This window comes from Podarcis liolepis, assembly GCF_965112155.1.
Source record: "Podarcis liolepis genome assembly, chromosome: 7".
NCBI lineage: Eukaryota > Metazoa > Chordata > Lepidosauria > Squamata > Lacertidae > Podarcis > Podarcis liolepis.
In genome coordinates this window covers 68,522,747-68,666,925 of record NC_139561.1, presented here as the reverse complement: position 1 = coordinate 68,666,925, position 144,179 = coordinate 68,522,747, and the positions used below count along the sequence as shown (strand labels likewise).

General features: G+C 44.6%; 1 protein-coding gene and 3 long non-coding RNA genes across 4 annotated transcripts; 2 read left to right on the top strand and 2 right to left on the bottom strand.

The window, feature by feature from the left end:
* Positions 1-21,301: 21,301 nt before the first annotated feature.
* On the top strand, positions 21,302-24,022 carry LOC310710919. Its single transcript, XR_014528302.1, has 2 exons — positions 21,302-21,597; positions 23,607-24,022. It is a non-coding gene; the product is annotated as an uncharacterized lncRNA (long non-coding RNA).
* A 2,178-nt stretch (positions 24,023-26,200) lies between these two features.
* Positions 26,201-28,863, bottom strand: LOC310711810. Its single transcript, XR_014528643.1, has 3 exons — positions 28,785-28,863; positions 27,770-27,851; positions 26,201-26,259 (listed from the first exon to the last, which is right to left on the bottom strand). It is a non-coding gene; the product is annotated as an uncharacterized lncRNA (long non-coding RNA).
* A 33,442-nt stretch (positions 28,864-62,305) lies between these two features.
* Positions 62,306-94,632, bottom strand: LOC310710925. The gene is made up of 3 exons (XR_014528309.1): positions 94,552-94,632; positions 73,736-73,832; positions 62,306-63,078 (listed from the first exon to the last, which is right to left on the bottom strand). It is a non-coding gene; the product is annotated as an uncharacterized lncRNA (long non-coding RNA).
* OPRD1 (opioid receptor delta 1) lies at positions 94,152-138,025 on the top strand. Its single transcript, XM_083512213.1, has 3 exons — positions 94,152-94,719; positions 132,786-133,135; positions 134,944-138,025. Exons 1-3 carry the CDS (start codon positions 94,493-94,495, stop codon positions 135,474-135,476), a joined length of 1,110 nt encoding a protein of 369 aa, XP_083368339.1. The 5' UTR covers positions 94,152-94,492; the 3' UTR covers positions 135,477-138,025.
* Positions 138,026-144,179: the final 6,154 nt, after the last annotated feature.

The window sequence follows — 144,179 nt, the reverse complement described above, 5'->3', positions numbered from 1 at the left end:
TGTTGGAAGCCGCCCAGAGTGGCTGGGGAAGCCCATCCAGATGGGCGGGGTATAAAAATATATTATTATTATTATTATTATTATTATTATTATTATTATTATTATTATTATTATTATTATTTACAGGGTTGTAGGTTTGAGCCCCACATTGGGTAAAAGTCCTGCATGAGTAGATGACCCTTGTGATCCCCTTCAACTCTACAATTCTAGGTTTCTATGTAACTAAGCTCTGACAGATGGGGGAGGGATTCTTCTTGGGCACTGAGAGATGTTTGTTGGCTTACATCTTAGCATAATTCTATACATTAATCCAGGTGTAGGGAACCTTTGGCCCTCCAGATGTTGCTGAAGCCTGACCACTTGTAGTCCATGCACTGGTAATCTTGACGCTGGATTACTGCAATGCACTGTATGTGGGGCTACCCTTGAATTTGGTTTGCAAGCTCCAGCTGGTACAGAACAACATGTGACACCATTGTTAAAAAGCTGCCCTGGCTGCCCATCTACCACCAAGCCAAGTTCAAGGTTATCATAGAATTGTAGAGTTGGATGGGACCTCATGGGTTATCTAGTCCATTGCAGGAATCTCAGCTAAAGCATCCATGACAGATGGTCTTCCAACCTCTGCTTAAAAACCTCCAAGGAAGTAGGGAGACTGTTCCACTGTTAAACAGCTCTTACGACTAGAATTCCTCCCCCCAACCCGATGTTTCGTTGGTATCTCCTTTCTTGTAACTTGAAGGCATTGGTTCAAGTCCTACACTCCAGAGCAGGAGAAAACAAGCTCGTTCCCTCTTCCATGTGGCAAATACCTTGAGATATTTGAAGGTGGCTATCATATCTCCTCTCACTCTCCTCTTTTCCAGGCTAATCAGGTTCTTGTCTTAATTTGCAGAGCCCTGAATACCTCTGGTCCAGGGCACCCCAGGAACCACCTGAACTTTTACAATCACAGCTTGACCATCTGCAGGAGCATCAGTGATCGTTTCCCAAGTTGGTGAGACTCTTTTAACAACAACAAGAAACCAAGCCTTGAGAGTTATCAGTCTGGTGGAACACTCTGCCAGTAGAGATTCAGCAGGTACCTTCTGTGCCAGCTTTTAGCACCTGCTGAAAACCCATTTTCTATTCTGCCAGGCCTATGCAGGTAAATAAGAATATATCCTTCCACAATGGTTAATTGGCGTCTGTTTTAATTTTTAAAAATATGGTTTTTATTTTATGTTTTATGTATTATTGCCGTAAACTGCTTTGCTATTTTCTTCTTTTTATGATATAGTGGTATATAAATATTTTAGTAAATAAACTTCAGTTCCCATCATCCCTAGCCATTGGTCATGCTTGCTGGGGCTGATGGGAGTTGTAGTTCAGGAACACCTGGCAGGTCAAAGGTTCCCCACACCTGCATTAAGTGATTATACTAAGCAAATAGGGAACCAGCATTAAATAAGGGACATACAAAATTACACTGTGCTGTGATAGTTTCGAAAAAAGGTTCAGTTGGTGCATTTCTGCTTGAAAATGGGAGACAGCTCCTCCATTGCATTCAATATTCATATTGATTTTCAGTTGTATCTTTATTGCGTCTATCATTTCTTAGATTGTATTTTATTGTATTGCACTCTAGATTTTATGGAATTCCGATTGCCATGCAATAAAATACAACCTAGCACAGTGCTCTGCAATAGCTACCGCATTGCCGTGGTCTGCAGCAATTTTCAACTAGCTCATGGGAAACATAGTCTGGGAATTACTGGTTTAGAATACAAGGACATTCATTTACTTGCGACTAGGGGTGGAAGAAGAATCTATCAATTTCAGATTTCTCAGTTTCTCGTTTTTCCAATCTTAAATTCCATTCTCTACGTTTTGCAGCAATTTTCCATTTTGTTCTCTTAAAAAATTCTCATGAAAATCCCTCAGCATCTTAGTGGAAATTTCTCTCAATTAACACATGTTTATATGTAGTTTGACTAATGTACACATTCCCGCTTCAATGTACAATCAAACAATGGTACTTAAGAAGTCCTGCAGGTGTTATTTATTTATTACCTATTCATGTTTCCTCCAAGGAGTGCAAGGTGGTGTATCTGAGTCTCTTAGTCTCAGTTTTATCCTCACAACAATCCTGCGAGGAAGGTTCAGCTGAGAAACTGTGACTTGACCGCAGTCACCCAATGAGTTTTGTGACTGAGGAGGAATTTGAACCTTGCTCTTCCAGGCACTAACCCACCCCTCTAACCACTGCACCACACTATCTCTCTCTGGCTTTTAACTGCTTTCAGCCAAGTTTTGTGCATTGCAGAATTGACAAACACCCAGAGGCATCTTGGACAACTTGGCCACAGCTGCCATTTAAACAACAGCAGCCAAAGATCCAGCGTCCTGCAGCCTGGAGGCAGCAATGGGTATCTTTCCAGTAAAAAGCTGATTACTGGCTCCGCTCCTTGATTTTGACATTTAGAAACAAAATGGTATGTAGTCTTGCGGCACGACTGCTTGGGAAAGCTTATGACTAAGCAGGATTGTGCTGATGATGTTTGGTACTGATGTGGAAGCGAATGTATCATTAGCCCCATGTGAGAGCTGTCGCTGATGCTCTTAAGCAACACTGCTTGGCAATGGAAGGTGGTCCATGATGGCAGGGGTTTCCAGATCTTTGTCCACAGACCACCAGTGGTCCACAAGCTTCTTTCAGGTCGTCTGCAGGAAGGTGGCACAGGTGAGGTGCAGGCTTTCCCACCCAATCTCTCTTTCTTCCCACCTGATGCCCTCACCCCTCAAGCTGAACCGTGCAGGATGGAGTCTTCTGCTTACCTGCGTGGTGCAGGTTGCTGCTGCTTTGCAAGCACCGTGCAGGATCAAACCCTCCTGCTCTTGGTCAAGTGTCTCCTTCTTCCTCCTTCCCAATCCTAAATGTAATCAGGGTTTAATAACCCCAATTAAATATGATGCCCAGCCCCCCTGAATTGATCCAGGGCTGGATCTGGGGCAGGTAGCCCCCATGGCAGTATGGGGTGGGGCAGCCCAATCTGGGGGCCTCAGATTGGGGTCCTGGGGAAGAGCTAAAACATATAGAGACAATGGATAGGGAAAAGTTTCCCTTTCTCTCTCATGACAGAATTGCAGGTCCCACAGTGAATGGGGATCAGGACAGACAGAAGGAAGTACTTTCCCCACACAGGGCACCGGTTAACTGTGGAACTCATTGCCACAAGATAGTGTTGGCCACCCATTTGGGGTTAGAGCCAGAGGTGAGGAACCTGTGGCTCTCTGCTCTTAGACACCAACTCTCATCTACTCCAAGTAGCACGGCTAATATATAGTTCAACAGCATCCAGAGGGTCAAAACATCTTGGCTTTTTCTTTAAAGCAGGCTCTTCCTGGTGCCAGTCGTTTTATGGAGTATTAATGGTACAACTGTAGAAAAGGTTTTACTGCATTCAATACTGTGATCTTTGGGGTTATATTTTATCTTATTGGATTCTACTTCAGTTGTTTTTGGTTGTGAAGGGATTTATAAACCTACAGACAAACAAACAATTTTAAATACCCTTTTGGCACAAGGCTAAAACTGCCCTGCGCTCTCATGCCTGCGATGGCAAATGCTAGGGAATGGCTTATTTATTTTCTAACTGCTGTGACTGCTGCTGCTTTGCATATTTGAGGTTTTCAGGCTGCATATCATCTCCATTCCTCCCATTTATTAAAATGTATCCCTGGCCACTCTCCAATCACATTGTCAGCATGGCTTGCAATAAAATATTTAAAGTGCAATAAAAGAACCGAGAGGTAAAAAATAAGCTGAGAAACAGAGAATCTACCAAAGTGGCTGGGGAAAACAGCACGTGAACTAGAATACGTATAACAGATCAACAAAAGTCTATGAGAACAAGAAGGCATTTAGCTGTATCCTGTCAAAACCCCCCTTTAAAGCAATTAAAGTGAGTGACCATCACTACATCAGAGTGGACACCCAGGTGATCCAATTGAGTCAGAGTGCTCCAGAGCTGGGGCCCTTTCCTTGAAAAGGTGCTTTGTCTGGCGGGCATCTGTCATATCTCAGATGGTGCAGACAGCCAGAGAACATCACCTAGTGTTGATCTTAGAAGCTGAGCCCTTCAAGTATATTTTCCCCAAGCTATCAAGTTTTTCAAAGAGGGATAGGGAACCCGTAGCTCATCAGCTGTTGTTGGGATACGGTACCCACCACCCCTGATCACTGGTTAGATCCACAGGGGAACTGAAGGTGCTGATCTGATCAGCTACCAAATACATATGATCAGATAAAATAAAAAAATTCCTTCCAGTAGCACCTTAAAGGCCAACTAAGTTAGTTCTTGGTATGAGCTTTCGTGTGCATGCATACTTCTTCAGATAGTTAGGTGCTACTGGAAGGAATTTTTTTATTTTGACTATGGCAGACCAACATGGCTACCTATCTGTAATATGATCAGATAAGTGCAGGTGTTGCTCATATTTGTCCCTCCATAAGAACATACAAAAAGCTTGCTGCATCAGGTCAATGGCCCATCAAGTCCACATCCTGTTCTCACAGTAGCCAAACAGAAGCCTGTGGGAAACCCACAAGCAGAGCCGGTGCACAAGACCACCCTTGTGGTTTGCAGCAGTTGGTATTCAGAAGCATTACTGCCTCTATGTGAAAGCATAGTAGCCATAGATAGCCCCTTCCTTCTTGAATGTGGCTGAACTACAACTCCCAGCATTCCTGGCCATTGCTGCTGGGGCAGATGGGAGTTGTAGTTCAGCAACCAATCAAATGGCTTCAGTTATGGCTATTGGGTAATCTAGCCCTATTTCATTGTTGAATCTGCCTAACTGTACTGGTTGGGGCTGATGGACTCTCCAGCAACTGCATTGAAGGGGGTTGGACTTGATGACCCTCTATGATTCTATGAACTTCTGGAGGGCATTAGCTTCCCCCACCCCTGCTTTAAATACCAAGACTAGCACTTTCAGTTGGACCTGGAAGCAGGTCAGGCTACATTGGCAAAGCACCAACATAATATAGCCATAATCCCCAGTCCCAGTTAGCAATTTAGCAGCTGAATTCGGAACTAATTGCTGTTTCTGAGCACCCTTCAGAGGCAGCCTCCCACACGGCACATTACATTGCATTGTTTACGACGAAGAGTAAGCCATCTGGAAAGCAATGTTTGCTCATCTGCTTGTTTAATTAATACATAGCAATAATCCTTAAGTCTCCCGTTCCATCCAGAAGGAGACACGCCCCCCTCACCCCCTGCAGGGTTAGTCAATGTGGTGCCCTCCAAACGGACCCCCAACTCTCCTCAGCCCCAGACAGGCCCAGGATGGTCAATGGGCTGGGCTAGAACCTTTCCCCCTGCTTAGGGGTGGAGGAGAGATTCAATTCAGTTTAAATCTACCTAATTCCTGCTTCCTGAAGCAATATGCAGACAAAAATGCAGCCACCTTCTAAGCATGCTTATCTGGGGAGAATCTCACTTCGTAATAAGTGCTCAGTGGAGGGTGTGTTGCATTCTATCTGTACAGTGGTACCTCGGGTTATGTTACCTTTGGGTGATGTAATTTTGGGTTGTGTATACTTCCGGGTTTCGCCACATGTGCATGTGCAGAAGCGCTCTATTGCGCCACGCACATGCGCAGAAGCAGCACCTCTGGTTACGGACTTTTGGGGGTAAGTACGGACCCCTGGGACGAATTAAGTTCGTATCCGGAGGGCCCAATGTAATATATATTGCACCCTGTTAGGATTCCTGCTCCGTGTTTGCAGTCATGAGATGGTTCCTATCACATGATGGTGTTTGTTTTCATTCCACAGTGTGGGAAGTGACGGAGACAGGATGTTTTGTACTACTGTGTTCTAGAATGTGGGACTATTGTCCTTTGTTCTTTCTCTCTTTGCTGTCTAATGAGAAAGAGGAAGGAGCTAAGTCAGAATGCTCCGAGTGTATTATATGTAAGTAAAGAAGATTAGCCAAGATGCCGAGCTATTGAGTCTGTTACGCGAACCACCAATACTCTGCAGGTTCCTAAGTGTGCTGATGCTTTTTGGTATCAGTCGCTGTGATGTTCAGGCAGAAGAAAGCTTTTGAAGCTCCCGAACAACCGACCAGGAGGAAGAGAACATGCCAGTCGGGCATGTGTCTCTACCAGGGTCCAACATGAGAGTAGCATGATCCTAACACACCCAACCTCAATCTTTGAGTAGCAAAAGACATGTGCTTACCCAGTATCAGGAGTGGGTATCAGGAGCAGGTTAGCAGTAGATCATACAGTGTCCGTGAAGTTAACTCTTTACTCAAGGAAACAAGGTTGACTCAGAAGGCCATGCCTAGTGAGCACAGCAACTCGTCCCGGTAGATCTCGCCCCTATGCGGCAGTTGTGGGGATTGAAGTTCCCCGCCTTGCCACAGTTGCCTATGTCTCCTCCTCCCCAGATTCCCCAAGGAATCTGAGACTCTGTTGTTGTGCCTATATTTGCTCCTCCCTCTTCATACCTCTCCTGGTTCTGGGAGAATAGGGAGGAGGAGAGCTGGTTGCAGCAGGATAGGGACAGTGGCGTCGCAAGGGGGATGGGGGGCAGTGTGCCTCAGGTGCCATGTCTGGGGGGGTGACAAGTGGGCACCCTGCGGGTGAACACTGCCCCCAGGCGCAGTGTTGTAAACAGTCATTGCACCACCGCAGCTGCATGTGGAGGATCCTTCGTTCACGGCTGCAGACGCAAGCAGAGGATCCCACCACTGTCCATATGGTGTTCGAGCAGCGCCGGCGGGAAACCGCTACGTACAACGCATGTGCAGTGTCGCACGCATGTGCTGTACGTAGTGACGTCATGCATGCGTCATACGTAGTGATGCCATGCATGTGTCGTACGTAGCCATGCAATGTGTGTGCAGCCAGCGGTTTGCCCTGCCCTGGGTGTCGGTTAGCCTTTATTTGTCCCTGGATAGGGAGACCCACTGGCTTCTTCACCAGCCTGGCTCATCTCTGCTTCTTGGCCCCCCTCCTCTCCAGCCTCTGCCTCTGTTTCCAGACTGCTGTCTGCCACAGACTCTTCCTGCTCACTAAACCCTGTTATCTCTTCAGCTTCTAACACCTCCCCCCACCCAGTCTTCTTGATCTCTCTTCTCCCTCTGACCATTCATTGTCGCCCCATTGCCAATCCCCTGGGCTCTGAGCCTTCTTCCCTTGGGGGTTCCCCAGCTGGTGCCTCCCACCATTCCTCTGCATCTAGCCAGTCCATGACACCCATGGTTTGGTTACTTTGGAATGAAGGCCAGTGGAGACTGCAGTGTCTTTAGGATAGATGGCTTTTGTTGACACATTTATAGTAGGATGAAGGGGCTCAAAGCATTAACATCCCATTGCCAGGGCAGCCCCAAATCCCAGTGCTGTGCAGGGCTAAATGTGCCTCTGCCCCAGCCTCTCTCAGCTTTTTCTCCAGCTTCCATCTCATTCACCAGCAACTCCACAGGCCCTCCGCTCATGGCCCCTTTTTGTTATTCGTCACTTGGATGAAGCTAATTGCAACTCATCTCATCCCTTTGAAGTGAAGCAGAGCGTGTATTTATATTCAGTTGTATTGATCCTCGCCTGGTAGAGAAAAATCAACATTTCTCTCCTAACAATGACATATTTGCATCATATGTGGGGAAATTGCTCTGCAAAAATGTGTGTATTGCTCCAAATGGCATACAAATTATATATAAGGTGCAAAGGTCCTGTCCCAAATGGTGTCTCAACATACCTCAGAAGGCCAGCACACACAAAGAAAGTCTTAAAAGGAAGATATTAAATACCAGGATTTTTTTTCAGCTGGAACTCACTGGAACTCAGTTCTGGCACCTCCCAGGTGGGTGCCATTGCTATTATAAGAGAACTAGGATGGTGTTCATGGTGAGATCTGGCACCTCTTTTTCTAAAAAAGCAGCATTGTGAGATACTAATCTCCTGGTTCACTCTATTGCAGAGATAGAAACCTTGGGCCTTCCAGATGTTGTGGTTCAACACCAATTCCCACTGTCCCTCACTCTTGGCCACAATGGCTCGGGCTGATGGGAATTGTAGTCCAACACAAACTTCACGTCTGTACTCTTTTGATAACTACAGGTACATTTCCAGGAATTCACCATAAATTAAAGAGCCAGTTAAGACTGCTGGACTATGTTTAAAAGTACCTTCCCCAAAAACCAGAGTCCTTTTCGTTGGGGAAAATTCAGACAGAAATTCCCAGGTGTCAAAAAAGGTTATTTATGTATGCCACCACTGCGGCCTGTGTTTTGTTAGCCCCAAAAAGGAAAACGAGTGAGGTCCCAACAACAGAAGAATGGCAACTTAAGCTGATGGAATATGCACAGCTTGCAGACTTAACATACAGAATAAGAGAACAAGAAGAACATACATACATTTAAAGAAGATTGGAAAAATGTTTACTGAATATATGGAGGGAAATTGTGTACACTTGAAAATGCTGGCAGCATTAAGATAAATTCAACAGTGTAAATAAGTTTTGATGGATGTAATAATGGAATACTGAATGGTTTAGTTTATGTAAAATATGCAGAGATCTATGGTATGCAAGGGACTTGCCGATCAGAAGGTCAGCAGTTCGAATCCCCATGACGGGGTGAGCTCCTGTTGCTCGTTCCCTGCTCCTGCCAACCTAGCAATTCAAAAGCACGTCAAAGTGCAGGTAGATGAATAGGTACCGCTCCGGTGGGAAGGTAAACGGTGTTTCCGTGCACTGCTCTGGTTCGCCAGAAGCGGCTTAGTCATGCTGGCCAAATGACCTGGAAGCTGTACGCCAGCTCCCTCGGCCAATAAAGCGAGATGAGCGCTGCAACCCCAGAGTAGGCCACGACTGGACCTAATAGTCAGGGGTCCCTTTACCTTTCTATGGTATGCAAAAAGAACCATGGAAAGAGAAGAAGGGAAGTCACTGGTATTGTAAGGATGTTTAAATGAGTATTTAAAATTGTAAAACAGAAAATCAAATAAAAATTATATACAGTGGTAGCTCGAGTTACAAACGCTTCAGGTTACAAACTCCGCTAACCTCAAAGAGTTACTTCGAGTTGAGAACTTTGCCCTAGGATGAGAACGGAAATCATGTGCCGGCAGCAAGAGGCCCCGTTAGCGAAAGCATGCCTCTAATTAAGAACAGTTTCAGGTTAAGAATGGACCTCCGGAACGAATAATAGTAATAGTAATAGTAGTAGTAGTAGTAGTAGTAGTAGTAATAATAATAATAATAATAATAATAATAATATATTTGTACCCCTCCCATCTGGCTGGGTTTCCCCAGCTACTCTGGGCGGCTTCCAACAAAGATTAAAAATACACAATTGAGTTCGTAACTGGAGGTACCACTGAATATAATAAAAGACTGTTGGACTATGACCTGGGAGACCAGGGTTCCAACCCCCCCTCAGCCACTAAGTTCACCTTGGGCCACTCACAGTCTCTCAGCGTCACCAACCTCTCTTCTACCCCAGATAAAATGGGGAGGGGAGAACCATGTACACTACCTTAAGCTCCTTGGGGGTGGGGAGGTAGTATATAAACTGTAATAAATAAATAAAATTTCCTTCCCCTCCACTTTAAATGTTTATTCTGTTCAATTAATTTCATTTTTTAAAATGTTAGTTAAAAATATTTTTAAAACTTTTTTTTAAAAATCAGCAAGTATGACTTCTTATGTTTCACCCTTGTTTCAAACTTGAATAACTCAGGCAGTCTTGGTTTACAGCAGATTTATAGGTCTTTAATGGTCTGTTTTCCCTCTTATTCAAGGCAATGGTCAATTTCCATTTACACAGGATGCAGTCTCAGCTTCCAAGGGAGAAGATAATTAGATCTGATAGTGCTGAAAACCATCTTCAAATGGTTTTTCTGATCCTTGCTTGGTAGAAGGGGGGGCGGGGGGGGGGCGAGGAACGCTCCAACATTTATATCTCTTCTGAAGCAAAATTGCCACACTGACTTGAGGATCTGGGTTAAGAACAATGCAACTTGCACACTTAATACTTTTTGGTTACTCTGCAAGCTCAGTCACTTGAGTCTCACAGCATCAAAGTGGATTTATTAAATTGGCTCAAAGTCAGGAGTTAGTTCTCCTTTTTTGCTACTGGGTTTTCTTTTCCTTCATTTCTCCCTCTCTCTTTTTTGCAAAGCTGGGCATTTAAGCCAAGCCCGCCGGGTTAAAGTTGCTGTGGGCACAAAACCTTTAAACCTCTGATGCATTAAATTAGTAGAGTTTGCAATTAACTGGATGTAATTAGATTGGGGTGTGGGTGGGGGGAATTCCTAGGAGAACAAAAAGACGAAACAAAACTGATGTAGCCACCACAGCTGAATTTCAAGACTTATATACACCCCAACCTGCATAAGGCTTACACCAGGGGTCAGCAAACTTTTTCAGCAGGGGGCTGGTCCACTGTCCCTCAGACCCTGTGGGAGGCCGGACTATTTTTTTGGGGGGGGAGAATGAACGAAATCCTATGCCCCACAAATAACCCAGAGATGCATTTTAAATAAAAGCAGACATTCTACTTATTTAAAGACACCAGGCAGGCCCCACAAATAACCCAGAGATGCATTTTAAATAAAAGGACACATTCTACTCATGTAAAAACACGCTGATTCCCGGTCTGTCCGCAGGCCAGATTGAGAAGGCGATTGGGCTGCATCCGGCCCACGGACCTTAGGTTTCCTACCCCTGGCTTGCACCCTCTTGCTTTGAGGCATGGGAAACTTGGTAGCAGGTCCAGAAAGGAATTTCCTCTTTCTGGATGGAAGAAGGAAGGGAATGCCTGGTTTGCATTATTATCATGCTCATTCTTTTCTCACGCAACACAACGCCTTCATTGCTTGTTGGGAGCTGCTGGATTTATGTGAAGCTCTCCCATCTGGAGGGACGCGGGTGGCGCTGTGGGTTAAACCACAGAGCCTCTTGGGCTTGTTGATCAGAAGGTCGGCGGTTCGAATCCCCACGATGGGGTGAGCTCCCGTTGCTCGGTCCCTGCTTCTGCCAACCTAGCAGTTCGAAAGCACGTCAAAGTGCAAGTAGATAAATAGGTACCGCTCCGGCGGGAAGGTAAATGGCGTTTCCATGCGCTGCTCTGGTTCGCCAGAAGTGGCTTAGTCATGCTGGCCACATGACCTGGAAGCTGTACGTTGGCTCCCTCGGCCAATAAAGCGAGATGAGCGCCGCAACCCCAGAGTCAGCCATGACTGGACCTAATGGTCAGGGGTCCCTTTACCTTTACCTCCCATCTGGTGAACCACTGAACTGTAGGTAGCAGTGTTTGGATGAAGCCCTTCCAGGTCCTGGACCAAATGTCCACCCAGAACTGGCCATTGGACTATGTGAAGAACCAGGGCTGGCCCTGCCATGAGACAGAGTGTGGCTGCTGCCTCAGGCGGTAGATTCTGAGGGACGGGGAGCGCTTTTCATCTGGTAAACAGAGTCTTTCAACCTGCAGGTTGCTGTTCCTTTACAGAGAAGCCTCACAATGGAGCAGCACCCCACCGGATAATAATAATAATAATAATAATAATAATAATAATAATAATAATTTATTCATTCATGCCCCACCCATCTGTCTGCTCTCAGGGGGCAGGGAAAGGAGATAATCTTTCTCATTAGGGATTAAAAACCCTAATTAAACATTATCCCCATCCCTTGTATTGTTCTGGGGCCAGATCTGGGACAGAGGAGTTGATTCCTGGGTTGGCCTACTCTGCCCCCCACTCGCCTGGATTGAGGCCCTGACACAGGGGGTCTGTACACCAGGGCTCGTCTTACCTGTGCTTTGAACTGGGGCTGAGGCAAACAAGCTTGCATGCCAACATTCCTCAACCCGGAGCCTTTCAGTTGTTTTGGACTCAAAATTCAGCATGGCTCAACATTCAGGAATGGATGATGAGAGGTTGCAGTCCAATGGTGGGGGGCAGCGGATTGGGAGAGGCTATTTTTGATTCTAAAACACAGATACTGCATCTCCCAAGGGGGCTGAGTTTATGGGCTCTGCTCCTCTTGAGCTTTGATTGCCTGTCTCCACATTGGTCCGGTTCCCATTTGCTTGGAGATTAGGCGAAACGGTAGCAGCATTTAATAGAGTCTTGTTTCTGTGTCCTATTCCAGCACTCCTGATTCCCACTAATGAGCGTTAATAAGCATGCAAAGGCCCTTTGCGTTTGCGGAATGACTAATACGTCTTCTTTGAAGAGCTCATTAGAGCCCAGATGAACATTTGGGCTGAGGTCAGACACAATGCCTGATGGCGGTGTTGAGCTGAACAAATTGGAACACTTTGTAGGATGGGAGTCTGTCTTTGTCTCAAGTGAGCTGTGTCCTTTCACTGAAGATTCACCGAGGGTTCATTGAAGGTTTATGGGGGAGATGAACACGGGAGCCAGTTTGCAATTGCAGCACACACATCATCTGGGGAACCAGATTTCTGGGCTAATGCCCCATCTCACAACCCAAAACCCCGTATTGTGTGATGGAAATGCAAATCAGGTGTATTTGCATTCAGAATTTGCATCATTCATTTGTCACAATTGGTTGAGGAATTTTATTTTATTTTATATATAAAAAAAATCCAGATGAGTCATCTGTGGGATAAGCAGCTTCAGATTACCAACATGCAAAAGTTTAATTAATGCATGAAGGGGTTAATATCATAGAGTAAGATGTCCTGCCTGGCTTAGCTATGTCGGGGGCCTACATTTGTCCTCCCTACTTTACCTTCCTTGGTCAGGGCAGATCTTGCTTTCATAAAACACAGCTGCATAGGCACATTGTTGGATCAGTGCCATGGATTCTGATAGGGGCCTTCCCATTATTTACATACTTCTGTAAATAACCTTGGCTATCCTGGCTTAGGCTGATGAGACTCCAGCGACATCTGGAGGGCTGGAAGGTAATTCCCCTTTTTACAGAGGGAAGCAGCTTCACAGTGAGGTTTTTGCTCTGATATTATTCTTTGCAGGGTACACTGACAAATATTCCAAAATTCCAAGGTCTCTTCTACTTCTTGGCCTTCAAGTTCTGAATGAATTATGTGGGATATATATATACATTTGTACTTTGGATGTCAAGTGTTTAACTCTCCTCCCTCCCCCAGAGTGCTTTATGCTTTTGACATCTTTGCAAACTTGTTGGCAGGCTTCAAAAAGAAATCTCATAAGCTGTCAGCCATCAAATACTAATTTGTTTTTGCATTTTATTTGTCAAATTCTGCCAGATCCTCCCCCCACCCCCCAGTAACAGCTCTTGCAGTGTGCATTCATAGAAGGAAGCTGAGAGTCTGTTGCAGGGTGCTGTTTGGGGACCATGTCACACACCTTTTTTTTGCATGTCACACACCAGTTTTTTCAAAAAAAGGTCCAACCTCCTCTCCAGCCTCTGCTTCAGCGTCAGAGTTTGGACTGCTCTCTGTCACAGACTCTCCCTGCTCACGAAAACCTGTCACCTCCTCTGCTTCTGACACCTCCTCCCCCCAATCTGCTCCTTCTTTTCCCTCTGACCACTCATCTTCATCCCACCACCAGTTCCCTGGCTCTGAGCGTTCTTCCCCTGGGGGTTCTCCAGCTGCTGCCCCCCCCTGCATCCAGCCAGTCCATGACAGCTGGGAATTCCCCCCACTCCATGAAAAATTCTATACACCCCTATTATGCCCCCCTTATTCACCTTTCCCAGTTTCATAAAGAAGCCTCAAATATTGCCAATGTTGGGGACATAGGTATCTGCCTTGCCCCAAGTCTAGAGTGCAAATTTGTGAAAATAACATACCAAATGCAGCACATTAGGGGAAATTGCTTTGCAAAAATGTGGATATCAGGCAAAACTGCATTCAAAAATGTGTATGTTTGGAGAAATCCATACTAAAATGCTGCTGGATTTTATTTATTTGTTTGTTTGTTGTTGTTGTTGTTGTTGTTGTTGTTGTTGTTGCTGTTGTTGCTGTTGCTGCTGCTGCTGCTTTATAATTACATCATCACCATTATCACAAACTGGTGTGGAAATGTGGAGAATTGAACTTAAGAATACAAGAAAAACAAAAGCTAATGCATTCACCCATTTCTTGCTCCAGCCCCTTGATATATTTGGTTGCCTTTTACTCGGTTGCTCTCTTCCTTCCTGCCTCCTGCTTTTTGCTTGAGGGAGTCTTATAACACACCTGAATTATAGCAGCTTTAGAACCCAGAATAGGAATTGCCTGTTCATTATTAATCTTTTGGCTTGCTCTGCATGAGAGAATGATGTAGGGTTTGTATCATCCTCATCTATGCTAAGGTGTACTCAGCTGCTCGGATCAATTGCCAGAAGCAGGGACCACCAATCACTATTATTTTTGTTTTCAGTGATAGTGATTGGTGGTTCCTGTGTGTGTGTGTGTGTGTGTGTGTGTGTGTGTGTGTGAGAGAGAGAGAGAGAGAGAGAGAGAGAGAGAGAGAGAGTGAGTATTGTAGTGACAAAATGCAGCATCCTAACCAACCATCTCTAACCTTTACAATGCAATTTTCACTACAGTCAGACTTAATTAAAAAAACCTGTGGAACGCTTCCTTGTGGGTCCTTCCTTGTTCGTACTAGCAGCTGTTTAGGAGGCTCCCTATCAGCCTGGGAGCAAAATGAGGCAACTGCAAAATGAGATAGTATTACTGAAATTTCAGGGAGCTCCCCTAGAGATACAGAAGGATATAAGTTTGTAAATCTGAAGACATTAAAGCAAAACAAAACACAAGCACATCAGCCTGACAAAGACCTGTGAGCTTCCAGGATGTACAGAATGTTAAGGGGTCAGTTGGGGGGGAGAGGAAATAGGACAGTTGGGGTGGGGGGTGGGGACATACAATGATGCTAAATGTGGGAAGGTTCAGAAACAGTATAAGAAAGTCAGCACATTGTTAAACAACAGAACTCACCTGCAGTGATGGCCACCAACTTGGATGGCTTTAAAAGAGGAGTGACAAATTCACAGAGGAGAAGGCGATCAATTAGCCATATGGGCTATGCTCTGCCTCCACAGTCGGAGGCACTAATGCTTTTGAACACCATTTGCTGGAAACTGCAGGAGGAGAGATGGTTCTGGTGCCTGAGTTCTGCTTGTGGGTTTCTCACTGTAAGAACAAGATGCTGAACTCGATGGGCCATTGTCCTGATTCAGCAGGATCTGTTAGAATTCCCGCTCCTTGATTGCAGTCATGAGATTGTTGTCTATCACATGATGGTATATGTTTTGACTCCACAGAGTGGGAAGTGACGGAGACAGGATGTTTGTGTTACTTTGTTCTGTGAAGTGGGACTATTGTCCTTTGTTCTTTTTCTCTTTGCTGTCTGATGCTAGAGAGAGAGGGAGCCATGTTGTAGTGCTCCGTGTGTGTTTATATGTAAATAAAATAGATTAGCCAATATGCTGAGTTGCTGAGGTCTGTCACGCAAGTTGCACAAACTCTGCGGATCCCTAAGTGTGCTGGTGTCAGTTGGCATTGGTCCCTGTGATGTTCGGGCTGAGGAAAGCTTGTGAAGCTCCTGAACGATCAACCAGGAGGGAGGGAACATGCCAGTTGGGCATGTATCTCTGCCAGGGTCCTTCTCGAGTGTAGAACTCCTGACAGGTTCTTCTTATGTTCTTAATAGGGAATTGGCCTCCTCAAGTGCCGAGTAATTTAGAGCAGTGATGGGGAATCTGTAACCCTCCAGAGGTTGCTGGACTACAACACCCACACCCATGAGCATTGGCCATGCTGGCTAGCTTGATGGGAGTTTTAGTCTGAAGGGACACAGGCTCCCCATCCCTGACACAAGCCTTTGGTTTGATTCCACAGAGTTTAATTCTTTTAAGTCCTCTCTGTATTTTGGAAAGTTGTGTTCTTGGCTGGACAGTTCTTGAGATTGAGGAGCAGAGTGTTTTTTGTTTGGGGCCTATGTTTGAATACCATTGGACACCATTTTAAATCAAGATGGTGGATGAAAGCTTTCGAAACTGCACTGGTGTCGACAGCTCCTAAGGGAGTGTAACCCAATTTATCATGATGGCTCTTGAAATCAAGGAGCAGGTTTGTATTGTTGTTTTGGCATGATGGGATACCACCTTGAATCAAGATGGAGGATGGCACTGGTCTCTCCTCCCCCCCCCCCAACTTAGAATTCTCAAGTGATGCTGGGTATGAGGCTGCTGGTATACAGTCAAAAGGGCATCTGGGGCCACAAGGCATTTTGTCTGTAGATGTGACTGTAGTGGAAAGCTCAAATACCTCCTCCCCACACATTTGGGACTGGTAGGGCAGAAGGCAGGAAGCCTAACAGCAGGTGGCACTAGAGGCAATGACAGGCAGGGTCAAATAATTCTAGTTTCCCCCCATCCTTCTCCCCTGAGGGAGATAATGAGGCAACAATTAGCCTAAGGAGGAAGAAACTGCGAGGCAATCCCCCCCCCACTGGTTATAAGTAAAAGGGAGGGCAGGTGGGGGCTCACTGAGAACAGACTGAAGTTGGTGAGGGAGTGCCCCATTTTGCCCTAATGGACCAGCCACCAATGCTTTCCTGCCCCACCCCGCAAAAGGAAAAAGGCAATTGAATTGATATTTATGCAGAACCCAGAGAACATCAAGAGCTGATGGCAAAGATTGAACGACGAAGATGATCTGTATCGCGGAAACATCAAGGGATGAACTTGCTCTGTTCTATGGATACTTTTTTTAAATGAAGCAGAACATAGAGGTAAACGCAGCGCACAAAGTTCTTAAAAATGATGATTGCGAACTGATAGCAGTGCAGAGATGATGCAGAAGAAAGTGGGGGGGGGGAGAGGGGGAGAAGACAAAGCTGTTTATGGAAACTCATTCACCCAGGCAATGGATTGGAGAGACCACGTCTCTCCCTTTAAAATAATAGCAATCTATCCTCCGGCAAAGATTTTGCAAATAGAAGATCTTGATAAAACATGAAAGTGGCTAATAGTTCCAGATGTGACTGGAAATTTAAATTATTCTTTGGAGGGGTGGGGATGAGTCACTGTGGAGCTGTTTGAAAGAATAAATCGGCAAGGGTTGCTTATTCTGAAGCAAGCAAGGGAGTTGCCATTAAATATCAGGGACCTGTTTGATCGCTGAGCAGAGCATCTAATTGCAGACATGTTACAACTGAAGGCTACCTCTTAATTTCCTTTTAAATTTTCAGGATTGCTGTTGCAGGTGCCTGGTGGAGAAATATTGCAAATGATTGTATTCTCAGTTTGGTTCTCGCTTCCTTTTGCTTTGCGCTTTCAGTTAAATATAGCAGCCCTTTCCCATCTCTGTAGCTACATTTCTTCATGCAGACAAGGAGGGCTGAGAAGGTCATGCACTGACTTTGGACCTAGTCATATGGGCCTACTGAAATTTTGTTCCAATAATAGTCCCATGTCTGCTTTGATTTGGGAAGTGCTGCTACTAAACTATCCTTAGGTAACATAGGAATCTGCCTCATACCAAGTTGGGCCATTGGTTCATTTATCTCAGTACATGTATTAGGTACACTGACTGGCAGTGGATCTCCAAGGCTTCAGATAGAGGACATTCCCAGTCCTACCTGGAGATGTTCTGCCACTGAGCTGTGGCCCTGCACCACATAATTGCTCATGAGGTCCAGCGCCGAGGGCCTTCTGGCGGTTCCCTCATTGCGAGAAGCAAAGCTACAGGGAACCAGGCAGAGGGCCTTCTTGGTAGTGGCGCCCGCCCTGTGGAACGCCCTTCCAGCAGATGTCAAAGCGATAAACAACTACCTGACATTCAGAAGACATCTTAAGGCAGCCCTGTTCAGGGAAGTTTTTAACGTGTGATGTTTTACTGTATTTTTGGTTTCTATGGAAGCCGCCCAGAGTGGCTGGGGAGGCCCAGCCAGATGGGCGGGGTATAAATAATAAATTATTATTATTATTATTATTATTATTATTATTATTATTATTATTATGTTTTTCCCCATGTAGAGTATGGGATGAACTTAGGGAAGCGTCATCAGGTTGGGAAAAGCTGGTTAGAGCAGGACTGAGAAGTTTTAGGACAGAGAAAAGAAAGTATTTCCCAAGAGAAACTTTTGTCCAAACTGTATAATTTGTTATTAAAGTGGGAAACAAAAGATGAGCTTGTTAAAGCCTCAATGACACACTGGGCAATAGATATTAGTCACAATATACATTTTAACCTCTGGAAAAAGTGATTTGAAGTTCACAGCATGTTATCCTTTGAAGGAGAACCACTTGAAAATTATTTACAGATGGTATTTAACTCCAAGTAGGCTTGCTAAGATGTATAAGACTGAATCAGATAAGTGCTGGAGGTGCAAAGAGGTTGAGGGAACGTTCTTTCATATGTGGTAGACTTGTAAAAGGGTAAAAGAGTATTGGGAAATGATCCATAACGAATTGAAAAAAAGTATTCAAAAGTACTTTCCCCCCAAATCCAGAGTTTTTTCTGTTGGGGATACCAGTAATTCAGACTGAAATTCCCAGGTATCAAAAAAGGTTATTTATGTATGCCACTACTGCAGCCCATGTTTTTTTGGCCCCAAAATGGAAAACGAGCGAGGTACCAACTAAAGAAGAATGACAACTTAAGTTGACAGAATATGCACAGCTTAGAATCATAGAATCATAGAATCATAGAATCATAGAATCATAGAATCATAGAATCATAGAATCATAGAGTTGGAAGAGACCACAAGGGCCATCGAGTCCAACCCCCTGCCAAGCAGGAAAAGCTTGCAGACTTAACATATAGAATAAGAGAACAAGAAGGGCATACATTTAGAGATTATTTGAAAATGTTTATTGAATACATAGGATATAACTGTGTACAGCTGAAAACGCTGGCAGCATCAAGATAAATTCAACAATGTAAATAAGTTTTGGTGGATGTAATAATGGAATGCTAAATGGTATAGTTTTTGTAAAATATGCAGGGATTTACGATATGCAAAATGAACCACGGAAAGAGAAGAAGGGAAGCCATTGATATCTTAAGGATGTAAAAATGAGTACTTTAAATGGTAAAACAGAAGATTTAATACAAATTACATATAAATAAAGAAAAGAAAAGAAAGCATTTCTTCACGCAGCACACAGGTAAAACTATGGAATTCATTCACACCAGAGGTAGGGATGACCCGTGATGTTTTGAAAGACGACTAGAAAAAATCATGGAGGGTAAGGCTATTACTAATGGCAACTGGAAACTAGGACTATGGGAAATGCAAATGGGGCTTGCTGGCTTCCCTGGGCATCTGGTTGGCTACTATGAGATCAGGGGGCTGGGCTACAGTAGATGGGTCTTTGGCCCCATCCAGCAGGGCTGATCTTGTGTTGGGATGACAAGTCCCATCAGGCTCAGCCAGAATGGGCAGTGGTCAAGGATGATGGGAGTTGTAGTCCAACACCATCAAGGACCACACGCTCGCCACTAGAGTAATTTGTGTCCAGGCACAGATAGCTATGGGATGAAAGCTGCTAGGCAAGGGGCAGGAGCACAGCATGGATCTGAGAAACTGCTCAACACCTACATCTCTAAGGATCCCTCCTTGGAGGATATATATGCATATATCTGTAGTGAGCAGCTGAGGTTTTCCGCCCACCAGCAGTTTCAGCGGAGCAGAGGTGATGCGTGCAGCGCTGACTTGCATTGATTACTGGAGGGGAAAAGGAAGGGAGCAGATTGTGTGTTCTGAGTGTTGCGAGACCTGCTTCGGAGAGCCGCTGAGGCATGCCTCATTTGCTGAGATTGTACAAAAACACCAGAATGCAATCACAGCTAAGATCTCCCCCGGCACAGGTACTGATCGCAGGAGGGATATTAAACGGAGAGCATGATTGCAAGTCACCTCACACAGGCAACCTGTTTCGACTGTCAGCAATGCTGCTGAGTATCCTTGGACCAAGTTTGAGATGGCTTGTTTGAGTTCCCTCTCTGCTGCTGCAGTTGAAGCCCGGGCCTCCCTCGCCACACCAGAAACAGAGATAGACCAGTGGGGAACCTGTAATAGAAAGGTCGCATCGCCTCCTCACCTCCTCTCAGGGGTGTTCCTCATCAATGTACCTGCTGGCCATGGCTTCCTCCAGGATATTAATTACACAAATTCACTCGTTTTCTTTTTGGTGCTTTTTAAATTAACATCAAAACAAAAATGCAATTAAAGTTACAAAACATAGGAGCGGTACAGAGGTTGGATCGTGCAGATAAATAGAGAACAGATCACATAGAAAAAGCAAAGCAGAAAAATACACCATGAAAGCCAAATTTTGCAATGTGGTGGAGGAAGAGAGCTTTGTACAGTACAGTGGTACCTCGGGTTAAGAACTTAATTCGTTCTGGAGGTCCGTTCTTAACCTGAAACTGTTCTTAACCTGAAGCACCACTTTAGCTAATGGGGCATCCTGCTGCCGCTGCACCGCCGCTGCACGATTTCTGTTCTCATCCTGAAGCAAAGTTCTTAACCTGAAGCACTATTTCTTGGTTAGCAGAGTCTGTAACCTGAAGTGTATGTAACCTGAGGTACTACTGCATACCTGAATTTGACACATAAGAAATGAAATCCAACCAAAAGGCACAGGAGTGTTCCGTGTCTTTCTTACATTTAGAAATGCAAAGTTTGCAAGTCCCCCCCCCCCCGCCCAAAATAGCCAGAGTCCTCATATTTCTTGTCTGCAACAAGAAGTTTAAGTCCTGTAGTGTCTTGCATTTTGGGGCCAATGCAGCCAGCATAAGAAGTTCCTTAAAGTGGAAAGTTGCTATTTGCTCACCCCACAAGTTCAAAAGGTCTCAAGTTTTCATTTACAGCAGACACTCAACATTCCACTGGTGACCCCTAAGCATGCCCAGTCCTTCTTCATCTTTGGATTTATTTATTTTTAAGTGTCTGTATTTCTGCAAAAGGGACGCGGGTGGCGCTGTGGGTCACAGAGCCTAGGACTTGCCGATCAGAAGGTCGGCAGTTTGAATCCCCATGATGGGGTGAGTTCCTGTTGCTCGGTCCCTGCTCCTTCCAACATAGCAGTTCGAAAGCATGTCAGAGTGCAAGTAGATAAATAGGTACCGCTCCGGCGAGAAGGTAAACGGTTGGCCAGAAGCAGCTTAGTCATGCTGGCCACATGACCCGGAAGCTGTACGCCGGCTCCCTCGGCCAATAAAGCGAGATGAGCGCTGCAACCCCAGAGTCGGCCATGACTGGACCTAATGGTCAGGGGTCCCTTTACTTTCACCTTTATTTCTGCAAAGCTGAGTCCTCTCCCCCCAGCATTCTGATACCATCTGCTTTGGTGCCATATCTTTTGACGCAGAGGTACTGTGGCATCTTCCCTGACAGTACAGCCCTTTGACTATCAAAGAGAATCACAGAAATGCAAGAAGAGAGTTGCTGGAGGAGGAGGATTTTCCTTATTAAATCAAGTGCTGTTCACAACTGTTGTAATAAATGGTAGCTGCTGCCAAGTGCTAGGTCGGTCAAAGGGCAGTGTAGACATTGTTAGAAATGGAAATTAGCCTTATACTGCACCCAGCATTCCTGTACAGAAGCTGACTAGACTGGCAGCTGAATCTTATTTCAATACAGGTAACGGCATAACGTTCTCCTCAGCACCTGATGGCGGCAGGCAAGTTATGAGGGATGCGGGTGGCACTGTGGTGTAAACAACTGAGCCTCTTGGGCTTGACAATCAGAAGGTCGGTGGTTCAAATTCCAGTGACGAGGTGAGCTCCCGTTGCTCTGTCCCAGCTCCTGCCAACCTAGCAGTTTGAAAGCATGCCAGTGCAAGTAGATAAATAGGTACCACTGCGACGGGAAGGTAAACGGCATTTCTGTGTGCTCTGGTTTCCGTCACGCACCAGAAGCAGTTTAGTAATGCTGGCCACATGACCCAGAAAACTGTCTGTGGACAAACGTCAGCTCCCATGTCCTAAAAGCAAGATGAGCGCTGCAACCCCATAGTTGCCTTTGACTGGACTTAACCCTCCAGGGGTCCTTTACCTTTTTTTACGAGGATGTGGGACAGGTAACATAAAACTAGGGATCGCATGTCATATTGTGCTGTGCCACTCTGAAGACCCTGAGATCCAATGTGGTGTAATGGTTAGAGAGGTGGACTAGGACCAGAGAGACCAGGGTTCAAATCTCCACTCAGACTTGAAGCTCCCTGGGTGATTTTGCGAAGTCACTGGCACTCTGCCTGATGATGGTTGTTGCGAGGATAAAACATGGGGGGAAAGAACCAAGAATGCCACCTTGAAGGAAAGGGATATAAATTGTTGCTGGCATCAGTCTGTCTCAAGAGAAAATGGAAGAGTGTGCCATTGCAGGTGAAGTCAAACTGTTGGAATGGCTGTGGAGAATGATACAGGAGAGACATGTTTTAAGACAGCCGGGGCAGATGAAGGCATCTGGTGGTACTGATGCAGCTGTACGATGGCGTTTCTTCTCTCTGTGCTCCTCCTGATGGTCATTCCTCCTCTGGTCACTGCTGTAGTCTGTCTCCCTCTAGATATAAATTAATAATAAAAGGGCAAACACAGAGGGGCATGTGCTGCTTTGGGCAATGTAAACCCCTTCTTTTAAATCACAAATATGCTGCCTAATACATTTAAGGGAAGAGGTAGCCCCTTCTCCTCTTATAAGGGCTGAGTCCTCTCAGCCCCCTAGGGCTGCATGGAGCCCAGGAACTTGGTTTGCTTGTCCAACCCCCAGTGGTACTCATTTGTATGCCTCCTAGACATCAGGCAAGTGCTGAATAGTTTTAGGCACCCATTGAAGACTTATTTCTTTCCTCAGGCATTTGCTGCCATTATTCCCTTGCTTTGAATATTGACATTATCCGCTGTGGACATTGTGCATTTTCTGGTTTGATTGTACTGATTCTTAGGTACATTACTTGACATTGCCTTGGGATTTCTAATGCACAATGGGATACAAATGTTCAAACATTGTTCTTTGGTTTGGGAACCTGAGAAAAATAGAAAAGCTGGTTGCAAAGTCCTTTGATAAATGTTCCCATCTCCACCCACACTTGACTCAGAAATAAATGTCATGGCTCTCTCCCTTGGAGTAGCTGGCAAAAGCCAAAACTCTGAGGGCACGGAGTGTGAGTTTTCTTTTCTACTGTGGGCTTCCCATGGGCATCCCATTCACTGATGTGAGAATAGGACACTGGGCTTTGGTCAAATCCAGCAGGGCTCTCGTTATGTTCTTAATTAGGCTGTGCTAACTTCCTTTCTCAAGGATGAAGAATTGTTCTCTCTGCTGTGTGTCATGTTTTCCATCAAGAGTTTGGGACACACTTCTCATTTTTTTCCATTCTGCAGGTGTCAGCGGTTCAGGTTTCTCCTGGTCAGAGAGCAGAATTCATTTCCAAAGAGTCACAGTTGATGGTTTCTGCTGCTCTTAGAGGTCTTATCACTGATCCAAAAAAGTCTAGATTCATATATGAAGCACATCCATTATCCTTTTAAGAGACTTTCCTGGTCCAGAAGCCACTGTGACTCAAATTCTATTTACTCATATTCACCAGTTACCTGAATGTTATCAAAGGATGAATATGCCAGTTTTGTTTTTTTCTTCATTTCTCACAGAATCAGAGAATTGGAAGGAATTGAAGGGGCCATCTAGTCCAACCCCCTGCGATGCAGGAATCATGGAGGAAGAAGAAGAAGAAGAAGAAGAAGAAGAAGAAGAAGAAGAAGAAGAAGAAGAAGATGATTTTGGACTTGATATCCCACCTTTCACTCCCCTTAAGGAGTCTCAAAGTGGCTAACAATTGCCTTTCCCTTCCTCCCCCACAACAAACACTCTCATAACACCTCTGCTGTCTTGCCTATGAGAGTAGCCTGCTTTACTCTCTCTTGTGAATAAGGCAGAATCTTTGCCTCTGAGTTGCTCGTATAGAAGAGAACATTAAACTCTTGGACTCAAGTATTAATGAGTACCTAATAAAGTGTGCATTAACCCCAGGATTTACCTTGTGCCTGTATCTTTGCTTATTTATTTTTTTAAAAAATGAATCTTGTTTTTGAGTCACCCTGTGCTTTGATCTGTAATTAGTGATCTGCATAAAATGGAACCTTAAAAAGAATGGTTGTAACTATTTTTAAGCTTTTGGCAGAAGCAGATAAAATTTGCAGGCACAGGAGCAGTGATGTCAACTTGCTTAATCAATCATAAGGCATGGCACACACCATTTGAATGGCAATGTCCATCACTTTTTGGGGAGGCAATCCTCTCAAATATTTTATTGGGAGGGGCAAAGGGACCTTGGCCCCTCAGAGTTGGCTCCTATGCACCAGAGTGGATTAATTGGAGATCCAGGGTTTTTTGGGGGGGTGGGGAGTGAAATGGATTCACATTCCTCCATAATCTGCATTAGGGCAATACATTTATTAGGCTAACTAAAATGCCAAAATCCATAATAGTTGCATATTTTCAAGTGGGAGTTGTTGTTTTCTTGGTCTTTCTGACTTCAAAATAATTAACAAGCGGCCTTGGAAAGTGGCCTGGATGGATGGATGGATGGATGGATGGATGGATGGATACCTACTTGGCAGGACTGTCTTTTTGTTGTTGTTATTGTACTGTTAGGGAATGCAGGTGGTGGTGAAGACACAGTGAGTTGTTTGTCCTCCAAACAAAAAGCATACATATTAAATGAAACGTTTCCTAAAAAGCTTGTATTAGCAAAAATCATGTTCAAATGTATTATTAAATAATTGCTTCTTTTATTATTTAGATTGATTAACAATGCATTATAATAGATGCAATTCCTTGCAACATTGTGTGTGTTAGGCAAAAATGCCTTCAAATGTGTACGAAATTTCACATGGATTTTTTAAAATCACAATGGCAATGGGGAAAACTGAACTTATTAGTGGGAAAGAACAAGACCCTGAGAGAAATCAGTCGAGGCATCTCTATTTGAAAAGCAGGACTGGAAACAAAACAAAACAATACCACAATATCCAGGAGGTCACACTGGCAGAAAGAATCAATTTGCTTTCTGGAGTTAAAACCTGGTCCCTCAACAGTTCAGCCCAATCCAGTATGCGCAACCCGTATCCTCTCTGCCTCCTTGAGTAATAGCTGCTGTTGAGTGCAAAATGACCCAGAGCAGCCAATTATGCCAAGTTTCTGCCGGGTAAGCAATTATCCAGGAAACAAACACTAATTAATTAAACACTCTCCATAACAGACTTGTCTTCCATCAGGCAAATAATTAACAGGCATGGATCATTTGGTGAGCGGGCTGAACGGCGAGGCCATCCTTGAAAGGCATGCGTGACAAACATACCTCTTGGCTCGACAAGGATGCCAGTTGCTGCCTTCCTTCCCTTTCCTCTTCATTGATGGTGGTGTGTGTGGAACCGCAGCTGACATATATTGACTCCACTCATCACCCACCTTTCTGGTAGCAAACCTTTATGTTATCATGGAAGGCAAAGATGTGGAGTGATGTGAAATGAGGGAAGGAGAAGACAAGCTCTCCTCTCTTGTGATGTTGTTCCACCACCCTAGAGAGACGCACGCTGGCCCCAGCTACTGAGATGTACCCACCTGACTGTGGAACCATGAGCGATGATTGATGCATTGATTTACTTTATACGTCACCCTTAGCAGTGCTTAAAGCAGCTTACAATGAACAGTCACATAGCAAAATCCAAGGCACAGGGTGGGGGAAGTCGGTTGACCAAACACCAGTCAATTCAAATAGGACAAAGACAAACCATTTAGCAAACATACAATGAACTCACTATCGAGACTTCAATGCATACATTCAGTTGTCCATGCAGGGCAATCTTGGGGATGGTTTGGAAGCTGGAGTGTGTCCTTGCACTCTGATAATTGTCACTTGCTTGCCTGGGTGGGGAACAGAGAGGGATATGTGGATGAGAATAGAAGGAGATCAACTGTACAAAGGAAAGATTTACCTTCATTGCTACACCCACTTTTGCCTCTGACCTTGCCTGCCACTGGGTGGACCAGGGTCAGTGTAAGGTCAGTGTAAGCCCTGCCCCCATTACTCCAGTAGGGGGGGTATTGCTGAGTTCCAAGAACCCCCTGGACTGCCTGGATTGGATGGGGTGGCGTGGGGCAGTTCACAGCCCTGATATGTACAGCTACAATCGCATCATCTGGAGAAGGTGGCTGTAAGACATGGCTACTATGCTTAGATTTGCAAGAACAGCTCTGAGCACAGCTTGCCGTTGTCACAGCTCCCATCTCAGAAGCTCTTACCTGCAGATAAGTAAGAGATCATTATTCAGGAAAACCACAGTACAGGCAGCAGTCACAAGGCTCAGAAGTCATGGTTCAGAAGTTCAAGAGCAAGGTAAGATATTCAGGCCTGGGTGGAAGCAATGAAGATGTCCCAACAAGTGGTTCTGCCCCCTCACCAAAAGGGGAGGTATGGCGTGCTCACTAACGAGACTCACTCACCTTGCAGGAACATTGCTGTTACAAACATGGGCTCCTTTGGGCTGGGTAAGGAGTGCTCCCATTTGTGAAAGTGGTACCTGATTCGCAGAACCTTCCTGTTTAGGCTCCTATTCAGTCTCTGCTGCTTCCAGCTCTACCTTACCCCCATAGCTGCTCCAAACCCTCCTCCAAGCCAGCAAAGGGGGGGAGCCGACAAACCTGCTCCCCCTTCCAAAGTGGCTGAAGTTGCCGCAGAAAGGAGCCACCCCACATCTTCTACCCAGGTTCTCACCATTCACCATCACCCAATAATTTCTACCTCCTGTGTTGGTGCCTGCCAATGCAAAGATGATCCTAACAGCACTGTGGGGCTCGAGACATCCCCTTTCCTTAATTTTATGCAGCTCTTGAAAAGCCCTACAAGATAACCCACTAGTTCCAATCAGGAGCAAACAAGGCAAGGCTAAAGAGAACCCTGGTCCCTAATGGGCTTTAATGCTTTGATTTCAAGCAAGGGGGCTTTGCAGCCATTAAAATGATTTCTTTGCTTTGGAGAAAGGGTGCAATTACCTTTTGCTGGCAGCTTGCTTGTTTGCATTTCATCTGGCTTCCTGGAGAACCCAGGAGCAAAGCAAAGCGCTTTACTTGGAACCGGTCACAGATTCCCCTCTGTTTAATGTCCCCTCCATTCTCTGCAGAGCGGCATCAATGGGATTGTTTCCTGATCAAACCCAATGAATCGTCGGAATTAACCCTGGAGATGTCACACCATGTTAACTGCACCAGAGATGTCATGGGCCCAATGATCAGGCCCAGACTGGTGCAACGGATCCTATGCTGCTGCAACTAACAAATACAGTGAATGAATAGCTGGATAACAATAAGGGCAAATCTGTCAAATTCATGCTTTCCAAAACAAAATGCGAACTGAACTACAGCTACCTTGAAACTTCACACATACCCAAATTTTGCGATGCAGTTCTCCAATCAAACCATGTTTTTTTTAATGCACATAATAGGGGAAAGCATTCATAAAAATGAATGTGTTTGTAAAAGCAACACAGAAAATGCATTATTAGGGAAAATTGCTTGCAAAAATGTGTACACTGGAACCACCAGCATAAAACATGTGTTAAATAGCAGTTACGCACACCAAAACACAGATCGATTTTCATGATTTTTTTTAAAATCACAAACTGATGCAGAAATTTGAAGAACTGAATTTAAGGCTAGAAATAATGAGAAACTGAGAGAAGTGAAATTGACAGATTCTTCCACCCCTAGGCTCAAGTGAAGCCTGTAGCTGAGCTGACTGGCATAGCATTCTCACCTGACTTCTGTTTCCACTTTGCTGATTTATTTCACAGGCTTTGAATGGTGTCAGCAGTTCCAGCCTTTGCCTCCCCTCTGCTCTGGACCTCATTAGAGAAGGAGACATTAAAAATACATGCTCTGCTTAAGACCAGGAGCAACAAGAAGAGTGTCAGGCGGGGAGGGGAAGGGAGGCAAGAGAGGGCCTTTGGTGGAAAGGCTGAGCACATCATTCCACGTGACTGTGCTGTTAAGCTATTGTTTGTCTAGGCTCAGGCATATAAAGTGAGCAAGAGGATCCCCCGTCTTGCTCTGCTGCTTGTAAGGTTGCTTCGCTTCTCGTTTAGCTTGCTGCAGGTGTGCATGAGCATAGCTCAGAGCCCGATAGATGAATTTCCTTTTGTACTTCTTGGGAATCCAGCTGATCAACACAAAACAAAAAAAGGCCTTTGAGCAGAGCAGAGCAGAGATGGAAATGGCAGAGAAGAGGGAGCCGAAGCACGGAGCACCTTCGCAAACAGCCAAAAAGAGAATAATTTATTATTGCGTGGCCAGCCCTTCTTTGAGATCAAACTATATGCGAAGCCCTGTGCAAACGGATCGCGGCTGATGTTGCTGGCACTTGATGTTGCTTTTCTTTCTGGCTCCGCCCATTCTAACACTTCAGGTGGTAAGCTAAACCCCTGCTGCATTAGTTTAAATTGTAAGCTCCATGGGGCAGAGACTTTTGCTTTGGTATGCAACGTTTCATGTATTGGGGACATAGTGAGTTTCCTTATACTGAGTCAGAGCTGTAGGGATGCGCCAGGAGAAGATATATGCATTGGATCTTATCCTTCCTTCCTCATGTTTGTGAGTTCAGCAGAGTGCCATTCCTTTGCAGCTTAAAAGGGAAGCTTAGATAGGCTAGTTTTAGCCTTTTAGTTTAAGTAATCCAAGGTGCTTTAAGGCAGACTGGATTTTCCTTTTCTCCCCCTTTAGAACAACAATCACACAAACAGTCATTGTAAAAGGTGAAAATAACATTGACTCACCCAGAGTTTCTGTTGCAGAAGGACAGATGCAGCATCTTTCTTCAGGTAGGTTAAAATGGTAATTTGGTTACACAGACATATTTTAAAATAAAAAAATTCCTTCCAGTAGCACCTTAAAGACCAACTAAATTAGTTCTTGGTATGAGACTGTAAGACCTATTACAGTCGAGTCGTCAACAGGCTCATCTCAGCTATCTGCCAATCTCCTATTCCCACCACCCTTCTGAGTAATACCCCTCCCCACCTTCTCACTATATAGAAGGATCTGGCAACTTCTGTTTCAGTGTATCTGAAGAAGTGTGCATGCACACGAAAGCTCATACCAAGAACTAACTTAGTTGGTCTTTAAGGTGCTACTGGAAGGAATTTTTTTATTTTGACTATGGCAGACCAACACGGCTACCTATCTGTAACTGGAGACATATTTTAGTCTAACTTGAAATGGAGTCTGAGCTTGGCAGTTGTTCTCACCTTTCTGGCTTGGTGATGAGATGAAGAGGTAACAGTGAAGAGAGGCAAAACAGGATGTACTTGGGCAGGTAAGAAGACTTTATATGACTAGACCCTCCCTTAGTCAGAGCACAGTGGGAGTGTCTCACAGAGGTCTCTCTAGCAAGCTTACAGGAAAACTCTGTGAGCTCCAGCTCCTATCATGTGCTTATCTAGCAAGGCAATGAATTGTTGGTTTGACTGCCCTTTGACTATCCCCCACAAGCATTGGCCTCTCTAGCCCTGTATTGTCTACACTGACTGTCAGCTGCTCCCCAGGGCTCCAGACTGAAGACATTCCCAACCCTGCCTGGAGATACGAAGGACTGAACCTGAGACCGTCTACACAGAAAGCAGGTGCTCCATCCCTGAGCTATGGCCCTTCCTCTAATTCCAGATAAACAAGGGTTGGTTTTGGTTGGTTTAAGCACAATTCTATGGATTCTGTTCATGCTCCTCATTGCTATTCACATATTCCAGGTGACTGGGTGTCTTCCAAGGCCATTACCCTGGTCACCACGGGACACAGCACTGAAAGAGGGAGAGAAACCACAGCAGGAACAGTTTGCTCTGCCTTCCTGTTTCACTCTCATTTAACCCACCACACAGACACACACTCACCCCTCCATTTTGTGCCAGACCCCTGGATTTTGAAGAGACAGGCATGTCATTCTCTGGCCACAGGAGTGCATCACCTTCCAAGCTTAGGACACTCGAGAGAGACCTCCAGCCATTTCCCAGCCATTAGTTGCCATTAAGGAAACTGCCTACCCCCTTTTCTGAGTCATTAACATGCCGTCTGCCTGGCAAAAGGAATAGACAGTCATTTGTAGGGAAAGAGGAGGAATTTGGAGTTCAGCTTTGAAAGCAGACTCTGCTGATTTATGCGTTCTGGGCTAATGTGTAGGTTGGATGTGGGTCTGCATGGAAGAAGAGGAAGAAGAGTTTGGATTTGATATCTCGCTTTATCACTACCCGAAGGAGTCTCAAAGCGGCTAACATTCTCCTTTCCCTTCCCCCCCCCCCCACAACAAACACTCTGTGAGGTGAGTGGGGCTGAGAGACTTCAAAGAAGTGTGGCTGGCCCAAGGTCACCCAGCAGCTGCATGTGGAGGAGCGGGGACGCAAACCACTACACCACACTGGCATGGAATCCACACTGCAGGGAGAGTCCAAAACAAGGTAGCCCAAGGGCTTGCCCTTCCTTCCTTCCTTCCTTCCTTCCTTCCTTCCTTCCTTCCTTCCTTCCTTCCTTCCTTCCGAAGTAGCTGCCTCGGATGGCTAGCATGCAAAACTCCTGCCATGCAGGTTGAAAATTGCAGGGAGACTGGGGAAGAGAGAAGGTGACTGTTCCCAGGGGTCCGTATTCCCTTCCATACAACCCTCCAGAGAGTGGAAGGACATCATTGTGTCCCTATGGTCCCGGGGGGAATTGGAGATGGGCTTCCAACTCAATGCAGCAGGAACCATCTGTGCCAGCCACTGTGGTCATCTAATACCAGTAACAAGAAGGAATCAGTGCTGAGACCACCTTGTAAGCATTTCAATTAAAAACGACAACCACTTCACTTTCCTTTCAAAAAAATCCTCCTGGAAATGAGATGCAATAGACATCGGGTGGCTCCAGATATTGTGCTTGAGTAATGATTTGTGCTCATGATGCTATCAGGGCATCCATACACCATACGCCAATTGCCCCCGTTTCCTTGGATGCATGCCAACACCATCCTGCTTTTAATATTGTTTATGCATGCAAAAAGTTTGGGGTGGTTGCATTGCTTTGTTTCCAATCAGTACAAAGCCCATAGCCTTCTGCTGAAATCCCATAACTTCCTACATCACAAATGTTCCAAGTTATTTTTGTCCTGCTTTTGTTGTGCTATGTGACTCCTCTGGAAAGCAGTAACATGGTCGCATTGAGGAAGCATCACATAACAACTAATAATGCAGAATTCACCACTAATACACTGCTATTGGATAAGTTGCTCTATCCAGGGCTTTTGTGTGGTGGTAGATAACTCGGTTTTGGGATCTAACTGCCTCTCCCAAATCACTAATCAGACTGTTCTCAAATCTCCTTCTTTAGCCTTACTCTCACTTTTCACTGGTCCCAAATTGCTCCATAAAGACCTCGTTATTCTTTTATTAGCAGCTGTCAGAATGGCAGTGGTGGGAGGATAGAAAACGTCATCTGAATTTTCTGCAACTGGTATGATTTGCATTTGAAGATCAGCCTCCTTGGAAAATCCAACCCACAATTTGAAAATTGGCTAAGGGTCTGGCTAAACCTGAAGCATTTACAAATGTATGGTTTCTATTTATCAGTTCCTTGTCTGTAGGTCCCCAAACCACCAGCCTTACATATTGATTTCTGGAGAGAGTCAACAAACTAGTAATGTGATTCCATCTTTCTTTGCGTTCCTTGTTTCTGTCTTCCCTGTGTATGCATGTATCAGTTTATGGAACATATTGCAAGAGACCTGTATTTATTTGGTTGTTACTGTTGCTCCATAGGTGCTTGGGAGCCCCAGGTGGGTTATGAGGACATCCCAGGTGGGTCAAGGCAAAGCTGCTGCTGTCATGTTGGACTCCACCTAAGGCTGACCAAACTAAAGGTTGTTTTTTTACCTGTTGCTATCAGCGCAGCAATAACAATGTTCACCTCCCTGTATGCTAGACAGCCATTCACAGGGGCAAAATAACACAAGAGTGCATTTGCAGTTCCTGAATAAAATGGGCATTGTTTAGACCAGAGTTGGAGAACCTAAGGCCCTGTAAAAATTGCTGGATTACAACTCCCGTCACTCCTAAGATCATTGGCCAAATTCCAGAGGGCCTGTGAGTCTGTTAATAGCAAAAACTTTAAAACCCCAGCAGTGTCTTGCAGCACCTCAAAGACTCATAATTGTGTTTATGTATGGCATAAGTTTTAATGAGACGGAGCTGACCAAGCAGTCTCTGGGCCACAAAGAGGCATGCAGCAATACATTTGTCATTGCTCCAGGAGACTATTTTGATTAGCACAGTGCAAACACTGCAAAAATTAAAATAAAAAAATATATCCTCAAGCATCCAGAGGCAGGAAGGAAAAAAAATACCCAGTCCATTTCACATGGGATAAAGTTTATGTACAAATCTGACTGTAGGGTTTGGCACAGCACTATGAAACACACACACACACACACACACACACACACACACACACACACAGACCCTCATGCCCCCAAAGTCCTCTGCAGGGATGAATTTTCCACTGCAACAGTTTTTCCAGGGTCCAGCTTTTGAAAAAGGTTGCTGTCGATTTCTGGTCCAATGCTGGAAACCCAGGGAAAGTAGCAAGGCTGAAGGACCAGGGACAGCTCCAGGTGAGCAACTTGTTCCAGCCAAAGGTTGGGAGCAGACTGAGGCAGACAACTTCCTTCAGTCTCTCTTTTTTTTTTTTTTTAATAAAATTTTTATTGGTTTTACAACATTTTTAAGAAAAACAAACAAACATTAAAAAAGACAAACATACACGTATAATTTCAAACATATTTTCATAAACCTCTTTTCTTGGACTTCCCCATACCCCCCCTCTCTGCATCCCAATGTCCATAATTCAACTAGCAACTCCCAATTGTTGCTTTCCAATCTCTATCATCTTAATCCTCTTTTATAGTCTAACCTTATGTCCCTGTACCCTTTTGCTTCTGGGAACCACAACATTTTAGCATTCATTAAGTTTATAGTAGTCCTTAAGGTAGCTTTTAAATTTTTTCCACTCCTCTTCCACCGTCTCTTTTCGTTGGTCACGGATTCTGCCTGTCATCTCGGCCAATGTCATATAGTCCATCACTTTCATCTGCCATTCTTCCACAGTGGGTAAATCTTGTGTCTTCCAATACTTTGCGATGAGTATTCTTGCTGCTGTTGTGGCATACATAAAAAAAGTTCTATCTTTCTTTGTCACCAATTGGCCGACCATGCCCAAGAGAAAGGCCTCTGGTTTTTTAGGAAAGGTACATTTAAGTACCTTTTTCATTTCATTGTAGATCATTTCCCAGAAGGCCTTAATCTTCGGGCATGTCCACCAAAGGTGATAAAAGGTACCTTCAGTCTCTTTACACTTCCAACATTTATTATCGGGCAAATGATAGATTTTTGCCAGCTTGACTGGGGTCATGTACCACCTGTATACCATTTTCATAATGTTTTCCTTTAAGGCATTACATGCCGTAAATTTAATACCGGTGTTCCATAACCATTCCCAGTCAGCTGACATAATGTTGTGTCCAACATCCTGAGCCCACTTGATCATAGCCGATTTAACTGTTTCATCCTGTGTGTTCCATTTCAACAGCAAGTTGTACATTCTAGATAAATTCTTAGTATTGGGTTCTAACAGTTCGGTTTCTAATTTTGATTTTTCCACCTGAAAACCGATTTTCCTGTCCTGTTTAAAAAATTCCATTATTTGACGATATTGGAACCAATTTTCTACTTTATGCTTCAATTTCTCCTGACTTTGTAGTTTGAACTTATCTCCATCCTGTTCTAAAATTTCCCAATACTTCGGCCATCCGACCTCCATATTGAGTTTCTTCACTGCTTTAGCCTCCACTGGTGAGACCCATCTAGGGGTTTTGTTTTCCAATAGATCTTTATATCTTATCCAAACATTAATCAATGCTTTTCTAACAATGTGATTTTTAAAGGCACTATTAACTTTATCATACCAAAGATATGCATGCCAACCAAAAGCATTATTAAAACCTTCCAGATCCAAGATGTCCGTATTCTCGAGGAGCATCCATTCTTTCAGCCAGCAAAAAGCTGCTGCCTCATAGTACAATTTTAGGTCCGGCAGGGCAAAACCCCCTCTTTCTTTAGCATCTGTCAATATCTTAAATTTAATTCGGGGCTTTTTGCCCTGCCAGACAAATTTCGAAATGTCTTTGTGCCACCTCTTAAAACATTCCATCTTGTCAAGAATCTGCAAGGTCTGAAACAAAAATAACATTCTAGGCAATACATTCATTTTGATTACTGCAATTCGGCCTAACATTGACAATTTCAAATTTGACCATATTTCTAGATCTTTTTTAATTTCTGACCAACATTTTTCATAGTTGTCCTTATACAAATTCACATTCTTAGATGTTAAGTATACCCCTAGATATTTCACCTTCTTTACCACAGTCAAACCTGTTTCCTCTTGAAATTTCTCCTTTTCCATATCTGTTAAGTTTTTCCCTAAAACTTTGGTTTTTTGCTTGTTCAACTTAAATCCAGCTACCTGGCCAAACTGTTGTATTATTTCTAAAACCTTTTTCGTACTAGTGTTTGGCTCTTGCAAAGTCAATACTAGGTCATCTGCAAACGCTCTTAACTTATAATGTTTAGCTCCGACCTGCACACCTTTGACCTGCTGGTCATTTCTTATCATGTTCAGCAACACCTCCAGAACTGAAATAAAGAGTAATGGGGAAATCGGGCACCCCTGTCGTGTTCCTTTTTCTATCTTAAGTTCCTCAGTCACAACATTGTTTACAATCAGTTTAGCTTTTTGTTCAGAATATATTGCAGCCATACCATTCTCAAAACCCTGGCCTACCCCCATCCCATGAAGATTCTTCCTCATAAAACTCCAAGAAATATTGTCAAAGGCTTTCTCCGCGTCCACAAAAATCAATACTGCTTTAGTGTTTATATTCACCTCTAGCTTTTCCAGAATGTCTATTACATTCCTTACATTGTCTGCCAGGTGTCTTTTAGGGAGAAAACCTGCTTGGTCCTTATGAATCTTCTCCATCAAGACTCTTTTAAATCTTTTTGCCAAAATATCTGCAAAAATTTTGTAATCCACATTAAGGAGTGATATTGGGCGGTAGTTCTTGAGTTGGGTCTTTTCAGTCTCTGACTTTGGTATGAGTGAAATATATGCCTCTTTCCACGATTCAGGTGCCCTTTTTCCCTCAAGGATCTCATTACAAACTTCTCTTAGTGGTTGAGTCAGCCATTCCTTCAGCGATTTGTAGTATCTGGAAGTCAGTCCATCTGGTCCCGGAGATTTGCCCAGTTGCATATTCTGAATGGCAGCCTCTATCTCTTGTTCTGAGATTCTCTGGTTCAAGTCCATCTTACTTTGATGAGAGATGTTTTGTAATCCATATTTTCCAAGGAATTTGTCTATATCTTCTTCATTTTGCGGGCCTTGAGTGTAGAGTTTTTTAAAATAACTTAAAAAGCAATTTCTAATTTCATTAGGTTTGGATATATTCTTTCCATCCACCTCTAGGCTTGTAACTGTATTTAGTTTCTGCCTTTTCTTCAGTTGCCATGCCAAAAGTTTGCCACATTTATTTGCTGATTCAAAAGTCTTTTGCTTCATTTGCTTTATCTTCCATTCAATCTCTTGGTTCATCAATTCCATATATTGTGTTTGATATAACTTGATCTCTCTTAAAATGTCCTGAGATTTTGGTTTTGTTCTTAATTTTCTCTCTCCTTCCTTTATCATTTCCAAAATCCTCTCTTTTTTCTCATTTTGTTTTTTCCTCTTTATTGAATTTTGTTGAATCAGGAATCCTCTCATAACCGCTTTACTTGCGTCCCAGATCACTCTTTTCTCCACGTCGGTCCTCAAATTTATTTCAAAATAGTCTTTAAGGGTCTTTTGGGCCTTCGTGAGAATCTCCTTATCTCGAAAGAGGGTGTCATTCATTTTCCATCTAAATTGACCAGGTATTGTGAGTTTCATCTCCATCTTCACGGCATTATGGTCGGAGCAAGTTTTTGGGCAGATTTCCACTTTCTTGATCTTTGGAGCCATTCCACTAGTAACCCAGATTTGATCGATTCTGGTCCAGGTCATCATTGCTTGGGAGAAGAAAGTTCCCTCTCTCTCCAGAGGGTTCCTTGTTCTCCATATGTCTATCAAGTCCATATTTTCTGTCATTTCGAAAAAAGTCTTAGGGAGTCTCCCTTCCTTGCTAACTGTTAGTCTTTGTGCCTTGTCCATGTTAGTGGAGACCACGCCATTCATGTCTCCCATGATTATCATATTGTAGTCCAGATAGTCAGTGAGGGTTTCATGGAGTCTCTTAAAGAAGTCAGATTTGCCTTCATTTGGTGCGTAAATTCCAACCACTAGAAGTTTTTCTCCTTGTATTTGTATCTCCACTGCCAGATATCTCCCTTGTTCGTCCTTGAATATCATTTTTGGAGCCCATTTCTCCTTCACATATATTACAACTCCTCTCTTCTTAACTTTGTCTGATGAAATAAATTCTTGTCCTAACCTTTTATTTATAAGTAATCTCCTGTGGGCTCTGGTTATGTGGGTTTCTTGTAAGCATATCAAGTCCAGTTGTTCTCTATTCAATATATGAAATACTTGTCTTCTCTTCAAAGGCCCATTGAGCCCATTACAATTCCAACTAAGGAATTGCAGAGCCATCTTGCTATTTTTCTGAGGCTCCTCCAACAGCTCCCAGTTGTTGCTCTTCTTCTGATGGTGGTGGTTTTTGTCCAATCGAGAGATTCAGGAGATCCAGTGCTCTCCTCTGTTCTGCAAGTACGTCCACAGTCCCCTTCTGTAGGTCCTCCTGGTATCTTGCCAAAAATTTGTCTTTATCTTGAATTGTCTTTATTTTCACCTTGTTTGCCTTGTAGTCAAATGACAGTCCTTGTGGGAATTCCCACCTGAAGCGGATAGAATTTTTCTTTAGTAAAAGGGCTAAATCCTTGTAGAAGTTTCTTAAGTCCAGAATGTATTTTGGGATGTCTTTGAAGATCTGTACAGCTGAATTTCCGATTTGCAAGGCCTTTTCAAAGTGTAGTCCTAGTATTTTGTCTCTTTCCTCCTTGGATCTGAGTGTGATCAAACAGTCTCTCGGGGTCTTTCTGTGTTGCTTTTTACCCAATCTAAAGGCAGTCGTAATTTTGAATTCGTCTTCCTCAAGGTCCCAGCAATCCACAAACTCCCGTGTCAAATATTCCACAAGGTTGTCTCTTTCATTCTCCGGAATCAGTCTTATTTTTAAATTTCTCTCTTTCCTCTGTAACTCCCACAAGGCCAAGGTTACATCATGCTCATAGACCTTCTTGGCAATCGGCTCTAATTTCTCCTGTGTCTCCCCCGCAGTAGCTTTGGCATCTTCCGCAATTTGGCGCGTAGTAGCGTTTTCCTCCACCAATTTATTTATAGATTCTGTATTCTGGTTTAATCTTGCTGAAATTTCTGTTAATTTTAGTGTATTCTCTGAAGTCTGTTTTGTCAAAGACTCCAGAATTTGGTTTATCTTGAGCAGGGCGTCTGTCACAGCTTCCATAGAAACGGCTGCTCCTTTGTCTTGTCCTGTTGTTCCTGCTGATCCGGCTGTTGCGCCTGAGATTGAGCCTCTTTTCTTTACCTGTTGCTGCTGCAGCTGTTGTTGTTGTTGTTTGGTCTTGGCTCTTGTAACTATCTCTTCTTGTGCGCCACTCATGTCAAGGTCAATTCCCACGGGATTTATTCTCCCTTGGAAAATTCCACTGTCTTAGGCCGTGCCGGACTTTACTTTGTCCTCTAGAGGGAGCAAATCAAAATGGCCATAGGGCAAAATTTCCAAGTACAAAAACAAAGGAGACTGTCCAAAATGTAAAAAAGGAGATTAACACAGTCAAAGTCAATGTTACTAAGAACTTGTAACTTCAAATTGCCACAGTTGCCCAATTTATGCTATTTCTTCTTATATTATACAGTAGCCAGGCACTGTGGAAACTTTGTATCAAAGTATCACTTCACAGGGAAAAGTCAGTTCAGTGTGCTAAGAAGGCAGACCGTTTCATGCTTTCAGATGGGTGAGACAGCAGAGGTTTTTTACTTCCAATAGATCATGCAGTTATTGATCAAATTCACCTCCCCTCTGCCCTGCTAGCTAGAGGGGAGATCAAAGGTCTAAATGTCCGGTTTAGCTGATCAAAGAGCGGGTTTAAACGGATGCAGGTTAGAGCTCCGTTGCTTTCGCTTTCATGCAGTCGGGGGGAGGCAGACTTCCTTTGTTTAAGTCTCCCCCGTTTTTAGCCCAATTTTTAGAATTTAAAGGGTCCCGATTATTTTTTCAGCTCTTACTCACGGGGATTCGGTCCAAATTTTCTTTTCAGGAAGGAATCGGCGCTCTCCGCTTATGGCGACGCGGCTTCACTTCGCAGGCTGGGTAGCGACTCTCAGCACCGCGCTCACTCCCGATGTCGATCCGTAGCCTTTAAAAAGGCTCTTTCACGGTACCGGGGGGCGCAAAGGTGCCCACCGAGTCTCCTTGTTCTCAGGCTTCAGCGCCTGGGATTTTAGGGGTCCCCCGCTTGCCGTAGCGGGAAAGACCCGAACTTGCGAAGCAGTCCTTCTCCGGAGCTCGGAGCTAGGACCGCCATTAAGCGCTGGCACCGACCGGAAGTCCCCAACTTCCTTCAGTCTCCACTCACTTGAGAGAACTTCCGAGCCCTAAAGGGCCAGCCTCCTCCTCCTCCTCCTCCTTTCCACGGCCTTCCCCCTGGTGTGCTCCTGGTGCTGCCAGACTGGTGATGTGCATTGGGAAGCATCTGTTTCTGCTGGCTCAGGGGAAGTTGTCTGTGAGGGTCCAGGCTCTGGCCCCAGAAGCCCTGATAACCTGGGAGGTTCCCCTGAGAGTTCTTGCCAACTTTGTCAGGTGCAATGGTCTCTATCTGCAGCAGTCAGCTCTGACCCAGACCCAGTTCCCCGTTTGATGCCCCTGTAGCCTCCGACTCTGGGTCCCAAGCTTTGATGGATACTGGTCATACCAACTGCTTTCTAACATTTCCTGGAAAGAATGAGAAAATTCATGTTGGTTCAGAAAACAGCTGAGCTACTTCTCAGTGTTTGGGGGAAATAGCTCAGCTCATTTCCAAGCCAATCTGATGTGAGCTGTGGTGGGAAATTCTCTCCTGCTATGTGGGAATGTCCCTAGAGCCCCTGATGCAGATTGCAGCAGAAGAGTGGATGAATAATAATAATAATAATAATTTATTATTTATACCCCGCCCATCTGGCTGAGTTTCCCCAGCCACTCTGGGCGGCTCCCAATCAGTGTTAAAAACAGTGCAGCGTTACATATTAAAAACTTCCCTGAACAGGGCTGCCTTAAGATGTCTTCTGAATGTCAGGTAATTATTTATCTCTTTGACATCTGATGGGAGGGCATTCCACAGGGCGGGCACCACTACCGAGAAGGCCCTCTGCCTGGTTCCCTGTAGCCTCGCTTCTCGCAATGAGGGAACCGCCAGAAGGCCCTCGGCGCTGGATCTCAGTGTGCGGGCTGAACGATGGGGGTGGAGGCGCTCCTTCAGGTATACAGGACCGAGGCCGTTTAGGGCTTTAAAGGTCAGCACCAACACTTTGAATCGTGCTCGGAAACGTACTGGGAGCCAATGCAGATCTCTCAGAACCGGTGTTATGTGGTCCCGGCGGCCACTCCCAGTCACCAGTCTAGCTGCCGCATTCTGGATTAATTGCAGTTTCCGGGTCACCTTCAAAGGTAGCCCCACGTAGAGCGTGTTGCAGTATTCCAAGCGTGAGATAACTAGAGCATGCACCACTCTGGCGAGACAGTTTGCGGGCAGGTAGGGTCTTAGCCTGCGTACCAGGTGGAGCTGGTAGACAGCTGCCCTGGACACAGAGTTAACCTGTGCCTCCATGGACAGCTGTGAGTCCGAAATGACTCCCAGGCTGGTCCTTCAGGGGCACAGTTACCCCATTCAAGACCAGGGAATCCCCCACACCAACCCACTCCCTGTCCCCCAAAAACAGTACTTCTGTCTTGTCAGGATTCAACTTCAATCTGTTAGCCGCCATCCATCCTCCAACCACCTCCAGGCACTCACACAGGACCTTCACCGCCTTCACTGGTTCTGATTTAAAGGAGAGGTAGAGCTGGGTGTCATCTGCATACTGATGAACACCCAGTCCAAACCCCCTGATGATCTCTCCCAGTGGCTTCATATAGATATTAAAAAGCATGGGGGAGAGGACAGAACCCTGAGGCACCCCACAAGTGAGAGCCCAGGGGTCTGAACACTCATCCCCCATCACCACTTTCTGGACACTGCCCAGGAGGAAGGAGCGGAACCACTGTATGACAGTGCCCCCAGCTCCCAGCCCCTCTAGACGGTCCAGAAGGATGTTATGGTCGATGGTGTCAAAGGCCGCTGAGAGATCCAGCATAACTAGGAAACAGCTCTCACCTTTGTCCCTAGCCCGCCGCAGATCATCAACCAGCGCAACCAAGGCAGTTTCAGTCCCATGGTGAGGACCTTCACAAGCAGGCATCTGCAATCTATGCTTTGCAGTTCCAAAATGTGCAGTGAATTCATTTGGGGTACCATCCTGGTACTCCTCCCTAGGTGGCAGACGTGGTCATCTGAAAAATCACTAGGTATTGGAAAATGTTGGTTTCTCACGGTTCCTCATTTTTCCAATCTTAATTCAGTTCTCTATTTTGCCACATCCTCATGTAAATTCATCCATGAATTTTTCCTGATAGACCCATGTTGGCATGCAATTTTGCCCAGTATACACATTTTTGCAAAGCAATTTCTCTTAGTGCTATTTTCACCAACAGAAGCAGTTTGATGCACTCTTTATACCCTAGTATTTGCATTTCTATGAATGTGACTTGGCTTGGGAACAACATCGCAAATCCACGGAAGTGCACATTTTGAAGGGTGGCTGGCTGGGCCTTGTTTCAGAAAGTGCGAATCAGGTAGGTTTGCCTTTAAATGCAAACTGAAATGAATCCCCCCTTCAAATCATGGCCATATAATGTCACCTGACTAAAAGGGCACTTAATCAGCTGCAAAATTAATGGAAGTTGACGCTGGAGCACTACAATGTACTTTTGCCGCCGGTGAATATGTCATCTGAGAGCAATGAGAGCTAAGCTTAGACTGATGAGCCATCCGTCTTGCTGTTTTAATACAATTAGATCCCATGCCTTCTTTCAGATAAAACCCTTGTCAGTTACGCAAAGCTACCTTATGTGGATTTCCTGTTTTCCTAAGGGCACTTTCACATCAGGGCTTCATTGCAGCCAAGGCACAGCCTTGAACCCATGCCAGAAACAATGACTCTGTCAAGCAGCAAACTCAGCTGCTGTGGGCCAATGGTTTTGGAGCGAAAATGGGACACAGAGAAACAAAAGAAAGGTATCGGCATGCAACGAACAGTCTTTGGAGGTGGGGGGGGTGAACAAAAGGGGAACACCCTTTGTAATGAGGACTGAGCATGTTCACGGGTAACAGAATGCTAAGTGTCTGTAGGGTGGGGGAGGATGGAAAACTGGAGTAGGGGAGGAAAACTGGAGCAGAGTATTTGGAAGAGGACATGTGCTGGCTGGCTGGTTAGTGGGAACATACATGCATCTCACTTGTGTTAAGAAACAGTACTGCCAAGAGTCCATTGCCCTAATTCAACATTTCCCAAACTTGGGTCTCCAGCTGTTTTTGGACTACAACTCCCATCATCCCTAGCTAGTAGGACCCGTGGTCAGGGATTATGGGAATTGTAGTAAAAAAATGGCTGGAGACCCAAGTTCAGGGAAACCCTGCCCGGATCCATTGTGTGTAACCACAGTATATTTTCCTCCAAAGGCTGTCAGAACCCTGAACAGAAAGACTCAACACAGCAATGTTCTTAGTCATTGGCTCCGGTTCCATTTGTCACTGGTCTCTCCGCCTTCCACCTTAGCAGCCCAATGGACACCACCAATTATGATGACCAAGTAGACAAAATAACACTATGGCAACACAAGAGGAAGGAATCAGCATGCCCGGGGTTTGCAGAAGTAGGAAGCGTCTTTGCGGTGGAGTGGGGGAAACCAAAAAGCAAACACCAAACAGTCCAGTGAAGACTGAGCATGCTCAGTAGCCACAGAATGCACCAAGTGTCTCTTGGTGGTTGTGCTAGGAATGGAAAAAGGCAGGGAAGGGAAATAGAATGGAGTATGCTGAAAGAAAGCTAAGCAGGGTCCAGTATGGTTCCAGATTGGATGGGGTGTCGAGATTCCTGCCTTGCAGGGAGTTGGACTAATTAACCCTTGGGGTCCCTTCCAACCCTGCAATTTGACGATTATGTGAAGGCATAGCTGGCTCACTGGAATACTGAACAGGAGAGTTCCATACTGCAACATTTTGTTGCAGGCCTCATCCACAGTGCTGTTCATCTACACACACACACACACACACACACACACACACACACACACACACACACCAGGTCCCACTACCCATGAGGTGCACAGTATTGTTGTTGTTGTGTGTGTAAACAGGCACCCACCCAAATGTCCATCCTTTATTTTTAAAGTCACCTGTGCAAGCACAGCCCTTTTGTAGCAAAACTTCCACAACTTAGTTCCCCTCCCCTCACTGATTTCTGCAAAATCACCACAGGAAAACATAATTTTGCGCACTCCTGGATTTTCCAGCAAGTTTCATACACCTGCACAGCACACAGCCCCAGGAGAGGATGCTTCCACAACTGCCTTCCCCCTGGATTTGTTCTGTGTGGCAACAACAGTCTTTCACTCTGTATACAGGGAACAGTTACTCATCCCCATGACTGAATCTGGCATTGGGCTCTGAGCCCCTTTGCCATCTGCCAAATCTCTACCTGCAGCTGTTGCTTTACACAGCGGCTACTGGTATCGGTGCAAGAAGTGTTTACAAATAGCAGTGGAGAAGGCGTTTTCGGCTTGCCATCTCTATCAGCTGCCTCTGTGCCTTCACCAGGACACCTCTGCAATCTGTTGGAGAAGTCATGCCTGGGTTCTGCACATAAACCCACGGTCGCAACGGAGGATGTCATGCTAGTGATGGTGGTCTCGGCTAGTGATGACTAGAGGCAGAGGCCCCTGCTCCAGATCTGGGATGATCTAAATTGGACCCAGGACTCCTGCATGAGCCAAGTCATGCTTCTTGAGGTTGTAGAGCAGTGGTGGGAAAACTTTTATTTTTAATGTCAAGGGCTGCAACAGCCTAATAACATAAGAAAAGCTTGCTGGAACAGACCAATGGCCCATCTAGCTCAGTATCCTGTTTTTACAGTGACCAACTAAATCCCTGTCCAATAGATTTTTTGGGTGTTCCCCTCCCCAGATCCATTTTGGAATCCTCACAAAAGCTTCAAATTCTAGAATGAGGATAAGGGGTCCAAAAAGGACCTCTGCAACCACAATGCTGTGTGAATCAAGGGTAAGGAATCAGTCCATTTCAGTTTCTTTCTATTTCTCATTTTTTCCCCAATCTCAAATGCAGCTCTCCACATTTCCACATCAGTTTGCATTTTTTACAAGTTCTTATGAACCTTAAGTAGAATTGTAGTGCTAATATACACATGTTTATATGCAAATTTGCCTACCATAGGCATTTTTGCAAAGCAGCTTTCCCTAATATAATGAATGCATTCTGCATGTTCTTTTCACTAATACATGCCTTTACACTTTATCCCAGGATATGCGTTTTTGCATCCACATCTTGATGGGAGAACTGAATTGCAAAACTCAGAAAAGTGCAAATTTCAAACAGTGGCTACGTTTCAGCTTGCATATTGTTTCAAAAAGTGCAGCTCTGCTGAGTTCCCCATTAAAGGTTAATTGAGTTGAATTTCTCCTCTATGCCTACCTGCAGGCGGGACCTGGGTGCAGCATTCCTGGGACTGAGCTCCAAGAAAAAATCCCCTTTAGCTTTGCATCAGTATCAGTGACCTATACGCCGCCACTGCATCTGAGGGCTGCTGAAGCAAGGATAATTCCCAGCTGCCTGGAAGAATTTGAAGTCAAGCTTCACCTCCTCGTCCATGTTCAAAAAAGCAGGGTGAGTCATTGTGCCTCGGGGCTCAATGCAAGCTTGGCAAGATCAAGCCAAAAGGAGTCAGAAATATGACATGTGGGATGATATACCTTGTCATATTGATGTGCTCACGGGTATTGCAGAAAGTGAGGCAGAAGCACAGAAGAGATCTAAGGAGTTCAGGGAGGTGGCACTGCCTGTCTCCTTCCCCCTCCTTAGTTTCGGTTTTGCAGTTGGAAAAGTTAGCACAGAGAGGATAGAGAGAAAACTAGACAGGCTCTGCCTGTCATTGGCTCTGGCGCCACCTACTGTAGGGTTCCTTGCCCTCCACCCTACCACCAGCCACCACTGGGAAAGGCTGGAAGCTCAGGAGCTAGTATGGGGAAGCTAGAGAGGTCTTGGGACACAGCAGTTCCCATCTATAGAAATTGTAGGTTGTTTCCCCCTAAAACTGAGCCCCAGGTCTTTGGAGTGCGTTGGTGGGGAAGCTGGAGAAAAGAAGAAGTCAGAGGGATGGGGAGCTTTACCTGAAAATCAGCATCGGTGGCAGACCAGGCATCATTCCAGGTTATGGTGGTCACCCCACGTGCATGATGGGTAATAGCCTAAGCAAATCCTGCCAAGTGATCTTATTTTCTTAAAAAAAAAAAAATCTAGAAAGGTGAGCAATAGGGGGGAAAAAATCTTTTTCAGGAGAAAATGCCTTCTGATTCATTTCAGCTGAGAAATGATTTGAAGCTGGTTCTCCCCTGTCCTAGTCCAAGAACCGACCCACCACATCCGTCTCGCAATTTGACCTGTTTGCTCCACAGTGGTAGTGCTTATTTCAGTCTGGACCAGCCTGTCTTGGTAGGAAAAGTATCTGAGGTTCTGTTCTCTTTACTATGATTGATGAGAAACGGTCAGATTTCCACCATTGAAATGAGGTCACCTGCCAGAGGCAACTACGACTTTGGAGAACCTCGTCATCTTTCAGTCATCCGAAGACGATGAAGCTGCTGTCACTTCTCATGGGACTCAGCACAGCCGAATCCATGCTTGATGGAACTGCACTCTTTGTGAAATTGATGAGCTGGGTCAGAGTAGGGCAAGACACAGCAAATCGTAAGTGTTCCACTACAGCTGGCAAGAGTGCTGAACCTGGAATAATTCCATTTGGCACCTCTTCAAGAGAAATGCATACACAGGTAATCTTCCCAACTGATGGCAATTGCTTGTCATTATCCTCTTCCAGTATTAATGATGTGTGCACTCACAGCTATGATAGTCAATCCATCTGCAGAGGCAGAGCTTTATAACTGGGTTATAAATACTGTAACATTAAGAACACATGCTCGAGCTTGCTTTTCCCTTCTCCCTCCCTTTCCTTTTTCCTTGTGTGTCATTTCTCTTTAGATTGAGAGCAGAAGCGGATCACCGGGTGGGACAGAGCTGCTAGGCTAGCTACCCAAGCAAGTGCGTTGCTGTTGCTTACCTGAAGGCTGGGTGGCTGGGAGGTTGGCACAGTGCAAACACACTGGTGGAGCCAATCTGGCACCCCTGATGCTGTATTTGCACTGTACTGACCTTCTCACCCGTCCCAGTAAACAACAGCGACCCAAATGCCAGGTGGCTATGTCCCACCTGGCAAGCTGATTCTGATTATGGACCTGAGGACAGGTGTGAAGGATGCCCAGTGTCCATTTGTACCTGAAGGAGCATCTCCACCCCCATTGTTCAACCCAGATGCTGAGGTCCAGCGCCGAGGGCCTTCTGGAGGTTCCCTCACTGCGAGAAATGAAGTTACAGGGAACCTCTCCCTCTCCCATTATTTCCCAACTTTCCCCCCTCACCTGCCTCTGTGCTGTAGCCTCCTGCAAACCACTGTTGTAAATCTATACTGTCTTCCTCTTCCTCCTCCCTGAAAGGTCAGGATTGGGGCGGGGAGGGCAGTCTAAAGCACTCCACCTCCTCTACCCAGTCCCTGACAGGAACACTCTTCCAGCACCTTCTCGGATTTTTACTTTCCCCTTAAGGAATCAAACCATATTGCCCTGCCTAGCTAACCCCTAATCCCATCATAACAGATTCCTTTCCCCGCAGGTCCCAGAGAATCCCCTAGCTAACCATTTAACTGTCAGGTTCTGAAATTTTGACTCACCAGTCCCTCCTGCTGGGCTGATATTCTAGTTGCTGGGTCACCAGGAGGCTAGCCCAGGCTCTGTCCATGAAAACTGGCATTCCACAATAGAGTGTCTCGTGATTCTTGGCATACTCAGATCTGGACAGTCGTTCTGGCAGAGAAAACGACATGCCAAGTCCAAGCAGCCAGGGATAGAACGAACCCTTTGTCTTTTGATGTCACTTGGCAGCCATTTATTTCACTTATGCATCATGAAGACCATACAATACAACCAGACCAGACTCATGGCAAATCTGTGGAGACCTAAGGATTTCAAGGGTGCCAAGTTGCATAATTTTTTTGCGGGGGGGGTAAGCCCCGCACTGCGTAACCGATTACAAGATGTGGCACATGCACACTATTTCAACGGCAATGTGTATCAACTTTGGGGGGTCCCTGGCCTCCTCAAATATTTTACTGGGGTGGGGAGAAGGGACCTGGGCCTCTAGGAGTTGGCTCCTATGAAGGATTTTGACTGATTGTCATGTACCTTTTTATATTCCTGCATAGCTTTTAGCTGCTTTGGCTCTCTCTTTATAGAGGAACAATTATTAGCTTCTTTTCTTTTTCATATTTTGCTGTTCAGTTTTGAAAATATATTTACAAAAAGAATCTGAGATATTGGAGTCAGGGTCTGGAACGAAAAATGCTGGGGGTGAGCCTGTACCTCCTATGGCAGCCCTTCTCCACCACATTGGCAGCACTATTTTCATGTCACACAATTCAAAGTTTTGGTGCTGACCTTTAAGGCCCTAAACGGCCTCGGCCCAGTATACCTGAAGGAGCGTCTCCACCCCCATCGCTCTGCCCAGACACTGAGGTCCAGCGCCGAGGGCCTTCTGGCAGTTAGTTCCCTCACTGCGAGAAGCCTCGTTACAGGGAACCAGGCAGAGGGCCTTCTCAGTAGTGGTGCCCTCCCTGTGGAATGGCCTCTCACCAGATGTCAAAGAGAAAAACAACTACCAGACTTTTAGAAGACATCTGAAGGCAGCCCTGTTTAGGGAAGCTTTTAATGTTTGACGCATTACTGTATTTTAATATTTTGTTGTAAGCCGCTCAGAGTGGCTGGGGAAACCCAGCCAGATGGATGGGGTATAAATAAATAAATAAATAAATAAATAAATAAATAAATAAATAATCCCACAGCATAAGAACATAAGATGTGTCCCATCTAGTCCAGCATCCTGTCAGAGGCCTGTGGAAAAACCTGCAAGCTGGATTTGAGTGCAAGAGCACTCTCCCCATCCTGTGGCTTCCAGCCACTGATATCCAGAAGAGCACAACCATAATGGTTAGTAGCCACTGACAGCCCTCTCCTCCACATAATCAAATAATTTATCTGCCCTCCAACCCAGCTGTTAAATATCTTGGTTCTGGCAACATGGAGACAGGAAACTTGAGGAGACAATTGTATTTCCTCCTTGCAAATTCCTTTCAAAACACCCACACACACAAGCCAGGGAAAATATATGAGCGGTTGGTGTGCTGCTGCAAACAAAACAAGAAAAAAATTAATAAGCAATGCTCTGTTACAGGGTCTATGGAAGGAATTCAAAGGGAGGATTAAACACTCCAAGCTCTGGATTTATCTTTTTTTGCAAAATCCGGGGGACGGATGCATGTTTCTTTTCATCTAGTGTGTTCCTTCTGATCTTTCTCAATTATTGCTTTTACAGAAGAGGAGCTAAAGAAAAGGGAGTGGGTGCCTCTTATGTGCAAAGTTGCTGAAATCGTGAGCCACAGGATGTGACACGACCACCCCTAAGGAGACACAAGTAATGGGCACAACTCCTTTGCCTCTTTCCCCAGAACATTTTTGTATGTTCCTTCTGTGGGATGTGAAACACAGGAGCAGTCAAGTACAACATTCCTAGAGTGAACATGTTTACACATGGGGAGGAATGTTTGTCCAGCCAGCAGGTAAACTTCCTGTTTCCTTCTGGGCTGGGACAGACTTCCTCTGCATGTGACTAGGGGTAGGTGTGGCCTCACCTGTGTAGGTAACGACAAAAGCACAGGGCAGGGCAGCCATCTCTCTCTCTTTGACTACATGCATCGAAGAAGCAACATCTGCTTAGCCAAAGATGCTCTCTTGGCCTCCAGCCAAGAGAGGACAAAGGGACTGTCTTCTTATGAGATAGTTTCTAGGTATATGTTACTTTTCTAAGCTAAGTCTGCCTTCTGGGATTCTATTGTGAACAGAATGATATGTGAGTAAACTCTTTTTATACTTTTATAGAAGACTGTGTCATGTCTCATCTTTTATGAGGGAATAAGGGGGAAATACCAGGACAGTTATTATAGAGGCTTTAGCGAGCCTGAGCAAACGCATCCACTGCAAGTTTAAAAAGGGGAATGTTACTCTGCTAAATTGTGAACTTGTTAACACAAGTTGGAAAGGCTATAATCAGACAACATATCCTCTCCTGCATCCCTGAACATTCCCACACCTTCCTTGGGCTGGGCGATGGAGAGTGCCAGGCCTGAGTGGCTGGTAGGTGTCAGGGATACACAGGCAAACGAGTCAGGGTTTTAGAACTGAGAACCACAAAGCGTTTCATGGGTTGGACTAGATGACCCTTGGAGTCCCTTCCAACTCGACGATTCTATGATTCTACAAAACACATCAGAAGAAAGCCTTGTTTTCACTTGTGTGTGTCCCCATCGTTTTGATTTTTGGTCATCATGAGATGATCAGTGATGACGGAAGCTGTAGTCCAACAAAATGTGGAAGGCACCACATCGGCTACAATTGTTTTAAAGTGTCAACCCAGGAGCCTGCTGTCGGGCCTTTGAACCAGGGAGGAAAATGACTTGTCCAGCAGTTGTTTAATCACTGACAGAGGAGAATGAGTACTAATGGAGAGTTGGATGCTCCAAGCACTTGGAATGCAAATTGCAAATGCCTGCCAAAGGCAAGGGCTGAAACCAATTTTCCTGAGCTGTATGAAAGAACAGTTGTGGATTCTGGCCACTAAAGAGGCAGCCTGAGTGTGTGGCAGCAGAGCCGCAATCGCTTTGGGACCAGCACTTCTGGTGCGCATGATTCAGTATCCTCGTAAATGCTTGTTCATCCTCTACATTTACATTACACATACACACCGCAAGTCTCCCGGGCGTTTGGCTTCCAGGGAAGCTGCCATGGAAGACTGCCCTGAGCTTCCTGGTCTTCAGAGATGTGGAAAAGTGAATATGCGATTGAAAATGCTGCTGGCTTTCTTGCAGCGCCCAACGAAAGTGTCCTAGATTGTGATAAAAGTCAAGAGGGGTGGAGAAGGGCTTGATGTTTTCTTTTTCTTCTCAGAGTATTAAGCTTGAGCTCCCCTGTCATCTTCTGCAAAACTGCTTCTGTGAAACTACGGTGTTCAAAACAGGACTGAGCTGAAGTTTTCAGGAGGTATTTTCCCAGCATGCTTCATGGGTAGGGCATATTTATGTGTGTGCACACGTGTGAGGCTGCTGTATTAGGGCAAATGGGGCATTGCCTCACAAACTTTAGTCTCCTGTCAGACAGCCCCCATCTGCCTGCTTTCTTACTTATCAGTCTAGAGGATGGTGCTGGTTATATGCTTCCTCCTCCTTAGTTTCAGTGTTACACTTGTAGAACTCTAATAATAATAATAATAATAATAATAATAATAATAATAATAAAAATAATAAAAATAACAATAATTTATTTATACCCGCTCATCTGGCTGGGTTTCCCCAGCCACTCTGGGCAGCTTCCAGCAGAATATTAAAATACAATGATTCACCAAATGTTAAAAGCTTCCCTAAACAGGGCTGCCTTCAGATGTCTTCTAAAAGTCAGATAGTTTATTTCTTTGACATCTGATGGGAGGGCGTTCCACAGGGCGGGCACCACTACCGAGAAGGCCCTCTGCCTGGTTCCCTATAACTTCGCTTCTCACAGTGAGGGTACCACCAGAAGGCCCTCAGTGCTGGACCTCAGTGTCCTCAGCTGAACGATGGGGGTGGAGATGCTCCTTCAGGTATACTAGGCTGAGGCTGTTTAGGGCTTTAATGGTCAGCACCAACACTTTGAATTGTGCTGGGAAACGTACTGGGAGCCAATGTAGGTCTTTCAGGACCGGTGTTATGTGGTCTCATCGGGAGAATGATGAGGACAAAGCTAGAATTAGTTGGTTTTGCCTATCACTGGCTCTGGCGCCACCTACTGTTCAGCTCCCTGCCTTCCACCCTACCAGTCCCAACGGGCACCAGCTCTACCTGTGTGCGAGCAGGGTGGCGGCAGGGGGGATGATTTTGAGGGGGGAGGAGCAAAAATCAGTATTCTTATTTTATTTTGGAGAATGGTAGCCCCTTGTTTAGACAACTTTTCCATGGTCTGGAGTTGCTGGGAGACAGTGGCCAACTGTATCGTGATAGCACCCATCTCATCAGCCCATTGTGTAGGAATTGCAGCTCTGATACTGTGCTGAAGCAGTGTGTCAGCTTTTTGTCGAAGGAGGAAAAAGGTGTGTATGTGTGGGAGAGACCTACTCTTACCTTAGTAAGGTCCCCTGAATTGTATTTGATTTTGGCCTAAAATAAAAATTGCAGCCTGCGAAAGGGACCACAAAAGAGATGCCACATTTGAAGCTCTTTGCCAGTTTCCGGTTCCCCTCCTGTCCAACCTTATGATTACAGCCAAATGTGTGAGTCTCCTTCTTCCTAATTCTGCTATATACACAGTGTCCTTTGAACTGGAACTCGGAGCATTTCCAGAGTTAGAACAGCTGGCTTTTTTAACGACCTCTGGAGGCAAAAGTGGTCAGTTTCCTGTTCTGCTGTAATGAGGTATAAAGAATATGATCATACGGGACGTTCTCTGAATCCGCAGCAAATTAACATCTTCTCCTTTGTTGCACAGGCTGTCCCTTAATGGCTGAGGTTAGGCACTCATATCTCATTGAATGTGCAGACAAGCCCCAAACCATTTGACTACAGCAGGTTAGAAAGTAGAGAGAGAGAGAGAGAGAGAGAGAGAGAGAGAGAGAGAGAGTAAAAGTCATTGGGAGGACTATATGGCCTCTTGTATTTTAATGGCCTCCCTTGGGGATTACATAAGTGCCCACAATGGATTCCTGAGAGCCACTTTTTTTCCTAAGTAAAAGCAACTTGGGGATGTAGCAGTTTTGCAGTGCAAAAGTAATCCTTTCCCCACCCACTACTTTTCCACTCTAAGTTGCTGCTTCATGAAGCTAGAAATTGTGTTCAGCAAAATGCAGTATTAAACTCTCCTTTCATTTTGTCAGCCCATGAAAACACATCGGTTTCACAATCATTGTTGATACCCTCCTCTTCATCATCCTCTTCCTGCAGCAGCCAAGGTGATTTCAGTGGCCACTTCTGGTAGACCCCTTTTAATTTTCCCACAATGCCTCAGGCCAAAGGGCACCAACACGGCATTCACTAGTGCCCATTTGTAGCATACTACTACTACTGCTACTGCTACTGCTACTGCTACTGCTACTACTACTACTACTACTAATTTTATTATTTATACCCTGCCCATCTAGCTGGGTTTCCCCAGCTACTCTGGGCAGCTCCCAACAGAATATTAACAATATGATAAACATCTGTATTGTTTTAACACTCAACTGGGAGCTGCCCAGAGTGGCTGAGGAAACTCAGCCAGATGGGCAGGGTAGAAATAATAAATTATTATTATTATTATTATTATTATTATTATTATTATTATTATTATTATTATCAAACATTAAAAACTTCCCTAAACAGGGTTGCCGTCAGATGTCTTCTAAAAGTCAGATAGTTGTATATTTCCTTGACGTCTGATGGGAGGGCGTTACACAGGGCAGGCGCCACTACCGAGAAGGCCCTCCTTTGGAATGAATGGAAATCGAATCTGAATGCTTGAATGGGCCTCATTTGGTTTAAGTTTTCATCCATGCCAATATGACTGCATACCCATACTGAAAATAGTAGCTGTCAGGATTTTCTTCACATAAGCTTGTGCAGAACAAGGAGTCAGGTTCTTATGACATGCCATCATAAATGTGGAGAGGCTGAGATTCTATGGCTTTCCAGACTGAAGAAATCTAAGGACACCCACATACCCACACCCCTCTCCATTAGCTGTAGAGAACACCCAAATTACCCAGCTCTAACTTTTCCATGTTAGCCTTACCAACATTGCAGCTCTTAATTCGTTACTCAGCCAACCCCATTTTCCCCAGCAGTTTTCAAGATCAGACAATGGCGGCACGATGCAGCTTTGTCTGCTGGAGCCTTTTATTAAATCCCTCAATTTATCCACTCTTTTTTCTCTGCATGATTTAATAAAGTGCCATCTAGGCTACATTTCAAGCACTTTATTAAAGGCAGAAGGAGCTGAGAGAGCAGGCGGCAGCCTCCTTGTGCGGAGAAGCTCTTGCAGCATATGTAATTCTGAATTAGGCCTAATGGAACCGCATCCTGAATACCAGGGACCAATCAAGGTGAAACGCTTGCAAGTTCAGCGGCTCCTGCAGCAGACCAGCCATTAATCCTGGGATAAGATACTCTCAGGTACGCCTCAGCTGCCGTAATACACAGGCTCATTTCTCTCTGAGGCTCCTTGTACTGAAGCAACATTGCCTGTGGTGCTGCCCGGGGCAAGATTTTGGTGCAAAAGTAGTACTTGCTCTTCTGTAGGGGAGGACACTAAGATGTTGCTTCAGCAGCCCTTGCTCTCAGACTAGGGCTTATATAGAAGCTCTGTTGCACTCGCAAGCTCCAACTTCACTGAGAGGTGCCTCTTCATTTAAAGGGCTCCAACCTTACTCTTTACTCTGGCAAAGGGAATGGGTGGGGTTCAACCAAGCTGTCGCGTGCGTAAAACAAGGACTGCCCATGCAATGGGACTTTCCCCCCTTCTTCTTGCCCCCTTGATTTGCTCTGCAGGGTTGGAAGGGGGAACGCAGGACATGTTTAGGGGGTGTACCAGGGGGAGGAGAGAGAGAGGAGAAGTCCTGTTGCACAAATGAGCCTTGCTCCAACTCGCATACCCCACCTAACGCTAATTTGAATTCCATCTACTGGGCCCAGGATAGTCATTCTCAGTGTCTTTTTTTCTGGGGGAACGCAGGGGTACGCATACCCCTAGACATTTTGTGAATCTAAGTTTGGCCTCATTGAGGGGCATTATTTCAATATGAGTAGGAAAATGAGAGTACCCCTAAACATTTTTTTAAATAGAAATGCTTATTAATTTTAGTGGGTGACCACTTGAGTAAAGACTGGCATTGGATAGAACCTCCCATCTCTTAATCCTAATGCTAGAGTTCTAGTCCACTGAGGCAGCTGTATCATAGACTAAACCTTAAAGGTTTTGTAGGATTATGATCATTCTGTCTTGACCTCCACAAATTAGATTGCATGTAGAAGGAAGAACATTTTTTTACTTTCTTTCCAGTATTTCTGCTCTATCCAGGAAATAATACAAACAGCTCAAGGCAGATTAGTCAGCAAGCGGCTTTCCGTCTGTTAGATAGACTTGGATCTGTTGTTGAGTTCATGGAGTGAACCCTTTAGAAGATATGGAAGCCTTGTCAGCTGCTTTGATATTGATATTGCTCTGGCTGTTCATGTGGCTGGTATTATGTGGGGGTGTTGTGTATCACAGCTTTTCCTAGGGATTCACAATTGCAAATGTGCATTTAGAGAAAAATGTTCCTAATGTTCAGTCTTGGGCAGTCAAACTGCTTCATTTACGATCAGTGCATATCCTACAACTTCTCCCTGAAATCCCATAACTTTTCATACAATAGTTGTTGTTGTTTCCAGTGGCGTAGCGTGGGGGGTGCAGGGGGGGGGCTGGCCGCACTGGGCGCAACATCTGGGGGTTAGGGTTAGGGGGCGCAAATCCACGGGTATGGGGGCACAAATCCACGGGTTAGGAGGCGCAAATTACTTGCCTTGCCCCGGGTGCTGACAACCCACGCTACGCCACTGGTTGTTTCTGCTCAATTTTTTTTTGCACAAATGTTTTTGTTGGTTTGTAGCCCCGCTGGATAGCAAGAATGTGGCAGCGCTGGAGAAGCAAGGCAAAACAACCAACAGAACAAGGTACACCCAATGCTAATATGCTACTATTGTGTCAAGAACAAGTTACAGAATACTTTTTGCAATAAAACACCAGTCTGGAGGGACCCCTTTCTGATTTCATGCTGTAATTTTTGTATACCGCTTGGAGATTTTAAAATATGAAACAGATTGGACATGCTTTTAAATCAACCCAGCGATAAAAACAATTGTGATTTTTTAAAAAAAGAACAGGGGAAACAAATGGAGACTTTAATAGTGAAAATGCAGGAGATGTATTTGTGTGTGGAGGAATCTTGCACACCCCTATGAATCACGACAGCGCGTGTCAAAAAAGACGGCGCCCTGACAGGTCAGGAAACGAAGGAGAGCGCAGGAGGTGTTGCGGCTTCCTGGCCCTCTTGGTTGCCATGCCATCCCGGGGATGGAGAATCACGGTCTTGGCTCCAAGCTTGTCGCCCTCAGAGATAAAAGTCCTCGCACTGGAAAGCAGATGGTTGCAGCAGGAAGCATAGCAGTGATGGCAGATTTGAGAGCTGAGCAGCGAGCAGGATGCTTATTGGGGAATATGTCACAACTGCTTCCAAGTGAGAGCGGATGAGCTGGACCGGGCAACGGAAGCATCAAATCACATCAAGCCAGGCTGTTCGGAGAACCAGAGTGTGCCAGCAGGGGCCATGCTGAGCTGCATCCTGTTGCCTGGGCATCCAGGAACCAGAATGCTTAGAGCTGGCAGCTACTTGCAGAAAGGAGACTGGCTGTTGCTTTGCATCCTCGTCGCTGCCATTCACGGTCGCCCTGGTGAGCTCACTGAGCAGGACCAAGCTGCTCCTTGGGGAGTTGCTATCAGCATGGAGTAATTGGTTGGTGCCCCCCAGACACTGCAGAACTAAGAAGAAGAAGAGTTTGGATTTGATATCCTGCTTTATCACTACCCTAAGGAGTCTCAAAGCGGCTAAGAATCTCCTTTCCCTTCCTTCCCCACAACAAACACTCTGTGAGGTGAGTGGGGCTGAGAGACTTCAGAGAAGTGTGACTAGCCCAAGGTCACCCAGCAGCTGCATGTGGAGGAGCGGGGAAGCGAAGCCGGTTCACCAGATTACGAGTCCGCCACTCTTAACCACTACACCGCATATATGCCCATCCTGAGACTAGGGGCAGAGGAGAAATTACATTTTCTTTGTGTTTGAATGAGAAACTACACAACTCACACTTCTTGAGCTGGTGTGTCAACTGAAACACACTGATTGTCAGCTAGTTACTGGGCTAAGTTCAAGCTGCTGGTTTTGGTGTATAAACCTCTATACAGTTTGGGACCAGGACACATGTAAGATCATCTCACCCCTTTCATACCCAGTTTATCAGTGTGCTTCCTGCAGATACCAACTTCTCAGGAGAATGTTGGAACTGGGCATTTAGTGCTGTGCCCCTTACCCTTTGGAATCCCCTCCTCTTGAATATTAGACAGGTGTTGTCTCTTTTGTCTTTGTCTACTGGAGACCTTCCACTTTCAACAAGCCCTTCCATCTGAGACCATCCCGAGTTTGCATCTTTGTTGGGATCATTTTAAAGATGCCTTTAAGATGTCTGTATTGTTTGGTCCCTTGTTTGCCACCCAAAGCTCCTTTAGAAAGAGGGGCAGGTATAAATTCAGCAACAGTTACACTGCCAGAGCACTTGTAAGCAAGCAAGCGTCATGCCACTCTGGTTGCTAAGCAACACCAGCTCCACTATCTCTCTTGGTTAGCTGACCTGAAACACCGACAGAGTTAACTCTTAAATGACAAAATGAATGATCTCTGTTGTTGTCCTTCCAGGAGCAGCTGCACTAAAGGCCTGGTTCCTGTATCGTACCCAACAGACCTCCTGCTAAGAAGGTATCTGCAGGCAGCTGCCTCTTGCAGAGTGCAGTGATTGGGCATATAAGAGGTGAGCAATCTTTTTAGGCAATTTTCCAAAATGCTGTCACATATATTGTTGAAACAAGCTGCAGTGTGAAGTGAATCAGCCATGTTGAATCAACCGATTTAAGCCAGGCTTGCTTGAATTAGACAAAGAAATTCACTTGAATCAACTGTACAGGCCACTGAAGTGAAATGATCTCAGTCGAGTGCTTTCCCTCAGTAAAATATGAGGTGAAGGGAAATGGGGGACAGCTTTGCACTAAGGCCTGAAGTATTTATGGTGGTGTTTAAATAAAATAATGCAGTAGGCCACGGAGGTCAACATTACTATCACTTTTTCACGAACAACAAAGCCCAGGTTTTTTCTCTGATAAATGCCATATTATTCTGTTGCAATGAAAACAGCCTCGGGGCATTATAAAGGCACACAGATTGATTGTGGCATACCCTTCCATTATCCAGAGCCCACTTCACCAGAGCACATCTACTCTCTTTTGGCGGCCATTCCTAAACATGGGGCGGGGGGAGAGAAGAGGTGTGTAAACAGAGAAGAGAGTGTAAACAGTGTGACCCAAAAACCATGCAGTGCAAAAGTCTATGACATTTCTGACAGAAGGTCAACATTAGTTTGTTCTTCAAAGCTAGATCATCTTGTTCTTCAAAGCTAGATCATCTTGTGCTGAGACCCTCAGCATTGTGATGTACTATACTCCAAATATTTTCAACAGTTTTGAGGATGACTATGATCACCTCTGTCAGATAGCCCAAAGTCCCCCGTTATGCACCAGTTGCTAAAAGTCCTTTGGCGAGATGCTCTGCAAAATCCTCTTCAAACCACAGATGGAGAAGCAAGGTGCAAAACAAGGATCTGGGTCTCTCCCTTGGCACAGACACCTGGTAACGGTCTGAATAGGTCCCTCATAGGCGATGAAGAAGCACATTATGACTCTGGACAGCTTGCTAACAGTGCAGAGCGTGTCTTCATGTGCTGCTCTGCGAAAAATAAGTGTTCATGCTCCAGATGTTTAAAGCAGGTAGAAATGGGTCAGAGACGGCAGCAGTTTCCTTAGTGTGGAATCTTTATTTCAATCTTTTTCTCCCTCTGGAGCAAAAGTGAGACATGCTAATACAAACCTGATCCAGAATGAGGAAGAGGAAGAGAGGAGGAGGAGGAGAGAGAACCCTGCGCAAAGCATTTTTGCGTGGTCATTGTCAATCTGCTCCTCTCTGGTAGCCTCTAATGGAAAAAAAACCTCATCCTGGAAGGTCTGATAACTTTTGGGCTGGACCTTTTTTCGAGTGGGAGAGAAAAGGAAGAGAATTCTGCTGCTGGGAGAGAATTCCTGGGCACTTGAAAGCAAGCTTGTGCTACTTGGGATCCAAGCTGCAATCAGAGTCATGTTCAGCCCGAGAGTCACATTCTATCTTGAGCAACCTCCCAAGGAATATGTGGGGCCAGAGGCAAAAGTGGACAGAGCTACTAATTTCCTTATTGAATTTATATCCCACCCTTCCTCTCAAAGGAGCCCAGGGCAGCAGACAAAAAAAAAAAGTGACTTTAGTACACATTGCTTAATTTTGGGGGGTCTAGTAGACCCAATTTGAGTCACACAACTCAAAAACTATAAGGCATAGAAAATGTTTATTCACACCAGTGACTGATGTGTGGGATAATCCAATACAGCAATTTTAACCAAAATCTGAGATGCAGTAGCTATTATTCTTATTTTAAATGTGTTGATCTGCCATGGAACAACTTCATTGAAGAAGGCCACAGTGTTTACCCAGATCTTGCTGCTGGTTGTGAAGGAGGCCCCCCATAAAAATTCAAGCTTCAGGCCCCCCCAAAATGTAGGTCCACCATTGGCAAGTAAAGTTCTTTTTCTTTTCTTTTCTTGTGCTTGAAGCTGATAGGAAAAAAGAATCACCAGGCAAGGACACACTTCAATATTCTAAGCTCCACTAGCTAAGATAAATACCTGCCTGTAATATAAAAGTGCATTCATGTCCTCATGGCAGTCAGACATAACAGCCCATTCGCAGTCTGACTTCAAAGCATTGATCTGCATTTTAAGGGACTAATTGACACCTGAAATTAAACTGGACCTGTTTGGAATGATAACAATGGATCTTGTTAATAACATACAGGGTTTCATTAAACTGTTCTATAGAAGAGTCTGCTCTGCTTTTGTCTAACACCAGACAGGAGCCACAGATTCTTCTCTAGGCATTAGAATGGCTCCCAGTAAGACCTGGTGAGCTTGCAGCTTTTCAGTGCAAAATGCTGAAAATCAAGGCTGCTACTCTTTGTTCTTGGACAGGGAGGAAGCAGACTCTTAAGGGCTTCTCCACACTTCCTCCTGTCCTGCTGCTTTCCCCTTGGGAAAACTGCTCTTTAGCACTAAATCAGAGCAAACAGCAATTCGTGTTTTCTCCAGATGGACATTTGCTCCAACTTAGCACTAAAGAGAAGGCTTTTCCTGGGAAAGGAATGAGGCTGGGGAAAACCTGCTTGGACCCATGCCTAGAAAATGTATGGGTCAAGTAGAAACCCACTTGGACCTGTGCTTTCTCAGCATGGGGCAAACGAGCCCTCCATGAAGGTTTGTGCAATGCAATTTGAGGAAGATTTGGGAGTGTCTGTTTGGTAAGACAGCGTTGGTCTTGGAATCCCTGCTGTCGAGGAACTGGCTGCCTCTGTTTTGCAAGGCAGTGTGCACTGCTCACCTTCCTAAACCTGGTGCCCGCCACATGTTTTAGACTGCAGTTCTCATCAGTCCCAGCCAGCATAGCTGTGTTGATTGGGGGTGAAGGGAGTTGTAGCCAAAAGCACCTGAGAGCAGCAGGTTGGGGAAGGATGGGCTGGACTGAAAAGACCCCTTTGATTCCAGAGTAGGCATGTTCCCAATACCTTCCCCTACCACAAGGGACATTTTGGGCCACTTGAGATGGGGTGGAGACAGGCAGTAGATGCTGGTACACATTTGCACCTGGATCCAAGAATGGATGGAGATTCACAGCTGATAGGCCACCTAGTGGACTATCATAGTCAAGAGTGGAACCTGCAACAAAATGGTGCAGTATACCCTTACCTTACCAAGACATCACCTCGCCAACAAAGGTCCGTATAGTTAAACCCATGGTTTTCCCGGTAGTGATGTATGGAAGTGAGAGCTGGACCATAAAGAAGGCTGATCGCCGAAGAATTGATGCTTTTGAATTATGTTGCTGGAGGAGACTCTTGAGAGTCCCATGGACTGCAAGAAGATCAAACACATCCATTCTTAAGGAAATCAGCCCTGAGTGCTCACTGGAAGGACAGGTCGTGAAGCTGAGGCTCCAATACTTTGGCCACCTCATGAGAAGAGAAGACTCCCTGGAAAAGACCCTGATGCTGGGAAAGATTGAGGGCACAAGGAGAAGGGGATGACAGAGGACGAGATGGTTGGACAGTGTTCTTGAAGCTACAAACATGAGTCCGACCAAACTGCGGGAGGCAGTGGAAGACAGGAGTGCCTGGTGTGCTCTGGTCCATAGGGTCACGAAGAGTCGGACACGACTAAACAACTAAACAACAACAACAGCCTTACCCTCTTAGAGTAGCAGTCCGTCAGCTGTGCCTGCCTCCTGGACAATGTAAGCTACAAGGGACTAAAGAAGGCCTACTCTCTCTGTCCTTCTGTCTCTTGTCACACACCAGCATGGCTTCACTGGCTCTGTAGCTCCTGGAGATCTTGCAGTAAGCTTAGTTCTTACTGGAGTAGTTTTATCCGAGAGAGGTGACCCTTTTATTTTGTTTTTTTTAAAAAAGGTTTTTCCCCTTCTGCTTATCCTGAGGTTCTCTCAAGTGGGCTGCTACCTTCCTTTTGTTTCTCAGCGACTTCATTTTGGCTGCCGTTCTGTTGGCACACAACCAAATGAGTTCAGTAGTTGAGGGAGCAACAACATAACATTACCGTCTCTTTACAAAATAAGCTGCAGACAAAAGAAATGATCGTGGGGAAGAAAGCGTGGAGACAGACTCAATTTTAGTTAGTTTTTGTGGTCTGTGACTAAGAAGCCCCTATAGGCTTTTGCAGAGCTGTAAAGAGGTGGTTTAAAAAAATAATCAACCCATTAATCATCCTGATATGGAATTCAATTACTGACTGCAGACACAGATCTCAGTCCTTGCTGTGACCTGCACCAGTTTCCCCTGATTGCTGATTTGCAGCAGCAACCTGCGCTAGAGATAGCTCCAGTTACTTCAGTAGGTGAACAGACAGAGAAATCCTGCGGTCAGCAATGAGCCATCCATCAAACCAGGGATGAGGAGGTATCAGTAGACCTCCAGATGCACTCAGCTCCCATAATCCCTGATCATTGGCCAATCTGGTCAGTGCCAGATTAAACTCTGTGGAGCCCCCTAGGCAGTTGAAATCTTGCCTCTCCCCTGCTCTAGTGTGATCAATAAATCAATATTATTTTGATCTATTGTCGTGGTGCCCTTATAAGGCATGGGGCCCATAGGCTGGTACCTACTCTGCCTATTTGGTAATTCAGTGCTAAAGCAGGCTGATGTTGATGAGAGTTGGAATCCAGGAAGAGTAGCTCAGTTGGTAGAACACCAGACTCTGAATCTCAGGGTTGTGGGTTCAAGCCCCATCTTGGGTGAATGATTCCTGCACTGCAGACTAGATGATCTTTGTGGTCCTAACTCTACAATTCTGTAATTCTGTTGTCACAGTAGTCCCCTCCATTCCTGCACTGATCCAAAAATGATTCTGTAAAAAGGGGGTGGCTAATTTGTGGCCCTCCGTATATTGTTGAACTACAATTCCCATAATCCCCTTATCTTGGCCATGTTAGCTGGAGCCAATGGGAGTTGTAGTCCAGAAACATATGGGAGGCCACAAGTTAGCCAACCCTGCTGTAAAAATGAGTGGCATCCCTCATCATTGAGACCTTTCTCACAACCTTACCTGTGGAGCACAGCTAGGCATAATTAGTTCAGGATGCCATTTGGGGGAAGGAAAAAGGTGTTGAATGCTGTGCTGTCCTTGTTGGCCACCATGTTGCAACATCCTGGGATTTTGGGGGGAGGGAGGTGTTTTCAAAGTTTAGCCACCAACTGATGCTTTTCCACCGGTGTGTGTGTGTGTGTGTGTGTGTGTGTGTGTGTGTGTGTGTGTGTGATTAATTACAACAATTAGGGACAAAATTAATGGCAAACAATGTTTGCATTTGACTCCGAGCATCAGTTTGGTTTGTGCAAGAGAGTGACGATCGAAATGAAAGGAACAATAAATCACGCCACCAACCTGACGACAGGACTCAGACACTTTCTACGAAAAACTCCTACCTGTCTCCATGTGATAAACCACAGCAGCTTAATCAAAATCAGGACCGTGTTGAAGAGCTAGTCCTCAGAGTCATCTGCCAGAGGAATTTGAACACATCCAGAAAGCTCTTTCAGGATCAGGACATCAGAAAAGCAAACAAAAGAAACACAAATGGGTGTGTGACTTCTAACTCATCAGGTATGCTCAGAGTTCGAATGCCTGAGTCCTGCCTCAAACGTGGACAAGACAGGATGGTGTAGTGGTTAGAGTGTCAGACTAAATCCCCGCATAGCCATGAAGCTCAGTCACTCACTCTCAGACAAAACTACCTCCCAAGGTTAATGTGAGAATAAAAGGGGGGGGGGACTATGAACACCACCTTGAGTTCATGGGAGGAAAGGTGGGATGCAATTGAAATGGAAGCAATAAAATGTTGAAAGCTGCAGAGAGTTAGAGTGCCACCAGTGACAGCGAAGGTGGGTTAGGGATGGGGGAGAATTTCAATTTTGTTGGCATTCTAGCAGGAAAATGCCGAATTCACACTTCTCGAACCAATATGCAAACTGAAACACAGCAAACTTCAGCATTCACGGTTCTTCAAGTTTTGCAATGCAGTTCTCCAACCAAACAATCTGTATGAAAGTACATATATTAGGGGGGAATGTGTGTGGAAAATGTATTCATTTGTGAAAATAGCATGCAACATACATTATAGTAGAGAAAATTGAAATACAGGCACTTTGCTTACTTTGCCAAACCTTTATTCGGCATTACCAATATTGTTGTTGTTTAGTCGTTTAGTCGTGTCCGACTCTTCGTGACCCCATGGACCAGAGCACGCCAGGCACTCCAGTCTTCAACTGCCTCCCGCAGTTTGGTCAGACTCATGTTTGTAGCTTCGAGAACACTGTCCAACCATCTCGTCCTCTGTCGTCCCCTTCTTCTTGTGCCCTCAATCTTTCCCAACATCAGGGTCTTTTCCAGGGAGTCTTCTCTTCTCATGAGGTGGTCAAAGTATTGGAGCCTCAGGTTCAGGATCTGTCCTTCCAGTGAGCACTCAGGGCTAATTTCCTTAAGAATGGATGTGTTTGATCTTCTTGCAGTCCATGGGACTCTCAAGAGTCTCCTCCAGCACCGTAATTCAAAAGCATCAATTCTTCGGCGATCAGCCTTCTTTATGGTCCAGCTCTCACTTCCATACATCACTACTGGGAAAACCATGGCTTTAACTATACAGACCTTTGCTGGCAAGGTGATGTCTCTGCTTTTTAAGATGCTGTCTAGGTTTGCCATCGCCTTTCTCCCAAGGAGCAGGCGTCTTTTAATTTCGTGACTGCTGTCACCATCTGCAGTGATCATGGAGCCCAAGAAAGTAAAATCTCTCACTGCCTCCATTTCTTTCCCTTCTATTTGCCAGGAGGTGATGGGCCCAGTGGCCATGATCTTCGTTTTTTTAATGTTGAGCTTCAGACCATATTTTGCGCTCTCCTCTTTCACCCTCATTAAAAGGTTCTTTAATTCCTCCTCACTTTCTGCCATCAAGGTTGTGTCATCTGCATCGTAAAACATCCACATAATTTTTTTTAAAACATATACAAATAAACAGCCATGTAAAAATATGTAATAACAAGGATTTTCATTGGAGTTTCTTCCTGCTAAATAGTGCCATTCACCACTCTAAGAAATACTATTGATAAAAACTCAGCCACCTTTGCAGTTACTGCTGGGTTAATGTCAGACAAATAGAATCTAATATTTTCATTGTGCCATGATCTTAGACTACCCAGAAAAGAGGATAGCATGTGTTGTACAATGGACAGTAGAACAAAATATATGTTCTACTGTATCCGGCACATTCAAAAAACATCCGCAATGTCTACCATTTCTGGGAATGTTTAAATATCTGCCCTTGATAAAAGCTGAGGGGAAAAGTTTCAGTTGGGCTAACATAAAGGCCCTGAGTTGGACTGGAATTATTCATTTTGAAATGTAATGATATCTGTTGGATTTAAACCACAAAACTTGGGGGAGCAAATTTTATTTACAGCTGACTCGATGTTTTGTTTTTCAGTGTCCCTGAATCTGATTTGAATATTATGATAAATATATTGCTCGCTTGAATTATACAAGAGTTTCAAGTCAATGCCAATAGATCTGATTTTGCTATGTAAGCATTGGAACCATCTGGACTTATAAGAGTCCTTAAGTAAGTCAGAAAGCAGCCTCGAAGGTTGGCAACAGAAATTGCAATACAACCAGTATTTTATAGAGCTAGCCCACACCCAATATTCCATCGTTTGTATATCTAGTTCTGCACACATCGCCTCATACTTGATTGAACTTGAGAGCCGCAGGATATGTCTCAAGAAACTCAAGTGTATCTTATTTAAATCACTATTATATGTTTATATCCATATTAGGATCCCCAAAAGTAACTGGGAAGACACTTTAGCTTGAAAAATTTGAATAGCAGCTGGTATAAATTGGTTACCTTTCTGAAAATAAAAGCGAGCTACTACTGAGGATGTACCGGTACTCTTTGCCTCTATTATAGCACTTGTGTGATGGTTTGACCAATCTGAGTTGCTCTGGAATTAAATTCCGGGATATCTCTGCATCTTTACTTGCTGGATTTCTTGTCCGCTTATTTTCCATTTCTCTAATTTGCGGGAATTAGAGAAGACCAGGATTTTTGTCTTCTCATAATTTATTGAGAGTTTATTGGTTTCACAATAGGAAATCATGGAGAGTAAACTACGATTCAGACCTATCCTCATCAGTGATAACAAGGCAGCAGCATCCGCATACAGTAACAGTGGGACCGAGTTTTGATTGATTTTGTGGGCATGTGATTCAGTTTTTTGACAGTGCTCTGGAAGACCTGATAAAAATAATTTAAAAAGAAAAGGAGCCAGAATGCACCCTTGCTTTACACCTTTCGTATTGGGGGTGTTGGAAGAGTGGTGACCTTTGGCTTTGAGTTTGATTTGGCAGATGTTAAAGAAATATAATTTCTCTATTAAGATCAGCAAGCGTTGATTGATTCCTAACTCTACAAATGATTAACAGGAAGATGTTATTTAAGAGGCCACTGCAAGCAGATGGAAACATTGGCAGGATTCTGATTTCACTTGTAGTGTAACAATTACCATGGAAAATATGGGTTTATATATTAGTGAGAGTTTGGAAGAAGATGCAGTTTTAAATGTTTAAAATGGGACTCCAGGGAGGGGTGGGGGAAAAGTCCTGAGATTCAGAGGAATCTCTGTATATGGATATGTATTCGGATTTTTATAACTTTGTATTGTAAAAATCAAATAAAAATGATTTCACACACAAAAAACGATTAACAGGAAGATGCACAAACACCACGTAAGAAAACCAGGATAAATGGTCACTGTGATATAACCTCCCCACAAACAAATCAGAACAAATGCCCCTTAAAGATCAGATGTGGTCCAACTACCATGTATGCTTTGCACAAGCAAATTCAGATGAATGCTCAGCTGATTGTCTGGAGGAGTTTTTATAAACACTGAAATTAAATGCTCGTTGTCATATAACCTCCCCACACACAAGAGAGAGCAAATGCTCAATAAAGATTGGGTGTGGTCTGACCACCATGTATGCTTTGTGCAAGCAAATCCGGATGAATGCTCAACAAACAGATTGTCTGGAGGAGTCCTTTTGAACACTGTAATTAATTCAGCCGAGCTCCACAGTAGATGCAGATGCCTTTTGATCTCTGGAAGTCTCTGTCTTTTACAGGCTAAGAGTAAATATCATTCAATATGCCCACAAACACACAGGGCTGCCTGGGATCTTTTGCCATGTGCTGCGATCCTGATGATAGCTGTATCCCCTGCAGATTCGCTCACCAGGCAAATATTTGAGATAAAGTAGTAGGGTTGACAGCATCTTAAAAAGCAGAGACATCACCTTGCCAACAAAGGCCCGTATAGTTAAAGCTATGGTTTTCCCAGTAGTGATGTATGGAAATGAGAGCTGGACCATAAAGAAGGCTGATCACCGAAGAATGGACGCTTTTGAATTATGGTGCTGGAGGAGATTCTTGAGAGTCCCATGGACTGCAAGAAGATCAAACCTATCCATTCTGAAGGAAATTAGCCCTGAGTGCTCACTGGAAGGACAGATCCTGAAGCTGAGGCTCCAATACTTTGGCCACCTCATGGGAAGAGAAGACACCCTGGAAAAGACCCTGATGTTGGGAAAGATGGAGGGCACAAGGAGAAGGGGACGACAGAGGACGAGATGGTTGGACAGTGTTCTCAAAGCTACCAGCATGAGTTTGACCAAACTGTGGGAGGCAGTGGAAGACAGGAGTGCCTGGTGTGCTCTGGTCCAGGGGGTCACGAAGAGTCGGACATGGCTAAACGACTAAACAACAACAACAACAACAGTAGGGCTGAAGAAGCACGGCTGCTATTCTCCACCAAAGGCAACACAGTGTTAAGTGAAATTGCAGGCAGGGCAACATATAGCTAGAATGAGTTGAGAGTGGGAGGAAGAGCAGAAGTTCAAGTTCAGCTTGCGAAGATATATATGGACCCAGTGCTTTAATATGACCCCAAGAAACACCTGGTGTACTGCAACACTAGGTCTGAAGAATATATGATGAGAACAGTCAACAATTCTAGCCTCATATAACCAGCATGATTAACTCTAATTAATGCATGAAGGGGTTAAGACCATAGAGTAAGCTGCCCTGTTAGGCTTAGATAGGTCACTCCCCCGCACCTTAGGAGGAAGGGTTACCATGCTCTTTTTTTCTTTCTCTTACCACCATATGAACCCTACTGGTAAGGAGGTCTAAGCTGGATGCTCCAAGCTTAGACCATGTGACTCAAGCAAGCCATCTTCGTATTTCTATACAAAGAATTTTGGAAACTAAGTCATACTCCCTATCTTTTCTTGCTGCTGTATGAATCTGATCTTTGAAAAGTTTGTAAGTAAACCATTTTTAACTTACCAAATGTGTAGCCTCTTTCTGTGCTAATGGAAGTGGGGGACTCTGGAAGCAACTGAGAAGGGGATATTTTAAAGTATATTTTAACAACCTATATTTCCATGCTTTACTTTGCTGCATATTTTGTGAATTCAGATCTCAGTTGCGGCTAGTTCACCAAAGAGTACTTGCCCCAAAGCTGGGTCTAGGCATCCAAGGAATTCCCCTTTTCTTTATACCAGAATTTCTTTTAATCAAAACTCCAACCAACCAACACATTTATGATATCTTGTTCCTTTCCCATGAAGTCTTCAGAAGAAAAAGAAAGAAACAAATATAGCTAGACAAGCCTTCATCAATGGTCATGTTTGCCTTCCGATATTTGTGTTCTTTCTTTTTCTTCTCTGCCTACATGAATTTTTCCAATAATGTAGGTTTTATTGGAATACATCACATTGCTGTGTGTGATGAACATGGGGGAGGGGGGAGAAATCGATGCCTTATTATATCTTTCATTATCGTATCTGTCTGTCACTTTTTTTGCCCTTGCATTTGTCTCTCAACTGACACCCACTGCCATCCACTCATATATAATACCCATTTTAAGCACGATTCACCAGCACCATGAATACAAAGCCAGAACGGAGGTGCACTGCATATAAGGATAGGAAATGTATGTGAAATGTTGCAGAACCTCTGGCTTAGGGTAGGACTCTGCTCTGCTCTCTTCTAGGCTCTGGAACATTCAGTTCGTTGCCGGAAGAGTAAATTATTGCATGCTTCGTTTTCATAAGCCACATGTCCACCTGCCAACCAGGTGATGTGACCCTGATGGTTGGTGTGTGCACGTGTTGACTCTTAATTGGTTTGGCTGTGCTTGCTAGTCCCACCCACTCACATGAACTAATGCATGATGCAGCCAAAACCTGCAGAAATCAGGATGGATGAGCAGCTGATGGACAGGGAGTTCAATCCTGTCAAGTTCAGGTGCATGAGAGAGTCGACTGCAGAGAACTCCCTTGTGCATGCAAAGAGTGCAGAAAGTAGGATTGAACTGCCAGCATATCAGATGACAGTTCAATCTTGCTCATCCCTACAGGCAAACTCTGACAGCTTTCAAAGTTGGGCCACGGGGTATTGGGGAGAAGATAAAGATCAGACCCGCTGGGCCAAAAACATTTCCCACTTCCTGCTATACTGGATCTGATGTTTATGGTTTGTGAACCAAATAAACCAAACTGCTGGCCTGATGCTAACATAAAAAGTGACTTTTGTTGTGGCAGAGGGCATTCATCCACAAACCTAAATTTGCAGTATGTGATCGAATCCCTGAGACTGGAGCTGCCCCTGGCATTTGTGAAAACTAAAACCCCAAACACAGCCGTTCAAAGGCTAAAGGTGTAGCTATGTGATTGATGTCACATCTAGTTTGGCCAAAGGTTTTTAATCTGCCAGGGAGATCCCCCCAGGAGATGGCTCCGGTACAGGACTTCGCTCACCTAGATTGTCAGAGGTGTGTGGGAGTCAGCCTGCCTGCAGCGCAGGGGTGTCGCGGGTCAGGAGAAGGTGCTCAGCTGGAGCCATGAGCCCACATGGGAGAATCTTGCACAGAGTTCACCCACACACTGCCTGGGGCTCCGGCTGACACTTGCCAATCTTGCAAACCTCCAAACCAGGATTGGCTTGACAGCATTACAGAAAGAGGGGGATTGTTGCTTCTACATTTCCTAGGATCTCACTTTCTCTTTAAAAGGAAATTTCATTTTCTACGTTACCTCTGGGCCCTTCAGGCCAGCAGGAATGCAGAACTCAGCTGGAGACAATGTTTTCTGAACACAGAGCATACATCTTCATTAGCGTTTGGTTACCACTAGCTCTCAATTTGTTTTATTGGTTGGGTGTTGGTTTATCTTTTTGCTGAGGTTTTTATTTTGAGGAAGGGCATTTGAAATAAACAAGTGAATAATGGACACTAGATGTGTAAAGATTCTGAATATGTGCTGGTCGCCATAATGGTCAATATAGACGTATTTTTGTTGAAATGACATGATATATTATATAATATTCATATTGCCTGATAACACCCTGGGTTCTTACCACACCCTTAGATGCAGCCAGTGAAGCTCATGCCCTGCTAAGCATCTTAACACATTTTTCACTGGCAAATCACCCTTGCTCCAAGCATCTCCTCCCCAACCATCAGCTATCCCCATCCTAGTTTTAAAAGGGCACATTTTTCCTGTGAGCACAGTCTGCCCCTCCCCGGTTTTCAATCCTAAACCTTTCTCCACCCACAGTAACTGTCAGGGAACTGACATCGGAGCTAGAGGCAGAGGGAAGGCTCTCAAATGATGCTGGAGAAGGGCCCAGCAGGGAGAGAGGCAGCTCCACAGATGGGGAAGCAAATCAGCGCAACACCAGGGATATAGAGGGGCTGATGGGGGAATCGGCAAGAGGGCTCCAGGACTCTTCACCGGACACCAGCGGGGAGAGCACGGGTCCTCCACTACCCACGCCCACCCTGCGCAGAAGACTTCCGCACAGAGAGAGTAGGAGGAGACTGGGTGTCAAACAACTTTTATGTTGGAAAAGATTTAAGAAACACCCACTGACAGATTCTGCTAGCGACTGAGGCAGCCACGAAGTGAAGGGCTGTCCAGACTGAAAGGTTTAGCAAAGCAACAAAGCCTGGAGAGGCGGCAACTTACGCACGAGCAACCCATACACATTACAGTAACCATGACAACTCTGATTTGCACAGACCCAAGGATTTTTCTGAGATGGGCCACCAACACCTTTTGTCATGCTACTTATCTCAGGTGAGGTCCTGGCTTAGTCTGTATTTTTACACTGGCCTGGAATCTTCCCTTTGATACTCCAACTACAGTAGTACCTCAGGTTAAGAACTTAATTCATTCCAGAGGTCTGTTCTTTTTTTTTTTTTTTTTTTTTAAATAGTTTTTATTACATTTTTTCCAGATACATACAGAAAACAGCAAGAGAAAAGAGAGAAAAAAAGAAAGACAAAAAGTATGAAAAAATAAATAAGAAGAATCATAACCCTTCAACAGCTTGTTTCAACATTCCATCGAACTTCCCCACATCTCCCGCACAAAGCATTCCCAACAATAAATTTATCAGCAAATTGTAACCTTGTTTCATGTGTTTCTTTGATACTTTTGATAGCAGTTTAAGTTTAAATCCCTTATTGTCCATTTATTCTAAAAACAAGATGTATTATCCCTTTTAACATTTAAACTTTGATCCCTTCAATATTGTTATCCAATTTCATAAATATTACGCTCTCATTGCTGGGGCTAACATTTCCAATTTATGGTCAGTTTATAGTTCACATAACTTATAAAATTTTTGCAAATAGTTCTTAAATTTTCTCCAATCCTCCTCCATTGCTTCTTCTCCCAGGTCTCGGATTCTGGCAGTCATTTCGGCCAACTCCATATAGTCAATCAGTTGCGTTTGCCACTCTTCCAGCGTGGGTAAATCTTGAGTCTTCCAATGTTTGGCGATCAAAATTCTTGCTGCAGTGGTAGCATACATAAAAAACGTTCTATCCTTCTTTAAGACCTTTTGGCCGACCATACCCAAGAGGAAGGCCTCCGGTTTTTTAGGAAAGGTGTACTTAAACACCTTTTTTAACTCGTTGTAGATCATTTCCCAGAAGGCCTTCACCCAGAGGTCTGTTCTTAACCTGAAACTGTTCTTAACCTGAAGCACCACTTTAGTTAATGGGGCTTCCCGCTGCCACCGCACCACTGGAGCACAATTTCTGTTCTCATCCTGAAGCAAAGTTCTTAACCCAAGGTACTATTTCTGGGCTAGCAGAGTCTGTAACCTGAAGCGTCTGTAACTTGAAGCATATGTAACCCAAGGTACCACTGTATTATCTAAACTCTACTGTTTATTAATTTCTACTGTTCACTAAAAGACTCTGGTACCCCAGCCATAACAATATTTTATTTTTCAGATTCTCAACTCAGATATTGCCTGTCCCTTTTGAAACTTACTTCTTTACCTGGTCACTTTACCGGTGCATTTTGTTGCAGCTTTGTTGAAGATGCATTTTCATCAATGAAGCCTGTTAATGGTTTTTTAAAAAATAAATCAGTTCAGAAAAGCAACAAAGCGAGGCCGCTTTTCAAATCATGCCCTATAACCCTTAGATTTGTCCAACCACCTGGCTAAATGTCCTGCAGAGAGACCTTGCCAATTCTTAATACCGCAGAGGAGGCAAAAGTTTGAGGGAGAAAAACGTGTCTTCCATCCTTTTGTGCACAATGGTGATGGGTAGAAGAATCCATTCTAATTTTAACTCCAGCGCTGGAAATGTATTTTCCTTCTTAGCAGATGCAGCGCAAACTATGGAAGGGGGGGACAACACCCATGGTGAGATTTTATTGACGTGTGGAAACAAAAACAACACACAGGCTCATTTTCATCTTTGGTAATGTGCAAAATCCAGAAAGAACAAAGAATTCAGACAAGTAACCAGTTTTAGAAATTGCTGGGGCTTTGAAGGCAGCAGAAAGGTGTGCTTACAAGTGTGTTGCGGGGGGGGAGAGGGGGGGGAGAGAGATTTAATGTATTTATTTTTAATGCTGTCAAGATCAATTCTCAGTGTAGTTAAACTGGCATCATCTGCTGATGTTCAGGGACTCTGGGGTCTGTGGATTGGCTCCATCTTCAGAGAGCCCCATCATTGGTATTTTTCTTTCTTTTTCAATGGAGAAATTCCAAACAGCGCTGCTGCAGTAAATGGTTATGGACAGAAGTTTGCCATAAATTATTACACATATCTATTTTATTTATTATGGACTGTATCAGTGGCAGCCCCAGAAAAAAAATGTGTGGGGTACATAGAAGGCATAGGGTATATTTCTCAGTGGGTGAGCTGTGTCCCACATGTTAAGATTGCTGGGGGAGGGGGATAACAGTATATGTTAATGACAAGAGCCCAGTCCAGGGCACTGTAACAGGGCTTTGCTTGCAAACCCCTTTTAGGCCTAGGATAACCAGCCTCACATAACCAACATGCTTAAGTCTAATTAATGGATGAAGGGGTTAATGCCATAGAGTATGGTGTCCTTACTCTAAGGACTTAGCTAAGTCACTCCCCCTCACCTTGGGAGGAAGGTATTCAAGCCTATTGTGGTACCTTTAGTCCACCTGAGAAGCTCAGCATGTGAAGAGACTATGCTCATTGCTCCCACTTAGTTTCATGGCTCCAACAAGTTTCTCTTTAGTTTCTATACCAACAATTTTGGAACTTTCACCACTTTGCAAATATACCAAATCTTCTTCATGCACAACTTTTTCTGAGTGCTGCATGGAAAAGCACATGAATCTGACCTTTGGAGAGTTTGTAAGTAAACCCATTTTTACTTTTTCTATGCTAGGGGAAATGGGAAGCTTTGGCAATCACTTTGAAGGGTATATTTTAAAGAACCAATATTCCCACACTTTACTTTGTTGCATATTTTGTGACATTAAAGAGTACTTGCCCCAAACGTGGAGATTGGCATCTAGGAATTCTCCTTTTTGTATACTAATTTTTCCATGAACCAACAGTTTTTAGCTGCCTCACACCTGATGTCAATTCAGGGATGGGGCAGCTCGGCTTGGCCAAAATGGCCTAGTGGGTAAAATTAGATCTGCAAATCAAAGGTCCCTCTTACGTTCTTTACACTCTCTACCTTTTCTTGGTTCTGTTAAGGGCTAAACTGTTTCTTGTAGGTCAACTGAGTTCAGTATGAAGAGTCCTTTCAATATTAGATTAGCTGCTCATGACAAAATCTCTTCTCCCTCCTTTTGAATCGAAGCAGCTAAAAGTACTTTGGGGTGAATGCTAATTGAAGACATAGATTGCAGTGGCAGTGCTCAGGTGGCGTTCCTTTCAGGAGCTTTTGCTACTGGATAATGCTCATCTTGGAATAATGCCATAAAGTGATGCCAAAGAGTCCTGCTAGTCTTACTCCCCTTCTCTTTCTCTCTTTTTGCATAGGTTATCTGTCTGCTTTGATTACATATCGGCTTTGACTGCTTGTTTGTCTCTCATCTCATCTGCTGTCAGGTTTTCTCATTTTGACTGTCTTCCTCTATTTATATCCCATCCCTATGGGAAACTAAGGATGGATGAGGCGTCCATATGGAGTAATGAATTTGTAAAAGGCTTGAAAGAGAAAAGGTCTCATAGGGCTGATACACAGCTTTCTTGTAGAATTCATATTCTACATGAAAAGATGGAAATGCACCAAAATAAAACTTCCCACTCTTCAGCAGACTTTTTTGAGCAGCGCAAACACATAAACAAATCTGGGTTGTAGCCAGTGCTAGTTCTACTCGGGGTGGACTCATTGAAGTTAATGAACATGACTAACTTAGGGAACCCCTTGCAGTGAATATCTCTGTCCCTCTGGAGAGGGAGTTAGCTCATCTAACTCAATATTGCTAATACTGACTGACCACAGCTCTCCAGGAATTCAGGCTGCAGTCTTCCCCCAGCCCAACCCGGAGAAGTCAGCGATAAACTCTTTGCACCTTTTACATGCAAAGTAAGTGCCTCGCTATTGAGCTGCGGCTCTGTCCCTCATAAATCAAAGCAGCTGAGGGTGTGCAATAAATCTAGAGGTGTCTTCACATAAGAGGCTTGCAAAGCCCTTTGCTCCCGCTTTATGTTAGAGTCTGATCTTTTTTTTGTGTGTGTGGAAGGGTAAGTGGATGGGGTCACGAAGAGTCGGACATGACTAAACAACAAGAAGTGGATAAGCATTTGTCCTCTGAATTGGCAATGTAACTTGAAGGGGGAGGGGGAACAGGAGGGAAAATAGTGGCAAGCAGACTTTGTAGTCAGCAAACACAAGGTCAGCTGCTGGTGCCACACCTGGAACCTGAATTGAAGCTTGCACACAAATCCCTTTGTTCTCCCCTGCACCCCCTCCCCACAAGCCTCTTTCATTTATGTTAGTGGTCTCATTTAGGAGGGGAAACAAGCCTTTTCTTGTCACTATTGTTAAACCCCTGCAGGTCTGCAGTTCATCCATAGCTGTATCAGCAGATCCAGATCTGTCTTCTGTCCCCTCCCCATTTTAGATGGTAAGTTTTAAAATAAGCGTTTTAAAGTTGAGCTTCTTCCACCAGATGGAGAAAGACAAGTTATAATGATGGTAGTCTGACACTGCTGCTGCTGCTGCTGCTGCTGCATAGTCTATTGTTAGAAATATGCTCACCTCTTCTGGAGCTAGAGCTGCAATTAAGGATGGATGGATCTGTCATTTTCAGTTCCTCTTCGTTTCTCATTTTTTCAACCTTAAGCTCAGTTCTCTACTTTTCTGCATTAAAAAAAAAAACAAAAAAACACAAGAAAGTCATTGTGGAAATTCATTAGCATTTTAGTGCAAAATTCTTCTAATGTACATTTGTATGCATTTTTGCCCGATATACATGTGGGGTTTTTGTTTGTTTGCTTGTTTGTTTTGCAAGCAATTTCACCTGTTATCATGTATTTTGTGCATAATGTGCACTACCATAGGCATTTTAGGCACACTTTAGTACATTCATTTCTGTACTCATAATGTAACTGGAAAACTGCATTGAGAAATTCAGAGAAGTGCAAATTTTAAAGTGTGGCTGCGTTTCAGTTCACATATTGTTTCTGGAAGTGTTAATTAGATACTCTTTTATATCTGAACTTACTGAATTTTCCTCCCATCCCTACTCTGTTTGCATTTATGATTTGTAGCAACAGGTGGAAACATTCTGCCTATAGGAGAGGCCCTGGAACAATGGCTCCCAAACTCTCACTGCATCAACTAGAAAATTACTGAGGGTCTTGGCAGACTACTTGAAAATTACTGAGAGTCCTGGCAGACCACTTAAGATTCCCACCCCTCTGCCTTTTGTAGCAATTTTAACGCACTGCATTATATGCTGTGTTTTTGAAATGATTTTTGAGCTTCTTTTGTTTCTTATGTTGTATTTTATTGTAATACAATTTCAGCTCCATAGAATTCTATAGAATTCAAATTGTAAGCGGTCCTCACAGACTCACCGCAGACCACCCGACTGAAGGTTGTAGACCCCCAATGTTTTAGACCGCAACAAAATAATGCCAGTTTGGCTGGCAGTTTCTAAATCACACACACACAAAGTATTTATTACTGACCACTTTTCACCCCTGCTGGCATCATAGCCAGCTTATTAGGATTAGCTATGATCTGAGCGGCAAAAGCACAATGGAGGCTTTTGCAGGGGATTAAATTGCAGTGGAAGGGAAAATGCTATGATCCACTTTCTCTCCAGTCTCTTCTAGGTCTTCCCAACCTGGGCCCTAGCAGGGCATGAGTCAGGGTGCCTCAACATCAGTACAGAACTAGGGACAGCCAGCTTCAAAGCCTCATCTCACCCTGAAGTTTTCCCTGGCTGCCCTTGGACCAGTCACAATTGCTCAGCCAAACCTACCTTGCTGGGCTGTTCTGGAACTAAAATGGTCTGGGAGAGAACTATGTGCCCTTGCCCAAGCTCTCTGGAGGAAGGGTGGGATAAAAATGCTACAGTCATAATGAAGCAACACAGACTTCAAGCCTAAACCCAGCAGCACTGTGAGACAGATGTCCAGACACCCCTTCGACACTCATTGGTGGGATAAATGTAGCCGAGCTGGCTTATCACGGAGTGAAGTAATGGGCACCATCATCTAAAGCAGGGGTAAGAAACATACCGGTAGTTCCTTCTAGATGTTTCTGGACTCCAGCTTCCACTAGCTCAGCCAACCTGGCCAATAGGGTTGATGGTAATTAGAATCCAGTGCCATCCAGAGAGTACCATGTTGGTTATTCCCTAATCTAAAGAGCAGTATTGGTCAGGGGAGTAGAGGGATATCGCTCACCTGGCTTGCAAATGCAGAACAGGTAACAGAGAGGGAGATGTGCAAGGCAATGGGAAGGTTGGTGCACCACAGGCGCAGCAGCGAGAGCATCAGATTAGCTCTCTTCCGGGTTGGTGCTTCCGGTAATGGCGGAATTCCTCTGATTGGGAGGAATTTGCCCCGTGGGAATCTGGGTCTGGCCGCCACGGCGAAGGCGGAGACCCGCAAAAAATCACAGGCGGGAGAAGCCTGTGAGCGTGGGATTCGGCGGGCACCCTTTGCACCTCCCCTACTCGCGGGGAAACCCAGTTTCGGGGGTCCGGAGCGACGTGGGATGAGCGGCGCGGTGCTTCGAATTGTCTGCTTCTTCCACGGGGCGAAGCCGCATAGCTGTTGCCGGAGAGCACTGACTTTTTCCTGTGAACAATTTGACTTCAAAGTAATTACCCATGAGTAGAGCTGAAGCGGGAGAATTGGATTTTTAAACGTTTAATTTGGTATTGAAACGGGGAGGTTCAATACAGGAAGTTCGCCTTCCCCTTTTGTAAATAGACTGAAGAAATGAGGCTGCAAGCTGAAGTCTTGGAAAGCCTTTTGTAAAAGACTAAATTTCCATCGGCAAAGAACATTAAACTCCCCCTTGGAGGCAGGAGAAGAGGGGGGGAAGTTGTGGACTGAGTATGCCTGTAGGAGAGAGCTAAAATATCGCCGCTCTGACCCTGGAAACAGGCTGCTAGCAGGACTGACGTCTTTTGGAATGTTCATTGACAGTGTTTAGAATGTTCATTGACAGCTAGCTAAATAAGAGAAATATATTGTTTCTATGGTCTCCGGCTGCTTTTAAAAAGGAGTAAAAGTAACTTTGGATTGTTTTAACTGTGTTTAAAAGAGGACATTACTGACTAATATAAATAGAAACTGTTTCCCCCTAGTGGAAGCCTTTGAAACTGGTTGCTTTATAAGAGCTGGGCTAGGGGAATGCCCAGCTGCAAGATAAAAAACTGTGAGACTCTGGGACTGATCTTGAATCTTTTAAGAGTTATGGCAAATGGAAAGGAAAAAACAGACCAGTCAACTGCTGAAAAAACATTAAGGTCTGGGAGGACTTGGCAGCAACCTAGGAGAGGCTCAACATCAGGCCCCCCTGCTTCTTCTGCTGCTGCCTCTGCACCAGTACACTCAAAACCAAGAGGAATGTCAACAGAAGAGGTCTTAGCGGTTGCATTAAATAAGATAAATGATTCACTGGAACAGCTTAACAAGAAAACAGACGCGATAAATGCGAAAGTGGATGCTGCAACTATTAAAATTGACTTAAATACAGAAAGTATAAATAATCTGGGACAAAAGGTGAATACCAATACAGAAACCATCCAGAAATTGATACAGGAATCTACTTTGATACGGCAAACTGCGGAGGAAGCCAGGGAGAAAGCCGTTGCTGCTGAATGTAAAGTAACACAACTGAAGAGAGAGAGTCCCAGCCCTACAGAGTTGACGCTTGCTATGATTGAACTTAAAGAAAAACAGACGAATCTGAGGATCAGAGCCCTACCTGAATTGGAGAAGGAAAGCTTGACAGACTTTCTCACACAGGAATTTGCTGCCTTTTGGGACTTGGACTTGGGTCAAGAAGAGTTTAGAATTGTGAGGGCCTTCAGACTTGGAAGAGGAGGGGGAAAAGAGAAGAATAGAATAAGAGACTGCTTGATCACCCTTCGAACTAAAGAAGAGAGAGATAGAATCTTGGGTTGGCACTACCAGAAGAACCTAGAAGTACAACAGTCAAGAGTGGAAATTTTTAAAGACGTCCCGAAATATCTTTCGGATTTTAGGCCTAACTACGGAGATATTGTTGCCCTGCTGAGAAGGAATAAAATCATCTTTAGGTGGGAGTTTCCCCAAGGTCTATCTTTCAGTTTCAAAAGAAGGAAAATAAAAATAATAAATGTTGGAAATGTAATGAGACTGAAGGTACATTCTTTCACCTTTGGTGGACATGCCCAAGGATTAAGACATTCTGGGAGATGATTTATAACGAAATGAAAAAGGTATTCAAATATACCTTCCTGAAGAAACCAGAGGCCTTTCTCCTGGGCATGGTCGGCCAATTGGTGCTAAAGAAGGATAGAACTTTTTTTATGTATGCAATAACAGCAGCAAGAATACTCATCGCGAAGTATTGGAAGACACAATATTTACCCACCCGGGAAGAATGGCAGATGAAGTTGATGGACTATATGGAACTGGCGGAAATGACTGGCAGAATCCGAGACCAGGGAGAAGAGTCGGTGGAAGAAGAAAAAAGTTTAAAGACTATTTACAGAAATACTGTAAAATTAATGAATGTTAGAAGAATGTTGGAATGAAGTTATATGGCTTTAGTAGAAATGTTATAAGGAATTAAGTATAAATAGATTAATAGAATATTCAAGGAAAAATAAGGTTAGAATGTGTTAAGATAATTATAGGATAGAAAACAGAGGAAGATGGAAAGGAATTGCTGAAACAAAACAACACACTGACAGCACTCACACTTCACCCCTTCCTTTGCCTCTCTTGATTACCAGCAGCAATTTCCGTGTTGGGAAGATAGGTTAGCAATACCGTCCCACCCCACTCAGTCTCACCAGAGTAATGGAATGGTAAAGACCATTGCATGGTAATCAACAAGCTGTTTATGTGCTTGCAGAGATTTTGTGCAACTCTGCCTCCCACACCTGCATGCCCCCCCCCCAAATCTGCTCTAGAAGGTTGCAGGGGAAATCCAGAACAGGTTTAGGAGCATGCAGGGTGACATGCGAGAGTGAGGATGATGGAACTTAAGTCTTGGAGCTATGCTGAATGCTCATTAAGTCCAGAGTCCACAAATGACCTACAGCACCGCTGCCAGCACTAAACCACACTGCCCTTACCTGACCTTTATATAGCTGAGTCCATGCCTTTAGCAAGGACTTCTGCATGCTGGTGGGATGCTTGTGTGAGACAGGGACCAAGTCCTAGCATGTCCTGGTATGCCCCACAGAGAAACCTACGGTCTGCAAATAATAACATCCTCAAGGTCCCAGGCCTCAGAGAGGTTAGGCTGGCCTCAACTAGAGCCAGGGCCTTCTCGGCTGCGGCTCCAATCTGGTGGAATGCTCTGTCACAAGAGACTAGGGCCCTGCGGGACCTGACATCTTTCCGCAGGGCCTGCAAGACAGAGTTGTTCCACCAGGCCTTTGGTCAGGGCGCAGCCTGACTCCCTCCTCTGGCAACCTGCACAGAATTTTGCTTAATTGGTTGCCATCAATTTGATTTTAATTAATTTTTATAATGAAATATTTTTAGATTGTGTGACTATTTGACTGTTTGATTATTTGATTGCTGTTAGCCGCCCTGAGCCCGGCTTCAGCTGGGGAGGGCGGGATATAAATAAAATTTATTATTATTATTATTATTATTATTATTATTATTATTATTATTATTATTACCACTGAAGGTGGTTAGGTGAACATGGAGGCAGTCATCATACCTTGTGTCAGAAATGTTTTGGCTATTACTTTGTTTACAGAAAACACACACATGAAGCAAAATACCCTTTTGAAAGCACATAATTGCTTCTGGGCTGCAAAACTGCATCTCGGTTCATATATTGCTAATTTGCTCCAAGCAGTTGATTTATTAATAGAGCATTCTAGAAATTTGCATATAACTGTGAATGCTTTTTATATGGGGTGTGTGTGTGTGGGGGGGGGGGAGAGAGAGAGAGAGAGAGAGAGAGAGAGAGAGAGAGAGAGAGAGAGAGAGAGTCACCTGGGGTATTTTATAGCAAGGCGGGACTGAAATCTTCTTAATAAATAGTAAAAGTATACAACTTCATTCTCCACTTCAGCCTTCCCCCATCTGGTGCCCTCCAGAAATTTGGAACCCTGATTCCATTCAAACCCAGCCAGGACAAATTTTGCTGGGAAATGTGCACTATATTTTCAAAGCACACTTGCACCACTTTAAACAGGTGTGGTTTCTTGCAAAGAATTCTGGGAACTGTAATTTATTAAGGGTGCTGAGAGTTGTTAGGAGACCTTTAGTCCCCTCACAGAATTATGATTCCCAGAATGGCTTAATGATCAATTCCCCTTTCCAGGAAATTCTAGTAATTGTAGCTCTAGGAGGCCCATTGAACACTGTGAGACTGCCAAGTAAACAGGCATAGGATTGTACTGTTTTTATTTGTGGATGTAACAGAAAGAAAGGAGAGAAAAACAAATAATAATAAAAGAAGAGTAATCAACAACAACAACAAAACCATTGCCAGCTGGCATTAACAAGAAGAACCACCAACCCTGATCTAAATGCAGAAATTAATATAGGCAGTCCAAATATCCAAAGAGGTACCTAAATGAAATTGATAATTATAGGCCATGCATTTAGTTAATAATAGTAGTAATAATAATAAATAATTATTATTTATATCCTGCCCCTCTGCCTGGGTTTCTCCAGCCACTCTGGGCGGCTTACAGCACATATAAAAACATAGTAAAACATCAAACATTAAAAACTTCCCGATGCAGGGCTGCCTTCAGATATCTTCTAAAAGTTGTGTAGTACTTTATCTCCTTCACATCTGATGTGAGGGCGTTCCACAGGGAGGGCGCCACTGCTGAGAAGGCCCTCTGTCTGGTTCCCTGTAACTTCACTTCTTGCAGTGAGGGAACTGCTAGAAGACCCTCGGAGGAGGACCTCAGTGAGGGCAGTGAGGTCTTCAAACCACTGGTAGCAGATAGTGGGTGTTTGTCCTTCTGCCCTTGAAGAATAATGATGGCCGACAATATGAAAACAAAGTTGTGATAAACCCAGTAAGCCCTGAAACAGAGAAGGTTCTCATGTGTTCCTGACAGCCATACTGCTGATGGTGAAAGGATGCACAGATTTAAGTGGAGCACAGGAAGCTGTCTCCTACAGGCATGCAGAAATCCCAGCATGGCAGCTGATTTTTGCGGGACACAGGAAGCTGCCAAGGAGACAACTCATTGGTTCATCCAGCTCAGTATTGACAACTACACTAATCGGCAGCAGCTCTCCAGGGCTTCAGGGAGAGGAGTTCTTCCCAGCCCTACCTGGAGATTCCAGGGATTGAACCTGGGATATTTGTATGCAAAGAGTGTGCTCTGACATTGAGTTATGGCCCTTTCCTTGGGGGAGAAAGTGGTTCTTTAAGCATCTTGGCCTTCAGCCTTCTATGGCTTTAAAGGAAATAAGAAGCACTCATTGTGGAAATAGGTGGCAGTAAATCCATCCCAAGTCCCTGTCTTAAAAAGAAACTCGTAAAAAAAATAGTAGGTCTTCTTGGGATGTGAGATTTATAACCATGGGAAATGAAAAGAAAATGAGGATAGCAGATTGCTTTGGGTTAGTACAGAGTGTTTGTTTGTAGTTAGTGATCTTGAGACCAAAATAGAAAATTGTACCTGATTGATTTAAAAAGCGGATTCTGAGAAATGGAGAGGAAGGGCCTATTAATTAAAAAATGCATTCAATTCTGCCTAATGGACACAGTTTTGCAAAACAACTCCCCCTAATCATATGCATGTTCTTTTCACTAATACATGGATTTTAATGCACATTTTACCCCAGTATATGCATCTTTATTTGTGTGACTTGGCTGGAGAACAACATTGCAAAATTCAGAGAAGTGAGAGTCTGTTTTGGTTCATGTATTGTTTCAGAAAGTGAGGATTTTTCTAGAGTTGCTTTTAAATGCAAGCTCAGTCAGATTTCTCCTCCACCCCTACATTGGACCAGCCGCGATCGCTGCTCTGAAACTTTAATCACTATTCCGTTCAACAGCCCTCTTTTGATGAATGTCCCTTGCAGGCCAAATATGGTGCCAACACATCTGTACCTGCGTTGTCTTCCTATTACCTTCTGGACATAGTTCAAGGCACTGGCTTTGAACTATAAAACTGCAAAATGCCTTGGCCTAATGTTCATTAGAGACCTCCATCTTGGCTGTGCTTTACAGTGACCTTTAAGATCAGCCAAGAATGCTCTCCTCTTGACAACACAATTTGTACACTGGGAGATGAAGACCAGAGCTATAGCTGTGTGGCAAAGCTGATATTCCACAGCCATTTCAGAATTTATAGCTTACACTTTATATTTTAATTCCTGGAATTAAAAGGAAAATTATTCTGGCAGTATTCTTTCCCATCACTGAGTAAAGTTTACTGAGTAAAGTTTACACCCAGGGATGCCAACTTGAATAAAATATTGGGGGGGTGGGGAGGTAAGCCCCACCCCGCATAATCGATCACGTGATGCTGTGCACACGAGGGGGCTGAAGACCCCTCGCCCCCCAGGAGTTGGTTCCTGTGCTCCCACCTTCCAAACATCAAACAAAAGAGTTGCATCTAATGTTAGTCCTACTTAAACACATGACTAACATTAAATCTCAATGGGTCAGAAGATTCAACTAACCTGGTGCACTAGGGAAAGCCAGGGCAACAGGCACAACAGGACTTCCACTCTCTCCTTCCCCCCATGTGCCACCCACCCACACCCCCAATCTGCTCTGGGGAGTCAGGAGAATCTCCAGAATAGTGCTGGGAGGGAGAAGAATTGGAGGAATTGGGTGGATTTCAACTCCCATTAGCCCCAACAAGCACATCCATTAACTTGAATGGGTCTACTCTGAATAGGATTAGCATTGAACACAGCCCAGTGTGCACAAGGTCTAGTTCAGCCCTGACTTTGTAAGGAGTTAAAAGCAAACACGTTCTAGGAATGAGCCAACAGCAGGAGTTACCCGCCTTGTCAACCTGGTCTGATGAATGCTGCTGACCACACAGGCAGATAAAGCAGGTCATCATCTCAAACGTTCCTTATTAATTTCAAGCAGAATAAGAGCTGGCAGGGGGTTGGGGGGCAAAGGGCGCCTAAGACTTGCAATAAATACTGGGACGCCAAGCAGTGAAAAATCCAAACTGTGACTCCATTGTTTGCTCATGTCATCAGCATCCGTAGAAGCAGGTCATGACTTTGTCCTCTTTGCAGCTGGGGAGCTGAGGCTGCTGGAAGCGGCTTGTCCAAACAGGCCACTCTGGCATTTGAACTTTAAGGCCAATTATCTAGCCAAGTGGTGGGGAGCCTTGGGCACTAGGGGTGTGCGAAAATGTGACTCTCCAGACCACTGCAACTGTCCTCAGTGGCGTAGCGTGGGTTGTCAGCACCCGGGGCAAGGCAAGTAATTTGCGCCTCCTAACCCGTGGATTTGTGCCCCCTAACCCGTGGATTTGCGCCCCCTAACCCTAACCCCCAGATGTTGCGCCCGGTGCGGCTGGGCCCCCCCTGCACCCCCCACGCTACGCCACTGACTGTCCTCAGGGCTCTCTGCAGGCAATGGTCCCTTCCAGGCCACACTTCTCACTAGCCCTGTTCCTGCCCAACTAGTGGCAGACTTTGGGCTTTCAGTGGCAACCCCTGCAATGCCAAAATTCAGCACCCCCCCTCCTCTCCCCTCCTATTGTTCATCATTGTTGCAGCGCCCTCTCAGCTTGGCACCCAGACTGGGCGAACCAGTCAAGCTCTCTTCAATCCTCCTCTGATCCAACTTTGAGTGTCCTGGCACTATGACAATGCCTCTTGCATGCTTGGATGAATGGATAGAGACGTGTTAGCATAGAAACCTCTGTTTCCTACATGGCTGGAATATAGATTATTGTACAAAGCTAAGTGACACATCTGTGTCCCCCGCCACCCATCCATTGCCCCACAAGATTGGCACAAGTGGCTTGCTTTGATCACCATCCAATTCCTTTTGGTAGCGAAGCTGGCAAGGAAAATGAGTGTCATCTTTGGAAGCAGGAAAGGGGAGGGCACTAATGGAGTGTGAAAAGAGGGGATGCCTTATGGCACTATCCAATGCAGAAGCAGCAGCTAGCCTGATGCCAAGCTGAGCTGCTGGGAAATCTCCCCAGAGCTTTTCAATTATAAATAAACTGGAGGGAGCTTTGAGCAGAGGTGAAGGGAAAACACAAGCAAATGGATATAGTGCAAACATCTTGATCCCTAACAGCCTCTCCCTGTCCTGCAAATGAACCAATGTTTCCTTCTCAAGAGAATGATTTTGTTGTGAAACCCTCTTGCGCAAGATCTGTCAATCTTGCGCTTTGACACATCGTGAGCTGCTGTGGTGCTCAATGAGGCAGCAATTTGACATCCTGTTCGGTGATCTTCACTCATGTGTTTGACCAAGCAAACTGATTACCGTACTTCATCCCGGCGGCAGTGGAAGCGGCAAAGGAATGGGAGGGAGGGGAGGGGAGGTGGGTGGAAAAGGTGAAAACGAACTTTCTGTGGTCCATGCATAAGAAGAGCTTTTTTGGGTCAGGCCCAAGGGATGGGGAAGCTGTGGCTCTCCAGATGTTGCTGGAATACAAGCTCCCATTATGGTTGACCATTGCCCAAGCTAGGTGGGGCTGGGGAGATCCAACACAAAATGCTGAGGAAGGGCACTGGGCAGACCAAAATTTATCTCCACCCCCCGGTGTTCTCACTGGTTGGTTGGGCCCTTTGGAATGCCTGACCAAAGACTGTCAGCATTGGCCAAATAGCTGGCAGCTGGGCGATCCAGCCTGCCATTCGTTGGGTCACCTGGCATGGCCCGAGGCTTGGCTGCAACACTGCCCACCATAGAACGTGAGTGGACTTATTGCTGACCATTGCCCATGCTAGGTGGGGCTGGGGAGAGCTTAAGTCTAGCAGGTACCCCACCTAGCTTACCACCCTGCTTCTCACAGTGGCCAACCAGATGCTTCCAGGAATCCTGCAAACAGAGCTTGAAGAAAACAGCCTTTTCTCACTGTTGATCCCAATGACTGGAACATATGAACAAAGGAATCTGCCTTACTAAGGATCAGACCGTACTAGAAATTCAGGTGCAACTTGGCTGCTCAGAGGAATTTGCATGGATTAAGACACATAGAGTAAGTGAGCTTTCTAGACTATCCCTGTACCTTTCTCTCCATGCTGACTTCTGCTTATCTCTTTCATGCTCAGATTGATATTTCTTAGGCTGCATCCCATTGACAACTTCCTGTTCCTCTTCACATACTTTTTTCTGGACCTTGAGGTGAGAGGCCTTTCTTCTGGATCTCTCTTCTGAGGACACAGCAGCAAACATAGCTGTTGGGAATCTGAATACGTGCAGCTACACACAGAGTCAATTAGGGTTTGGCCGACAGCCAAGGCAATGTGAAGGAGTAAGTCTGCCTGGTGATACAGAGGCATGGAGACAGCTCCATGATTGGTCAAGCTCTCTCACAGGAATAATAATTAATGGCCTACTAACTGGAATGTGTTAGTACGAGTTTGAGTGTAGGAGTTGTGAGTCGTGTAGGAGAGAGCTAGCTAAGATCCGTGTTCTGTTTTGTTCCTGTAAATAGTCCACTGTATATAATAAACACCTAACTACAAGTTCCTGGTTCCTGCTTCATCCATCCTGTCTGCAGCCAAGTTGCCAATTGCTTTCGTGGACTCTGTGTTTACTCTGCCAGGTCTGGCTAAGGTCCTGCAACAAGTCAGAAAGTTGCGAAACACCAATAGGTTTTCTCTATTTTTTCAACTAGATAGTTACCTAGGACTATAAAACTCTTTCCTGTCAAGAAGGTACTTCATTTCATAAACATAATCTTGCTTGTTTTATACCAAGTCACAGTCTGAAAACCTTTCAGCTAAAGGGGTGTTCCAAGCAAGGATTTATTTAACTAAAGTTAGCTTCTGCTGCTGCATATAAAGGCTGTTGACAGACCATTGCCCCATCTAGCTCAGTACTGACTGCACTGACTGGCATTGGCTCCTCAGGGTTTCAGACAATATTCATTTCCAGCCTTACCTGGAGATGCTGAGGATCAAACCTCAGACCCTCTGCATGCAAAGCAGATAGTTGCTATGCTATGGCCCTTCAGGGGTATTCAGCAATATGCTTCCTCTGCACGTGGAGGCTCAGCTTGGCTGTCTTGACTAAAACCGCTTGACATACCAGTCCTGCCTCTTAAAAGCCATTTGTGCTAGGGCCCATCATCACACCTCTCCTCATTGATTTCCATAAATCATCTGTGCATTGTGTGAAGCTGTACGCTATTCTTTCTGTCCTGACTCTACTGCCAATCAATTTCCCCGCAAGGAGCTCAAGTGATTGATGAGGCAGGGAGAAAAAGGTCTCCTTATGCATGTACTCCACAGTGGCATGCATCATTTTCTAAACCCTTCAACATATTTATTTCCCCACTAAGCTAATGTTCTAAACTGGGGGTAGCCAAAGTGCTGCACTCAGGATGTGGCTAGACTACAACTCCCATCACCCTTGACCGTGCTGGCTGAGGCTGATGGGAGCTGGAGTCCAACGACATCTGGAGGGCAGCACAATGGCTAACCCTGTTCTAAACCTTTTGACATCTCTCCCCACCCCTACCCCAAAACTAACGTTCCAGATCTTTAGGCTTCCCTTTGGGGAAAGTCCAAGAATCCAACGTCTGTCAGATGATCCCTATTAATATACTTGTTCGCAATGCTGAAGAGGTCCACGAGTTTGGTGAGACAAGATTTCCCTCTGCAGAAGCCATGCTGATTCCTTCTCAGCAATTCTTCTATATGCTTGATAATCATTCTCTTAATTTCAGGCATTCAGTTATGAGTGTGTTTGTGTATATAGGGCCAAATAGCTCTGCCCATGCACAAAGGGAAGGCACCAGCAAGCACTGGGAGATTTGTGAAGTAAAAAAACAAAAGCCAGAGGAGGAGAGAGAAAAACCTTAGAGGGGGAACCTGCAAAACAACAGCCCAAAGCATATTCTCATTGACCATGGGATGCCAACTGCTGTGGTGTGTGGGTAATAATAATAATAATAATAATAATAATAATAATAATAATAATAATACTTTACTATTTATACCCCGCCCATCTGGCTGGGCTTCCCCAGCAGAACTATAATGGAAGAGCGCATGGATAACTGATGGGAAAACAGTGAATAGGAATCCTCCACGGTACAACATTTTGTTGCAGTAGCCACCTATTCTATCTCTAATCCTACTTTCCACCAGTTTCTCAGGAAGGAACAGCTATTAAGCTAACTGAGTCACATCCACACCATTCATTTAAAGCTCATCTAACATGCATTTAAAAGCACATGGCTTTCACCAAATAATCATGAGAACCATAGTTTGTTAAGGGTGCTGGGCACTGTAGCTCTGTGAGGGGTAAACAACAGTTCCCATGATTCTGTGCAAGAAACCAAGCTCTTTATAAAAGTATAGTGTGGATATCACCTTGGCCTGTCATTTCCCAGATCCTTGCATTTAAAAAAAAATCAAATTATGTAGACTCCCTTCTAATCCTCTATTCAGAGGCTGGTTTTAGTGACAACATGCATACTTGTGTGCGAAGATCAGCAATTTCAGATCTGAGTTCTTTCCTACAGAATTCTCAGCTGGTTCAGTGAACTGTCCAGTTTTAATTTGTTGATAAGCCCTGGCACTAGCTGTATCTATTTTACTCAGTTTTCAGATGCCCAGAAAAAGTTGGCTTAGTGCAGCAACTGTCCTTCACCAAGAAGGCAGATGCAAAGGAATGATCCAGCTTATCTCCAGTCTGGGCTGTAGCTCAGTGGCAGAGCATCTGCCTTGCATGCAGAAAATCCCAAATTCAGATCCCGACATCTCTGGGTAGGGCTGAGAGAGACTTCTGCCTGAAACCCTGTAGAACTGCTGCCAGTCAGTGTAGGCAATACTGAACTAGATGGACCAATGGTCTGGCTTCCTATAAAGCAGGCTGCTATGTTCAATCTTCACCATGACTTCTAGTAAAGGTAAAGGGACCCCTGACCATTAGGTCCAGTCGTGACCGACTCTGGGCTTGCGGTGCTCATCTCGCTTTATTGGCCGAAGGAGCCGGCGTACAGCTTCTGGGTCATGTGGCCAGCATGACTAAGCCGCTTCTGGCGAACCAGAGCAGCGCACGGAAATGCCATTTACCTTCCCGCCGGAGCGGTACCTATTTATCTACTTGCACTTTGACGTGCTTTCGAACTGCTAGGTTGGCAGGAGCAGGGACCGAGCAATGGGAGCTCACCCCATCGCGGGGATTTGAACTGCCGACCTTCTGATCGGCAAGTCCTAGGCTCTGTGGTTTAACCCACAGCACCACCCGCACTTTTAATTCCTTTGCTGCTACTTCCTTTGTCTGCTTCTGATGTATGTAAATAAATTGTCATGTTTAATATTTTTAGCCATGTGCTCTGCAGATTCTTCTTTGCTTCTCTCTCTCTCTCTCTCTCTCTCTCTCTCTCTCTCTCTCTCTCTCTCATTGCCAGAGTTTGCCCTGCTTCCTGTTTTCCTCATTTTCCATTTGTTTCCATCCCCATAGCTGGACTTCTGTAGTTACATGAAAGAAAGGCACTTTTCACTTGCAAATTATAACTGAGTCATAGAGTAGATGTTAAAATGAGACTGTCTGTTTACCTGAAAGTTCACTCCACTGAAATAAAAATAACCTACTTCAGAGAAAATATTTTCTAGAAGGGAGATCTGAAACACACACACACAACGAAAGGTCTTGTGTCACCTTAAAGACAAACACGTTTATTGTGGCAGAAACTGTCTACTTCAGGAGTGGGGAATCTTCCTCACCCCAAGGATTGCTTTCCCTGGTGGGCAACCTTCTAGGGAGAGCACTTGAAAGAGGTGGGAAGGGCCTTGGGCAAAACTGGGTATAGTACTGGCTGCGACTTTTACCTTTGCACAATAATCTATATTCCAGCTGTCATTGACTTGTTGGACTCAGAGAAACAGTGGCAGGAACCAGTTGTGGAACCACCAAGAGAAGGCAGCTCAGAGCCCAAGGACAACAATGAGCGGTCAGAGAGGGAAGAGGGAGAAGATTGGGGAGGTAAGCGGGGAGAGTCTATGGCAGAAGCCGAAGCCGAAGCAAGAGAGTGGAAGGATGGAGGCCAAGAGGAAAAGGTGAGTTGGGCTGGTGGAGAGTTAAGGGTGTCTGCTCCTCCTGCTGTGACAAGCTCCTCTCTCCCTTGTCTCCCAGAACCAGAAGAGGCATGAAAGGGCAGGGGAGAGGTTGGCTTCATGCAGGCACTGTCTCCAATTGCTTGGGGGAAAAAACCTGGAACTTAAACTGTTGTGGAGAGGCAGGGACTTTCAGTCTCAGCAATGGATGGGCATTTGTTTTTATACACTACAAGTGTTGATGAGCAACTAGTGTCAGGGTGTTTGGGTTATTGCCAATGCTGGCTTGTAAATTGGCCACTATGATGATAATCATCCCCACCTGTCCTTTTTTTGTGTGTTCCGTTCCCTCCAATCCACTCCAACCCTTTGTTAGCATAGAGGGTTTATATGCAGCAGCAGAAGTTAACTTTTGTTAAACGAATCCATGCTTGGAGCACCCCTTTAGCTGAAAGGTATTCAGACTGAGACTTGGTATAAAATAATTATGTTTATGAAAGGAAGTACATTCTTGATAGGAAAGAGTTTCATAGTGCTAGTTAACTATCTGGTTGAAGAAACAAAGATGCCATGTTTGCCACTTTGTCCTCAGAAGAGAGATCCAAGGTGACCTCTTGCCTTGAAGTTCAGAGAAAGAAAGTGAGGAGGGCCAGGAAGCTGTAAACAGGCTGCAACTTAAGATGTAAACCATCTAAACATCAAAGAGAAAGAGAGAAGTCAGCATAGTGATAAAGGTAGAGGGGTAGTCTGGAAGTCCCTTCATCTATCCATCTTAACCCATGCAAAATGCTCTCAGGAAGCTGTGTTGCACCCTTCCAACACCCTTTGTGCGTATACACCTGCCAATTCAGAATTACTCTTTGTGGATCTGATGAAGTGAACTACGGTCCCCAAAACCTTGTGCCACGATAAACACCTTCATCTTTAGAGCATAGTATGCATGTGTGCTGGAGGAGGGTGGTGGGTCTTTTTAAGCCCAAGAGGAACATCAACTTGTGGGCAACCTTCCACTTGCCACATGCCGGGTTGGGAAGGGAGAAGGCAAAATTAAATGGGGCAATGGGTGTGAGTCTTATTCAGTAGGCTACACTCCAGCCATGCAAAAATCAGAGGTTTTATCATACACACACACAGACACCTCTCAATCCTCCATCTAGCCAAGCAAGAACTACAACCATAGCAGAAGGAAACTTTTGAACCAGGCAAAAGCACTCAAGAAGGGTATAGAGAAATGCCTGAGGTTCACCACCCTTGTTTAAGGTGTCACAAGACTCTCTGATACATTTTTATTTTGGGTGGGGGGAGCGAATGCTTCAGATAAGAGCACCAATGTGAAATTTACCATTAATTGTTTTTCAGAAACTGAATATGTGATAATAAGACCTCTTGGCTAGGGCACTTTATCCTAACTCCCATCCCCCATATCTATTTTTTTCCTAGTATTGTCAGTGATGGGGTCTGAGCCCAGTATTTTTGCAGAAGTTTGTGTGTTTGTGAAATGCCCAGTTTGGCTGAGGAAGTAAATCAGGTGAAGATGTGAACGAGGTGAGCTGAAGCATCCTTGGTACAGTGGTACCTCGGGTTACATATGCTTCAGGTTACAAACTCCGCTAATCCAGAAATAGCATCTCGGGTTAAGAACTTTGCTTCAGGAGAAGAACAGAAATCATGCTCCGGGGGCGCGGCAGCAGCTGGAGGCCCCATTATCTAAAGTGGTGCTTCAGGTTAAGAACAGTTTCAGGTTAAGAACGGACCTCCGGAACGAATTAAGTACTTTACCAGAGGTACCACTATATTGTCTTTGGGGAGCTGGTGCAGGCTTAGCAGCTGTGCGATCTGCTGATGGCAGTGTATATGCCTCCACTGCCCCCTGCTTACATGCTTGTCAGTAAAGCAGATATCACAGAGGCAGCATAAATCATTATTTCTCTCCCAGCCAAATGAAATGAATGGTGGAGGCTGGTCCATTTGGGCCAGGCATAGGCAAACTCGGCCCTCCAGATGTTTTGGGACTACAACTCCCATCATCCCTGACCACTGGTCCTGTTAGCTAGGGATGATGGGAGTTGTAGTCCCAAAACATCTGGAGGGCCAAGTTTGCCTATGCCTGATTTGGGCAAATGGGGTGCTGCCCCACCAAGCTCAGTTTACTGCCAGCCTGCCCTTATCTGCCTGTCTCCTTGCTTGGATCCAGTCCTGGGGGTGGCACTGTTTGCCAAATTCCTCCTCCTTAGTTCTCAGCTGCCTTTGTAGTACTTATCAGAAACCTAGAATTAGTTGGCTGTGAGTGTCAGTGGCTTGGGCTCCACCTACTGTCGGTCTTATTGCCATTGGCTGCAGCAGCAACCACTGAAAACAAACAAAATTCTTTAGTGCTACCCCTGGAACCTCTCACTACTTGGAACTGGAAAAAGGCAAAGTGATGCTTTGGGGGGGGGGGGACAAGACAAGACAAAACATCCAGCTATGCAGCAAGCTTTTGAGTGGGACAGAACTCTTCTTCGGGAGAGAAAGGCCAGCTTTAGGTGAAGTCCAGATGCTACTACTCCACCTTTCCCTGCATTTCCGATATCTGGGCTGTGAGCGCTGTTGTAGCCAACATGGCATTATCCATTCATAAGTATAAGCAGACTTCAGGGAGACCCAAGATTTGCAGAAAGAGCAAAAGGATTTAAGAGGGGGGAAATCTAAGGAAGAGAAAGAAAGCACCCCCCATAGCCCAATGTGCATGCTCGGTGGGCATGGAATGCCAGCTTATTCTCGAGGGAGGAGGAAAACTGGGGGACAGTGGATTGAAGTGTCTAGAACCCTGAAAAACAGCATTCCACACCGCATCATTTTGTTGCAAATCCCCTTTGTGATAGATTGCAGGTGCAATCTTGCATGCATGCAAACAGCAGCAACAGTGTGAAAAACATAACAGTGAACAGGAAAACCCCAAATGTATACTATTTTTTATTTCTCTTGGGCTTTGTGATTGTAAGCCTGTTTCCTCAGAAGTACGTCACATCAAACTCAAGTGGCTTTCCCACTGTGTGCCTTAAGCATTGCTGCTTTAATTATGGCAGGGTTGAGAGACATGTGGCCCTCCAGTTGTGGTGAGAGTCCAGCTCCCATTAGTTGTAGCCAGCTTGGCCCATGACCAGGGATGGTGGGAGTTCCAGTACAGCAAAAGCTAGAGGGCCTCAGTTTCCTTATCCCTAAATTATGGGATGGCAAGATGCTTGAGAGGCAAGTGTACAGACGTGATTGCTGCTGACAGACAAACAGGCCGGCAGGCCGGCAGGCAGACAAACAAACAAACAAACAAACAAACAAACAAACAGGGAAAGTAGAAGAGAGGATTTTGGTAATAAGGGATTTTTTAAAGTAATGATTTTTTTAAAAGTGAATTACTAAACTCCGAATGTAAAAGAAGTCTTCCTGAAAATGCTCTGGCTGTGTACACATTATCAGATTAAAACGTTGCTAGGTTCTTCTTTTTTCTCAATTCAGTTTGAGGCTGACTTGAGGGAAAATGCACCAAAATGCAGTATTTCATAAGAAACAGCAGGATAGATATGGATTGTGGTTAACATGCACACTGCTTACCAAACCAGTGGTGGGAGTGCATTGGATGCAGAGTAAATGGACATGTGTACACAGCCTCTGTCAAGAGGTAAACATTGACGAAAGTTTGATTCCATTTCCTCATCTTCCTCATTCAGACCATTTCTTTTTCCCCCTGAATGTGGGTGTTAATGGAGGGGAGCTGGGTGTTCATCCCTGACGCATCTTGGGAGCCCCCTGTGGCATGGTGGAGCATAGACCTGACATGGTACTTAAGCAAACAGATGTAGCTTGGCAAGAAATAGAAAGGTGGGGAGGTGTGTGTGTGTGTGTGTGTGTGAGAGAGAGAGAGAGAGAGAGAGAGAGAGAGAGAGAGAGAGAGAGAGAACAACAAGAATTATAACAGAATTTAATAAAAAAATTTAAAAACAAGCAGTTGGGTGTCATTGTGGAAGACTTTAAGATGCGATCAGTTGCATGGCATAAATCTGCTTTGAAGTTCTGGGTTCCAATTTTCCATCCCTTCGTAGAATATCTGGAGGCCTAAACTGCTTCTATTCTATTAGGAAGGGTGGGAGGAGGGTTGGGAATCAAGCACACTTCTTCCCATCTGCTTCCTGGTTTTATCTTGTTTAATGTTGAAGAGGTGGGTCTCTAATCTAATACACACAGATATTTCATATTCTCCGTATATGAGGATATGAATTCAGTTACATAACTTGCTGGGAATTATAAAACAGAACTCTTCCTGTGCAAGATCTAAGGGCTGTCCTTGATTAAAATATTACCCAGTTATCAATAGGACTGATTTGGAGAAGGGGGGGAGACAGACAATGTTTTGAGAGACTAGGGTGTCCAACTAACAATGCATCAAGAAAATCTGGGTTCAAATTCCCACCCTGTTGCAAAGCTTACAAAGTATTATTGGACCTGTCCCTGTCTCTCAACCTAACTCTAGGGTTGTTATGAGGATACAGTTGGGGGGGGGAGAACTATGTATGCTGCCCTGAGCTATTTGGAGGAAGTGTAGGGTTTTTAAAATTATTCTTATTATTGAAATCATAGAGATGTAAGGATTTTGGTTTTGGTTTTTTAAAAAAAAACATGTAGAAGAGGAGTTGAGAATAAAAAGAGGGTACTCAGGAAGGAAGGCAACAAACCCATATTTTATGCAAAGAGAAAGCACTAATGCAATTAGGTAGTGGAAATATGTTTACAGATAAAATGACTGCCATTTTTTTTAATGGAAAGCACGCAAGCCTCCTCTTTCTTTGTAACTATTGGAAGATAAGGTCTATCTGGTGCTTTTAAAACCTCTATAGATGGACTCTGTTCAGGCACAAAGCTATTGAACTGGCCAGTGTTTAAAGTTGTTGTTTGGAGTAATAATAATAATAATAATAATAATAATAATAATAATAATAATAATAATTATTATTATTATTATTATTATTATTATTATTATTATTATTATTTGGACTGATAGACACCCCATGCCAAAATGACTGTTTAAAAATGCAAAATTATCCTGTGTAGGAAGCCTACTTATCTCGAGTCAGACCATTGAGCCAGCTGACTCAGTGATGGCTGCACTCGCTGGCAACTGCTCTCCAGGGTTGCAGACAAGAGTCTTTCTTCTCCAGCCCTACTGGAAGACACCAGGGACTGAGCCTTCTGCCCACATTGCATGTGCTCTATACAACTGAGCTGTAATAAGGGGGAAAGAATTCTAAAACTGGTGGGCTGCAGTGGACAATGCCTCTCTGGGTGCTTTTGCTATTCCGACGTTGTGTGCTTAATGCTAACCAATTCCACTGCTTCTGGTGGAACATAGTGGCTGTTTCTTCCGTCTATAATTAGCCTTAAAAAGAAAGAAAATAAAGTGGTTGTTTTGCTTGGATGTTCCACGATAAATTCACTGGAAACCTTCTCCAACCCTCCCCCCCCCATTCAAATGCAGTTAAACATCTCTAATAGATGCCTCCATTGTCAACATCTATTAGAGATCTCTAATGATATCAGTAGCTCCCTAAGAAACACGCGTTAGGCAGGGGCACCGCATTTCCAAGGCAGCTGAGAGCAATGTGTAAAACTGCTCTCCCCACCAATCCTTAAAGGGTTTTGATGGGCAGCCCCCTCCCTTTAATCTGCAGCCCCGTACGTCGTTCCCGACGTCCAAGAGAGATGTCAGATATCCCCTCCTTTTAAAAAAAAAAGAAGGGGGAAAGAGAGAAAGAAATCACAACCATTAGGAGAGCTTGCAGATTCACGGTTTCTCGTGCTCAGATGCTCAGCAGCAGACCAGGAAGGGAGGGAGGGCAGTGCTGTGTCTGTAACAGTATTTGCAGAAAGACTAGAGGAGATGTCAGACCTTTCTGGCTAGCATAGTTGCTACTGAGAGAGCCCGTCGTTACCTTGGTAGGCAACTCCCCACCTCACCCCCTGGTTAAGTTTTGGTTTTATTTCGATGCGCTTCGCTTATTTCAGCACCACCAGGACGGGACAGCTCCCAGGAAGCCTGTAGTATTCCCCGTCTGCCCGACCTCGGGGTGGGACCCAGAAGCTCCCGGCAGAGATGGAGCCGTCCACCTTTCCCGGTGCTGAACCCTACCCCGATTTCCCCTACAACAGCACCTTTCAAGACTTCGGGTCGACTTCTCTCACGACGTCCAACGCCACGAGTCAGTCCCCGATCAAGAACACGACTTCAATCATCATCGCCATCGCCATCACTGCCCTGTATTCAGTCGTCTGCGTGGTGGGGCTTTTGGGGAACATCCTGGTCATGTACGGCATTGTCAGGTAAGGGCAGGATAGCCGGGATCTAAGGGGCTTATCCCTAGATGCTTCCACGGGAAAGTCCTATGCACGTCTCCCCTTGGGTGGGTGCCCCAAGGAATATAGAGGCAGCGAGGATAGCAAGAGGCTATGCTGTGTATTGTGTAGGATGATCAGTAGAACTGTATGTGGCACTAACTTGGAGAGAAAAGTATGTGCATGTGTGCGGGTCTGGGGAAGAAAGACATCACGTGCATGTTCACTGAACGGTGTGTAATACAATCATAAAGATAAGTGGGCGGAGAGAGAATGTATGGGATAATGCAGATTGTGTCTGGGAGAGAATGTAGCATGTTGCATCAAGTACAGCACACCCTCACCTAAGAAATCCAGATATTTTCGGATTGGCTGAGGACTCTACCTTGCCTCTGCATTAAGCAATATATTACTACTATATGGAAGGGGGCAGAGCAGCAGGATGTTAGAACGTGGGGATTTCTTTCAGCTTCAGGAGACAGTTTTGTCTTGCAGCTCGATCCTAAGCAGGTCAGCTTAGAAGCTGAATTCAGTGGGGCTTGCATACTAAGCATAGGATCGCAGGCTTAATGTGTGCATTTGTGAATGCAAAACAACAAGAGGACCATATGTTATTATGGGGGCTGGGACAGGCAATTCCAGTTCATTGCATGGGACTTTGATTTTATGTATGGGCTCTATGATTCTGTCCATTCTGTGGATGTTATATGTGGGTGCATTTGAGTGGAGGGGAGCATTTCATAACAGGAAATGCATTGCCTTTGTAATCGAGTAGCTTCCAATCCGAGAGACCAGCTGCACAATGAATACTAGTTATATTGATCTGAGTGTTTATGAACTGGGCATGGGGGAACATGATTTAGTTCTTTCACATTGACCACATGTTCCTGCATGCAAGAGTGCCAACTCTGATTTCATTGCAGTGCGAGTATACTGTACATACACAATGTGTGTATCGTGCATGTATAAGCACCTACTTATCTTGAACATGGCATGTTCCTTTAACTCTTGGATTGGTTCATAATAAATGAAATTGGAAGTGTTTTTTCTATGCGTCTTTATGGTTAAATCACTTTGGGATGCTTTAAGGGAAGCGATTCATAAATGAAATGAATAAGCAATGCAGTCTTTTTCTCGTAGGGAGACATTTACAGCAGCAGGTGCCTCTTGTTGAAGTGGCAGGGGTAACCATACTCAGCAGGACTATCCATGAAATCACAATCTTATGTAATAAATTCTGCCACTGGATCAACAGAATGAATTCTGCTCCTTCCTTAAATGCTTACTCTGTGCCATCAAAATGCTTCCTGTCCTGTCTAATAAATATAGGAAACTGTCTTGTACACAAAAGCAAATCATTGCTCCACCCAGCCCAGTATTTTAATTTTGAGTGGAGGTAATTAGGGGAGCACAAGCAATGGTTTTACTCTCATGCTTAGGGTTATGGTGAGAGCTTCGCTCTCAAAATTGTGTTTTGCATTAACTGTTTTCTAGCATCGCTTGTGCTCATATATAGCCTCCTTGAAAGCAAGTTCCTCAGGTGTTAAGGGGTTTGGGCAAACAAGAGAGTGACTCATAGTGGCTTTTTATTTCAAGGTACTTGTTTTGCAACACATGTGCACATCTGCACAGACCCGCATCCCATGAAAATCATGGTTCGTTGGGAGGCTGTTACCATTCACATGTTTGGAGGGGAGGATTGCAGAGAAGAACACTCATTCTAGTGTTCATAGACCAGTTACAGATAGGTAGCCGTGTTGGTCTGCCATAGTCAAAATAAAAAAAAATTCTTCCAGTAGCACCTTAAAGACCAACTGAGTTAGTTCTAGGTATAAGCTTTCGTGTGCATGCACATTTCTTCAGATACACAGTGTTCATAGAGTCATGGAATTGTAGAGTTGGAGGGGACACTGAGGGTTATCTAGTTCAACTCTCTTCAACACTGGAATCTCAGCTAGATAATACATGACAGATGGCCATCCAACCTCTGCTTAAAAAACCTACAAGCAAGGAGAGTCCACCACCTTCCAAGGGAGTCTATTCCACTGCTGAACAACCCTTACCATCAGAAAGTTCTTCCTGAAGCTTGGTCAGAATCTTTTTTCTTGTAACTTGAATCTATTGGTCCTACCCTTTGGAGCAAGAGAAAACAAGCTTGTTCCCTTTTCTATGTAACAGCCCTACAGATATTTAAAGATGGCTATCATAGCTCCTCTCAGTCCCCTCTTTTGCAGGCTAAACATATCCTACTCCTTCAGCCATTCCTCTTAAGGTTTAGTTTGATCATCCTGGTCACCTTCCTCTGCACATGTTCCAGCTTGTTAATGTCCTTCTTAAACTGTGGCACCCAGAACTACACACAGCATTGCAGGTGTGGTCTAACCAAGACAGACTAAAGCAGTACTATTACTTCCTTTGATCTGCATGCTATACCTTTGCTGTTTTTCTATGGTTTTTTTCTGAGTCATGCTTTGTGTAGAATATCCAAGATTGTAGGCAGACGTGATCTGTACTCATGCATACAACAATCTAAAAGAGAGAGAAGAGTCATCCTTAGATTCACATCCTCCCTCTGTATTTGGCAAAAGTGGAAGCTCTGGCAAGGCTACAAGATTCCTGGAGTCAGAAGATTCTAACTTTGCATAACAAGGTCATCAAATTCTGTGGTTAGAAAATGCAAATTCTACTTAGGAAATTAAATTGGGGGGGGGGTGTTGCATATCTGTCCCCTGATTTTCTTCCCCCAAACTCCCAAAATTGCCTGGCAATGTGTGACCAGTGGTGGTTATTGAGGTGAGATAGCAGTGTCAGTGGCACAAGTACAGCAACTTGGAGCCCTTACAAGAGGGGTGGGGAGCTGAAGGGCCAAAGTTCCCCCACTCCTATTTAGGTTTACTGGCTTTCCCATTGCAAGAATGTTGCTTTGGGATGGGACAGAGGTGCAGCTTAAGAACCAGTGGGTGGAAATTGCAGGGATACATATTCTAGCTAGACATTAGGAGACACTTCCTAATGTTAAGAGTTGTTTTGCAGTGAAACAGAAGTGGAGAGTTCTTCTTGACTGGTGGGATTTAAGCAGAAGCTGGACAGTCATCTGTCAGGGATGCTGTGGTTGCAGTCAGGGGAGGCTGGCTCATCAGGGCAAATGGGGCACTGCTCCACCAACCTCAGCCAACCCCCACTTCTTGCCTTCAACAGTCCAAGGGCAACTGTGGCTCAGTGTTGCCCTTGTAGAATTCAGCAGAGAGGAGGATGTGGAGCAGCACTACAGTTGTTTGGCCCTACCTGTCCTTGGCTCTGACTCCATCAGCTGTTGGTCTCCCTGCCTTCAGCACTACCAGTCCCAATGGGCACAAGCCACCACTGGTTGCAGACTGTACTGCAGATCCTGTGTGGAGCAGGGGTTGGACTAGGTGAACTTCATGGGATTTTCTGAACATCTAAATGTCAAGCTGGTCTGCATGGATTTTCTGTAATTCCCATATGACTCTTTGCTCTCCGTGTGAAGGAAGATGTTTCTTTACTGGTTCTGCAAAAAGAAAAAAAGAAAAAAGAGAGAAAACAATTCTCACTTTCTTATGCAGGCAATATGATGCTCATCTACACTCCATGTTTCCTAAAGTAACTAGCACATAAACAGGTGCAAACAGCAATGCGTACAGATGTATAAAAATTCTCATGTAGTAATACTTGAAAAACGATGGTGCAAAAGAATAGAATCACATAACTCTTGGCTCTTTATTGTTGTAAGTATAATATACTTCTTTGGCATATAATTATTCAGACTTTTTTTAATTTTAAAAAAATGAAACAAATTCTGGCAATTGAGGTATAAGTGGGTGCTTGATGTGAGAGGCAGTCTATAAATATATATTTTGAAGTGTGACTACCAGAGCTATACACACAGCATTCCAGAACTCTTTGCATTCTCTACCTTTATTTGAAGACAGAGAAATTCCAGTGAATTTCTCCAGAGGGTGTGGAAATTCTCCAACTGTTCCTTGGGGATGGGGCTCACCATTAGAAGCAGCAGCAGCAGCATCAAAGTTTTAATTGTTTTCTGCTGCAAGTACCAGCAACAGCTTTAGGAATAGAGGAAGCTGCCTACACCACCTGCCCATCTAACTCAGTATTGCCAACACTGAGTGGCAGCCAATCTCAGGGGTTTCAGGCCTTGAAAATTCCCAGCTATGCTGGAGATGCTGAGGATTGAACCTTCTGCATGTAAAGCAGATGCCCAACCACTCAGCTGTGGGCTTGGCAGCACTGCCACCATTTTGCATCCTGCACTATGGCCCAGACCTAGTATTGTTCCAGGGTAGTGCTGGGTGGAACACTTGGTGGAATGGAAGCAACTAACCTCCCTCTTCCCCCACCCCCAATGAATGGCAGAGAGTATTCGGGTTGGGGGGTGGATTTCTGCAAATTGCCTTTCTTTTCCTGGATGAAAGAGCAAATCATGGAAAATTTCTCAGGTGTAGGGTAGGGAAGGGCAAAGTACCCTGTGACAATTTGGTTCTACTCTCATTGAAACCCCTGCTGGAAAAGCTGCACAAGTCGGAAAGCTATGGTTAAGCTGTATATGATGATCAGAACTGGCAAATGTAATCCTGAGCATGTTGAGAATTGTAACAAATCCCCTCCTGCAGAGTCAGCTTTCTCAACAGCAGCAGAATGACAGAGATCCCAGTTGCTGCGGAGGAGCACAAATGATTTCTTTTAACAACCACCAGGGAGACAACCAGAAAGGATTATATATACACTTCAGACATAATATTTTTAATTGAGTTTGAGTTTTGGAGTGCTGCGCACATTTAGAGTTGCCTAGTAACTACGAGAGCTAATTGGGAGCTAGGGATAGTGTCTGGTGGCTTTATCCCATAGGTTCCCTGTTCTTCAACCAGCAATGGGTCATGACTTAAATTGGATCCAGTACCTGGAGTCAGCAATGTGAGGCATCTGCTGAGGCCCACATCCCAGTAGAAGACCAATAGTCAATCCCAAGAGTTCCCTGGCACTCCACCTCCTTGATGTCACTGCCTGTTTATCTGCTCTTTCCAAACATGTGAGCAGTTACCAGAACATAAGAAGCTGCATTATGCTGAATCAAATCATTGGTCCATCGGACTTCCGGGTCAGCGCCATCGGTGAATGGCGGAGTTCCTCCGTTCGGAGGAACGGGCTCCATGGAAACTGGGTCTTCCCGCCGCGGCGAAGGTGGGGACCCGCTAGAAATCCTAGGCGGAGGAAGCCTGGGAACGTGGGGTTCAGCAGGGCACCAGGAGCGCCCCCCTACTCGCAGGGAATCCCATTTAGGGGCTCCGGAGCGAAGTGGGGTGAGAAGCGCGGTGCTGCGAACTGACTGCTACTTTCACAGAGTGAAGCCGCACAGCCATTGCCGGAGAGCGCTGACTTTTTCCTGTGGACAATTGGATTTAAAACAAGTACCCGTGAGTAGAAACGGAAAATTGGATCAAGAAATTTCTTAATTTGGTAACGAAGCGGGAAGGTTCAAAACAGGAAGTCTGCCTTCCGCTTTTTGTATATAGACTAAAGCAAAAACTTTGTAAGCTAAAGCCTGGAAAGCTGTCAAAAAAGTCTAAATTTCCTTCATTTAGAATTACTGAAACCCCCTTGGAAGCAGGAGAAAAGGGGGGGAACTTTGTTCAACCCTAGCAGGAGAGGGAGTGAAGAAGGATAAGTTTCCACCATCTCTAACCTGGGAACGGGGTGTCAGAGACAGAAATTGTTGGAGAGGTTCATTGACTGTCAATGGAATATTTTGACAGATAGCTAAAGAAGAGAAACAAGCTGATTCCAATGTTGCCTTTTGCATTTTAAAGAAACAAAATATCTGAAAAATATCTGAAAAACGAAAGTAATTTTCCTTTGTTGGACTTGCCTAAAAAAAAATGGATACAAATAGAAATTGCCTCCTCTAGAAGGAGCTTGTCAAATTGTTGCTGCAGTACATTTGAGGGCTCAACAAATGTGAGATTAAGACTGTGGGAACAGGCTTTTCTGACCTTGACTAAAGATGAGTTGGAAAGAAGAATGGGTGCTTGCCTTATGCAAGACAAGTGCCCTGCTGGAACAGATGCATGAGAAGATGGACTTGATGAATGAGAAAATGGATCTGACTGTTGCAGTTAATAACTGTGGGCAAATAGGGAATATTGATACAGAAATTATCCAGGGACCAACTCATGAATCTGTACTGACTGGGCAAGTGCAGAAGATAATGGAGGAGGATGCGGTTGCACCCCAAATAATACAAATGGAGAGTCCCGAGGCCCTACAGGAGTATGAGCCGTTGTCATTGAAGATTGAAGTTGGAGTGGGCCAGGGGGCGTCTGGAATTGAGGAAGTTCCCAACGTTGGAGAGACCTTGGAATATGCTTTTAAATACTTTTTGGACTACATTGAGGATTGTGGGGAGTGGGACTGTGGGGAATGGGCGGGTTTGATGAAGGGAGATGGAGACAATTTTGGCTTGGAATCCCCCAGAGGCCTACCCCTCAATGAGAAAGGAAAGAAACTAAGAAAGAGACCAACAAAAGACAAGGAAAAGGGCAAGTATAAACAAGAAGAAGAAGAATTGCAGAAGGGATATGGAAGAGACTTAAGGGCCTCGGACATAAGGCTTCCAGGTTGATGGACTAGATGGAATGGACAGTAAGGACTGACACGATCCGAGACCAGGAAGAAGGGACGTTGGATGAAGATTGGAAGAAAATTTATAAAGAAAATTTTCTATTTGGGGAATTGGCTAAAAATTAATGAATACTAGGGAAAATGTTGGAATGAAACTATATGACTTTAGCAGAAATGATATCAGGAGTAATGTATATTTGATAACTAAGATTCAAGCTTTAAGGTGTTTTAGGGTAAGATAAGGTTAAATTAATTAAGGTAATGTGAATAATAGAATAAGGGGAAAGATGGAAAGGATTGGTTGAGTTAATTATTAGATTAAATTAGGTTAGGATAATTTTTTTAACAAAAATTGAGAAAGATGGAAAGAATTTGCTGAAATAACTAATTAAACTAGAATACAAAAAGGGAGGTGTGAGGAAGTCAATGAAACAAGCAAATGGAAGTTTTAGATATGTAATCTGGGATTTGTGTTGTTTTCTTTTTTTTATCTTTTTGCTTGTATTGTTGTATTGGTTTTTGTGTTTTTTCCTATTTTTTTTTTCCTTGTCTATTACAGTGTTGCTTTTTAATGTTCTTTTTTCCTCTTACAATTCTGGAAACTACTAATAAATATTATTTAAAAAACAAAAAACAAATCATTGGTCCATCAATATCTCTATTGTCTACACTGAGTGGCTCTCCAGGCCTTCAGGCAGGGGACATTCCTAGCTCTACCTGGAGATGCTAGGGATTGAACCTGGGTCATTCTGCAGGCAAAGTAGATGATCTACCACTGAGCTATGACTCTTCTCCTATGTGGAATGAGAGGATAAGCTTCTGCTCTCTCTTCCTCTGGGCAGTGGTATAGATTGATCCTGGAAGGATAAGGCCACCTTAAACTTCTCAAAGAACAGGCGGAATAGAGATGGAAACATAAATTAAGAAGGTTTTGCCCAAGGGAATGCAGCCTTCAACAAGACAAAGCATTCCTCACCCCTGGCCTATAGCAATGAATCCCACAGGTAACTTGTACATTTCTTGGAATTTTTGATTCTGCAAACTTGTCAGACAATAGCACTGATTAACAGTGCCACTTCTAGCAAGTCAAAATCATTGGATTACAATATGTTGACATTTACTTCCCTTTGCAATCTCCACATCATTCACAATTTTCACAGCTCTCTGCCCTGGCATGCCAAGCTTGCTTCTTTCCCAAGTGAAACATTGGCAGCTGCTTAATGCAGGCGTGGGGAAACTTTGGCCCAGAACTACAACTCCCATCAGCCCAAGTAAGCACGGACAATGGCCAGGGTTTATAGGAGTTGTAGTTCAGCAACATCTGGAGGGCCGAAGGTTCCCCACGTCTGGCTTAAGCCTTTCTTTGTAAGGAAGATGCTGATCGTTCCCTGTAAGCAAGATGTGATCCTTTTTGCTGGGCATTTTGTGTGTGTGCATCTTCTGCAGCTCTCGCAGAACATTTTAAAAATGCGGTAATTCCAACAGCACAGACTGTTCTGCAAACACTCTTAGACTCTATAATGGAGCTGCAAGGCCTGCTGTTTTCTTTTAAGTTATTTTCCCAACAGAGAGACATTTTCCTTTTTCACAGTTGCAGCGCATTAAGCTGAAAACTTTCACTGGCAGCCTGGTCAACCAAAGCTTCTGTCATCTCCTGGGAATTACTCTGATGGTCTCTTTGATAAATATAAACAGTAGCCTATGTTTTAAGAGAAAGAGAGAGAAGTGTTCCCACCACTCTATTCTTCAGTGAACAAACACACAGTATTATTTGAAGGGGGTTTATTCCATGGAAACAGGGGGAAAAACAGCTGTCCAAGAGCCTTGATCAGTCAAGGTTCCCAGGTGTCCATTTACCTGCCTTCAGACTTCCATCCAGTTCGGGGAATAGCACTGACTGTCAGCTGTTTCTCTTCCAGAAGCCAGCTAGAATCATCATCTCTTTAAGATATCTGCATAAGTTGGTTTCTTCCCCCACCCTACAAATTCCATCCCTGCACTGAAATTAATGGGACTTTCCAATCAACACGTTTTAGCAGGGGAAATCTGTGAGCCTCTGGAGCCCAGCACAGAACCCAGTTCTTTCTACCTTTAACACAGGGATAAGGAACTGGAGACCCTCCAGAAGTTGCTGGACTACAACTCCCATCATCCCTCGCTGCTGGCCAGGGCTGATGGGAGCTAGAATCCAACAACATCTGTTGAGCCTCACGTTCCCAAACTCTGACTTCTAGGATGGGGTGAAATGTTTTGTTTTGCTTTTTTAAGGACAGGAATTATATAAGTGCCCTGTATCTCGCTTCCTGCTACTTTGCTGATGCCTCTGCTATTTCAGGGTCATTTTCTTCAGTTCTTCCCAAGTGCCAGTTCTATCCTTTGAAATGCCAATTTCACACATTTACAGTCTCAGTGGTTCTAAATTGTGCCAGCTGTTATCTTTTCCCACCCCTTAGGCTAGCTGACTAACGTTTAGCACAGAATGTCTGCGCTTCTGATTTCAAAGCACGTCATAGATAGGATTCTCCTTTTATACATATAGGGAAACTAGGACACAGAGTAGTCAAGCTAGCAGGATGAGTGTGCATGCAGCAGGTGGCAGATCTGGGTTCAAATCCTTGATAAGGCATCAAGCTCACTGGGTGGCCTGTGCAACTTACCAGCTCCCAGTGTTAACCTGGGGATAAAAGGAAATAGGTCTGTAAGTGCTTCCTTGATCATGGGAGAGAAACATCTGGGATATCTCAGAACTACAAATGGGGGGAGAAAATTGATTTTTGCTTGCATTTGAATGGCAAACTACCTCTTTCACACATTTTAAAGCAATATGTGAATGGAAACAAAATGATCATGGGAGAATTAGTGGAAGTGGCATATAAAATGCATTATATTAGGGGAAATCATTTGCAAAAAATAGTACACTGTTATGAGATGGGGAAGAGTGTCCGTCTGGATGATACCCAGTGATCTTCCCAAAACCTGTTAGTGTGTGTGTGTGTGTGTGTGTGTGTGTGTGCGTGCATGCGTGCGTGCGCACGTGTAATATATGAGCAAGCTTGCCAAACCAGTTCCATTGTCTATGTAATGGCTTTTCCTTCTAGTTAAGTACCATGATTATCATACAGCAAGCTCCCTGCCAGCATAGGTTCTACCCCTCCAGGCAAACCATTTCTGGTGATCATTGCAGAAAGGGATAGGGACATAGGAAGTGGCCATATACTGGGTCAGGCCCACCTGGAGTGGGACACTTGTAACCTTGTGCCCAATTCCATGGAGCCCCAAACAGAGGGCAATGGAAGTAAGAAGAGAAACCCTGTGTAAGTGGAAGGAGGCAAGAGAGAGAGAGAGAGAGAGAGAGAGAGAGAGAGAGAGAGAGAGAGAGCTCATTGGTACTAAACATTTAAAGCAGTATCATCCCGCTTTAAACAACCATGGCTTTCCCCAAAGAATTCTGGGAACTGTAGTTTGTTAAGGGTGCTGTTAAAAGGAAACTCTTTTCTACCGCTTCCTGGAAATGCCAAGGATTGAACCAGGGATTTCTTGCATGCAAAACAAGAGTGTGTTGTGCTCACTGGGCCATGGCTCTCCTCCAAGGCATGGCCAAGCTCTTTGCCATGATCTTGCTTCCCACCCACCATCCATGTCAAGCTCACTGGTTGATAGTTACCTGGGTCTTCTCACACACACACCTTTTTTTGGAAGATGGGGACATTTGCTCCCCTCCAGTCTGCAAGGACCTCGCCTGTTCTCCAAGAATTCTCAAAGATCATAGACAAAGGCTGTGAGATTATATCCGCAAGAACTTGCTTCTGAGTAGACTTTCAATGTGTTGCTTTGCATGAGGCCCAACACCTCTTTTCTCCGGTAGCCAGATGCAAAAGAAGACAAGGCTCCGCACTTTAGTTGTATAGAAGAGTGTTCCTGAATCTCCCCTCCTTCCTAAGTCTGTGATTTTAGGCCTGTTTACATGGAAAAGAGCCCCACTGTCTCAGTCTCAGTCAGTTTTATTGCACATAGCCAAAGGCTGCCACAATGTACACAGAATTGTTTGACAATTAAAAGAAAATATACTGAATTGATAAAAAAAGACTTAAAACATTTATATTATTAAAACATTACATACTCTAAACAGAGCTATAAAAGTACCCCAATGTACAAATAAAAACATTAAACAATAAAATTCATAAGCTAAAATCATCACATGGTCACTAATGTTAAAAACAATATCAATTAATACAGTGTGCAATTTATACTCAGAGTTTGGTGACAAAGATAGAGCATACCTGAGGTAGATAGACAGGATCAAATAAATTCATCTCCTTTACAGTTATTGGCTACCTTGGCTATATAATTTGCTTTAATTTTCCTAGCAGCAGTTGCAAAAAGTGCTACCCGCCAGGTCACATACTTATCTGTGTCTGAAAGGAGATATAAGATCATGTCAAGGGGGTTCTGGCCAGGGGACCCTGTCATTATAGGTACCAAAAATCTTTTTCTTGCTTCATTATATAACGGACAGTGCAAGATATAATGCATAAGGTCCTCTACTTCAGACCATCCCCTAATGCAAACACGTTCGTTTTTTGGTATGCCTCTATGTCTCTCATCTCTATAAACAGAGCTTATTGTATTTAGTCGTAGCTCCGTAAAAGCTTTTCAAAGCTGTGCAAAAGTCAATTCATTAAAATAAGATATGTGTTCATTGACCTCTCTAAGTTTAAAATACAATGGGGCGCATGTAGATGTGCACATAGAGTTTAGATCGTTTTTAGTTGCCACTGCCCTTATGGTTCGTTTAAAAATATTTTTCTGTGAATATAAGGGGAGTTCTTTAATCTCAGTCACTGAGAGGTCATATTTGCCCATCAGTTGGGCAGCATGATGTACCCATTTTTTAAAGGGTAATCCATTTGAGAGCTCAATCAGGCATTTTTTTTGGTAGCCTAGTTTTGTCCATCTGTTGAACTCTAAACCAGTAACAGAGAATTCTTTTATCTATTTGGCTCTCTATGCTCAACATGCGAGTTTCCAACCTGACCATGGCAGATTCCACATCTTTGGGTAAACCTAAAGAACTCTTTAAAAATAATTCTGCGGGGGTTCCAGACCAGAGACCTTTGAGGTACCCCAAACCTCTGCACCATATAAAATCTGGGCCATTGTTTTTGCTTTATACACAGATAGAGCTGGGTTGACCAGATTTCCACCTTTACAGGCAGCAAATTTCAGAATGGCTTTTGCTGATTTAAAGGCTTGCAATTTAATATTGGATAGCTGTGTATTCCAAGATGCCGTTTCTGAATAAATCAATCCCAGATATTTAAATGAAGAGCCCCACTGGACTCAGCGAGCCATTGCCAGAGTCTATGTCAAATTTCCTTCCAAGAAGTCTGCATACCAGGGCAGAAAGAGTTTGGTCACAATTATCTATGCCCTGAGGAACTTGATGTTGGACTACTGCAATGGGATCTTCATGGAGCTGCCTTTGAAAATGGCTCAGGTACCGCAGTCAGTTCAGAACACATCTTCTGGTTGTTCCCCGACTCAGCTGCAAACCATTAGAAAGGGTTTGTGAGAAGTCAAGAAAGACCCCCAAAGAAAACCGCTCCCCTCCCACTACCACCCATTCTGTCCAGAGCACCCATATTCACTGATAAATGAAGAATGAAGTGCACATCTATGAAGTGAACTGAGGTTAATGACCAAAACAGTTACCTCTTAGAGGCTGTTCTGGAATCGTTGCTTTCCAGGAAGGCCAAAAAGATGACAAATGTTAGTCTAAGTCTAGGCAGGATGGTACACTAAATGGCAATCCACAAGTCCTCTCGTCCTGCTGTTTTCCTCCAGGGAAAATGGCTCTTTAGCACTCAATCAGAGCAAATGGCAATTTGGGGTTTCTCCAGTTTGACATTTGCTCCAATTTAGCACTAAAGAGTGGGTTTTTCCCTGGGACAGGAGATGGGCAAGCAGGAAACTGCTCAGATCCCTGCTCCCTAGGCATGGACAAGTGGGAGTATGGATGAGCCCTAAGCCCTGTGTTTAGGTATGCACAGCACAACCCACAGGATAGGGAAAGTTTAGCCAGCACAGCTGAATTTTACATTTTAGCCTGTCCCAATTCTCTTTATTCACCTTTCCAATCTTCCTTCTTTCCTCCTTTTCTTCTTTTACTATCACACTTAGAACGTAGCAACCACATCGCAAGGTCGTTCTGGCTTGGCTTTGGCTGAGAACGAAATCAGCAGTGACTCACCAGAGGAAAATAAAACCCACCCTATAAAATGCTGCCTCTATTGAGGCTGTAAACAACCTTGCCTGCTTGGTGGTTGAGCACTTATTCACCTTCTCTCTGGTCTAGCTCCCAAAGGGGACTAACATCCAGGGCCAGAGTTTTATTAGGAAAGATTAATCTTGCAGGTACTATGTATGGCACAGTGGCCAGGTGCAATGGGAGTCTGCCTTTATTTACCAAGGTTACAGGTTTGTGTTTTACTGCTTCTCAAAAGATATGGCTCTTCTAAGCACATCAGGTTTATGTACTGTAACAAAGGGGCAGTCAACCTATGGCCCTCAGTCACTTTTTATGTGGCCCTCGTAACAACAGCCCTCTAGAAGTGACTGGGTCAGACCTCCCCCACCCCAGTAGTTTGGTAATTGTGGAGGAAAAGGAGAGAGAGAGAGAGAGAGAGAGAGAGAGAGAGAGAGAGAGAGAGATGGGGTATGGGGAAAAAAGAGAAAAGCAGGTGGCCCATCAGTTTTGGTTTTTCTCATTTTCTCATTTTTCCACTCATAAGTTCAGTTCTCCAGATTTTCACACCAGTTTGTTGTTGTTGTTGTTGCTGTTATAATTAAAAGACTTCATGAGAATTCTTCAGCAGTTTTATGCAAACATCTCCCTTTTTTGTAAGCAATTTGGTCTAATATTCATATTTATGTGAAGTGTTTTCCTCTAAACTAATGTATTTTGGTGCACATTTTACCTTAGAATATGCATTTTGTATACATTATTTGGCTGATATACTGCACCGCAAAATTCAGGCAGCGTGGGTTGCAAATAATGGCTATGTTTGGGTTTGTGTGTTGTTTAGGAAAGTATCAATTAGGCAGGCCCACCTTCAAATGAGAATGGAACTGGACTTCTCCCACACACCACTTGCTTTGGCTCTCCACATGGCCAGTATACCTCCTTCAGCAGATTTCCTCTGATGGAATGTTTGTAGCTTGTTTTCTTTATCTTCGAGATAAACATGACATCAGAAGGAGGCCTTTTAAAGATGGGCTTGTGCGATCTTCTGGATGCATCACTAGGGATGGGAAAATCCATGATCAAATGTGGCTTCTTGAAATGGGCTTGGCAAAATGGCAATACCTTTTATTCTTCAGATCCATATCTGTAAAATGGGGTTATCAATAATTTGCCTCACTGAATAGAGTGCAGATGAAAACCACTTGGAATACTAAAGTTATGCTGCAGAAAAAACTGTTCTCAGTAACACCAAGATGGGAGCCAGAGTGGTATAGTGGTTAAAGTGTCACAGTAGGAGCTGGGAGGTCAGAAGTCGAATTTCCACTTGGCCATAAAGCTCACCTTGGACCAGTCTCTGACTCAGCCTAACCAACCTCACAGGATTTTTGTGAGGATAAAATCAGGGAGAACCATGTATGCCATCTTGAGCTTTTTGGAGCAAAAGTCGACTACAAATGGAATGTTAAATAGATTTAAAAGTGATGTAATTAAATTGTTATGGCTAGTTTACCTAAAGATGTTTTAACTGTTTTCAGATGTTTTCGAAGGCTTTTAAATGTGTTTGCCATCCTGGGTTCCTTCAGCAGGAAGGTTGGGCTATAAATTCCATTAAAAATCTCCAGAGACTGTTAATTCAGGCTGACAGACTTCCAACCATGTGGTTCAGTATGAAAATAATGGCTAGTCTCTTAGAAGGTTAATGAATTTGCCAAGCTGCCTTATTCAGCATCAGACCATGGGATTACCTCTTGTTACTCTGAGTATTGTTACTCAGAGTATTGTTTACTCTGACTGGCAGCAACTCTTTGAGCTCTCAGCCAGAGGCCTTTCATTTCCCCTGCTACCCAATCCTTTTACGATGCCAGACAATGAAGGTGGTGTCTTCCTTCTGCATGCAACGGATGTGTTCTACTGCTTTTGGATGCCTATTCCGTCACCTTTGTGGTTTGTAAACATGCCACAAAGTTGGAGAATGTGGGCAGAAGTCTTTACATCTGCCTAGATAGTAGTGGAAGGAACTATAGAGACTGTGGCAATCACACTGGGAAACTACAGAGTGGAACTACTGCGTCTTTCACTGTGTTTCTCTATGAAGCTCTGAAATCTATACCATCAAAGATAATCAACCATGCTATTGTTCCTATAATCATTTCCCCCAGGTCACACTTGCGCCGTACTTTTCAAGTGCTTAACAGCCATAGCTTCCCCCAAAGGACTCTGGGAACTGTAGTTTGTTAAGGCTGTTGAGAGTTGTCAGGAGCTCCAACTCGCCTCACAGGGTTACAAGTTCTAGATTCCCCTGGGAAGAAGGACCAGTTGTTAAAGAACTCTGGAAATCGTAGCTCTGTGCGGGGAATAGGGGTCTCCTAACCACTCTCAGCACCCTTTAAGGTAAAGGTAAAGGTAAAGGTACCCCTGCCCGTACGGGCCAGACTTGACAGACTCTAGGGTTGTGCGCTCATCTCACTCTAGAGGCCGGGAGCCGGCGCTGTCCGCAGACACTTCCAGGTCACGTGGCCAGCGTGACGAAGCTGCTCTGGCGAACCAGCACCACAGCAACACACGGAACGCCGTTTACCTTCCCGCTATAAAGCGGTACCTATTTATCTACTTGCACTTAAGAGTGCTTTCGAACTGCTAGGTGGGCAGGAGCTGGGACCGAACGACGGGAGCTCACCCCGCCGCGGGGATTCAAACCGCTGACCATGCGATCGGCAAGTCGCCACCCGCGTCCCTAACAAACTACAATTCCCAGGATTTAACAGGCCATGCCTGTTAAAGTGGTATAAGAGTCCTTTAAATGTATGGTGTGGATGTGGCCCTAGGATTTGCGAAGAGAGACCAATCAAATGTCACTGTTCTTGCCAAGGTTGTGGACTTCCTGCCCTGATTCACTCCATGAATATATAAACACGTATCAGAGTTTGAAGTGAGTTCCTATCCCAATATTGTTTATTATTTAAGTTTTATCCTCCAGTACATTTCAGTGCCTTTCATGTGCATCTCATATATCTGTGGAAGGAGAGAAAGCAAAGAATATGGTATTGACAGCAGAATTCATCTGGAACCTCAGGTTTTATTTTTGAAACGGCTCATTTCTAGCCCTTATGATGAATGATGCTTTTTGAAACCACGGAAGCCAGAGAGCTTCAGTGTCGTGCATGCCTCCTTGCCCTTCCTCATTACCAGCAAAACCGGAATAAATTATGCAAAATAAACATAAAATATGCAAATGTGCATATTTCCCCACTGCACATTTGCAGACCATTTCTTTCTGCACGGCACCACAATGCATTTACCAAACTCCAACAGGTATAAGACGGCTTCCTATTACCACAAGAACCTCAGGGTGAAAATCTGCCATTGTTAAAGCTTCTATAAGACTCACGCAGCTGAGAGAGGTCACTGGCTTTTATTTACCAGCCCTACTATTTACCAGTTCTCCAAATGGAGAACTTACAGAAGCTGCCTTGAGGGACCCAGCACATATCACTCTCAACACTGCTCTAGTCAGGGTGGCCCATCCCATTAAGCCACCTGAAGCAAAATGGGAAGGTGTTGACCTGCACTCCTACCAAAACCTCACTTCCCAGGGTTGTGCAGCTGCAGGGGGGGGGGGGGCTTTTAAATTCCAGCAAGATCTGGCGAGAGCCCCACGAGATCTTTGCAGGGCTCTCTTGAGATTTCACCAGAACCTGGGAGCCACCACTGGTTCTCCTCACTTGCCTGGTGATGGGGGATCCCACAGTGATGCCCCTGGGATTTTGCCACCTGAGGCAGCTGCCTCAGTCCCCAGGCTGGTCCAGGCTCTAGCCTAAGGTGACCTTTGGCATGCACAAAAATATGTGACAAGTCATACCGTTGGCTGCGAGTCCCAGAATGTACAGTACTATTTGATGGCTTGCTAGCTGTACCAGTTTAAGACACTTGCTACATTTGGAAGGACAGACTGAGTTCTTTCAGAGCCTATTTGACTGGGCAATGTATTCATATATTTGTGTAAGCTGCTCAAAGGCTAGATAAATATTATTATTACTAGCCCCAGCTGACAGCGTTACTTGTGTTCTGTGTATATATAAATGGTCTTATTTGTCAAGCCACATCTGCCGTGGTCCTCAGAGTCCACTGAGGAAGACCAAGGCTGAAATGCAGTTGGGTTTTCTGATGCTTTGTGAGCTGTAGTTGTTCCCACTGCTGATGTTGTGTCAGTGTAGACTGTTCATTTTTGAATTACTTTGCTGTAAAAATAAGTAGATATTCAGTGCTTGCGTTTAAGTGCCCTTAGATCCCATAAAATTGTTGGCTGTTTGCAGTATGGTAGCGCTGCAGAGAGCTGGCTGGGGAGACCATGCATTAAAAAGGGACTCAAAAATAACTTAAACAAGGTTTTAATAACAAAAACAAAAACTCCATTTACACTAAATACATCAACATGACCCAACCACCAACCCATCCCCCAGGGTAATGGGAGAGCTAGGTGCTGCTCCTTATATACTACACCCAATTGCTGACACAGCTTAATCAATGCAACTCAGCAGCACCTGCTATGTTTCACAGCTGTAAAGCTGGGTCTCGTTATTTTGCTCTGGCCCTTGCTCTGGCCCCTTAAAGACATACACATCGGGTGCAACAATGATGAACCTTTACATTTAAAGAAACCATTCAACAAAAATTATTTCACATATCAAATTTATTTATGTTGGTTTGTAACAGGAATTTTTCCCCACCAATTTGTTGTTGTTTTTCACCAACCCATTTTTTAAAGTTATTATTGATGCACTTATATGCCACCTTTTTCTCTAAGGAGCTCAAAATGGAGCACATCGTTTCCCCCCTGCTCCCATAATTTTATCCTCACAACTACCCTGTGAGATAGTTTAGGGTGAGAGGCAGGTACTGGCCCAAGGCCCCCTCAGTGAGCTTCATGCTGAGTGGGTTGTTGGACCCTGGCCTTCTAGTTCATAGTACAACACTCTAACCGTTACACCACACTGGCTCCACATTTTGCTACTGGAAGCAAAGGAAAAGAAGGTCTCCATCACCACTCCTTGAAGAAAAACTGACTGGGCAGGGGGCAACTGAATCTTACTTGTACCCTGGCAATGGGCACTTGAGGGAGCAGGCTAATTTCTTTGCCTCTAACAGGGGTGCTTGGAGTAGGCCCCTCAAAATCATAGGCCCATGCCAACTGGCCCACACACTTCTGTTCTGACTTGCACGTATCACACATAGCTCTGATCTTCAACTAGATATGGCTGGCTCTGTCAATTTTCGTTCTCTCACTCTCTAATTCCCCCTTCCCCTAGTCTTAAATTCATTTCTCCACAAATTTTGCTTTTCTAAATTCTCCTGGATAGGAATTAGCATTTTAGTGCACATTCTCCTCTCACACTCTCTTCTTTTTTTTCTTTTTGCAATTTTGCCTCACGTATGCATTTTCGCATAACAATTTTCCTGAATATAATGTGGTTTTGGTGTGCCATTTTCACTAATATGTGGACTTTTGTGCACTCTTTCCTTTAGTCTATTCATTTTTTGTACACCTTACTTGGCTGGGGAACCACTCTGCAAAATTCAGAAATGTGCAAATTTCCAGTTTGCACATTGTTTCAGAAAATGCTAATTTAGTAGGTTTGCTTTTCAATGCAGATTTAATTGCATTTCTTCCCTGAACCTGTTTCCAATGGAGAAAGAGGACTGGGGGACTCCAACTCCCATCAGCCCCAGCCAGCATGACCAATGATCAGGAAGGGTGGGATTCGGTGTCCAACCATGCCTGGAAATCCATATGTTCCCCACCCCACTGAAGCTCTTTCTAGCCTGGGTGGGGCTGTATCAAATAACCTTTGAGCCAAAAGGCTTTTTTAAAAAATGTAGCTCAGTTTTATCTTTGCAAATCTTCGAAGCATTGGCAAACTGGGCACCAGGCAATCGTACAAGAGGCGTTCGGCTCTGGTGGGACTCAATTTGTTGCTAGGATTCGGGCTTTGGCAATTATCTCTGATAGCACCATTAAGTGGCGGGCAAATCAGAGCGAAAATTCCTCCGCTGCCAAATGGTTTCCAGGGGTATTGGTGGAAGCTGGTGTCAATAGAATTGTAATTGCAAAATCTGAAACGGAAGTGTTAATGATGCTTCTGTTGGCACTTCACTGTCTGGAAGAGATGGAAATGCTGCCCCAGATCTATTTAGGCCTGGTGCTCATTGAAGTGGCGTATCTATCTCAGAGCTATATTACTTCAGACTCCCGGGGGGGGGGCTGCTATTATGATGGAATGCTCCCCCATGAAGAATTAGGAGAAAGCACTGCATGCGTAAAGCTAGCATTTCAGGAAGAAGGCTGGAGGAGGAGCATTGAATCATAGAACTGTGGAGTTGGAATGGGTGCAAAGGGATCACAGATGAAGTATGCCTAGCATATGGTCATTCAATCTCTGCTTAAAAGCCTCTAAAGAAGGAGAGTCCACCTTCTGAGGTAGCCCATTCCACTGCCGAACAGCTCTTACTGTCAGAAAGTTCTTCCTAATGTTTAGTCAGAATCTCCTTCCTTGTAATTTGAACCCATTGATTCAGGTCCATCTTCCACAGCCCTACAGATATTTGAAGATGGCTGTCATATCACATCTTAGGCTTCTCTTCTCCAGGCTACACATACCCAGCTCCCTCAACCGTTCCTCATAAGGCTTGGTTTCCAGATCCTTTATCATGTTGGTCACCCTCCTCTACACACGTTCCAGTTTATCAATATCCCTTTTGAACCCTTCCACCTGGCATCTTGTTTTCTGTATGTGAGGAATGCTTTGCATTGGGGAACATCCAGTCACAGGACTGACCACCTGAAAAGTGGTATGGTCCAGAGACAGAGAGAGAGCTAAGCATATAGGATTGTACCACTGGCATGAGGGGAGGGGGGTGATACTGAACATTACCTGTAGCATTATGTTCACCCCTGCCCCTAATTCCCACACAGATGCATAGTACATGTATGATAGGGATTATATTTGTGCTTAGTGAAATCCACAAAATAAGATTGTGTCATGTTATGGAGAGAGAAGAGGTGGCTGCAGATGGATGTTTCTTTATGGCAGGGATGGAAAACTTATTTCCAACAGGAGGGCCACATTCTTTCTGGGTAAGCTTCCAAGGGCCACATACCAGTGGGGGGCAGAACCAGACATAAAAGCAGACAGAGCAGCAAATATAAAGTTTTACCTTTGTACACAGAACTAGTTTCTGCACACACCCCTCTTTCTTTCTTTCTTTCTTTCTTTCTTTCTTTCTTTCTTTCTTTCTTCATCTAGGCAAGCAAGAAGTATTGTCATGGTTCAATGACATGTTTCAGCCAGGCAAAGACACATGAGGAAGGTGCAAATCAGGGCCGGGGTGTGGAATAGTGGTTGTGGCCCAGGGAGATTTCTGATAGCCTGGATGGTGGCACTTGGGTGCCCAGGCCTGAGGTTCAACCCCCTCATTTATGAGTGTGGTGTAGTGGTTAAAGTGTCAGACTATGACCCAGGAGACCCTGCCTCTCAGCCTGACCTATCTCACAGGGTTGCTGTTGGAGGTTAAACACCTCCTTGGAGAATAAACAAATGTATTTTTGTCTTTTTCTTCTCTCTTTGGAACTCTTAAGTTCTAGGGCAGCCTATAAACAAAGCAAATAAATGAGTATCATCACTCTTCCACCACCAAATAGACGCCATGTTCTCCCACAGTGCCTATTCCAATGGTACCCACCATCCCCAAAGCAGCGCTGCCATGTACACACACACTGGGGAGGGGAGAGAGAAAAGGCATAAAACTATTTGGATGCAATTGAATTGGATGTATAATTCACTATTTATTATTCTGCCCATTATATGCTGAGCCAAGGGGGAAATTCTTTGCAAATATAATTTCCCAGTACTGGAATAAATAAATAAAACACCCCAAGATATATATAGGCAGAATTTTTAATATTTAACCAGGATTATATTATATATAGGATGGTTTAATGTGCAGCAGCTGCTAGGAAACAACTCAGCACATGGTTGTTGTTGTTTTAAAAAAAATGAATTCTGTTAGCGATTTTACCTGAATTGATTTATAGGAGTAGCAAATATGGTGGGTACAGATTTTATGTATGTTTTTCTTATATTCTCGGTCATTGTTTCCTGTCAATCATTAGTTTGTTGCGAATGTATGGCCATAGTGGTCTTGCAAAGGCCATTGGATTAGATGCATTAAAATGTTACTATATCACACACAAACACACACACAGGATCTCTGGAACAACCCTAAACTGTTACACAGCATTATGCCTCTGAATATCTGTTCCTGGGAGAGTGCTGTTAGCCCTCACTTCCTGCTTCCCGGCTTCCCATAAGTATCTGGTGGTCCACTGTGAGAACACAATACAGTGGTACCTCGGGTTAAGTACTTAATTCATTCCGGAGGTCCGTTCTTAACCTGAAACTGTTCTTAACCTGAAGCACCACTTTAGCTAATGGGGCCTCCTGCTGCCGCCGCGCTGCCAGAGCACGATTTCTGTTCTCATCCTGAAGCAAAGATCTTAACCCGAGGTAATATTTCTGGGTTAGCAGAGTCTGTAACCTGAAGCATATGTAACCCGAGGTACCACTGTACTGGGTTAGATGAACTTTTGGCCAGACTCAGCAGGGTTCTTCTTGTGTTCAACCAGACAAAGTGTGGAGAACATGAAAGTTCACAGGTAGCCACAAGCAGCAAAGTTTCAATAGGGGTAGGGAATGGGGAGGAACCAACAGCAACCAGAAAAATCCCCAGCCTCATCAAATTTATGAACTCCCCCCCCCCAAAAAAATGCTCAAAATGCACCTCTACTTCAGCAGCCCATGAAGACTGCACGTTGTGCATATTCTGTCAACTTACCATATTTTTCCGTGTATAAGATTAGGTTCCCCCCCCCCCTTAAAAACAATGTCAAAAATTAGGGGGCGTCTTATACACAAGGCCATCTCCCCCCATTTTCTTAAATCTGAGTTCCCCAAAATAGGGGCCATCTTATACATGGGGGCGACTTATAGACAGAAAAATACGGTAAGTTGCCATTCTTCTTTGGTTGGTACCTCGCTCGTTTTCCATTTTGGGGCTAACAAAACATGGGCCGCAGTAGTAGCATACATAAATAACCTTTTTTGACACCTGGAAATTTCAGTCTGAATTATCCCCAATAGAAAGGAATCTGGGGTTTGGGGGGGGGAAGTACTTGTAAACATTTTTTTTCAATTCATTATGGATCATTTCCCAATACTCGTTTACCCTTTTACAAGTCCACCACATATGAAAGAACGTTCCCTCCACCTCTTTGCATCTCCAGCACTTATCTGATTCAGTCTTATACATCTTAGAAAGCCTACTCGGAATTAAATACCATCTGTGAATCATTTTCAGGTAGTTCTCCTTCAAGGAAAAACATGCTGCAAACCTCAAGTCACTTTTTCAGAGAGTTTTCCCCAGAGGTTAAAATCTATATTGTGTCCTATATCTATTGCCCAGTGTGTCATTGAAGTCTTAACAAGCTCATCTTTTGTTTCTCAGTCTAATAACAGATTATACATTTTAGACAAAAGTTTCTCTTTGTTTTGTAGAAGTTCTTTTTCAAATTTGAGCTTTGGTCTGAAAAACCATTTTTTCCATCTAATTTAAACATTTCATGTAACTGATGGTATTGTAACCAATCCGTTAACATGGCTCCTGACATTTTCCATTGACTTCAGTTTAGGTCCCGTCCCCCCGTCCCCCAGTAAAGTGGAGCAATTCCCTCTAAGTCACCCACTGTCTATCCATATTAACTCTCTTAATTGTAATAGCCTTCATAGGAGATTGCCGTAAAGGTGTTTTCCTTTCCAGCAGATTTTTATATTTCTCCCAAACGCTATACAGATTCTTCCTAAGAATATGGTTCATAAAACTTTTATAAAATTTCACCTTCCCACAGGCATGCATGCCAGCCGAATTTTAAGTCATGACCTTCTAAGTCCAGGATGTCTGGGCAAGGGGAGACAATCATGCCCTTCTTTGTTTTTCCCTCCAAAGGTGGGCACACTGCTTCATTCCAAAGCAGGGCAGGGCCTATAGCTTCCTGCTGAAATTTTGTAAATATTTCATGCCACAATTGTTCCAAATCTTTTTTTATCTCTCCCTCTTCTGTTGTGCTGTAGCACAAGGGAGCCCCACTAAACGGCAATAATACAATGACATTAGGGAAGCACTGCAGAGCAGCTAACCAACCAGAATGATGTGTGGATGGTCCAGTATAAATCCACCGCTAATGAACTATTATTGTGTCAATGACATGTTGAGGTATACATCCACAAAACAATCCATTGATCTGGAGGTACCGAAGGCGCATTTTCTTCTGTGAGTGAAGGACACGGGGCAAGTAATTCGTCTGTGTATTGCATAATTACTGAGAATCTGTAGAGAGTGAATGAATGAAAGAGAAGCAGTCAGAGTAAATAAAATCCAATACGATAGCCACCATGTCTGATCCATTTGCAAATAGCTAAGAACGCATGTCAACTTTCTCTCTCTCTTTCTCTCTCTTCACATTACTTCTAATGTGGTTGATCTTTCCGTCTAGGAACCTTTGATCATATTGAGACCCCTGCACAGACACTCAACTGTTCTTTCCATCTCTTCTTATCTTTTTGGTCCTGCTTAGCTAGCTGAGAACTTTCATGTTTTCCAGAAGAGTCATTTCCGTTGCTTATAGTGCAATCAGAACATGATGAATGAGCTGGGCATGGGAGGGAAGGGGCATCTCTGTCTTCCACACAGCTGCTCAAGGCACAAGAGCCTTGTTAGGAAACGTCAACACTTGAGGAGAAGGAGAAGGGGGAAATTCTCACTCCTTATCTTCCGCAGTGTTTATCATTAGCAACAGCAGCAATGATGCAATTCTGTTCCATTTTATTTCCATGTTAACAGCCATGCACAATACAAAGTTGCACAGCATGAAATGAAATAATAAGCATAGGAGCCAACTCCTAAGTACGGAGGTCCCTTTGATGCCCCCAATAATTTTTTTTTAGGGGGCTAGACCCCCCCAAGTTAATGAGCATTACCATTCAAATGGTGTGCATGTGCTGCATCTTGTGATTGATTATGTGGGGCCGGGCTTACCTGCCCCCCACCCCATATTTTATTCAAGTTGGCAACCCTGCATTCAAGAGTGTGGGGGGGAAAGAAAGAGTATGGGCTGGATGGACCTACTTTGGGCCACACCTTCTGGAGCCATATTCCCCCCCCCCCTGCTTAAAAAATAAATAAATAAATCATTGCCTTCCTTCATCCTTGCACTGCCTCCTTAAATCTTAAATCCCTTCCAAATGTGCCTCTAAATTCATTGTGTCTTTAACTAGCTGCTTAATCACTACAAATCATGATACATCAGGGACACGCCAGTTACAAGGGCAGAGCGGTTCCATATGCTTGGCAGTTCTCGAAGTCTTCCATCATAGAAACTGCCTTTTCGTCTCCTGCCCGCCTTGTCCTTCATATCGTCCTTGGCTGGTATAGAATTCTCAGCTGCCAGGAAATAGACCTGACACCCAAAACAACAGTAAAATTCATGAAGGTTTCCAAGGCAGCTCTGGATAGCAGCCCATCTCGTCGCTTCTAGCAGGAAACCAAGCACATATGCTTCAAGGCTTATACTGGTCCCCAGTCAAGTCGCTTCCAGACAACCTGTTTATCCTGATTTGTTTGCAGAAAGTCTGTGGGGAGGTTTTGTGATGCCGGTTGTTTATTGGAAATCCCGTTTTGATTTGTTTGTAGGGAGGGAACACAATACCACATCAAGCACTTGGTGTTTTCCAGCACGTCTTTTCCCCAGTGGCGTAGCGTGGGGGGTGAGGGGGGCCGGCCGCACCGGGCGCAACATCTGGGGGTTAGGGTTAGGGGGCGCAAATCCACGGGTTAGGGGGCGCAAATTACTTGCCTTGCCCCGGGTGCTGACAACCCACGCTACGCCACTGCTTTCCCCCCATCACTTTCCTTACTGCAAAAGTCTGCTGTTTTGTTTTTAAACAGAAGCAGGTCTGTTGCACAAGAGGGCAAGAAATGCAAATCCAGAAGGTACCCTCAATGAATCCAAACATAAAAGTATGTGACTCCATCTGTCAGGGATTCTTTAGCTGTGATTCCCCCAAATATCCATGCATCCATTCGTTATCTTTTCCGGTGCACGGACAAAGGTTTTGCAAGGTCTAGCTCATTTTTTAATTATGATTATTATTATGCTTGAGCCCATAGCCTTAGAATAAGAATGCCACTGAACTGCAAACAGCTGCCAACTATCCTTTTCATCCAGGAAAATATTGTGGGAAATGTATTCAGTGCATGTACCAAGATATTAGCTCCAACTCACAATCTGTTTTTTGATGCACACATCAGCACTGAACATTGCTCACTGTGGCCCTGAAGAGTTATTATTTTTTTTTATAAAATTTTTATTGGTTTTACAAAATTTTTTGAAGAACAGACAAACACTTAAAAAGACAAACATACACGTATAGTTTCATAACCTATTTTCATAAACCTCTTTTCTTGGACTTCCCCATACCCCCCCTTTCTGCATCCCAATGTCCATAATTTTATAGCAACTCCCAATTGTTACTTTCCAACCTCTGTCATCTTAGTCCTCTTTATATTCTGACCTTATATCACTGTATCCCTTTGTTTCTGAAAACCGTAACACTTTAACATTCATTAAGTTTATAGTAGTCCTTAAGATAACTTTTAAATTTTTTCCATTCTTCTTCCACCGCCTCTTTTCGTTGGTCACGGATTCTGCCTGTCATCTCGGCCAATGTCATATAGTCCATCACTTTCATCTGCCATTCTTCCAGAGTGGGTAGATCTTGTGTCTTCCAGTACTTTGCGATGAGTATTCTTGCTGCTGTTGTAGCATACATAAAGAAAGTTCTGTCCCTCTTTGACACCAGTTGGCCGACAATGCCCAAGAGAAAGGCCTCTGGTTTTTTAAGGAAAGTACATTTAAGTACCTTTACATTTAAGTACCCTGAAGAGTTATTTGGCAAATAATCTTGCAGTTAGGTGCAGCAAGCTGGCTCAGCCTGATTGTAATCTCTGTGCTCCTGCTAATCTTGCCTCTGCTTACTCCACAAGTTTGTGATATCAGCAGGGTTTAGCTCAAGCTAGAGATCTGCCTGGTACGGAGTCCTGAGCCTAAAATATCCCACTGAATCAGATCACGTTAGGAACTTAGGCAGCTGCTGCATGCTGAGTCAGGTTCATCCCATCTCACTCTGTATTGTCTGCGCTGACTGGCAGTGGCTCTCCAGGGTTTTACATAAGGAACATTCCCAGCCCTGCCTGGAGATGCCAGAGAGTGAACCTGGAACCTTCTGCACACAAAGCAGACCCTCTGCCACTACATGATGGCTCTTCCCGCATTCAGAGCATCATCACAGCTGGACTCATACCACGGCAATTTTAGGGAGGGTTGCCAGGTGAAAGAGCATCATTCAAAGGTATCCTGCCAATTCCATATTCATGGAGGCCCTTGGGCAAGTGTCCTGCCCCACTCCTCCTTGCCACAGCCAGCCCTGCCCATCATTCATTTGCCCTCTTCTTCTTGGGTCTAATGTGATTGGCCACCCAGAGGCAAAGGCTAAAGCAGAACAGAGACAGCTGCCTGCTCTCTGTGCTCCTGTCACTGCACATTCCACTACGGAGGAGAGATGTGCAGGCAGAAGTATCTGTAGGGAGGAACAGCAGAGCAAGAGAGCTCTAAGGTTAGCAGCGGGTCCCTTGCTGGGGCACAGGCCTTGGCAGGTGCCTGATAATGTCAACTCCTGAGCCCTATCACAAAAGCTTTCGACAAACATCACCTACGCACATTTTTCATTGCATTCTTAAGAACTAGGAAATCAGCAGCAGTAAAACTCCAGTTCTTAGCATGCCAGATTAAAATTCTGCTTCCCATATGAAATCCTGCGTGGTGTGGTGGTGCGATCATAAAATTGCTTGAATGCAAAAAAAATATATATGAGCACTTTTCATTTTGGAGATAGGAGGGGGAAAGCACATAACACCCCCACCAAAAAACAACAACACAGAACCTGGGAAGTGTTATTAAGGGTGCTGAGAACTGTAGCGCTATGTGGGGGAAACTACAGTTCCCAGGATTCTTGGAGGTGTGTGTGCACTAAATGCATGGTGTGTACACAGCCTCGGTCTATTTGGTCTGGGGTTGCGTATTTCTCAAATAGCTGCTAGCCACATGCATTCTGGTTATATGTATTGCACAATTGCATGGTCACATTGGAAGCAGCATTTTTATTATTAATTATTATTATTATTATTATTATTATTATTATTATTATTATTATTATTATAGCATTCTAAGAATTCCAGTTTGGTTTAAGGTGGTTGGCATAAATATGGATAATTTTGTCAATTCCAGTTTCTTATTTTTTTCCATTCTTTTAAGTTCAGCTCATCACACTTCCACGTCAGTTGTCAAATTTTGGGGTGTTTTTTTTTAAGTCCTCATGAAAATTAATCAGTGTGCTAGTGCAAATTTTCCCGAATGCATACATTTTTGCAAGCAATTCCCCCTAAATTTGTGTATGCTATTTTCATGAATGCATTTATAGTCAAACTTGGCACACCTTTTTTTGTTGCTGCAAAACTGCATCATTCAGAGAAAGGTGAATTCTGAAGGATAGCTCTGTTTCAGTTCACATATTGCTTCGGGAAATTTGGTAGGTTTGTATCAGAATGCAAACCAAGCTAGAATTCTTCCCCAGACCTAGGAAGCAACATTCTAGTCCTCATTAATGACAGATTTGCAAGTGAGGAGGAAATGTTTGTTGACATTTCAGAAGCTGCAGAAACTAATGAGGAAGACATCAGTGTCTTGAACAAGTCTTTGCTCCTTTCCATAACTAGGAGTAGAACAAGTGATACAAGAAGCCAAATAGTTGCAAAACGACATGAGTGACATGATATGATGCACCTGTTCTTGGTGGAGGGTTGATATTCCCTTAGCATAACAATTTAACATAAACATTTTCACATGGGTAATTAAAAATAGATTTGGACCACAAATCCTTTAAAAATAAGTTATGAAACTTGATGGTAGGATCTTTTATTTTTCCATCTCTGACAAGTCAGACAATCATTTCCAATCTAGTTGCAGGTGTTAATTGGGCACATCTGTCTGACAGCTTAAATGTCTCTAGCTAACGTCTACGGGTGGATTTTCACCTTTTGCAGAGATACTTTCATCTCTGAGTCCCTATTAAGCAAAGAAGCACAGACAGGAACCAATAAGGAGTGTACAAATGGAATCTTTTAAGACAGGTGTTTGCAAAATCAGAGAAAGAAAGAAAGATTCTGAACATAACAGGAATATTTAAGTACAGGCTGTCAGTTTATTTCTTGCTGAAAATATACCCTAAAAATTAAAAACCAAAGTTTTAAAAAATGAAAAGCAATGTTTTTAAAGATTAGAAGGGTAAAACCTGAAACTTTCCATCATATATGAAATTTGGGAACTGTGAAAGTGAACTCTCTCATTTGACAGGACCATTGATAGAAATGTCTCCCGGAGGAGTCTCTAAATTCCAGTTGATTACGGAAGGATGAACAGAACAGGAAAGAGTGTGGTGATGAGATTTGTCAAGGGATGGGGGCTTAAATAAAAAGCTTGACATTTCACTCAGTAGGGCTAAGCCAGAGGTCAGCAAACTAAAGCCCAGGCGCCAGATGTGGCCCACTGGGCTCATTAATCTGGCCACGAACCTTGCGGACTCTGCCGCCCACCCACTCAGTCAATCCCCACGCTAAACCGGCATGGTGTGGAGGCCTCACAGTGTGGGGACTGACCTCCACGCCACTGCTGCGGCTTCGGATTGGCTGCAAGAAGCTCCTGCAGCCAATCCGAAGCCACAGACGCCTCTGGGCGACACCTCTTCCTTCCCGCTGCGGTGGCCGTATATGGCCAAGAGCTGAGTGGGAGGAAGTGGCGGCGGGGAGGCTGCCTCTGCTGCCCAGGCCAGTGGCATGGACTCTGCGACAGACCCCTGGCCGAGGCAGAGGACGATGGCAATGCTGCCAAAGATGAGGCGGCATCAGTGGCTGCGGCATGAGTGGCGGCCGGGGGGGGGTCCTTTCGAGAGGGAGGTTGCTTTTGGGAGAGGTGAGTCTGGCCCCCACAAGGTTTGAGGGACAGTGGACTGGTCCCCTCCTGAAAAAATGTTGACCCTTGGGCTAAGCCCTAATGGATCAGCGCCCACTGGGCACTGCTGGGCACAGTGAGACTTCATAGAATCTGCAAGCCTGCCGTCAGCTTTGGAATGGGAAATTAACCCAAGGCATAGGTTAGTTAAACAGAGAACCAAAGCTTAGGCTTTCCAAATATTGCTTCAGATTTGGGGGGGGTGAGCCAAGGGGTGAGCAAAGGCCCCCTAGGAGCGATCCAGAATTCATAGAGGCCACATCCAAAGTGTTTAATTGGACCCTGAAGTGAAGTGTGGGTGAGGGAGCTCACACAGCCCTAGCCAGCCCTGCAGTTCTCATCATCTCCAGAGAGCATGGCCAACGGTCAGGGATGATGGGAGTTGTAGTGCAACTAGGTCTGGAGAGTTATAGGTCCCCCCTTCTGCCATACCAAATTAACCAGAAGTGAATCATGTTCCATTCAATGGGGCTTGTTTTTAAGTAATTCTGTGTAGCTGGGATGGGGAATCTCTGGCCTTCAAGATGCTGTGGAGCTACATCACCCCTGAGCACTGACCATGTTGACAGAGGCTGATGGGAGCTGGAGTCCCACAACGTATGGATGATCATGGGTTCCTCACCCCTAGTTTATGAGATCACACTGTTCGGCGCCTATCAAGCCTTCCTCTGACATCTGGTATCTTTACTGCCATGCAAACAAAAGAACCGCTAGACTTTCATCTCTGCATCCTGTAACTGCTGTTTCTTCAAATCGCAATTGCATGGTTCTGGTTTCTACACTACTTGTCTCACTCTGAGCAGCGGGAGGGAGGCAGGTCAAACCGGGAGGAGGTGCTGCTGCCTTTATTGCTCTGAGCCTTTTCATTACAGGAGAGACTAATTGCGACTCAAGATCAACTCTGTGGTTTGGAACTTAACCTTGATGCAGACTTTAAATGCTGCCTGTGTTGGAGGGCATGTCAGGGAGGGAGTTCTACCTATCAGTGGCACATGGTGGGTAATAGTCAGGAAATTAATTAGAAAGATTGGCATATTAGACAAAAGGAAAAGCAACCTTTGAAACATGTATGCTTGTGAGCATAAGTTTAGACATCTCTGACAGGTCTGGAAAATTGATGCTGCTATGTAAGAACTTAAGAAAAGCCCTGCTGGATCAGGCCCATCTAGTCCAGCATCCTGTTCTCACAGTGGCCAATGAGATGCTGGCAGGACCTGAACTCTCTCCACTTGTGATTACCAGCAACTGGGATTCAGAGGCAAACTGCATCTAGCAGTGGAGATAATGTTGAATTAAAATGCAGGTGATGGTCCAGCTGGGTTGTGTACATGGAAAGCAGGGAGATGGGACCACCTTGTCCTTCACCTCAAGCAGAAACAATGTCTTGGGCATCTAGTATTTCTCATTCAGGGGTATCCAACATGGTACCCTCCCCAGATGTTGTGGATGACAAATTCCATCATTCCTGATCTTGGCCATGCTGGCTTGAGTTTGATGGGACTTGTTGCCATCCATCAACATCTGTACCCCCCCCCCCGTGCTAGTTCCATTCAGTGTTAAAGAGAAGAGACTGGAGAGAGAGGTAAAGATGACAATAATATAATTATGATCTCTTCTCTTGGTACAGTTCAGAGGTAGGTCGTGTCCCAAGTGTCAGGTGTTATTTTCTTCCATGGCAATTGACTGATACTTTTCATAGTATTAGTCTGATAATATCTCACCGGAAAAGCCTTCAGCCTGGATTTCAGCCAGCAGGACTAATGTCTTCTACTGGCCTCGGGTGGAAGGCAGCGATAGATAAAAGTCAAGCTGTCACATAATCCCTAAAGGAAGAAGTCCAGCCATGATCAGTTGAGTCCCGTCCCCGTCCCCCCATTGCTTGTCAGCAAGATGTTTCTAAGACACCAGAGGAGAGTTTCCCAAAATGCCACTCAGTGACACTGATTTGCAGTGGAATGCATAAATTGCCTCCATTGACAACTTTATTGTTAGATGACATGTCCTCCTGAGATGGCAAAGCGGGAAATGGTTATAGCTGTGATAGAGCACCTGCTTTGCATGCAGAAGGTCCTAGGTTCCCTCCCCGACATCTCCAGGAATATCTGCCAGTCAGTGTAGACAATACTGAGCTAGATGGGCCAATGGTCTGACTTGGTATAAGACTATGTCTGCCTGCCTGTCATATTTCATTACTGATGGCTGTCCTGCATATGCAAAACTCTATGGGTCTGCCCCACTGCTTCCCTTTTCACTTCTCACTAGATGTGTTGGAGTTTCTGTGTGCAGTGCTTGCTGCCTCTGGATCCTCTCCCTCACTCAGCATCCAACCATTCTGCAACCAACTTCATCCTCTGACCTGTCTTCCGTGTCCCACCCACTGCCCTGGCTCTGATCCTTCCTCTTCTGAGGCTTCCGGGGGGGGGTTCCTCCAGCTAGAGCCTCCCACTAACCCTCATCATCCAACCAGTCCCTGACAAACTGGTGGGCACCCCACAAGCAGCACTTCTAGCATTTCCAACTACCGTATTTTTCGCTCCATAAGACGCACTTTTTTCCTCTTGAAATCGAAGGGGGAATGTCTGCGCGCCTTATGGAGCGAATGTGTGGTCCCTGGGGCTGGGGGGGGGACCTGGGCTTCCCTCGCCAGCCCCACAAGCTCGGGGAGCAGCAGAAAGGCTGCTCCCCGAGCTTGTGGGGCTGGCGGTGGGGGAAAGCTGTGCTTCCCCCACCGCCAACCCTGGGGAGCAGCGGGAAGGCTGAGCTCAGCCTTTCCGCTGCTCCCCGACCTGCTCTTTGGGTCGAGCAGCTCTGGGGTAGCCTGCAAAGCCTCCGCAGGGCAGTGGGGAGCCTTCATCCCGCTGCCCTGGGGAGGCTTCGTGTGGCTATCCCTGGCTTTTGCGGGAGGTGGGGGAAGGGACAGAGTGAGGCTCTCTCACTTCCCCCACCTCCCACAAAAGCCCCCAAGAGCCGCATATATTTTTTTCTTGAATTCCCCCCCCCCCCAAATAAAAGTAGGTGCGCCTTATGGTCAGGTGCGCCTTATGGAGTGAAAAATACGGTATTAGGTGGCTGGAAGAGCACGCTCTGTCCTAGCAGAGTGGTCCTGGCATCGCTCTGCAGGCAGCTGGAGGCCAGCAGAGCCGGGCAGAAAGAAACCAGCACCCAATCCAACCTCTTGCTCCCCCACATCTTGCTCCACATCCCATCACAAAGGGGGTTTGGACCTCTCCCTTATTTGTGCTGTCTTGGTTGTATTTGTTAGCTGTGTGAGCTGCCCTGGCAACATTTACAAGTAGGGTGGCACAGTCATGTTAAGATTAGATTTAAACGCAAACACTAAAAGACCAGAAGCTGAGCATTTGGAAGGAACAAGTCCCTTCTGGTTTTGTTACTAGATTCAGCAATAACACACACACACCCCAAACCCGTCTGCTTGCCTGCCCCCCTATTTCTTTCTTGCAGGCAAAACAATCAGAATGTTGTGGGCTTTGTTATGCAATGCTTGTAATATCGTTGGAGAGAACTGTAAAACTTCAAGCGATTATTGTTAATCAGGAAATTTCCAGGCGATCAGTTCCCCATGGTTACCAAAGAGTTTTCTGAAAGCAAACCTGGCAGACAATAAAACAATTGATCATAATTATTTAGTCATGGGGAATTAGATTAAAAAGAAGAGACAAGGAGAGCAAAAATCCGTATGAAGGAGGAATGTGTGGCTGGTGCTGCAGCTGCAAAGATAGAGGGAAATTGATTTCTTTTTTGCCAAAGGAAAGTGGGGGCGGAGGGAAGGGGAGATAACTCTTGAAGCAATTTTGATGCTTCTTCCTTATGAATTCTCACACAATAGCCTTTACTCTCCCCTAAACATAAAATCCTATAAAAGGATCAGTCTTTCTTGTACAGATAGTGCTATTGGAGTGCTATTGGATGCGGGTGGCGCTGTGGTCTAAACAACCGGGCCTCTTGGGCTTGCCAATCAAAAGGTTGATGGTTCAAATCCCTGTGATGGGGTGAGCTCCCATTGCTCTGTCCCAGCTCTTGCCAACCTAGCTCTTCAAAAGCATGCCAGTGCAAGTAGATAAATAGGTACCAATGTGGTGGGAAGGTAAATGGGGTTTCAGTTTGCTCTAGTTTCCATCACAGTGTTCTGTTGCACCAGAAGTGGTTTAGTAATGCTGGCCACATGGCCCGGAAAAATGACTGTGGACAAACGCTGGCTCTCTTTGGCCTGAAAGCAAAATGAGCATGCAACCCCGTAGTCACCTGTGGCTGGACTTAGCCATTCAGGGGTCCTTTACCTTTTTACTTTTCTTGGAGCTGAAGTAGCTTTTGTGTAGGGGAAGGATGGGGAACCTCAGGCTCAGGGGTCAGATGCAGCCCCCCAAACCTCTCTACCTGGCTCTTGAGGCTCTCCTCAGGTCACACACCCCCGCCACACCCCTCACTGGCCCTGTTTCTCACCCTCCTTGAATGTTTTTGCCTGGCTGGAATATGCCTTTGAACTCTGCGAGTGCCTCTCGCTTGCCTGGGTGGAGAGGGCTGTGTGAATGTGTGCAGAAACCACACACACACACCGTACCTTGCTGCTGCTTTGGCCTCTGTTCTTGCACACCACTGGCATGTGGGCCTCACCAACAGTCACCTCTTCAACAGCAGCAGCATGCATAGAGGCCCTTGTTTGTGTAGTTGTGCAAAAACTGAGGGCTCTCAAAGGACAGAAAAGGTGCTTTCCGTTAGGGGCAATTGTAGCGATGCATAGAAAGGGGCTGCATGCAGATGGCCCTTTCTTCCATTCCCCTGACATTTCCTTCCCTGTTCACTTCTGCATTTTATGTTATCTTTTACATAATGGGAAAGCCGCTTCTGGAAGCCTGGTGAAATCTATTGGAAGTTTAGCACTCGTTTCTGTGATCATTGTTTCCAGAGGGGGAAATATCAGTTTGCAACCCTGTTAACTCGGAAAAATTTATTTTGCAATTCCACGTGATGAAATCTGGGGCCAGTCTCGCAACAGACAGCTCTTTCCGACCGTTTGAAATGCAGCGTGGCATGGCAGTATAGCTATCCAAAGGCTACAGTTCTATAATGCAACAGGTAGTGCAGCATAAAAGGAATGTGGTGTTTCTTGTGTTTGTTTTCTAACATCTGGATTCAGCCAAGGGACCCCCCCCCCCCCAACGCAACAGGTGCTCACTTGTAGGAATGAGAGAGAAAATCAGTTTGGCTGACATTTAAATGCAAACCTACCTAGTCCCCATGTGTCTAAACCAGGGGTTGGCAAGGCTTACCAGATCACTCCCGCAGAGATCCTCTGTGGGCCGGACTGGCACAGCACGATGCCGAAATCATGTCTGCACATGTCCGTGGCACCGGAAATTGCTTCTACGCATGCCCAGACGCTGAAAATCATTTCGGGAGCCGCGGAAGAGAGTCCCCACGCCACGCTGCACTGGTTTAGCGCAGCGCGCGGGGACTTGCCGAGTGGGCAGCTTGGCTCGGGGGCAGCTCACGGGCCAGTTAAGCAACTCTCATGGGCTGCTTCTGGCCCATGGGCCTTAGGTTGCTGACCTCTGGTCTAAACAAATCCAGCTATTTCCCCCATCCCGAATTTCCACTTCTCAGAATTTTGCAAAAAAAATCTCCTTCTAATGTGCATGTGCAACAATGCATATATTAGGGGAAAGTTTGTGTATAAATACAAGCATTCATGAACATGCATTATATCAGGAGAAACTGCCTGCAAAAAAAAAGCCGACACATTTCAATGAGGATTTTTTAATTTCGAAAATCGCAAACCAATGTGGAAGTGTGGAGAGCTGAATTTTATACTGGCAAAATGAGAAACTGAGATAAACCTAAACTGGCAGATTAATCTATCCTTCCTTGCATGCAGAGGGATTTTGGACTATTGGTGCTAGGACAATGAATGTGGCTATTTGATGAGGGCGGGGGAAGTCCTCCTCTTGTCACATGCCCATTGGAAGCAAGTTGTTGTTGTTGTTGTTGTTGTTGCTGCTGCTGCTGTTGCTGTTGTTTAGTCGTTTAGCCGTGTCCGACTCTTTGTGACCCCATGGACCAGAGCATGCCAGGCACTCCTGTCTTCCACTGCCTCCCGCAGTTTGGTCAAACTCATGCTGGTAGCTTCGAGAACACTATCCAACCATCTCGTCCTCTGTCGTCCCCTTCTCCTTGTGCCCTCCATCTTTCCGAACATCAGGGTCTTTTCCAGGGAGTCTTCTCTTCTCATGAGGTGGCCAAAGTATTGGAGCCTCAGCTTCACGATCTGTCCTTCCAGTGAGCACTCAGGGCTGATTTCCTTAAGAATGGAGAGGTTTGATATTCTTTGTAGGAGTTATCTATGCCAATACTGATAAGTCTTAAGATGAATGCCTTTGGCAAAATGGAGCAAACCTATCTGATGACTGTATGAGTGGGCTTGAATGGTGGAACAGTACTTATTTATTTTTCTGTTCTAAAGTGTATCCCTGATGGTTGGTGGGCATGTGTTTCAAGATAGCCTAGTCATTTTGTCACAATGTACAGAGAGATCAATATTGCTATCACTCCCCTCTTTGTGTAAATAACTGAGATACATGCTGGAACATTCTCATATGTATTTCTTAAATGCTGCCTTTCCAAAAGCAACTGAATCCTGGGTTTTCTGCTTTGCTTTCTAACCGCTCTGGTGACGATGCTTTTGAAAACCGATATCCAGGATTTAATGGGCCCTTAACAATATTCATGGGAAGAAGGAACAGGGCCAAAAAAAAATTAGACAAATGAAAGAAAAAGAATAACTGATGCAGGGTATAAATCTTTTTTTTTTAAATCCTCCAAGGTTTAATTATAATGACAGTTTTCACAATGAAACTGTGAAACAGACTGCGTGGAAAGTGATGTTTCTCATTGGACATTTCTCAAGCAGAAGCTTGAGGGCCACCTTTCTAGATTGCTGCAGCAGTCAGCTTCCAAAAATAAACAGTAGGTTGGTTTAGTTGACCTCTAAGTTCTCTTGCAATTCTATGCTTTACTTTCGAGTAGTGCAGCTGATTTGGTGGAAATGCAAAACTATCGCTTCTAACCCTCTTAAAAATGCCACCCAGATTTCAGCACATACTTACCAGCATTTAAGTCTTAGTGGTTCAGGCGGCTCTTAAGTGTGCATATTGGCCTAGAATAAAAGAAAGCACTGGTTCCAATGTGACAGCAGAAACTACTGGGCATGAGTGACGGCAGTATCTTTGAGATGTTCAACTTTCCCCTTGCAATGATGGAGGGAAAACTAGTCACTCATTTGAGCCCTTTGCTTCCTTGAATAATTTAAGCATTCAAATCCATATTTAATGGATAAGTTCTTGTTCATTAAGACAGTAAAATGAAGAAAATGGATCCTGGTGGTAAAAAAGAGAGAAGAAATTCAAAGTTCTGGTCAGATATATTCCCTCTAGGACAGATTAATGTGGGAAGGAAGGATATGAAAGAATAAAGGCGAAAAATGAGGGAAGGAGGCAGAACAATAAGGAGCCTGCTGAGGAGAAACTATAGTCATTTCTTCGCTCTCCTTCCCCATGTTTCAATAAAAAATATATTGCATTTTCATTCCATCCTTCTTCCAAAGGGCTCAGTGGCCTCCCCCCCCCCCCCACTGGATCTTTCCTGACAGCCCTGTGAACAAGTTTGGGCTAATAAACAGCAACAGTCTCCAGGTCTTCCAGATGGTTTCATGGAGTAGGGTCTTCCAGCGCCAACATTTATTTATTGCATTTATTTTATTGCATTTATATCCACCTTTTTTTGTACAAGGAGCTCAAAGTGGTGCACACAGTTCTCCCTCTCCTCATTTTATCCCCACAACAACCCTGTGAAGTAGGTCAGGCTGAGAGGTGACTGGCCCAAGGTCACCCACTGAGCTTCGTAACCAAGTGGGGATTTGAACCCAGGTCTCCTGAGTCCTAGACCAACACTCTAACCCCTGCACCACACTGGCTCCTTATTCTAAAGGCTACTTCAGCTTTTCCCAGCCTCGGGTCCCCAGATCACCCTCCTGTCCTGTTTTTTCCAGCAACTGGTATTCAGAAGCAAACTGCCTCCGCCAGTGTGGGTACAACATAGCCGGACCATGGTAGTCCACGTATTGGTAACCTCAAGGCTGGTTTACTGCAATGCACTCTGTGTGGGGCTGCCCTTGGGTCTGGTTTGGAAGCTCCAGCTGGTGCAGAATGCAGTGACCAGACTGCTGATGGAAGTTTCTGGCTGAGAACGTGTAGCAGTGTTGTTAAAACAGCTGCCTCAGCTACCCACCTGCTACCCAGCCAAGTTCATAGTCCTTGTATTGACTTACAAAGTCCTACCGAAAGAGTTTAGGAGGGGAGGATGCATATGGAATTAATTCTTTCCCAAGTTCAGTATGAACTGACCTGGCTGAAACCTCCTGAACTAATGAGCTGGCATGAACCGCAGAGCTATCCTTGCCATTTTGCACTTCTCCAAACTTTGTGGTGCAGTTCTCTGCTTTAAAAGGTAATGAGACGTATATTAAAAATGTGTACTGATTTAGCAATGCAGCACTTGTGGAAAAAAATATGAATTTTCATGCATTTTTTTATTAGAAAAGCAGATTAATGCTATTGGACCAGATGTATAAATGAATGCATTTGAAACTGACAGGGACCAGAGGAAGAATGATTAATCCATCCCCAGAGGTGGGGGCCTGAATTTCACATACTATTTTGAACTAACTGTATCATTAATTGCAGGCCTCTTTCTTTTTTCACATCAGCTAAACAAGGGTACAACAACACAGCCGAGAAATCTGATAGCTTGGGGGCCTTTGTTCATCCAGACCAGGAAACATCCATGCTTCCTGGGCAGAGAGCAAGCATAATCTACAGCTGACACGCCTTTCCCTTTATCTCCTCCCTACAGATACACCAAGATGAAAACAGCCACCAATATCTACATCTTCAACTTGGCCTTGGCAGATGCCTTGGCCACTAGCACACTGCCCTTCCAGAGTGCTAAGTACCTGATGGAGACCTGGCCTTTTGGGGAGCTGCTCTGCAAGGTTGTCCTCTCCATTGACTACTACAACATGTTTACGAGCATCTTCACCCTCACCATGATGAGCGTGGACCGGTACATAGCGGTCTGCCATCCAGTCAAGGCCCTGGATTTCCGGACCCCAGCAAAAGCGAAGTTAATCAATGTTTGCATCTGGGTTCTTTCGTCTGTCATTGGGGTGCCCATCATGATCATGGCTGTCACCCGATCTCAAGGCAAGTGTCTTGTTGCCACATTCCAGTCAATCCTCCTTTGTGTGGGCTTTGGAAGGCAGAGACACCACTTTCCTGCTCTCTAAACCACAGCCAGAGATGCCCATAAGGCTGTACATAGATGTGTGTGATTTTATCAGTGAGTCTGCTGTAAAAGTTCCCTCACCACATTTTGGACACACGTAGAACCTTCTGACTTGAACTAAGCTTAGGGAACATTGGATCTTTCCGTTTTCAGTGGAAGGCATATTAGCACAGCACTGTTTCAAGCATGAGGCCACCTCCCCACACAATACTAATTTGCTAGTCCCTGTGTCAGTCATGAACCTCCTCTGACTTTTCAGAGCACTTTTGAAACTGTTCTGCCACAAATAGCAGCTTCTTTCCTGCAATAGATAGAAAATGTCTCCCTCCCCAAAATAGTTCCTATGGGACCTTGGCAGAGGACAAAATAGTGTTTGGTTTTTCAAAAGTTAAAGAACCCTTCCCTGCACACCGTATCCCCAACCTTGTTGCCTATTTAAAACCATATATCACCCATTTAAAGTAAATTCAACCATCTAGTCATCAGGAGGTGGATCTGAAGAACCACCAAGAACAACAAAGCAAAAAAAAAAAAAGGTAGTTCTAAACCACAGGACACTAAATACCACCACCTTGTCTAAACTCCAGGAAAAGGAGCTATCTAAAAGCATGGTTCCAGAGACTCCTATTTCTGGAATGGGAAATGCAAGTCTCATGGGCTTATACTGTTCCGCCTCAAAGACAAAGCACGTGTTGAAAGTCCCAAATTCTTCTCCATCTCAGATTTTGATTCTGAGCCAGAGAAGATTCCCCTACTGGATGTGGAGGGCACAATGAGTCACATGGCTGAGATGGCGAATTGGGAGTGGCAGCTAGCTGGCCAGTTGATTGGTTAGCTCGCTAGCCCTGCCACCACTTCTCCCTACCAACTTCTGCCCCACCCTGCTGCTTTCCTCCAACCTTCATGGTAGCTGCCAACAAAGGCATGAGTGCTCAGTGCCTCGCTCTGAGAAATGGGTGAGGCACTGTGGGTGAAGTTGCTTGGAGTTACTGTTTAACATTTACCTTAAGTCTTTAAAGCCTCTTTGCTAGCAGTGAGCAAGCAACCAGGCCAGCAGGCAAGTTAGGTTGGAGGAAGCAGCAGGAAGATAGGTGGCGGAGGCAGTTTCAGGAGCTGCAATGTCTTGCAGTGACCCTGCCTTTTGTGTGCTTGAGCAGTGAGAGGTAAATGTCCCTTCCTTCCTTGGCTGGCCACAGCCAGAACACCAGAAGAGGGCTGAAAGTCTTTGAAAGATCATGACAGGGAGGCAGGCTTGGGTGGTGAGGGAGAGAGCCTGTAGGCTCACAGAGAAGAGCTTCCACTTGCATTATTGTTGTTGCTGCTGCTGCTCTTGTTGTTGCTATTAATATCAGTAGTAGTAGTATTAATATTAGTAATATTAATAGTAGTATTAGTAATATTATTAATATTAGTAATATTAGTAATATTACTATTAGTATTAAAAAATGAAATCTGCTTTATTCGCTTTGTGAGTTCCAGTTAGTTGATTGAGTCATAAAGAAGACACTCTTAGGAATACTCCATTATGTTGGCATGAGTTAGGAGTTACAAAATCAGCAAGTCCTGATATTCCTACATTTGCTTCAATGAACAGGCGGCAGTGAAAATCAGCATCTGTGCTGATGGAGCCTTGGGAAATAATGTCCAAGCTGGACACCTCTCTATCTCTGTATCTCCATCTGCTGAATGAAAGTCACCTCACTCTCTTCCTCTCCTTTTGCTGCAGGTGGCATCGTGATGTGTCTCCTGCAGTTTCCTGAACCTCAGATCTACTGGGACACAGTCACCAAGATCTGCGTCTTCATCTTTGCCTTCTTGGTTCCCATCTTGGTCATCACCATCTGCTACGGGCTCATGATTCTCCGCCTGAAGAGCGTCCGCCTCCTCTCAGGCTCCAAGGAGAAGGACCGCAACCTGCGCCGTATCACGCGCATGGTGCTGGTGGTGGTGGCTGCCTTCATCATCTGCTGGACACCCATCCAGATCTTTGTCATTGTTTGGACCCTGGTGGGCATCGACAAGAAGAACCCCTATGTGATGGCCAGCCTCCACTTTTGCATTGCCCTGGGTTACACCAACAGCAGCCTCAATCCTGTCCTCTATGCTTTCTTGGATGAGAACTTCAAGAGGTGCTTCCGAGAATTCTGCCTCCCCTTCCGGTCACACAGGGAGCAGAGCAGCTTCAGCCGGGCCAGGAACACCACACGAGAGCGTGTCTCGACTTGCACTCCTTCTGAAGCCCTCAATAAGTCGGCATGACTAGACATGGACAGCCACAAGAGGGGCTCCCGTGGACGCAGAGTGGATGAACTGCAATCAGAAGTGACCCAGGTCACAACTACAGAATTTTAGCTGAACTGTAGGAATGGCCAGAAGGGGGAGAAAGGAGCAGTGCACAAACATTGTGGACTTTTGCAAGTAGTTGCAAATGTTAAGTCCCCCCTACAACCATGAACAGAGTACCCACAAGAGAGGCATCAACTGCCAAGTGATATTTGGGTGTGAATTTCTTTGGTTCTGAAGTGAATTCTTAAGACTGGCATTGATTGAATGTCTTTTACAGGGTTGATGTTTTCTTAATCATCCTGTGTTGGCTTTAAGTAATTTTGAAAAGTTCACTGCACATATCTTTGTTATGTTGTAGATGGTTGGGCCATTGATTAACACATCAGTGTTCATTCTGTTCCTCCATTCATTATTTGCTAGTATTTTGTAGGGATCTACGGTGGCTCTGTATACTTCCTGGATTACCAGGACTGTTGAAGAGACATCTCAAGTCAGATCACTGACTCTCTAAACTTGCAAGTTGCTCTGTGAACTCTGTGTCCCCACTCAAAAATACACACTGCATTTCTTTTTTAATCAAAGCAAAATGAAAGTGGCTTGGGAAATGCCCTGTAGAGGCAATTCTTTTCCCAGAACACTCCATTCACAGTGATTTGGAGCGGAAATGTTGACTAAATATTAAAACAGTTTGTTCCTCACATGGATCATGTCCCATTCCACCCACTGCATCACCCCTTCTTCTATACAAGTCAGTGGTGATATCTCCCTCCCTGAGGCAGAACGGGTTGTATCCCCAAAAATCCAGCAGGGGAGCAAAAGTCCAACAACACATGGGGTAGTAAGGTTCTTGCTGGAGTGCATTGGCAGTTCCCCCATCCTAGTATTTCCTGAAGGTTCTTGCTCTTTTCCCCACCCCTATTACCCCCTATGCATACTACTGTATCCACTCCAAAATAGTAATGCTTCCCTTGCAGGGGAACCAGTTCAACTATCATTCTGAAATTTGATGTGCTTCATCCCATCATAAAGGCAGACTATGCCTGCAAATTGCATCACATGTTGGCAGAAAACAAAATACATTTTCTTTCTTTTCTAAATCAAACTTTAAAAGTGTCGTTCACACACACACTAAACCCTAGTTGTATCTCCTAACATTTGGCTGGCTTAATCCACTCTGGAGGAACTAACGTGCCTGCAAATTTCATCCACTCATATGAAAAAATATATATAGATAGTATTTTCTTTTAGATTCCTCCTTTTAGTGAAGATGGGGGAGCTTCATTCTCAACAAATATAATTTTGTCTCAAATTATGAGTCAAACTGGAAAACTACAGAGTGGCTCCAAAACTGCTCCTTCCCAAAGCTACAGGTAAAAACTGAATCTTGTGGCCAGTGCACACCTGGGTTTTGACTCCACTTTAACAGATAGTGGAAGTATTGAAGTGATGAAGTACAACACGTTGCATAAGATAATGTTTTTGTTTCCTTTTATTTTTTTAGTGAACATGCCACTGGCTACCAAATTTAAATTCAGTTATTCATTCAGAGGAACAGATATTTGATTTTGATTTGCAGATTTGAAACAGTCAATTTATTCCAGCTCTTGCCAGGCGAGGAGAAGGGAATGCCACAGTACTGGGAAAGGACTCTAGACCTCCGCTGGTAAGAGCTTAATCACAAAGTAATCAGTACTGCTCAGCAACAGAAATGGGAATGTTGTGGTTTTTCATGCACTGCTCATCTGTGTTATTACAGTTTTATCTCTTTGTGATAAGCAAAAATTGGTAAACCCATTAACTTGCTTCTCTAATATGAGCTGCCCTTCTAGCTCTGGGAAGAGGACCATGCACCCAATTGAACTCTGGACAGGGAGACAAAAATGAAAAGTTGGTGGCACCTCGTGCATGGGTTGCCTTTGGATCCTCCTCACAATCAACAGCAAGTTGCACCACTGCAGGGAGAGTCACTCTTTACCCTCGTTGCTCCACTGTGCCAAAGCAACACAAATCCAAGGAAGCCTGCAAGTTCAAATCAGGATTCTCCAATAGCACAAAAGCCTTCCTTCAATTGTGAAGGCTCCCTTCTCTTTTGTATTTTCCTCGCCGTTCTGACATTGGAACCCTGGGGAGCCAGCTAAAGCCTTGCTACATCCGCTCAGGAACTCCAGCAGCGAAGAAAGGCACACATTGAACTGCCCCTTATTGTACATATCAATGTCCCAGGAATGCCCCAGCATTACTTGGGCAGCAGTTCCTGCGTGAACAAGCTTTGGGACATCAGCAACTGAGGCCTGTGTGTCATTTTGGTGTGTCTGGTGTTCAACCGCTTTCTGCATTGTTGTTTACTACTGCCTTACCCCCATGCGAGTCAGATGGCCCCTCAGCTTCTCCGGTGTGATATCTGACCTACCTAGGTCACAGTATCTGGAGGGGGGGGGAGAGATTGGTGGCAAAACACAAATCTAGACAAGGAACATTTGTATTTCAAAAACAAAACTGACTCAATAAAAGGGGTCAATGAACTGCAAAGTATTTGATATTTATTTTGATTTATTTCAATCTGCCGTACCTCAAGGATTTAGTGCAGCACCCCAGAATCCTGTTTTGCAATGCTCATCACTTTGCATCCCATTAGGTAGGCACAGTCACAGCAAGTGCAGCAAGTTACTGAACCTTTTTCAGACTAAGTCCTACTTTCACCTTGTGGAAACCTGTTGGGAGCAGCACTCCAGTAGTGGGCAGGACTGAACCCAAATGTGGACTGAGGCACAGACACAGAGCTATTTCCCATGGAAACGGTGTCATGCCATTTCACTCAAGTGTCACCTCCCATTTTTGCCATAGATTTTCTTTTCAAAGTTTGTAAAATAAAGAAATAAAAATGATCTCCAGCAAACTTTATTTATTTGAAAACATTTATAAATGAGTAAATTTTAAAACAAACAAACCTCTCAGGGGTCCTGACTGCACAAAAGGCAAAAAAAAAGGGACTCAGCAGTCACAGCAGAAGGATGTAAATAACACCAATGCACAGCTGAACTGCAAACCCTGTCTTGCAGTTATTCACAAACCTCAAAATTCAAAATGCAATTGCACTTTTTAAAAAAACGAAACAAAAAAACCCTGCATGTATGCAACTACAAAATGGATTAATGGCTTTCTGTAAATTTATTAGGAACAAAATTTTCTCTCCGCACTGAGAAGCTTCCCCCTGTGCTTTGAACTCCTCAAAGCAGATCTTCTCACAGAGGAAGGAGACAATTGCACACTTTGCAGAACATCCAAGCCCCTTTTCCCTTTCTGCTGCTCCCTTCTAAACAGTAGGTGTGCCTGAGGGGAGGGCCTGAGGACATGCAGGTGGCATCCAGCCTCATCTTCAGAGGCTCTCCACCCCTTGGGTATAGTCACAGTTGCCTGACTCTACTTGCCATGTCCAGTAGTGAGGGCAGATACAGGCACAACAGGGATAATCAAAAAGCTTACAAATCCAGGCAGCCTGATCAGCACCTCGGAGAGCTCCCAGTGAGTCTTGGCTGGCTGAGGATGCTTCTTTCATTAAACAATATGAGGAGAGAGGGACACCGCAAGGAGCTGGGAAAGTCTGAGGGCTTAAGATGGCACACAAGGCTTGTTCGGTTTTAAAGCACATTGGACTCCTTAAAGCAGGCATGTCCAAAGTCCGTTTCAGCCCACCGGCCCCTGTGGCAGTTTATTTCCTGGAGTAAAATCCTAAAAAAAGGTCACCCAACCAAATGCTTACATCTTCAATGTCTGGGATTACTTGCCCACAATCTCTCACTAATGCTCAGATTGGCTGCTGGCCCCTTGACCTTTCCCTAGAGACTTGCCTGATGCAGTCACCAAAGTGTAGGAGTCACCACCAAGTCACACTGGGAGAGAAAGTTGCTATAGCAAACATTATTCTCTCTCTAGACAATGCTGTGCCGCCTAAAATTCACCTTGTGGGAACACCAGCTGTGTACTCAAATAGTCCAATTGTTCATCCAGAAGCAAGTGATGTCTGGGCCAGATGCATTGCAGCCTGCAACAGCGCTGCATAAATAAAAGCCAGAAGTCTAACGAGCTGTCAGGGACCATGCTGAGGAGGGCTGCACTGAGGAGAAATGGTGGGAGCCTCTGCCTCCCCATGCTCCTGATCCGGATCCTGAATCTTCCCAGGAGCAGGAGGATAGTATAGATTTGGAACAGTGGTTTGCAGAGGGGCATAGTTCAGAAGGCAGAAGCTGGGATATACTGGGTGGGGAACAGCTAGGAGAAGGAACACTGGGAGAGAGGGGGTTAACAGGTTCACAGTCTCTGGACAGCATTCACACACACACACACACACACACACACACACACACACCTTCTCCAAAACAAGGAGAGCTCAGAAAATGGCAAAACAGAAAGCACAAAGGGTACAAACTCAGATTACAAGACGTAAAGGTGACGTAGATTAATAGGGACGACAGGGGATGGGTTCCTTAATTGGGAGCACCGCCATTTCTAGGAGATGTGTTCTTTGTTTTCTTGCTGTGATTATTAAAGTTTCTAACCAGTAAGAAAACTCATTTTCCTTTGTTCTGCTTATCTACTGCCATGAGGGAGGAAGACAATTCCCTGAAGCCTGATACTAGCCCAGCATCCTGTCCTCACAGTGGCCAACCAGATGTCTGAAAGCAGGACCTGAATGCAACAGCTAGGGTCAGATGGACCCATTAAAGCCTGGTCTGTCCTTGTTCTGCCTAGGAATGTAGCAAAGTCCACCCCTTTCATTTCTCTGCTGATTTTAAAGTGGAAAGAAATGTAAATATGTAGAAATATTAAGGCTTTTTGTTTTTAAAAAAGTGCTTACAAGGTGGTTCAAGGGCTAAAAAAAACCTGCCTTTGTAGCAACATTTTTTCAAAAGCTGCTGAGCAGGTCACCCAGCTGTCAAGAGCCTCAAGCAACTAGCATGAAGGGCTTCTTTCCACCATGCACCTTGAATACAGTGCAGCAGGGCAACTCACCTGTAAACCACATGATGCCATTATGATGTTGTACGACTGTCAGGGGTTGTCCCACCCACCTATCAAAATCTCTTTCATGAAGTTCACAAGCACCCAATATCCATGGGGTCTTGAGTGCTTGGGAACCACAGCACAGGTTGCCAGCCTTATGCTCAGTGTTTTGGGAACTGCAGCTCTCAGGTACCTCATAAAGGGATCCACAGAGTTGTGGATTCTGAAGGGGACTCATGATTCAATCTGGGTTGTGATCCATATCTGATTCGTATCAGGTGAGTCTGCTTTGGAATCCAGCATTTGCAGATTCCTCCTCCATTCCAAGCAACATCACTCTCTTCCTTTGTGATTCCCAACAATTATTATTCGTTTCACAAAGGTGTCTCTGTACCTCCCCCCAGCTCTGGTCTCTCCATGGTATCTCTTCTCTTGCTTCCATAGAACATTTCCAATTGAGAGGCAGAAGGGAAACTTGTATTTGCAAAAGCACACCGATTCCCCTGAAAGGATAGTTGTTCACTTCAGCCCACTCACAGAAGCTGGCATTCCTGAGAGCAGATGCATCTTGCTGATGACTGAGGACTGCAACATCAGGAAACAATTTGCAAGCGTAAATGAGACATCACAGGCACATCACCACAGATGGAGCCATCCAAGCACATCAGATGCAGCACTTCTACAGTAGAGTCTGTTCATACATTCAGCTCCCTACCAAGTGGAAAGAAACCAAATGATCTGCAAGCATGCGTGAAGAAGCCCTAAGCATCTCAAAAACCTGGAGAAACCCACATGTCTGTTTTCCTGCTAGCATTATACTGACGAGCTCCATTACACTGATGAGTTGCATGCATGACCCAGATTCCCCACCCCCAATAGTCCACATGTACAGGCTCATCAAAGGCCTGGCCTACACACACAGCAGAATGAGCTAGAAGAGATTTGAGGTGGAAGAATTAAAGCTGGGCTACAGATTGAGCTCAGATTCCCCCCCCCTTCACTTTCAATGAGCAAAAATGAAGATAGCAACACTTTTTGGAGGTCATTTTTGTTGGGGAGGCTTCCCATTAACCTCAGGCCTTATAACTGTGCTTGGCATATGTGTTTTTGCAAGCAATTTCTCTCTAGCTGAAGTCCTGTTTGTACATTATTTTCACTCTGATACTCACTTTTGCATTCACTTTTCACTTATCTAGACATTTTCTGCACATTATTTGGTTGAAGGGGTGCATCGCAGAATTCAGACAAGTGTGAATTTTGAAAGAGAGTTGTGTAATCGGTTCACGTATTGGCTCAGGAAGTGCAATATTTTTTGGAGGTTTGCATTAAATTCCAAGCTGAATTTTCTCTCCCAGCCCTAGTCAGAAATCAGGAGACTGATGGGAGGGGAAATGGTGCTGCTCTCCAGCTACTTAGCCTCTGAAGAACATCAACACTGTAATTGCCAGGAGTGTAAAATACATTGTGGTGGGAGTGCACACACACAAAAGCACTGGGGATGAAGTCAGGCAATCTTTTCCCCAAATCCTTTCAATTCTAGTTGAACAAAATTTTGCTCAGCTCTATATCTGATTAAAACAAAAACAAAAAAACCTTTGGAAGTCCAATGTACCGTATTTTTTGCTCCATAAGACACACTTTTTTCCTCCTAAAAAGTAAGGGGAAATGTCTGTGTGTCTTATGGAGCGAATGCATTGTCCCTGGAGCCGAATTGCCCAGGGGCAAAAAGCAGATCGTGCTTTATTTTTTAGAAAGAGGGAAGTGGGTGTTGAAACAAATCCACTGAGCAGCTGATCAGCAAGTGATCGGGAGGGGAGATAAGGGACTCTAGCGATAAAGGAGGCTGCCTGGGAGGTGGGAGGTAAAGACAGTGAACTTGCAAGGAGAGGAGACAGGAAGAGTAAAGCAATGAGGAGAGAAATTAGAAGAAAAGGAGGAGCAAAAAACTGCTCCAGCTAAGGAAAAGACACTAAGGCAAACAAGAGGGAAGGGGGTGTCGAAACAAAGCCGCTGAGCAGCTGATCGGCAAGGGATCGGGAGGGAGATAAGGGACTCTAGAGATAAAGGAGGCTGCCTGGGAGGGGGAGGTAAAAGCACATGGATCCTCAGGATTTTTGCACTGGGTCACCCCAAATTCAGCATCAGATCACATAGCATGTCCATGGCTACAGCCTGCACACATAAAAACATGCATCCACTGTTTCGTGGGACCGTAATGGCACAAAAACCTAGTTACAAAGCACGGATCCACATGGATCCTCAGGATTTTTGCATTGGGCTACCCCAAACTCACCGTCAAATCAGATATCATGTCTGTGGCCACAGCATGAACCACAAAAATCATACATCCACTGTTTCGTTCAGAATATTTTTTTTTCTTGTTTTCCTCCTCTAAAAACTAGGTCCATCTTATGGTCAGGTGCATCTTATGGAGCGAAAAATATGGTAATTGCAACAACTCCACTGGCAGAGTTTAATTGATGCAGTTTAACACATCTCTGTCTCTGCAAAGTCTCTCTGCCCTGGAAGGTCTATTGCATATTCCAAACAGATTGTTCCCACTTTCTTATTTTTACCAGCTCTAAAGCAAAACACCAACCCTCCTTGATGCATTCTTTAATATCTAAGCTCTTTTCTCAGGCTTGTTGAATCTCTGTTCCAAAAAGATGCTTTTAAAAAACAGTACATATAAAAACCCACAAAAGATGCAGCCACTAAGCTGTTTCAGATGCTCTTAGAGATAAAAGCTTTTCTTTCACCACTTCTGTAACCCAGCACTTTTAGAAACAAATGCAGAATGCCAAAGTTCCCTCCTCCACCGTTTTAAAGGAAGACCCATAACTCCAGGGTGGAGTTCATGCTTTGTGTGTACAAGGTCCCAGCTTTGATTCCCAGCACCTGTATAGATTTGCTGCCTGTCAGTGTAGGCTACCCATAGTTAAATGGACCAACAATCTGATTCGACATAAAACAGATTTCTATATTTCTGTCCTTCATGAGAAGCTAGAATTAAGTGTGAACAAGCAGGGCCTGCCCCAAAATGTTGGTAGTGTAGACAGTTCATGTTCAAGATATCAGCCACGCAGCTAGCCATGCCCTTTCCAGGCTACTCCATTCCATTCACCATACCCTGTTTTCTGGTTTTTTCCCACCCAACCCCAATTATTTTAGAACAGTAAATAGAGTATTTGTAGATTCCATTGTATTACTCAAGGTCCCTTGAAAGGGCTATAGCCCGAAATCTTCCTGATGCAGCACATGTGGAAGGTGCTTATGTGTCCCTCCTGGTGGTTGTAAGTTGCCCACAACTCACTTCCATAAAGCAGCATGCTCAACATGCAAGCCTAGTAGACCTTCATCTTTGTATTGGACATTAGCATCACATTCCCCCATACCCTTTTGGAGAGGCAAATCATTGCCGTAGCTGCCTTGCCAATACGCTCATCCAGCTCAGCGTCGATGGAGAGGTTGTTGATTATGGTGGAACCCAGGTAGGCAAAATCGTCTACCACCATAATACCCTAAATGGCCTTGGCCCAGTATACCTGAAGGAGCATCTCCACCCCCATCGTTCAGCCCAGGCACTGAGGGCCTTCTGGCGGCTCCCTCCCTGCGAGAAGCGACATTACAGGAAACCAGGCAGAGGGCCTTCTCGGTGGTGGCACTCGCCCTGTG

Coding starts and splice junctions, on each gene's coding strand:
- OPRD1 (XM_083512213.1), top strand. CDS start 94,493: ATGGAGCCGTCCACCTTTCCCGGTGCTGAACCCTACCCCGATTTCCCC. Junction 94,720..132,785: donor GTCATGTACGGCATTGTCAG/GTAAGGGCAGGA, acceptor TCCTCCCTACAG/ATACACCAAGATGAAAACAG. Junction 133,136..134,943: donor GGCTGTCACCCGATCTCAAG/GCAAGTGTCTTG, acceptor CTTTTGCTGCAG/GTGGCATCGTGATGTGTCTC.